The sequence below is a fragment of the Anolis carolinensis genome, chromosome 3, assembly GCF_035594765.1.
Source record: "Anolis carolinensis isolate JA03-04 chromosome 3, rAnoCar3.1.pri, whole genome shotgun sequence".
Taxonomy (NCBI): Eukaryota; Metazoa; Chordata; class Lepidosauria; order Squamata; family Dactyloidae; genus Anolis; species Anolis carolinensis.
The window spans coordinates 245,578,327-245,722,505 of NC_085843.1; the positions used below are offsets into that span (position 1 = coordinate 245,578,327).

Genomic DNA, 144,179 nt, shown 5'->3' on the forward strand with positions numbered 1-144,179 from the left:
AAATAAGTGTAGGCTCATAAACCAGTTCAATGCAGTTAAATTGCATTATAGGCAGTGTAGATAAGGCTTCGGTGACCTATTGCTTGCAAAATTCCTGGTCATTGGTTTCATAGCACTCAGCCTTTGGGGTCTAGGGTTTTGCTCGTACAAGGTGGAGTTTGTAAAAGTTCCCATTTGGGGTACAAATTCCAGAATTCTCCCCATTAACCATGCAGTTGGAGGATTCTGTAAGTTGTAGTCCCAGAATTAATTTCCCAACTTCTAGAGCAGAACATTGAAAACAATGAGACTTGCTACAGTGCCATGCCCCCCCCCCCCCAGGCCATGCCAGCTGTGATGAGCATATTTTCTATTCAGTAAGACTGTACTGTAATAATTTTAAAAGAAAGTGTATTGCCTCTTTACTAGTATACTCATTATTGTACCTGACATTGAAATACAGTTTAGTTGATTTTTCCCCATATGTTTTCTTGAATTGCCAGCCCTGTCACTGATGAATTTAGACTGCAAGAACACATGTTGGATAGAGTACATTCTTGTTGCTCTAATATAGCTGCCATGTGGAAATGCTGGAGTACATCATGCCATGTGGATGGTAATGGCATGCACTATTTTCAGTAGAACCTTCAAAGTAGGTTCAAGGTCATTTAAACAATTACATTTAATGCCATCATAGTACTTTGATTGTAGTATGCAGATAGGACCAGTTCTACTGTTGGGTAGAATGGGTAGACTTTTGTGTGTCATGGAAGGAAGGCAAATGGTTAGTTTTTTTAATTTGTTGGACTTTTATGTCTAGGAATTAGAAAGACATTTGTTTCCTCCTCCCGCCCCATGTGCCTAATAACTTTGGGTACTATGCAACTTGAGTTGGGCAGCTGGAAAGCTAAAATTTGCATTTCCTATTTTTTCTCAGGCAGCAGTCAGTGGGAAGATAGTCGAATTCACCTAAGGTGACTGTTCAATTCAATCACTAAAGTATGATTTTCAGACTGTGACTGTTTCATAGAATCAAAGGTACCACAACATATAAGGTCTACTTCTAATGTATCACACATTTTATACTTCTCCTACAAAGCAGTTTCCTAGTAACCTAGGAAGGAGAATGAATGTCTTGAATGTTTCATTTCCATCAAGCACACTGAAATTATTTCAAGAGACAAGAACATGTTTGCCTTTTATGCTGGGGGTCCTCTAAAAACAAACTATCCAGTTCTTTGGATAGTTATTGAAACACAAGGCTTGCTGAATTCAGTGGGGGCTCCTTTCATGGTTTGTGAGTACAGGATTGTAGTGAATGTCCAAGACATATCTTTTCCAAGCATGAGTTTGTCAGGTAGCACAACTGAGTGCAAGAGAGGGTCACTTAAAGCTCTCCAGATATCATGGACTATAAAACCTAGTAGCCTTATTCATCCACAGTCAATCATGAGAGATCACGAGAGCTGCAATTCAATATTTTCTGAATATATGATAGCCTCACCTCTCGCTAACTGGTACAATAAATAGCCTCTAGGCCCAAGATTTCAAATTCAGACTCCTGTTGTGGTGCATTTCCTCAGGGAGTTAAATTTGAGTTGCAAGCACACATAGATAGTCCTAATGTTGGGCCTCACAATAGTAACTTCATACAACAGGTGCTTCTTGGAGACTCTTTACCTCAGGCCCCCTACCTGAGATGCAGCATGGAGAACATTATCCTATCACTTGTGTCAGATGTATTTCCCATTCTGGTCAGCTTCTTCTGAATGTGGTATAAATAATATTTAGAAAATTACTTTAAAGGGTATCCTGTTATAGCAAATCCAACGACTCAAATATAGTTATCTTCCAGTGTAGCTATTCACTTTAGAACGCGACAATTTATTTTCCCACTTCTTAGAAGTAACTGAAGCATTTTTGACAAGAAAACATGTACTATTCCAATTACCTTGTCATTGATTCAAAATCTATACGTGAACAATGTGATATTCTTCCTCCTTAGTGGAGCCACATACCACAACTATAAAAGAAACAAAAATGCATTTATATCCAAAGCAGTTTTCTGTCATTAAATCAGATTTGTAATGTAATTTAGTTATTAGGTTATGGGGAAAGGAACTAAAGGGAACTGTCTTGTCCTTCATCTCAGGCAGAAAAATGTCATTGGTTTGTACACTGACTGCTTCTCATTTCCAACAAGCAAAGGACAGAATGTTAAAGGGGCAGATAAAGGTTCTTCCCACACTGACCAACGTTTATCTTCACAGATTAAAGCATATATGTTCAGTTTATATAGAGATAGTTCTTCATATCCAAATCATGACACCTAGGGCATAATCCTTGCTCCAAGTTGGGCCTCTCGGGTTTTTTGTTTTTTTTTCCGTGTCAGGAACGACTTGAGAAACCTCTCAGGTGGCTTGCTATGAAAGAGGATATGTGTACTATAGCTTTAATGATGGTGCAGAAGAAGTGTGAGCCTATATTTGAAAATGAATTCAGTTTGAGACCACTCTAACTACCATGGCTCAATGCTGTGAAATCATGAAGTCATAGTTTTACAAGGTCTTTGGTCTTCTTTGCCAAATACAGCTGGTGCCTCAACAAATTACAGCTTCCATTTTTTTCATGTCAGCAGTGACTTAAGAAACTGCAAGTCCCTTCTGATGTGAGAGAATTGGCCATCTGCAAGGACGTTGCCCAGGGGATGCCCAGATGTTTGATGTTTACCATCTAGTGGAAGGCTTCTCTCATGTACAGCTCCCATGATTCCATAGCATTGGGATCATCCCTGTACAAGATATGCCTATATTTCCTTTCCCCCCTTTCTTTATACTGCAAGAGGTTAACTCAGACAAACAAATTCCTAATAAAACTTCTTACCTAAATGTGGTGGCTACTATACATAATCATGTGATGGGGGTGGGGGATAATCTCCATTGAACTCAATGATATTCCATCCAAGTGCATAAGTTCAACATGTAAAATATGTGGCACTTTAACAAAACATCTTCCGCCAGCTTGATAGGTAACCTTGAGCTTTTAATTAGGACTGCAAAGAAATCACGTGAAGCAATGTTACCATTTGAACTGCTAGACCAGATGAGGAATTCCATCAACAAAAAGAGGTATCTAGCCCCTTCTTCATTATTAGCTCCCAGCCTTCTCTGTTATGCTCATTTGAGATAAACATTGGCAAACCCCAAGAGTTTCATTATCACCTCCCTAACAAAGCAGAGCTTGCCAGTCACCCAGAACCCGTAGTTCTTGATGGTAATAAAGTCCCACTACTAAGCTCCTTGTGTGTCCTTACTACTACTAAGGGGGTAAGCTTCACTCTCAATGAAACAGCGTAGATTTGCAGATTTTAAAAGGCATGTCAAAAAGGTTTGGGTGGGAAACTGGTAGGTATAGCTGCAGGGTGGGATCCAGGTAGATAAATACATTCTAACCACAATGAAATTTTCCTTCAGTCCTAAAATTTGTCATGCTGCAATAATTTAAAACATCAGACAATCATTTAAAAATAAATGTTAAGCATCCGAAGAGATGTGAGCATGCAGAAAATATGAGCATTTCAGCTGTGAATGATTTTCAATGTCTCACTCTCTGCAATGCTAGAATTGTGGGAATTGATGGGAAATTGTATTGGGAAACAGAACACTTGGGGGGGAAATATTCTCATCCTCCATTGTTACACTTCTGGTTATAGCTTTCACCATTCCTTTCCATTGGCTGGACCTTCTAGAAGCTGAAGCTCAAAAACCATTGTTTCCTTTCTTACTGGTGGCTGTGCTTTATTAGAAGGAGATTGTTAATGTAAATGAAGAGTATCAATGGAGGCAAGCTTCATTTATGAAGAATACATATCAACTATTATAAAAACATGTGTGTGTGTGTGTGTGTGTGTGTGTGTATGTGTGTGTGTGTGTGTATATATATATATATATATATATATATATATATATATATATATATATATACATATACACACACACACACACACAGTGTTCCCTCACTACTCTGTGGTTCGCTTTTCACAGATTCGCTGTTTCACGGTTTTTAATAAACTCTAAAATAATATTATAAATTATAAAAAATTACAATTCACAGCCTAAGGAAGGGAGAAAGGAGAAGCCAAAGGGAGAGAAAAGAAGCCCAAGTGGCAACGGGAGGAGAAGGAGGTGATTTATCAACAAACGATTGGTTGATAAGGACTTAAAATAGTGTATAACTACTAAAATAATGTATAAATATGAAAATAAATATAGCGTCCCCACTTCATGGATTTTCACTTATTGCGGGTGGTCCTGGAACGTAATCCCTGCGATAAGTGTGGGAACACTGTGTGTATGTGTTTGTGTGTATAATGTATATATGTATAATGTATGTGTGTATATATTTTGCCCAAGTCGTGCACATCAAATAAATCTGAATCTTTCCTTTCCGGGGATGATGTCACGAAGGGGAAGGGCCTAATTGCCTTTTAGACAATCTGGATATTTTTGAGGAACAAGCAGGCAATGCAAAAAAAAAACCTGCATGATTTTCTGTTTTTAAGATGGTAGTATTTTCCCTTGCTTTGAGTTTGTGTTAGGGCAGCCATTATTAATAATGTTGCTTAAAGAAAGAAGCCAAGAAAGTGCCAGACCCTAATTTTATAAAATTTTTGTGAATGTAAATTTCCTTGGCAGATTGGGGCTTTTCATAATTATGTAAGACATCTAGCCTAACATAGTTTTAGACTGTAGTTAATTGCAGGTACAGAGGATTTTGGGGATTCACTGGGATTTGGTACAGCACCCCTGTGGATAATAATTTCCATATATATGTCCCTTTATATACAATGGCATGGTAAAATAGTTCCTCTTAGATAAAATAGTGAAATCAGGTTTCCTGGAATCATTTTTCTTGGGGACCTGGGGATGTATTTCAAGGTGTTGATGGTTGAATCCCTGGATATGGAATGTGTGGGTATGGATGGCCCTCTGTAGTAGCAATATTTAGAAATGATTCTTTTAAATTACTTTGATTGTTTGTTTTGAAAAGTAATTATTTGGAAATGCCCACAAATCTGACAAATTATCCGGATGAGCCAGAGGTACTTACCGGTGACCAAGAGCATGTGTAAACTGTGAAGCAAGTCCATCAGCCAAAAGCAAATACAATTACTAAAATATCAAAAGGAGACCAGAGATGCTAATGCAATTAAAGAGGCCAAGAGGATGCCTCCTGGAGACACAATAACACAATGAGGAAATAAAGATTAATTAGTTGATTTACCAAAAGAACGAAATTATTTATCTGCAATGCCATGAGCTGTAGCTGACTTTCTGGCTTTGTGTGCTTGTTGCTTTTCAAGAGCAGGCTTTGCTTCTGCTCCCCAGCATAGGACAAATTCCTGTCTTTCCTTTGGAATATGGTTGCTCCTCCTTTGTAGCCTTTGGAAAAGAGCAGAAGGAATTGTTTCATTTAGTGGCTGTCCCTGTGTTTGTTACTGAGTTAAGAAGAGACTACCCGTGGCTACCTATTTTTCTCATTGGTGTCTCCAAACTAGGAACATTCTTCACGCAAGTATAGCTGCTTTCCAGCAATGCCTCCAGGTTAGTATCTAAATTGTACTTTTCTGCGGGTAGTAATCAGCAGAACTAATTCATTTCTGTGGCTTGTTGCAGGGTTTTAAAACATAATTCATTGTCAATATTTCTTATATTGGATCATTTATATTAATTGTTACTTTGGGATTAAGAAGAGACGGGCACAATCTTAAAAAATCCCTATGAATCTGACTAAAATGGCACTCAAAAGCAGCTTCAAAAAGGAACGAACACAATGTAATTTTGTTGTCATCCATTACTTTCCTCTGGAAATGAAACTTGAGCCGTATTGTTCCAAATAGAGTAACTTAGTTGAGGAAAATGTATTAATTTTTGGTTACTTCTAAGCTCTGATAAAAGTGACAATCTCATAGGCATTTAAGTGAGTGTCAAGCACCACAGAGAACACTAGGATCAGCTTTGGAACAGTGGATATATGTGGCTTAACATTCCTTCACATTCAACTCTGCTATTGTGGCAGGTCTGAGCTTCAAGAGAGCAAAGAGAGAAAATAAAGAGGAGTGCCAAGGAGAGGAAAAACCCTGCCAGAAAAAGCATGGGGATCTCCTTAAGAAGAAATTTTCTATATTGAATCTTTTTTCTGGATACTCAAAGAGTAGAGTGTAAGTATTTCTTTTACTAACCTTTTACACCAGAGGTGGAAGAAGTGTATGGGGCAGCCTAACAGTGTTTTGATGGCCCCAGGATGGTTCACTAATTTTCTGGCAAAAAGGGAGTGTGGATTGCTAGAAACTTTCAGGAGCACTTCTTTGTCTTATAAGTAAGACACAGTGACAGGACCCTGCACTGCTTTAACACCACAGATCACTACATTTCAGAACCAGAAGTGGACTACTTTCTGTTCTGAGGCAGCCTTCTCTCATTTTTGGTTGTCCATATGGCACTGGAAGTTTCCAAAAGTAGAAAACTAAACCCTGTATCTTCCACTGTTGCCTTCCCTTGGAGTAACATCTAATGTTAGACAAGTGTTGGTTAGGTTGTACCAAAACAAGTTAAGAATCAGGATATACATTATTTGGAATGAGCTTGAAAGACTGGAAGAGGTTGGTTGGTAATATGACATATTTGGGAGAAATGAAGGCCAGCATTCAGGTCCAAATGCTTCTGTAGTGTAATGCTAAGTCTGGTAACTCAAATCAGTTTAAAAACGATTTTTGTACATGGGAAATAAGAAGTAAAGTTTTCAGATTTTCAGATAGCCATTATGCTGGTCTATGACTGTAATAAAGATTTGTTTGTTTGTTTGTCGTGATGCATTTATCAGTATTTGGCTGAGCAGGTATTAATGTTGTTGCTTCTGTGCTATTCAAAGCTCCATCTGTTGCTGGAAAAGAGCATGGCATTATCCTCTTCCCCCACCACCTGGCAACCTAAAATATTCTCTTCCAGCCAAAGGGAGCAAAATATCACTAGTTTCTTTGAATTCAAGCAGAACAGCCACACTTCATCTGGGACCCTTTCATACTGCTCAGTTGAGTCTATGATTCCACTTTAACTGCCATGGCAGCATCCTATTAAATCCTGAGATTGGCAGTTAGGGAGATTGCAAACACATACACACTTTTGGCCTTAGGTGCAGGCAAACGTATAACCCCTCTTAACAAATATTCACCTTAGATTCACTACAAGTCAGAGACTTAGAAATCACATAACAACTAATTTGGAATTCTTAGCCACAGAACAATGATGCCTCATGGAATTATAAGTCCCAAAGGATGCACCTGTATGAGTTGAAGTGGAAAATATCAATACTTATTATGATTGTGTAGTGTGGATGGGTTCCAGCTGATTTCCTCAAATTTCACTTTATTACATCATTTTATCTCAAAAAAGTTACTGTTTTGAGTAGACACTTCACCCAGAGACTCTGTTCAAGCTGTGTAGTGTGGTTTGGTACTTTTGCTATGTTTGAATAAATCTTTAAGCAAATAATTATGTTTTGCAAAGATAATAGATAGCTCTGCCTGTTTTAAAATAGGCTCTTTTGCTTCCATGGTCACATTTTATTTAAGTAACCTCCATAGTGGATACATTTTTTCCTGTGTCAGGAATGACTTGAGTAACTGCAAGTCGCTTCTGGTGTGAGAGAATTGGCCGTCTGCAAGGACGTTGCCCAGGGGACACCTGGATGTTTTTGATGTTTTTACCATCCTTGTGGGAGGCTTTTTTCATGTCCCTGCATGGAGCTGGAGCTGATGGAGGAAGCTCATCTGCTCTCTCCCCAGGTTGGATTCGAACCAACAAACCTTCAGGTCAGCAACCCAATTTTCAAGTCATCAGTCTTGTCGGCACAAGGGTTTAATCCACTGCACCACCGGGGGCTTCTATTACTTCTAATAATAATTAACATTCGTTAGAACAAAAGGGGAAAAAATGAAGACCAGAAATTATCCTGATGTGAAACTGGAGTTCTGTAGCTTACTACATCTTTCTTTGATACCATGAGGAAAAATGAGAACTGCATCCAAACAGAGAAGGAACATGAATAATAATAGTACTGTAGTACCTATGATATAGTTATAAGAGGCAACTTCACTTAATTGTTACTGTGTTGAGCAGCACATGAATTGAAAAGTTTTGATCAATATAACATTCTACATTGAGTCATGATTGAAAATACAAGATAATTTCCCAGAATTGGGGAATTTGATGACAGGAAAGACAAGATTATTTCCAGGAATAAATTAATTTGATGCCTTATAACATTCTTAATATATGTCACCACCTTTTGCCAAAATGTTTGAACATATTTACAAAATTTGTCTTGTGTGATTAAAAGAGCCTTCATCCAATAGATCTTCTATGAAGCCCCATTACCTCCTGAGTCTGGGCAGCTGTTGCATGCCATCTGTTGAAAATCTTATTGTGTGAACTCTCCAGAGAAGGACAACTTTTTAAACAGTGGCTATAAAATAGTAGCCATAGAACAACTCCATCTTCCTTAGTTTATGCCATTCCCAGAACATCTTGTATGCTTTCTTTTTACTGAACTCACTAATAAATACTCAGAATCAACTATTTTATAAGAATGTTTTCTTCCTTAGTGAAGTCTTTTTTTACTTTGTAATCTCTCCCCCCTCCCTCCCCTCTATCTGTCTGTCTGTCTATCTATCAGTGGTTCTCAACCTTCCTAATGTCATGACCCTTTAATACAGTTCCTCATGTTGTGATGACCCCCAACTATTACATTATTTTTGTTGCTACTTCATAACTATAATTTTGCTACTGTTACGAATTGTAATGTAAATATCTGATATGCAGGATGTATTTTCATTCACTGGACCAAATTGGGCACAAATACCCAATATGTCAAAATTTGTATACTGGTGGGATTGGGGGGGGGGGGTTATTTTGTCATTTGCCAGAAGGGTCTTTGGGGACCCCTCTGACATCCCCTCACGACCCCCCCCCCCCCAGGGTCCTGAGAAACACTGATATATACACACACACACACACACACACACACACACACACACATACATATATATATACATACACACACTCCCCTTACCAATGTTGGCTGAAAGCATTTTGCTGCCAAAGGTGAAGGCACTATCTTCTTCTCATTTTAAAAGAAATAAGACATGACTGGTTGTTAATAGGATAGCTTATGCCAATATAAGTGAGACTACAAGCTAGTTTATGGAATCTAGGACTAATTTAATATAAAAGTGCCTCAACATTATCTTTACATTTAAAAACTCAAAACAAACAAATAAACAAACAACCTCACACCAATTATATTTACACTGAAATATTTTTATTTTTATTGTATTGATTGAGTCTAAGTTGACATTTGATGTTATATTAATTAATCTTAACGTTATGAAAAAAGCACTATTATTCAATATCTTCTTTGGCCAATGAGTTCTACTTTTGAATAATAGATCTTTTTAGTAGTGAAGTGAGCCCCCATGGTCTGTTCTGACCACTGTTTTTTGCTTTGGTTTTGATTGTTGTCCTTCTAGTGCTCAAGGAAAGAATTTGTTCTCTGAAGACAAAAAGAGAGGCCTGCGAAGGAAAGAGTCCAAGAAGGTGAAGGCCCCAAGAGAGGAGGCCAATTCCTTTAGGAAGGTTCACTCAGGGAAAATGTGTCCTAAATGTGAAATCGTTGTCTGTGGGGTGTGTAACATGTTGCATACAGAGAGTAGCTTTATTGCTCACAGCTTGCTAGACCACTATGACAAGGGAAGGCATTCCTCCTGCTGTTCCAGTTCTGGGTTCCCCCTCAGTTGCCATAAATGTAAGTACAGTTCAGGACCCCCTGCAAGACCTTGTCCACTGTCTTGCAATTCCACAACAAAATGAGAAAAATAAGCCTAGGACTTTTCTTTTTCATTGGACTTTCTCTGTTGAGAATGGGAGATCAACTGCTGGTTTCCATATACTTGTCCTACAGAGCAGGCATTTAATACTCATATTGGACGTGTTCAGATGCCTCAAGAGCATGCACTGCCACAGTCAGAGTGCAGTGCCAGTATGTGGAATGGACAACAAAAAACTGGGTGCTGGACGCCTCCTGGTGCACTTAAAAGTAGCCAGAACTCGAGAAATTTACTTTTATGAACTATAATATTCAGAAACCTGCTGTCAGCATGGCAAGTGGGCACAATGACTGGAGGATTCTGGAACCTGTAGTTCACCAAATTAACCTTCTATGCTTTAAATGTAGTTGAAAGTTGTATTGCTTTTGAGAGAATTGGGTCACTAAGCAAACTTTAGCAGAGCAGGCTAGTATAGTGATAAATAACCTATAGCCTGTTGTCCCATACGTATTTTTGTTTGTAATCTAGAATGTTATTTTATTGACATTTTAAACAACCAATAAACAATATTTGTATCTACTCTCTGTGTGGATTGAAATAATCATTTGGGTTATATAGGTATCGCATAGTAGTTCCTCAAAGGCAAAGGCCACCAATTAAGGTGGTTATACTGTACAGGCAATCCCCAAGTTACAAACATTCAACTTACAAAAGAACAGGGGTGAAAAAACAGGAAGTGAGAGGAAATCTATCCCTAGAAAGGGATATTCACTCCTGGAAGAGTTTTCATGGGAAAAGGGTGCCTGCACTGAAGCTTTATCACCAATCCTGGTTTCTAAAACAAGCCAAATTGGAAAGTTTTGTGTGTATATCAGTGGTTCTCAACCTGTGGGTCCTCAGGTGTTTTTGTCTACAACTCCCTCAAATCCCAGCCAGTTTACCAGCTGTTAGGATTGCTGGGAGTTGAAGGCCAAAACATCTGGGGACTCACAGGTTGAATTACACTTAAAAATGTACCTATTCTGATTAACAAATTCAACTTAAGAACAAACCTACAGAACCTATCTTGTTTGTAACTTGGGGACAGGTTGTATATGAAGATGGCTAATTGCATCATCCACAACAGTATCGTTGTTAGACAAATACCACTGATTAAGTGGGTTGGGTATATGTGTTGATTCATCATGCAGGCATTTATTCACTGGGTTTTCTCTAGTTAGTGCTAATGATTATCAAGCTTCTTCTTCACCAGAGATGTGATGGTGCTGAGCTTAACCACATGGTGGCATCTGCCAACCTTTCTTCTGATATGGTTTCAAGTGCTGTGTGATAAACCTTCTTCCCCACAGCTATCGATTTAGATTAGCACACTTTATGGATCAGACCAAGAGCTCATTTAAAACACAATCCTAAACCTCTGTACTCAGAAGTAAATGGTAGAATTCCAGACCAAATAATACAATACATTTTCTGTAATGCACAGTATGCAGATATGCCACCTTGCATGCTAGCTATGTGTGTGCAGAATGACAGTGTCCTTCCTTTGGAATGCATTGTGCAAGGAGATGAAGCACCACATTGAATGGCAGACACTTCTTACAATACTCTTACTTCAACAGCACAGAAGTCACAAGAATAACCCTTCCTCCTAATATACTTTAGTTGCAAGGCCTATTGTAGCCTTTTCCCATTTCAGCATGACTTTTCTGCAATCTAGGGAAGCACTTGTTTCAGAATAATAGAATTGGAAGGAGGCACGAGGATCATCTAGTCCAACTACTATTGTGCTGGGCATAACAACTTGGAAGATGTCCACCCACCTTCTGCTCCTGGAAGGTGTCCCTCCAACCTCTTTAAATACCTCCAAAGAAGGATAGGCTACCATCATCCCAATCCCACTAAGGCAGTATATTCTATAATGGAACAGTTCTTGCAGTAAAGAGGTTCTTCCTAACATTTAGGTGAAGGTAAAGTAAAGGTAAAGGTTTCCCCTGACGTTAAGTCCAGATGTGACTGGAGCTTGGTGCTCATCTCCATTTCTAAGCCGAAGAGCTGGTGTTGTCCATAGACACCTCCAAGGTCATGTGGCCAGCATGACTGCATGGAGAGCCATTATCTTCCCGCCGGAGTGGTACCTATTGATCTACTCACATTGGCATGTTTTCGAACTGCTAGGTTGGCAGGAGCTGGGGCTAACAGCAGGAGCTCATTCCGCTCCCGGGATTTGAACCTGGCACCTTTCCATCCGCAAGTTCAGCAGCTCAGTGCTTTAACACACTGTGCCACCAGGGGCCCACTAGAAATAATGGTGGATTTATCTCATATGAACTGGGAAGTAGGCTTCTATCACACTGAAGGAGGTGTATGGGATTGAAAATGTAGCATTTCTTATTTTGCTGAAGTTACATGAGAAAGAACATTCATTATAGACTTGACAGCAACTACCAAGAAAACTGGAGTCTTACACCTAACACTAGAAACACCAAAATAGGAAAGAAGATATTATAAAAGAGATAAAATAGTGTTATAATCAGTATGTTGATATACTTCTAATACATTTCAAGCTCTACTTATTTTAAACAAGTCCACTTACTTTACTTTAGTTCAGTTGCTTTTATATATCAAACGTGGCTAGTTACAGGATGCTAAATAAAGAACTAATTTCTGCTTCAATGTCTTGCCAGACCAATATGCTAGTACTTCCTAAAGATGAAGATTTATTGCCCAAATCCAATATTTATTGGCATATCTGCTCCCTTGTTTATTTAATTTGCAGAATGGCTGTGAACTGGAAATTCAAACAAACAGCTCTGTTTAATGTAGGTGTTTTTTTTAACATGCTGATCTGCAGAGTTCAAAGGATCACCAGGAGTAATCTATCCAACTTTTAGCTGTGGATTAGTGAATCCACAGCTAAAGCTATCTTTTTTCTGTGTAAAAGCCTACAATTCACCATTGTTCAAGACACTGTGTTCCACTTTTTGGGTTTTTGCAGCTTTTAAGAAACCTTGTGTTATATAGGGCATGCTTTTCATATGCTGCTATGCTATTCTTCTCCTAAAATATGTGTGGAAGGTAGTTGCATTGGTTTGTTTCAGGAAAAGCATCCGAAAGATGCTTATGAATCAGGTTGGAGGTAACAAAAGCTTTGGCAAAATAATATTTGGCTGGCATTCTGTTGGAAAGTTACAAAATAAAAATAGCAAAAAGTCATATTGGACTATTGCACTATATTCATGATTCTCAGAAGAGCACAGGCAGCCTCCCCACTCCCATTATGAACATCCAACTTACGTTACAAACAGGTCTCTCTCTGATTCCTCATTCTCTTGCCTTCGCGACCACTTCAATTGTCATAGCTCAATGCCATTTATAATTTGATAAGGTAGCAACATTATTTGGCAGAGAAGCCTAAAGACTGTGAAACTATAGCCCCCAGGATTCCATAGCGTTGAGCCAGGGCAGTTACAAATGTCAAGCTGCATTCATTCTATAGCATAGATGCACCTGACTTACATACCAAAGTACCTGTTCTGACTAACATACAAATTCAGCGTAAGAATGTGCTTATAGAACCAATCTTGGGTTGTTGTGTCTTCCGGGCTGTATGGCCATGCTCCAGAAGCGTTCTCTCCTGACGTTTCACCCACATATATGGTAGGCATCCTCAGAGATTATGAGAACCAATCTTGTTTGCAACCCAGAGGTTACTTATAGTTATGCCATGGCTACAGAGCCAGCAATACTGCTGTTGTACAATGGTTGCAATATACAACATGCCAGTTTCTGCTGTGTTCTAGTGCACGATTGTAATTTTGTAGCACAACTGTGTATCATGCCAGTGATGTAGCTTTGCCAACATAAAGTTATGCATCATAACCTCTGATACAATATTACAGTCCTTCAGCTTTGAGATGACATAACATTGCTTTGTGATAATCTTTTTGATGTTTCTCTAGGAGAAGGTTCCTGAAACATGCCTGAAACATACTGGATATTTCTTATATAAAGATTTTTAAAAACTTGAAATCAATTTCTGAAAGGGTTCTAACAAGTATAAAATAATTTATTTATAAAAATATATAAAAAGGAAAAATACGTTTCTTGAAGAGCAGCAGTTGATTGGGCTCCTATTAGTGTAGACGGCAGAGTTAAAAAAAGCAACCTTCCAAACTCTTTAGATCTGAACTATTTGACTAGCAACATCTAGCTAAACAGGAGAAGTAATGCTGTCTCATGAGATCATATGGAATAAACATATTAAAAATCAGAATGTCAATGATTTTTATTGTGAGTTCACCCTGACAGAAGACAGCACAAATTATACTTTTGTGTTGACCAAGGAAGGTTGCCTGTGTTTACATAGTTTGGGGATAACCATCTCCTAGAGCTAAACAAGTGAGCCAGATCCATAAAGCCTTTCAGTGCTCAGATGGTATCTCCTTGTTTCGTTTCTAGATTTGCTTTGTGTCTGGATGAGGAAAGTGGAACTACAGCCAAAGATATACTTTTAATTGAATAGCACGGTTATTATTGAGTGAACCTACAGTGTAGTATCACATTGAGGCTTGTAAGAGTTGGCAGAACAGTTCTTATCAGCTGGTTTCTTTTCATTACCTTTTGAAGGCAACGTAATGTTAAAGGGCAGTAGGCTCTCAAACAGAATGGACTTCAATGGAATGCTATGATATGCAAACTGTGACAACAGGGGTATACAATCAATTTAATAGCTTAATGAAAAACTAAACGAGTTAGTGCTCTCAATTTCAATTACTAAAACAAATGGGAATACAAACAAATGGACTCCAAATTAAAAATACAATTTTACTCATTAGTTTGATTTCTGTTTCATTAGTTTCAAGTGCAATGAAAAGCTGCAACAGTCCACCGAGGTACAGAAAAGACAGTGAACACACACAAACTGAAAACAAGATTTACAGAATAATATCTGAAAATTGACAGGTCTGAGTTTTGAAAGGGCAGAATGCTTCAAAATGCAATGCCAGTAGAATATAACACAAGCGATACAAGCGAGAGATCAAATTCAAATATATGATATATTGCCTATCACATTTGACCTTTTAATGGATTATTGATCCTCAACTTGACAGTAGATCAGTCAGAGAATTACATCCATCCATATATAGTGCACTTTTCAGTAGAACTGGAGACATGTGGTCCTTTTCCAGACATTGTACGGACAACAATTCCCATTCCTTACCATTGGGTATGATGGCTAAGAATGATGGGATATGCTGTTTAATATCCTCAGGAAGGCCATAAGCTGCCCACTGCAGAAACACTCACACATACCTTAGACAAAGCAAAATAGCCAAAGTAGTCTTTAATGCAATGTGTTTAAAATCATTGATTTGATCCCAAAGTAACTTCATATATAATTACTTTTATTGAATCATGAAAACTAAGATCTATCAGTGTTCTTTGGAGAGCAAGCAGTAGCTAGATGTCCATCTTGCCACTGTTTCAAAACATTTCATGTTACATCTTCAGCCAGCAGCTCCTATTGCACTTCTAATTTGAATTGCTCATGTATTGAGCACCTTAACATATGGTACCATATTTTATAAGTTAGGATAAATCCAGTTTTCTCCATCAGTAATCTTAGGTTGAACACAAATCTGGACAAGACAAACATCACTGCAGGTAATTTAGGAACACTGTAAATAACCGATCTGACTCCAATTTGGAGCCCTTTCATTTAAAAATGTTTGCACTATAGCATATTTTAAAATGTAATCACACATCTCTTGACTTTAACATCCAGTTTTTCTTGTTTGGCGATGTAGCTGCCTGGTAAGTGTTCAAGCATAGGTTTTCCATTTACATATATTAAACAGTTTATGTGAAGCACACAAATTGTTATGGATATCACTGGAAAACCATCAAGACAACTTCATGAAATCTTCTAAACAAAAGATATTCAAAATACACAAAGACAATTCACACTGTGGTCAAATTTAAGACATTTACATCAACACTGAGCACTTGAACAAAATGATCTGTTTTTTAAAATACATTTCCCATTATGTAGAAATTTCTGTTTTTCTAGTAGCAGTTCAAGACAATAAGCAGCTTTTGGCTATACAATAATCTGGCAGTTATTTCCAGTAGAACAAATCTGTCAATGACAGTATATATATATATATATATATATATATATATATATATATATATATATATATATACACACACACACACACACACACACACACACACACACACATACACACACAAAACAATGTTCATTTTTTAGAGACATTACAGACATCCCCAAATCTCTGACACTGTTTAGCAATCAGTCCAAGAAGTCTCTAACGATCCACACAACGTTAGAGTATGCTGCTTAAACATTTTTTAAAAATCCCCAATATTTACAGCTTCTCAATGTATCAAAATAATAATATAAAAGCTTAGTAATAGCTTTCTGCGTGCAAAGTCAGCAGAAGTGATTTTACTGAGGACATCTGCTAATTTTACAAAATATCATGAAAGCATGCCAAAGCAGAGTGCAAAATAATCAGGAATCGCTCAGGCAATTACCTCAGGTGTGTTCTCTCCCTTTAAACACTTTATTGTCAGGGTAACATTCAGCTTAGTGCAAATTTATAAACCATCTAGGATCGGTAGTCCTTCCGAACAGTGTGTGCCATCCAGTTCACTTTAGTGGTCCAGCTTTCTCTGAGTGCTTCATCAAATTTCTGCTTAAATTGCTTTAGTGCTTCTTCATCATTCTTTCCTAAGGCAAGGGAATCCTAGGAACAAAAATAGTATTTGACAAGACAATTATTTCCCTTGAATTCCCAACATATTCACTTTTTCTTAATTGTCTGCAACTGGCCCACTAGCCATGGACTGCTATTCTTTTAACACACGAAACAATAATGTAATAGAAACACAATGGAAAGCAATATTTGCTATAACAGAGGTACAAAAATATCACATTATTTGCATGTTGCCAGCAGCTGTCCTTAAGAAATGTGTGGGCAACTGGGAATTACACTTACTAAGAAAACAATCATTTAGGACAGAAATAGGCAACTCCTGTGGGAACAGTTTTAACTCCTGGGACTCAGTGAGATCTACTTCCTGCCAAAAAGTGTAGCTTTTAGCTCCCCTGTTTACAAAGCCAGAAATTCACTTCTGATTTTAAGACAATGAAGCAGGGCCCTGTGTCTTCCTTTCAAGAAGAATCAACACTCATGGAGGGCTCGTGTCCTAGAACAGGGCTGGGTAACTGTGGGAGGTTAGGGGGCACATTACTCCCTGAGAGATCTTGGGGGCTGCACCCTGCCATCCACCACCAAACCCCGTTTGTTTTATTTGGCAAAAATTTATATTTATTTATTTACTATAATTATATTGCACTCCATCTCACCACTTGCCAGAACCATCCCTCAACACTCTCTAGGGCTGTAAGAAAGGCTTTTTTTCAAAAGAGAGAGTGGAAGTCACGTCTGATCTATATCTGTTTGAGAAAAAAAGGGATATTTGGATCCAATCTGTGGCAAAAGTGCCTCTTACATCCCCAAAGGATATTTTGGGGTTTAAAAAATTCCTAGAGGCCTCCAAAGCCACAAAAACACCCCAGGAGGGGTGAATTTTGCCCACCCCTGTTCAATGTGGGTGGAAAGGTATTTTATGAAATCCACACTCTTCAGGTTTCCCCTTCACCTATTTAATCCAATCATCACATCCTACTCCTTGCAATAGAAGTATTTATTTATTTATTTAATTTAGATATCACTCTTCTCCCCCAGGGGACCCAGAGCGGTCTTACACAGTGGCAGAATTAGATGCTACATATAATACAAAATGTAGACAAACCAAACAGTCGTAAAACATAATTAAAAGCCGATATCCAAATCCAATAAAAACAATAAAAACCATGTGACCGTTATAGCAGGGGCAGGAGAATTGAGCCAAAAGTCAGAGCCAGTCTGTGTTCAACTTCATATTAATCCAAAGAATCGGTCAGATCATATCAACCCATATCCTGGGATGGGCCAAAGGCTTGGTCCCACATCCAGGTCTTCAACTGCTTCCTAAAAGACATGAGTAAGGGGGCTTCCCTAATCTCCCTTGGCAAGGAGTTCCACAGCTGCGTAGCCACCACTGAAAAAGCCCTGTCTCTAGTCCCCGCCAACTGAACCTGTGACGGCAGCGGGACCGAGAGCAGGGCCTCACTTGAAGATCTTAATCTGTGGGACAGCTCGTAGGAGGAGGTACGTTAGGAGAGGTAAGTTGGACCAGAGCTGTTTAAGGTTTTGTAGACCAAAACCAGCACTTTAAATTGTGCCCTGAAGCTAACAGCCAGCCAGTGGAGCTGCTTCAACAGAGGAGTTGTATGCTCCCTGAATGGTGCTCCGGTTAGTAACCTGGCTGCGGAACGTTGGACTAGTTCTAGCTTCCAAACAGTCTTTGAAGGCAACCTCACATAGAGCGCATTGCAATAGTCCAAATGAGATGTAACAAGAGTGTGGACCACTGTGGCCAAGTCAGGCTTCCCAAGGTATGGGCACAGTTGGCACGCACGTTTGAGTTGTGCGAAGGCCCCCCTGGCCACCGCCAAAACCAGGGGTTCCAGACTCAGCGATGAGTCCAGGAGGAGACCCCAACTGTAAACTGTGCCTTCAGAGGGCGTGCAACCTCATCCAGCACAGCCTGTAACCATATACCCTGTTCGGCCTTGCAACTGACCAGGAGGACCTCTGTCTTATCTGGATTCAACTTCAACTTGTAGGCAAATTCTAAAGATTTGGGAGCACACGTACACACACTGCCGTGGACCACATATCCAAGCTCGCACTTTTAAACTTTAAAAAGCCCACACCCCATGCGCTATAGCAGAGTTTCTCAAATGGTGTTCCTCCTGATGTTTTGAACTCCCGTAATTCCTAACAGCTGGTAAACTGGCTGGGATTTCTGGGAGTTGGAAGTCCAAAACACCTGATGGAGCACAATTTGAGAAACACTGTCTTATAGACTGGGGAGTGGGAGTTACACCAGGTCAGGAAGCATCTTTTAAAAATCAACAGTGACTACCAGTTACTTCTCGTTTTGCAGAAAATAAATATTTACCTCTCCTTGGGTGATATTAATTTCCATGCTTCCTAAAGGCGTGAGGGACTACTCTTTTTTAGTGGGGGTGGATATAAGTACTGAGGGCATGGGGCAACTATGGAAGCCTGAGGGGCCAGGCTTTCTAATCCTGAACTCCCTGTATGCCTTGTTTTAAGCAAGACTTTTCCTTTTAGCAACAGAAAGTGATTAGAAGTCACTCCTTTTTAAATTCCTGTTTTAAAGAACATCTCTCCTGAGGCTTAAATGGTCCAAAGGCCCAAGAACATGGCAAACATTTTGGTGCAAAACTTTAAAATTGCATTTTTAATCACTGGGGACAACATGATTCCATGAACTACACTCAGCCCATCCTTGCTATGGTGGAGAACAGTAGTGCTGAAGGAGGAAACACATTGAAATTGGGAGCTGACATACAGCCCATAGGTTGCACTGGGTGCTTCCTTCCTTCTGTGTACAGTATTTCAACCATTTTTCCCTCCGTGTAATTCTAATGTGGCTATTAGATACATTATATAATCAAAAGGAATCTGAAGATAAGGAATATGAATACGACTTGAGAAACAAATGACCAGAGGCTTGAAAGTAAGTTTTAGGATGAAAGATTTTGGAACATGAATCTCTGGGATGAAGAGGTCCACCCCCACTTTGCCTCTCCTGCAATAAAGAAAACTGCAGCCCTGAGTTTGCAAGACCTGAACAGGGCTATTAATAACAGATCTCTTCAAGGTCTTTCATTCATAGTGTTCCCATAATTTGAAAGCAGCTTGGCAGTACATAATAGCGACAACAAAAGAGACAGAAAATGCAAAGATCTCTGAGTTTCACAATCATGGTTTACCTTCAGATACTGGATGTCTTTAACAGAGGTTAGTTCTGGAAGCCCAGCAGTTAACATCAGTGCAAAGAGAGTGATAAAGAGGTTCCCATGTCTTCGCAGAATCAAGTATGCTTCTTCACAACATTGGCGAAACCTTAACAACCACAAAAGCACACACATTGTAAAAAGAGGGCAACCAGAAGTGGGCCTGATCTAGTTCAGTTCCATGAACAGGACTTATCTGCTAATATTATATGGCATTTTAAACTCACCCTCTGCTCCCGTTTTATATTACTTTGCAAATAGACATGGAACAAAACAGCCGCTACAGGTTATTTATTCTGAGAAAGAATTTGCTTGCAAATTGTTTGCTTTTTGTTTTACCTAGCAACAGATCATATTGAAGCATTGCTGTGCTGGTTGCTAGAAGGCAGAGAGCCGAATATAATAATCCAGAGCTCCTAAGCAAATTAACATAGCCAAAAAGCAAATGGGTAACTTGTGGTTTATGGGCATTTTGTAGCTCACGTAAAAGAACAGGTCTAACTTGTTACACAGGTTATAGTGCAACAGCAACTGGAGCACAAGGTAAAGGCTTTTCCAAATCAGAAGTTAGGCTGCAGCAAAAATCTCCAAGAAGTCCTTCCAGAAAGTGAAAGTTTCACAGAATGGAAAAGGTTCCGCCTATCAACTATGACTGGAAAAACAAAATATTGACCTGCCCTCTAGTGATAAGAATGAATATTCCAAGTTGACAATTTTCTATATGCATTTCATACACATCTAAATGTGCTTCCATGTATTTTCAGGGTTTCAAAACACAACAACAACAACAACAACAACAACCACCACCACCACCACCACCAAATTTTATTTCTAGACCGCCCTCTCCCAGAAGGGACTCGGGGCGGTTTACATACAGAAAAAGGGCAAATGTTCAATGCAAACACATCAAACACATCAAAATAATACAAACACATCAAAAATCAAAGTAATACACAATAATAACACTTGTAGCAAAAGAATTAAAACAGTATAAAATAATCCAGTACATATGGTAACACTAATAACATGATTTATATTTAATATTGGGGCCCAGGAACAGTTGGAAAAATAAAAACTAAGTATTAATATATGAAGTAAATAATAAATACTTTATAAATACTTTATAAATATTCTCGGTGCAAGTTTGGAAAATAAAAGTAGAATCAAGCTGACCTATATCTCCAAAGAAAGAATTTTCTTTCAGCCAGGTGGCTTTTATAACCCAAAGTATCCTGTTCTCTCCCTGACCTTGTAAAATAACACAGGTCTGTAACAACTCCTCTCTCCTGAAGATGCCCTTGAACCCTGATAGTTAAATAATGTTTCACTATCTAGGCACAAAACTCTGTTTCCCTTGACAATATTAGTTTCTCTTGCAATTCTTGTGATTCAGTGGCATTATGACCAAAGCAAACACAGATATAGTTTTCAAAAAGAAGGTGGAACTTAATTGCTACAGTTTATAGCTGCAGCAAGACTCTAATAGTATTAAGAGAGCTAACTCTGTGGTGCTTTGATATGATACATAAGCACAAATGTCAGTGCAAGTGACAGCATTAGCATATGTTTGTAGTGTTATGATTCCACTCTAACTGCCAATGGCAACTTCCTATGGAATACTGGGTCCTACAATTTAGGAAGGCACTAGAGCTCTCCAGCATAGATTTCTTAATGCCTTGCCTTAAACTGCAAATCCACATGAAATTGTCATGGCAGTTAAAACAAAATCATAATGCTATATTTAGGGGCCGTGCTTTAGAACAGCAAATTAAACTACCAGATGCAATATATCTTATCAAGCAAAAGATTGACAGTTCAAAGCACGGGTCAGGGTGAGTTCCTGGCCTGTAGCCCAGCTACTGTCTACCTAGCAGTTTGAAAGCAAAATGTGAGTAGATAAATAGGTACTGCTTAAAAGTGGGGATGTATTAAGGAAATGCCATAAAATGCTGGTGATTCAATCAAGGAGGAAGTTTATGAATAAAGCTCTTTGGCAGGGAAATGGAGCGGAACCGAGAACAAGCCTCCAAGATGCCTAAGATGGGAAAAGCCTATACCTCTATCTATGTACAATTGGCTGTCTTGTCAGTGTATAAATGGCATTGAATGTTTGCCAGATATGTGATCTGCCCTGAGTACCCTTCGGGGTAAGAAGGGCAGAATATAAATACTGTTAATAAACAAACAAACAAACAAACAAACTATAATTAGATGGTTTGAAAGACCTCCAGACTTTTTATTTCAACACTCTTTGGGAACTGGCTATTTTATCAAAAAAGGGTTTTTAGGCTGCTTTTCTACCTTTATTTTTCAACATTTTAAATAATTTTAGTTCAAAACGACTTCAAGCGTATTTTTAGTTCTATGTGTTTTTACTCTTGTTTTTCTCCCCTCATAAACCAGCTTGAGCTCCAGCTTTGTGGGAAAAGGCAGGATATAAATAAAGGAATCAAATAAATCCAACATTTCTAGCTAGTTAATGATGAGGGAATGCTGGGATTTGCAGTAAAACAACAGTAAGAGTTCTGCATGCTTTCTATCTCTATCTTTTAGCACTAAGATAATATTGGAACAGTGTAATTTTGTTTATAATTATAATTTTATTTTATTTTACTGCTTGATAAAACTCCTATAAGACCAAGGAACAGAACTAATCGAGTAGTACTTACCGACCAAATTTTTCAGTATTTCCAGTTTTCCCTTGCTGAATGACATGAATAAAATCATAGGTGAGGATGAAAGGCACTCGTTCCCTTTTAATTCCAAATTTTGATTTGAAATTTCCAAGAATATGCCCAAAATCTATATGAAAGAGCTAGAGAAAGGTTGCAAAAAATTAGTGACACTAGGAAACCAATTCATAATGGGTTTGTTCTAAAATCTTTAACACTATTAAACATATTTAATTTAAAACATGACATGGGTAAGTTTTCTTCCAAACCTCTGTAATAAGAAATACCTTATGTTTGCCCTTACCTGACCATTTTTCCTGACCATGATATTGTCACTATGTCTGTCTCCTATGCCCAGCACGTAAGTAGCTACACAGTAGCCAGCACAAGATAATGTAAATGCTTCAATGGCTCGATCCAAGTCATCTCTAAATTGGAGGAAAATGAATTGGGATGATTACTAAAAGCTCCTAATCAAATTAACATATCTTTAAAATGCATAAGCTGCCTTAGAACCATTTCAAGCTATTAATTAATGAAATATTGTAAGATTGCTATATAGTGTGTTTATGGGAACCTCCCAACTTCTAAAATGGTTACACATTTATTTCACAGCAAGAATATCTCACAAATCTATAACTGTCCATCCAACGGTTCCTTTTAAATACAGGCAGTCCCCGGTTACAAACATCCGACATGACTCATATGGTAGTTACAAACAGGTGTGAGACAATAGTAAGTGAGAGAAATCTACTTCTAGGAAGAGAAATTCATTCCTGGATGAGTTATCATGGGGAAAAGGTGTCTCCACTGAAGGTTTATCACCAATCCTTGTTTCCACAACAAGCCAAATTTTTCAAAGTTGTCACAGGGACAGAAAGTGAGGTGAAATCTGGGTGTCTGGGTGTTCTTCCGGAAGATACCGGGAAGACATCTGGACACCCAGTGGAAAAAGCATGGGTTTTTGCGGCTAGTGTGCGGACTACAGTCTGCCCCAACCCAGGTTTTTTAAACCCGGGTGGAAGCAGACTTTTTCGCTGTGTGGAAAAACCCTGACTGTACATACACATGAACAGGGAAAGCTTTAACAGGGAATAACTCCTCAGAAGTAAATTCTGTGTTCAATAGGTCTTATTCTAAGGTCTTTGTTGTTATTGTGTGCCTTTGGTATCATTTCTGATTGATGACAACCCTAAGACAAACCAGTCATAAGATGTATTATTTCTCTGAGGCTGAGCGTATGTGACTTGCCCAAGGTTGTCCAATGGGTTTTCATGGTTGAATGAAGTTTTGAACCCTTATCACCAGAGTCATAGTCCAATGCTATGCACCCCATTGGCTCTCAATAAGGGTTAATAAGAGAATTACGGAAACCTAGAATTGTAGACTTAGAGTTCTCTCAAGGGCCATGTTTTTCAATGCTTGGACAAGGCACAAAATCTACAGCCACAGCATGCATGACAGATCAGTCAGTCAGCCCATCTTTAACATCCTCCAACTGACATTTAAACTTGGAAGTTCGACAGTAAACTAAGGAGGATGTAACAGCTTACCCCGAGTTGTATTCTTTGAGCCAGTTTAAAAGAGCATCTTTATTGAATGCAGCGGTAGCAGCAACATTACTGCTGTTTAGTTGAATGTCTGCAATAGTCTCAGATGCAGAAATCACCTCAATTAAGCCAGAAAGATCTCCTGTTGCTAAACAACCATAAGGCAACATTCTAGGAAAATAAAGATTATACATTAGTCATAGAGATATATTTAAAGAGATGCATCAACAAGCAATAGGATAACCAGAGAGACAAGCTTTCAAGTATTAAGTAAGTCAAAATTTGAACATAGTTCAGCACCCTTTAAAGGAAGAAATGAAGAAAATTCACTGCCATGAACTTTTTGAAATTTGTCAACAGGTGGTGCTATTTCCTTTCTTCTAAACCACTACCAGTTTTGAGGAGGAAAATGTATTTGAAAAATAGAGCAATCAGTTCTCATCCACCGAAGAGATTTCCTGTAATATATTCACAGAAGCAGCAAGCTGAGATCATTATCCAATTGCCACTTTTGAATAATGTGAGCAAAGTGTACATGCATGTGTACTGTTCACAACTGATTGGATTTTCTCATCTTAAAGTCCACCAAGCATTGGACTTAGTTTCAAGTGCACCAGTTGTTCACTGGCCCATGAGGGAGACCATGCCAAAGCTGTGAAATTTAGAATAGACTGATGAAAGTGTTGTTGTGAAGATGCTGTTTTTGCATGTATTTTACTTTGTTTATTATTTGTTTTTGGGCTTGGCCCTGTGTTAGCTGCCCTAAGTCCCTGCTGGGGAGATGAAGGTGGGATAGAAAAATAAAGTTATTATTATATTATATTGTGTTATTATTATATTATATTATACAAGATATTGGATTCATTTGGAAGTAGAATGGAATGGGTTCTCTAGTTTTGGGATTAGATCTTTCCACTGGGTGTTAATTCTTCAATTGTGTTCATTAAGGATGGTGGTTCTCAACCTGTACATCCCCAGGTGTTTCGGCCTACAACTCCCAGAAATCCTGGTCACTTTACCAGCCGTTAGGATTTCTGAGAGTTGAAGGCCAAAACATCTGGGGACCCACAGGTTAAGAACCACTGATTTAAGACCAGGCATCTTCCATGGATTATTCCAAGGAGGCTATTTGAATTTGGAAATAGATTTTAAAAAAAGTCAGAGCAGAGTATATTCTGAAATTGTTTAGATAAACTTTGTGGACAATTGGAAAAATATTAAGATAACGTGACAATAAAACAATACTAAATGCCTACTGATCAAAGAAAAAAACTGCTGAAATATTTATAAATACCTCACAAACAATTTGTTTAAAACAAGTGTCTGGCGCATATTTTTAAAAATCAGCCAAATCTAATTGGCATGACACAGACATGGGCAAACTTCAGCTCTCCAATGGTTTTGGACTACAACTCCTATAATTCCTAACAGCCTATTGGCTGTTAGGAATTGTGGGAGTTGTAGTCCAAAACACGTGGAGGGCCGAAGTTTGCCCATGCCTGGTTTGACAGGTCAGCCAAGTCCACTTTTAGTTCCATATTTAATTTCCACAATATATAGCTGTGCTTCTCTGGAGATCTGATCTGGGAAAATGAACAATTATTATTTTCCAATATGGCAGGGACAAGCTCTGTACTTGTGTCCTCTTTCTTTCTTTCTTTCTTTCTTTCTTTCTTTCTTTCTTTCTTTCTTTCTTTCTTTCTTTCTTTCTTTCTTTCTTTCTTTCTCTCTCTCTCTCTCTCTCTCTCTCTCTCTCTCTCTCTCTCTCTCTCTCTCTCTCTCTCTCTCTCTCTCTCTCTTTCTTTCTTTCTTTCTTTCTTTCTTTCTTTCTTTCTTGAAAATAGACCAGGAACCATCTGTTAATGGCACAGAGACAGTCCAGAAACCTTCCCTCAGAGTAGCTCTGAACTATAATTTATGTATATCTAACGAAGATACAGAAAGCGTTAAACAGTAAATGGGGAGTAGAGTTGACACATACAAAATTTCTACTCCATGAAAATATCCATGTCTGGTGTATGTCTCATTTGCTTTGCATTTGCTCTCATTTATCTTTTAAGACTTCTTCTATTCAATTTTAACTTGTGAATTTCAACCTGCGTGTTATATGTATTTCAATAGTGTTGTGTTTTGCCACGTTGTTTTAACCATGCCTCCAGCCACAAGGAGAGACGGGTAAAAAATTAACCATTATCATTATTATTATTCTGTTCAACATTTCCCCATGCAATTAAAAGTGTCCCGAGTCACATCCTGTGTTCAGGAACTTATACCCAGCGCCCACACCTCTGCAACCCCTGCTGCCATTGAGTGCTTTTGGAGTCCTGGCCACGACATGGCAGGTTTTGCTGGGTTAAAAGCATGCTGCCGCTGCTGGCTGTGCTTTGTGACATTCCAACCCACTTGCTTGCCATCTGCACTGGGCACACTTCCAACAACTTCCTCTTCAAACACAGGCAATGATGAAAGCAGCTCAGCCCCCAGAGGATAGTCCTGCTCACAACTGGAGGGACAAAACATCCTCCTCAGAAAGACAGTTTGACAGGAGTCAAGCTGGGGACAAATCCTTGGGGCCCTGTCCACCTCAACCTCATCTTTCACATCTGTCAGTGCAATCCTTTTACCCCAATCAAAGCACTATATAAAGACTACTACTGATCTATAGGCCAGCCTGGAAATGACTACAATTTCTCTGTTACAGCAGGGTAACATCTGCATAACTTTTCTAATGTTCTTTAGATACAGATAATATCTTATCCGTCCAAACTGTGTAGTGTGGTTTGGTACTTTTGCTATGTTTGAATAAATCTTTAAGCAAATAATTATGTTTTGCAAAGATAATAGATAGCTCTTTTGCTTCCATGGTCACATCTTTTTAAAGCAACCTCCATAGTGGATACATTGACACATGGCTTTATGGGTTGAGGGGGAAGATAGGGAGGAAAAAATCAAGTCAGGAGTAAATTACCAAAGTAAGCAAACAACAATACCGGCTGAGGGATACTTGGAGGGGGGGGGGGGGGTGGGTGGGATGGGATTTTCCAGCATTTCCAAACTCTGTAGTATTTTCATCCAGTTAATAGTGACTCAATTCATGCTATTTCCCAATGGTTACAGTTGAATGAGTCCTAATTAAGTATTTTTATTTGATAGGGTTTGTACTGTTCTTCCCTGGTATTGGTGGCTGTAGCTTTCCATTCATTGAATCACAAAACATTTTCTTACCCTACCACATCCTCTTAAAAATGCAAATTCTTATTTACAGTACATCAGAAATCTCATTATTTATGATAGTCATATGCTTCACATAAGCACCAAATTTACATAATTTTATGAATACACATAGTTAACAGATTAATACGTAGCAATCATTTTCAGATATGAAAACATCTGGAGCAGTGCATCGGAACACAAGCACAGCTAACTGAATATGTTACAATGCAGATCACAATTTGGTACATGATTTTCTTGCTCAAAGCCTTGAGTGTAGAAAGTAGTTTATGTTGTTTCATCTAAAAAAACAACAACACCTTCTGCCAAAATTCAGTGGAATAATCTCTATTCAGAGATCAAAGATGTGGTTTGCTGCTGATATTTAGTGAGAAACCTCTAGCAACAAACTTTCAAAGCTGTATAGTGTTAAAGATTGGCCTCCAAATCCATGCAGAGGAATATAACAAAACAAAATTTGGATGATGATGCAGAAAGCAAAACAGTGATCAAAGTTTGGCAACCTATATCTAAAGTTGGCACTGGCAAACTGGCAAAAAATTAAAGGAGCAATTAATTCAAACTAAGGCGGGGAAGTGAACTTAAAGCAACTTTCTAAAGTGGTAGGTTTAATATTGGGATGTCAGTTCATTAAAGTGGAGAAAATAATTAGTTACCATGAAAAGCAGGTCAGAAAAGCAGTCCCTTTCTTACCATGGGGAAGCAATTGGCTTAACTGAGCATCAATTAATCACAATAAACTTTTCTTAGAGCAGTGGTTCCCAACCTTTGGTCCTCCAGGTGTTTTGGACCTCAGCCCCCACAGTTCCTAACAGCTGGTAAACTGGCTGGGATTTCTAGAAGCTGAAGTCCAAAACACCTAGAAGCCCAAATGTTGGGAACCACTGTCTTAGAGCATTAAACATTTCCCCTCCTTAAATTGTTTTCCAAGTCTCACAGCACTCCATAAGTAGCCACCTCCAAGTCTCTATGATGAAGTCACTATCGGTCACCAATAATCATAGAATTCCTGCTGTTTTCAAGAGTTTCTTCTGCTATGTTTATGGAGTGTGCTTGTGCTGAGCAAACAAAAACGGTCATTAATTTACCAGGAAGGCAAAACCTCCTCTGAACAAACTTGTTAAGAAAAAACCATGATAAAGTCACCATAACTAAGCAATAACTTGAGGGCACACAATAACAATTAAATTAGTTCTCCTCTAGCTAATTGCCACTGATTAAGAAATGACTAAGGCTTAAATTTATTTATTTAAATTTTAAATAAAATATAAATAAAAACGTGGCCAAGAACACTTCGATCCTCAGTTTCAGTGTAGTTATCTATCTCCCTTTGTTATGAGCCCTCAAGTCATCTCTTAGTTATGGAGACCTTTTCATAGATTTTCCTTAGCAAGTTTTGTTCAGAAGAGGTTTGCCTTTTTGTTCCTCTAAGGTTGAAAGAATGGCACTTGCCCAGAGTCACTCAGTGGGCTCACATGGCTAAGTGGGCATTTGAAACCTGATCTCCCAGTCATAGTCCAGTGCTCAAACCACTACCCCATGCTGGCTCTCAATACCCACTCCTGTGTTCAAGTTATTATCAGAAAGTGTCACCACTATTTGGAGGCCAGGTCACACCGCATTTATTTGTGGGAACATTTAATATATATTTTTTATAGTGAAGGATGATACAAATACTCTTTTGGTTACTCAACATGATTTTTAAAATAGGCAAAAGCATGTAGGTGGATAGTATCCATGAAATGCCATATCTTAAAAAAAATTCTTCATTGGAAATTTTAGAGGGAGAATTATTGGAGACTGTAATCTATTTCTGCTTTGATTGTGTGTTCCTGCATTGTAGGGGGTTGGACTGGATGGCCTTTTTGGTCTCTTCCAGCTCTATAATTCTCTCAGCAGATTTTTAAAAAGTGCAAAATTTCAATCATTATTGGGTGGCTTGCACATTCTGATCTGCTTGTTTCCCTTGGGAGACTAGACAACTGTATGCTTTCCATATTTCTGACCAAGAACAGTGTCAATACTATTTGAGCAATCAAATAGGGTTTCCAAAAGATTTGGGTAAGAATCTTTTTTTAAAATGGAGAAATCCTACTGCAAGAGTGTTTAAGGCTTCTGAATTCTCTCACATCTCCATCGTTGAGTGACAAAAGCTTGACTGAGTAGGAGCAGACTCGTCAAGGTCTCTGTAGCACAACCTGGAGAAAAGCCAGATTGAGTAACCACTGCAGGTGCTATCTGAGTTAACTCTGTTTATACATTTTTGCATGTATAAACATATGTATAGAAGTCTTTGATGGATGTATGTATAAAAATATGCACCAAAGTCTCTGCTGAAGCTGATTTCAGCCCATTTCTTCACTCCATTTCCTGAGAGGTTTTGTACGTAACCTTTGCACAGCCTCATCCTCTCCCATTTCCTGAAGGAAACCTCAGATAAGGGCGAATCAGAGAAACTGTTTCTAATAAAGTCAGATTCACTGCTGATTGCCAAGCGAGGTGTGTGGGCTGGGCTTGATTTATAGGCCCCACCCTTGACCCTCCACTAGGGAGGCAGAAAGAGAGAATTCAAGATTTTTTTCACAGCTGTCAAATCGGGAGACCCTTCCCTAACTCTTGGCAAGAGCCATCATCTTATTTGTAAAATCTGAAAAAACGATCTCCAAATATTTTTCCTGTTTCCAAAGAGATGGTAAAACAATATTTAACTTCGGAGCAAATGAGTGCACATTTGTTTATCCTGAAGAAATAATATACTTCCTGAACAAATCTATCTTCTTTTAAATTCTTCTGATATCAGAGACACTATTGAAGAGAACCTTCTCATGGAGCATATTTGCTTGATGGGTCACTTGTTTACAAATGTCTCTCTTATCTGTGTGGGCTACTGCTGTATGCGAGAGTTCATTCTGGTTTATTTGACTCCCACAAAAAATATTTTAGAGATGAGCTCAAGTTTACCACCTGGTGTGTCAGAAATACATTTTCTATTCTTACACAACAGCACACACCGCAACAATGAAATCATCTTTGAAGCTTTGCACAATTTGTACAATTATAGAGCGCAATAATTATTAAGTATATTATTTAAAAATAAGCAATTTTTTAATCTGAGGAAAGGTAGGTAAGGAAAGGTGGGAGACAAATGGCTAGGAAAGCATTTTGTATGATTTGAATTTACTACATATAGCAAAATGAATATAAGTGAACACAGTGCTAATGAAGAACAAAACACTCATTCGATTTTATGATGACTATTAATGACATATAACACAAGCATATTTATTCTTTCTTCTTTTCTTTCAAGAAAGAAAGGCAATTTGCATTTTCACCCCATACCCAAGAGCAATATTTTTAGTTATAGTGGTTTCAAGATCTGGTTGATGTTTTAAGGAAGATTACAATAGGGGAGAAAAATATTATATTGATAGTCTGACTAAGAGTCTCCCATACTCCCAGAACTAAAGACTTCACACTAAAACATGGGGTCACTGACAATGTTGTTTATGGCAACACACACTATACCAATATGAAATCTGGAACATGTGACACCTATCTCAACATTGTAGTGCACAAGTTTTGTTTATTAGTTTAGAAACCAAAGTTTTATTTAATACAGGTAGAACATTCCTCATCTGGAATTCAAAAATTCAAACTATTCTATTGGTTAATGCACAAAAAATATTAAAAACACCGAGTATACAATTACCTTCAAACTATATGTATAAAAAGCACATGAAACATGCATTAATTTCATGGTTGGACTTGGGCCTCAGCTCCAAAATATGTCATTATATGCAAATACGTATAGTCCAAAGTTTGAGAAACAAATCTAAAATACAAAACAGTTCTGGTCTCAAGCTTTTCGGTTAAGGCAAATTCATACAGCTAGCTACCTGTTAAATTCAGTGCTCAAGCAAACTGAGTAACTGGAAACATCCTGGCAGAAGTTAATAGATGGAGTAAATTGGTCACTGAGGTAATGTAGAGTGGATTTATATTTTTATGCCCGACAGCCTCCAACATGCCTATGCAAAGCAATTAACTTGTGATCTTCAGTAGATGTTTACTATCCTAGTGGTCTGGCAATAAGTACTTTGCAGATGAAGCAACTGTAATGAAGTCACATCTCTACGTATTTTGTTCCTATATCACAAACACATGATGGCTGACTGACTCAAGAAAAGCTAGGCCAATGAATAATGTCTTTGCACTACAATATTCAAGTCTTTCACAGACACAACACTGTGCAAGGTCTTTCTGAAATCATGTTTGCACTGTGATCCAAAAATCTGGAAAACTGGGACTTCTTCATTTAGCTCAAAGCAAGGGAACAATCTGAGTTAATGTGACAACCGTAAGATGGAATATAAAACGATAACATCTGAGCTGCCTTGGATATTAAGTTTGTTTTGGTCACTAATAGGATGCAGAATATTCAAGATAGGTTCTACACCAGTGCTTCCCAACCTTTGGGCCTCCAGGTGTTTTGGACTTCAGCTCCCACAATTCCTAACAGCTGGTAAACTGGCTGGGATTTCTGGGAGTTGAAGTCCAAAATAGCTGGAGGACCAAAGGCTGGGAACCACTGTTCTACATAATAATATGCCTGGCTCAGAATGTAATGTCACAAGTGATTATTTAAACAAAAGCTGGAGGTAAGATAGACATTGACTATACACCACCAATATCAAAAATAAGTAATTTTTAAAATAAAAGCCAAACACTAGTCTGAAGGAGACTTTGAGTATTTGTTGTCATTTATACACAGGATCTGATATGCTCACAGCCTAAATATACACTTTCAAAACAACAGAACACTGAAAATGTGTAACTATAGGATGTCTTACCGTAGATCTAGACCAGCCTCCTTCCAAAGTAAATCCATCAGGCGTAACATCTGAAGCGTCAACATGTCTTGCCGTAGATCTGTAAGGAAGGAAGATACAATTTCATTTTTAAAACATAGCTGCTAAGTAATTTGAATTAAAGGGTTTAAAAGACCAAACAATATTATGTGAACTGTGATAATATCAATACATGAAAGGGAAGGTTTTTAATCTCCTACGTACGAATGTTTAGCTGAAGTCAGTAAGAAACTCCATTTCCTTTCCAGACTGCTTCTGGACACAAGTTGTACTGAAATAATGGAAATGCCCAAATGCACCATTGTTCATCAATCAATGAGGTGCTGTATCAAAATATTGGAGTACATATTGAGGATGAGATGAAAATAGTGACCTTAGAAAATAAAATTATTTTGTTTCCTTACCATCTCCATTTTTAAACATGATCACCACCAAATCTCCACCAAATACTTTGTTATTGTACACTATCCACAAAGGCTTCATTTTAGAGTCCATGTATTTACATTTCTCCACACTAGAACAAAGTATAACAAATAATTACTGGTGAGCTATGTAAGAAGATTAACTAGCCACAAAAATGTAGCAGCATAGAATAACTCTGAAGGTAATTCCATAAGAAAATTCAATCACTTGGACAAACGCCTTTCAAAACTTTCATTTCGCTGCTACAATACCACCAGCGCTGGCAAATTGTCATGTTGCATAGATCTTGGCTCTATATCTGGCAACCACCAAATTCAAGGAATGGAATGGTGATCCATATTTACTCAGAAAATACATTTTATATTTGTTATAAAAGAGCAGCCAATTTTTACTTAATTCTATGTTTAAAAGGTTATCCAGATGAGTGTCTACTCAAAGTGGTGACCCATTTGCAAGCTATTGGCTGTTGGTTCACAGTGAGCTTTGAGAAAAGAAAGACGCAATTGTAGTCAATGGGCATAAATATGTGAAGGCATGGCACACAGACAAAACATATGGCCCGTTCCTTATATCAGATTCCTTAAGAAATACTCATCCAAATCATATTATAATGAAATACTGTAGTGAAAGAGAGATGCTGCCACATAGTCTTTAAGCACATGTGCATGTGCATACAGAGCAAGAAACTGTTAATTTAAAGGCGGCACATTATTATTATTGGAGTGTAGGACAGTACACTGAAGATTCAGTCACAAATGTCTTCTGTCCAAACTCAAACTAATATCTTAAACTTTGGAAGGCAGATATTTGCTTACATAGCTAGGTTGAAGCAAGAGGGAGCGTCAGTCACATGAAGAAATACTGTATTTTGTGCCAACATGTCTGTTGAGCAAGACAACCAACAGAAGTCAAAGAGCAAGAGCCTTCTGTTTGTCTGTTTCCACCTAAGAGCTATAGCATATAGGGAAGCAGAAAACCACATCACTTACTACAGTTCTGAAAGTAAAACAGAAGGATTCAGAGGGGATTGGAGATCAGAAAGGGCTTCTTTGTACACTCTTTGTTTTAAACAGGTGTGCATTGCTTCTTTTCCTTTAGCTCGGCTTTGCTTCATGGCATTCAGTTTTATTAAATTATTCAGTGTTTTCATCTTATTCAGTGCTTCTACCTGAAATAAATACGCAAACCATGAATATCTAAATCTTTGTGTAGTGAAAAATTGATAATCAAAGTGGTAGGTGGGTATTTTCTCATGGGGGGGGGGGGGTAAAGTAATAGTTATAAGGCACTCCTTTCCGAGGCAGTGAAAACAACCTTCTTCTGGGTTATTTTCATATCTCAATGTGAATGTCAGTGTTTCGTGTAATTTAAAAACACCTCACACCCATTAAAGTGTTTGTGGGAGCAATGCTATCAAACATCTGCTTTATAGATCCAATTCAATGTGAACTCTGCAGTAATGCAATAATGTGACACTATGGAACTAAAATACCATACCAGCTTAGATGAGAGTTAAAGAAAATACCCCTTGGACAGTTTCAAAATTCTGGCAGAAAAAGTCCCATTCCTAGTAAGGTAAGCATTTCATTTTGGAATTTCCTAATAAGCATATATAAGGGACTTGTCCACAAACTGGAAGGCTTGATGAACCAAGGCTTTCTCCTTATTTCCAGCAGTCAAGCATTCCCAGTGAAACAGCTTTACACATTCCAAAATATTCAGCTGTCTTGAATATCTGAAAGGCAGAGAGCCCTTTCAGGTTCAGGCCTGAGCCAACAGAACAAGATATTATCTTGATTTTAGTACAACCATCAAAACTGAGTGTTTAGGCAAAGCAATAGGGACCATGCATGGTGTAGTGGTTTGAGTGCTAGACTACGACTCTGGAGACCAAGGTTCAATTCCTAATTCAAGCATGGAAATCCTGTGTGTGACCCTCAACAAGTCACAATCTCTCAGCCTCAGAAGATGGCAAAGCCCCCCCCCCCCCCAAACAAACTTTGCTAAGAAAACGGCATGATAGGGTTAACCTATCATAAGTTATCGTGAGTGAGAAATAACTTGATGTCACTCACAAAAGTAAAACATTAAAAAGTACAATAGTAGTTTCTCCCAATGCTGAAACTTTTTTTTTATGGATGAGCTGGTTTATACAAGGCAGGATCCTGAGGAAGCTGTAAGGGGTTTGATTATGGAAAAGAGGCCAGAGAGACCTGTCAGGTCAGCCATCTGTCAAAACCAAAGGCTCCTTCTATTTCCACAATTCCAGGAGCTGTGCAAACATCAGCAACAAGGGAACAAACTGCAACCCATGCTGGACAAACAGGAACTTTTTGAAGTATTTCTACTTTGAATTTCTTCCGTGTTTGCACAGTTGGGATTTTTTTGCCCCTTCTTTGATTGCATTGACATGCACTTCCTTTCAAACACCCCAAAAATGTCACAGCCCTCAATGCCTACATTTGAAATAACCCAAAGACACCCATTACTTTTAAAGAGTTTGCTTAAATAAAAAGCACATTTATTTTTGAAAAAAATAAAGAAAAAAGAGTATTTGTAAGTATCCCAAAGCTAAATAATTCTCCTTTTCAATACAGACATTGTAACGTGCTACTGAATTAAATTGTGTCTGTAGAGGAAAACCAGCAGTAACATCTAAAAGTACTATATTCACCAATTTCCTTACAATGACAAAAAACATAATTTCACCACTGATGTAGTCTTTCATCTTGTGATATGTGCATCTTGTCAGGAACAGCAGCCGACACATAAAGTGGCTGCCATTCATCAAAGTTTCTTCCATGAGATGAATATTACTGACATGTCATAACAGAGACTCTAAGGATGGTGTCATTGATTATGCAAATACTTAAATTTTCCTCCATCAGATGTTTTTTGAGGAACACGGGAGTTAGTTCTGCTTAGTGCTATTCCACAATTATGGGATGCAGAGGTGAAAAATACCCAACAGAGCCCAACAGGAGCCATTAACCTTACATATACTTGGGAGCACAACTTGAGCCATGTGAATGAGCATGGCTTGCTTGAAATAAGTTGCATCATGTTGTTTTCATAAGCAGAAGTATAAAACTAACATGAAGGTAAGGATTTTCAAATAGCAAATACCTGTTTAGAAAGTACTTTCATGTGAGCAATGCTTCCACGGCAGAATGCTTCAAGTATCACACCAAACTGCACTGAAATTGCAGGAATATGTACTTCTGATCTGCAAGAAAAGATAATATCCCTCCACATGTGAATGTACCTCTTGGAGTCATTCTCTGCTTTAGGAATTTTATGATAAATGCTGTATTTAAATAACAAATCACGTATTGGTGTTTAACAGGCAGACACACAAATTAATCCAAATCCAGGTATGCATGTACCCCTTCATATGGAATAGCTTTGATACAATTGTGTCTTCAACTCTTTCGCAAAATAGCTCTTGATTCCTCTCTCCAAGTTATACATCCTGCCTCTCAAATCATCTACTTTCTAGAAATGATCAAAATATGTAAACAAGCATCTTGTGATCTCATTACTTGAAAAACAAAACTGAGAGAAAAGGCCATGGTGTCTTAACGTGCAAATTCCTTCAGATGTTCAAGGCAACACGTATGTGAAATTCCACTCAGAGTCAGCTGAAGGGTGTTCCACAAAAGCCAGGAGACAGGCTTCAGAAGAAATCTCCTCCATCTCTTCTTTGCGACCATAATTAATGTATTAGATAATGAATAACAAAAGTATCTCTCCTCTACAGTATCAGAGACATGAATGGCAGTTGGAGTTGGAAAGAATAGAGGGGTGTGTTTCTGATGGCCTACAGGAACTAACATGGACTCCCTCATCCACCTGCCCAAACATGTTTTTGTCAATCCCTCTTTGTTGCAGGTCCCACTGGAACCAAGAGCATTGAGAAGGGAGCCTATGGAAAGGAAGATCGGAAATACCTTTCCTTTATGTTCAGAGCTTTAGTTATTTTAGGAAGACAAGGATTACTTCTCCTTTGGAGAGAAAAAGCAATCCAAAGGCAACAAGCAGAAATTTAATCTAAAATCAGTAAGTAGGCAGAGCTTCCTCCAAGCAGCTTTGCTGTTTCTGAGAACAGAACTGCCAGATTCAACATGAGGAAAGATAACCAAGGGGGTGGGCATGTTCAGGGGAAAATTTAATAAACTGTTTGACTGACAGTAGGGAAAATTACTTTAGAAATTGTTGATATCCCCCTCTACACATACCTTTGACCATCAAAAAACCAAATCAGTAAAACATGCAGGGGGCTTAGTTAAAGCTACCGACAAATGAAACACAGCATATTGCATCTCCTATGCAAGTAACCCAGGCAGGATGGGAATATGAAGAAAGGTTACAAAAAGCTAAAAACATTTTCTTCATAGACGGAAGCCAATGCGTACAAGTCTGGACTGAATATATTTACAGGTTGCACACCATAGTCATACTTAAAACAGTTCTGATCATAACCATCGATAATGAATCCAGTTTTGAAATTTGAATGAGTTCTTCTCAAATTGGCGAACTATGCCAAAAAGTACACTCAAAACATCCGAGAACACCAACATAGTAGCAGAATGGTTTTCCTTGGCAAGACTGGGAAACTGGTGAGGACTAAAGGCAAGATAGATTGCACCAATTTGAAAGAAAACCTGCTTCCATCTGCAGGGGATCTGGGATCGGAGTAGAGGTTGACTTTTGACCAGAACTATAATCCTAAGCAGACAGACAAGGTACCACTGAAGTGGTTCAGAAACAAGAATCAGAATAGGTTCTTAGCATGCTGTGGAGAATTTGCAGGAAGACTTGAAAGTTGCTGTAGAACAATAGTCTCCATCCAACCTGACAGAGTTGAGGCCATTTTGCAAATGAGAATGGATAAACACTGAAAGACCAACATGCATAAAATCTGTATTTTTCCACAAGACGGAGTTGTGATAGTTGCAAACAGCATTTCTACAAAATACTGAGGGAGATAAATACTTATGGAACTAACAAGTGCCAGTTTACTTTGTAGCCCAGTAAAAATATCCTCACCTTGACACTGCTAAACAACTTGTGTACATTAAATGGTAGGCAAGTTAAATCCATTTCCAAATTGTAATGCAACAAAACAGAGTGGAAATCAGGGGATGTGTGAACACTTCTGTGCAAGGTACTGTAAATACTTTATGTTTGTAAGTTTAATTACAAATAAGCTGGATTAACAATTGACATTTAACACTGATATAATCAAAAAACAAAACAAACTTGGTCCCAAACAGAAGTTTCTGAGCATTCAAAGAGAAGGTGTCAATACTTCAGATTTAGCTGGAATTAAACTTTTAGAATCAATATTTCACTACAAGGTTTCTGTGTAAGAAATAATTTCTTGGGAGGCACGAGGATACATCAGTAAGTCTTACCTTAAATGCCAAAACAGCATCTGTCCTATCCTTCTATTTGCCATTGCTTTTTCTAGCAGGAACCTAGATAGGGCACAGTCGAGAAAAGGTTCATATTTCAATACTTGCACAAGCTGTAGAAGATATTGAGCAAGCTCTTCGTCACTGAAAGAAGATAAAGAGAAGTGGGTAAATGGATTTAAATGTGAGGAAGATGTATTAGTTGAGTTATATTGATGTGATGAAAGAAAATATGCAACATGAAATGCGTTAAAATAGAGAAGTTATTTGATTTATCGGCAATATAATATACTTATATATAATTAGTAAATAGTATTAAACAAGAACAGAACAGAACTTTCCTCCAGATTCTGGAAGTTATAAACAACACCAACAATATTATCATTCAATGGTAAAAATTTGGAAAGTAATTGATATCAGTCATATGTTTGTCTTAAGAATAGTCAGGCAGATAGAATAAATTCACTGTCAAGCCTCATGGTATCTGTGTAACATGCTAGCTTGCAGCTGATCAAGTTAAAATGAAAGTGACAAGCAATAGCTATCTTAAAAATATTATTTGTTCCGTAAGCTCATTTTAAAGCTTCTACTGTTGTAACGTAAGTATAGTGTTACATCCAAATAGAAGCAGCATTAATACACTTATTAACATGTTATATTACTTGTAAAAGATTCCTCCCTAACTCTCCGTCCTCACATAAAATTAAAGAAAAAATAAAGCTGACTTTCCACAATCTATCCCAAAGACATCTGTCTGAAATAGCAGCATTCTTCTTACTATTGTATAATACATAAACATTTAAAGCAACTTTTAAACTGCTGCTGGTAACAGTGCAAACAATTTAATAGTGGTCACTATTACAGATATATCTATCTATCTATCTATCTCCATGCTTCTAATCAAAAACTATTTCTATATGACAGAAATGCTGTCATAAAAATGCATCTTTATCAACAAATATCCATATGCAATCATTTAGGCTTTATTTAGGCACACCAGAATAGACCCCAATATTCATTCAGAAACCGCACAGGGAATAGGGAAAAACCCCCACGTTAATTTAGTATCATGAGGTTACTCTAGTCTAGGCCTAACCAAGCAAACTGCCTTGTTTACATTTTGAGGAAGTCAAAACATCATGTTAACAATCTGGCCCTGAAAAAAACTGCAATTAATCACATGCAGCGTTCATGAGAAGTCAAGGGCATGAGGAGCATAGCCACTTTGCAACTGATAGTAACTGACTTTCTCCTGGAGGAAGAAAAAGCTAAAGAACCAGGAAACAAGGGTAAATCCTTGGAAGTTCCCAGGTTTCAAAACCTGCTGTCAAACTGGATTCACAACTCCAGCTGTATGCCTGTTTTCTTACAAATAGGTTCCACTGAGCTTAATGGATATTTCCTAGATTTGCATAGGATATTTAGAGGCATATAGCTGCGTTCTAGGTGGACTCTTGAATGCCTCCTCTGCAGTATCTTTCTCCATATTCACCCAACACTGTAGTATTTGTCCCAGGCAGCAAAGGAAGACTTGTGCTGTCTCGGTTAGATACAGTTCTCCAAAAGAGGACCACCCACTTTTACCCCCCTGATATTATCTGGAAACTGGGATCACAGCCTGGCCTGCAGCTGTACGTTGGAAAGGCAGCCTGCTTGCTAATTGGAAGGATTCATTTCACTTCAGCTAAAAGTCATGGTTTCTTGTTCGTGGTGCATTTTAATTTTTGGACTAACAACTGGAAGCAAAAGGTTGCAAAACTCACCTCATTTGCCTTAAGCAACTCACTGCATACTCTCTTACATATTGATCTGGATAATTGAAATCCAACAACTCTAATGCTTCTCTGGGGGGCAGTTTGGACCATATTTGAAGAAGAGCTTGAAGCTGTGCAAAAAAACGAAACAAAAACAAAAAACAAAAACCCAGAGATAGACAGTTAAATGACAAACCATATGTCTGCATTTGTGTCTGCATTTTAATGTTTTCCCAGCAAAGTATGGCAAATATTGTTTACAATGAGTCACAATTTAGTGTTTGGCAATTCTAGGTGAAACCTTCTCCTAGCATCACATTTTTTCTGGCTCTCAGATAACTGAAAATAGCAGGAAGAAAACCCCCAGTTTTGGTTGCAGCTTATGGTGAAGATTGTTGTTGTTGTGTGCCATTTCCAACTAATGGTGACCCAAATATAAACCTATCATAGTGTTTTCTTGACAAGTTTATTCAGAAGGGGATGAAGAATACCTGAATGGGGGTATTTTGTGGGTGTCTGAGTAGCTACTCAGGATTACCTGGTACCTTTCTAAAGGAAGGGATAACATTTCATGGATAGACTCCTAAATTAAATGTACTGGACTGTCTGTGGGACCTTCTGGTATACAAATTGGCATACCAAAACATCTGACTAGTTTTGCATGGAAATCTCTCATACCCATCATCTTGTTTTCTATGCAACAACCTGTGGATATTGGGGTTAGTCTTTTATATAGCTCAATGATTTGGAAGCGTGTGAGCTGTAGTTTTACAAGCTCCTTAGCTTTCTCTGCCAAACTGTGCTGGGATCCTATAGCACCGAGCCACAGCAGTTGAAGTGGTGTCAAAGTGCATTCATTCTACATTGTTGATGCACCTTCTATCTCTATTTCAACGACCTTTCTGGTTTCGAATGTCCTGGTTGGGTTCTCCTCAAACTGCAGAACTATTTGGACAGGAAATAAGGTTGGCCTGTGCCCATAAGAGAGTAAACTATTTATCTTATTCAGCATAGATTTATCTTATTTAGCATATGCCATAAAAAGCATTTAGATGATTACAATATGTTGGCCTGAATGTCTCCCTGTAACTTGCATTGGAAATTACGTAGAGATTGCTGCATTGTACCTTCCAGCAGCCCTTTCCATCATAGCTAATAGTAAAGAATGCTAGGAATTTAAGTGGAAAAATCTCTATGTTTCCCACTCCTGCTTTACAGTGAAAGTATGCTTTTTGGGGCCTCTGCAGTGTCACCATTTTGGGGCAGTATTGCGATATCTACCAAAGCAGATAGAGAGTCTGTGCAATGCATTTATCGTCCACCTCTAAGAGGAACACACAAGATAATATTCTTTGATACCTGGATCAATCTGTGCACGTGACAACCCCAGGCACAGAAACTATCAATAACATGCCTGCAGAGCAATAACATTTTTCTGAAACAACACATACATCAATCATCTTCAACACTGAATGCTGGAAAGATTAATCTCCATGCTGATTGTGGACAAATGTTTGAAAATATGATAGAACACTCATGGTTTTTTCTATAACAGGTAATTGAGATTGAAAACTTGAGTTAAGCATGTGTGCTACATATAAAATATTGTCCTGTTGCCACTAGGACTACGCCTACTCAGAAAATCTTAAAATTAGAGGCAGAGGTTATTCAACTAGAAAATGTTAAGTGATATGACCCTTAGAGGAAACAAGAGCTCAATGACCTGAGAAGGAGCCAAGAAGATTCCAAGAATACAGCCAGTTTTTGTTTACATTCCTCCTCTGAGCCTGAATTAGGAGGGAAATGCTGACCAGCTAGATCAACATCCCAGGTGTGTTCTGGCGGATGGTCAGAGGCCAACAAGGGGACTTGTCACATCTGGGCAGAAAGCTTTCCTTTCTTAAGCCAAAACCAAAACAATAAGACTAATTTGGCCGAACAATCCAAGACAATGACTGTGAGCAAATCCATGGAAAACAGAGAGGCACTGAATTATAAAACAGAGTATTTACAAGATCCCCTATTTTATTTTAATTACATAAGTAAATAAAATAAAATGATGAAGTCTGGTGGTGTGCGGATCTTTAACATAAATTTGATTGTTCTCAACTAGAATAAGGTAAAGGTAAAGGTTTTCCCTGGCATTAAGTCTAGTCGTGCCCAACTCTGGGGATTGGTGCTCATCTCCATTTCTAAGCCAAAGAGCCAGCCTTGTCCATAGACACCTCCTAGGTCATGTTGCCAGCATGACTGCATGGAGTGCCGTTACCTTCCTGCAGAAGTGGTACCTATTGATCTACTCACATTTGCATGTTTTTGAACTGCTAGGTTGGCAAAAGCTGGTGCTAATAGCGGGAGCTCACTCCGCTCCCTGGATTCGAACCACCAACCTTTCGGTCAGCAAGTTCAGCAACTCAGCGGTTTAACCCGCTGTACCACTGAGGACTCCACTCAACTAAAATAGAACCAATGGAGAAAGGAAAGCTTGGCAAATTAAAACATACCTGATTATTCTAACTGGGATTAGTAATGAGTTTTAGCGCAGTGTGCTCTTTTTCTCAATTTTTAATCACCATATATAACATAAAGATTGCATGGTTTTCAAGAAAACTTAAAAGGCATCTTCACAGCGTGACTCTAACCACAAATAAAATAATAGCCTTGATTTCATAGCCATTCACTAGCTACATTAAGATAAGAATCCAAAATATGTTCAGTGTTGATAAATAAAACTAGGATTGTAGGATGCCTCTATCAGTGATTATAATCCATGTAACCTGTGGTTTTTTTCAAAGTGATGTGCATTCGAATCTGCATCTGATTGGACATTCTCATTTATATTCTTTTACATGCAGCCAAGGCTAGATCAGAGATATGAATCACAGTATCCTACTATAAAAATGAATTCCTTTGCCTACTTCGCCCCTTGCAGCACAGTAAAGAAAATAGTTGAAGGAGGAACAAGACTGGTTTTCAGGGACAGAGAAGTATTTCAGCTCCACTGTGACTCAACTACAGACTCTTTAATAAAGCCATATGAAAGCAATTTAAAGTTGAACTTGCTTTATAGAGCCATTTGAATTTTGATTTTCATTTTGAAATAAGCCTGAATTTATTAGTCAATTGTAATATTGTACAGGCAGTCCCTGAGTTACATGCAGCAGACTTACATAAAACCTAGTTACAAACAAACCTGAGACAATAGGAAGTGAGTGGCAATCTACCCCTTGGAAGAGGAATTTACCCCTGCAAGAGTTATCATGGGGAAAAGGTGTCTATCCTTGTTTTTATGACAACTCAAAATGTTCAAAATCCACTAGTCACAGGGACAGAAAGTGAGGTGAAATGTTCTGAACAGGGGCTCAGAAAGCAAAACAAATGTTATACAGGTGTTGACCCTTCCATATGGCATCCAAAACTAAAAAAAAATTGGGACTGGAATTATATTTGAAAATGTACCTGTTCTGACTTACAAATTCAACTTGAGAACATTCCTACAGAAACCGCTTGTACATAAGTCTAGAAACACCTGGTTGACTTCTCAATGGGTCAATTTAAGGCTTGTACCTTAACACCTATCAAAACTTTCCCTTCTCTAAGTTGAGTGACAAAAGATGACAGCTTAGTCTATCTTGGGAGAACCTAACAGAACCTACTGCTACCTTTTCCATAGGAATTGACAGACCTAATATGCAAAATGCAAATGTGAGGAGTCTGATTTTCCCCCCCACTTTTTTTCATGTCAGGAGCAACTTGAGAAACTACAAGTCACTTCTGGTGTGAGAGAATTGGCTGTCTGCAAGGACGTTGCTCAAGGGATGCCTGGATGTTTTGATGTTTTACCATCCTTGTGGGAGGCTTCTCTCATGTCCCCGCATAGAGAGCTGGAGCTAACAGAGGGAGCTCATCAGCGCTCTCCCCGGATTCAAACCCGCAACCTTCAGGTCAGCAACCCAAACTTTAAGTCAGTAGTCCTGCTGATTCATTCTACTAAAAACACTGCCAACATCTGAATCAGAAATATAAAGTGTGCCACTGACATTTATTATTGGACTGCAGTTCCCACCAGCCTTAACCAGCACAACCAAATCATGAGAATTCCATTCCTACACGTGTTCCTCTCCTGCTGTTGTGAGAAAATCAAGTAAATGTAAGCATAGTACTCTTTCCCTTCACAAACAGTGCCTAATACAACTGACTACAGATAATAAGTTACTTCTAAGTAATACAATTTCTCAGTAATAAAGGTATAGCTGCATCAATTTTCTATTTTTGGGGTGCATAGTTTCATTGACTGTTCCAGAAGGGATATCACCGGGATCAAATGCGGTCTTGTGCTCAGCGTTGTAGACTGCCCTCGGTGTAGAAATGATGATAAGTTTGATCAGAGGAAAACTGTTCTTGTGTTACAGACCATGTAGTGATTGTGTTATTGTAAAGTAACAGTTTTAGTTACAGTAGAGTTTCACTTATCCAACATTCTGGATTATCCAATGCAGTCTGCCTCCCGCCCGGATCCACAGCTATTTCTCTTGGCAGCGAGGACTGAACATTTTACAGATTTAACTTCTGACAATGTTGTTATTGCAATTCCATCTTTATTTGTAGTCAATTTGTTAGTAGCCAATGTTTTTGGTAGTCAATGTTTTCAATACATTGCAATGTTTTGGTGCTAAATTCATAAATATAGTAATTACTACATAACGTTACCGTGTATTGAACTGCTTTTTCTGTCTATTCGTTGTAAAACATGATGTTTTGGTGCTTAATTTGTAAAATCAAAACATAATTTGACATTTAATAGGCTTTTCTTTAATCCCTCCTTATTATCCAACATTTTTGCTTATCCAACGTTCTGCTAGTCCATTTATGTTGGATAAGCGAGACTCTACTGTACTTCTGAAAAACCAGAAAGGAACGAATAATCCTGGTAACAACAAACTACGTTTTGGATCTTAGACCTATTTCAGCAATTAACTACCTTTTAAAAAGTAACATCTGAGGTTCTACTTTATATCATACATTTCTTAAAGGCACGAGTCCAGGGCAGCAATACATTGGAGTTTTCCAGCAAAAATAAATAAATAAAAGTCTTTAGGTTACTTTGAAAGACTTAGAAAAACGAGGAACTGTTTGACAGCAGTTTGCTTCAGTAATATGCAGTTAATGCTTAAACCACCATTTCACAGCATCCTCTGCAAATGACATGGCTTACAATTTGCTTCCGATTTTAACTATTGCTATCTAGATCGTACTATTTGTCTCACCTGAGCGACATCTTCAAGTTTGTTCCATTTCACGGAGAGCAACAACTTTGGCAAAGACTGTGGAAAATTTTCACGACAGTCATACCGTAAAGTCCAAATGAGATCCATTTCATTTTCACAGAGTTGAGACAAAGGGTCCCTTTCCATGATCTCCTTTAGCTCAATGTAGAACTTTTTGCCACCACGGCCCTAAGGAGACACAGATTGATAAAAGGTCAAGAATCATTACAGTAGAGTCTCACTTATCCAACACTCGCTTATCCAACTTTCTGGATTATCCAACGCATTTTTGTAGTCAATCTTTTCAATATATCGTGATATTTGGTGCTAAATTCATAAATACAGTAATTACTACATAGCATTATGGCATATTGAACTACTTTTTGTGCCAAATTTGTTGTCTAACATGATGTTTTGGTGCTTCATTTGTAAAATCATAACCTAATTTGATGTTTAATAGGCTTTTCCTTAATGCCTCCTTATTATCCAACATATTCGCTTATCCAACATTCTGCCAGCCCGTTTATGTTGGATAAGTGAGACTCTACTGTACTTGCAAATGGCACAGATGTGCAAAGACAAATGTTTCATATGTATAGTGAATCTCCTAAGGACCTTGGGGTTAGAACTTGCTAGAGATTTTACACTCAATGTATTTTACTAGCATCGCAAATGAAAGAAATATACACACTTCATGCTGAGCATCACTAGGGGGCAGTATTGTTATTTGTTCATTCAATGTGGTTAATTGTTCTATTGAGACATGGCATAGGCTTGGATTTACTTCACTGAACTACACAGGAGATCCACAGCATTTATGAAAATATATATGTGTATCCTTTTAAAGCTAACATATAAATCAAGATTGGAGGAGAGAAATACACAAAGTCAAAACCAAGAAGAATTTTAATTACTGTAAAAACAATCGTAACACTTTAATGGGAATTGTATATTGATTATTTTCTTATTTCCAGGTCTGTAATCCAAACAAAATAAAACACAACAGACCAGCCTTTGGACTTAAATGAATAAGCCTGGCTTTTTCTTGGATCACCCCCACCTTCCATTAAGGCAAAAGAAGTTTAGAAGCTGTCACTTCTGTTCATAGTTAAATACAATTTGTCATGCATTCTAGAGTAGCAAACAATAGTTAACAGACAAATCAGTATCCAATCATGATTTCTGAAGTTGGCTATCTTAACCAGCTTACCTGGATATGGTTTGGATCAGTGGTTCTTAACCTGTGTCCCCCCAGGTGTTTTGGCCTACAACTCCCAGAAATCCCAGCCCGTTTACCAGCTGTTAGGAATTTTGGGAGTTGAAGGTCAAAATATCTGGGGACCCACAAGTTGAGAACCACTGGTGTGGATGATATGAGCAGTGCAGATTAACATGGGGGGAGATAAGATGGGAATATAAAACCCCAGAACAAAGTTCATTTTCTACTAAATTATACATTAGCAAGTTATGGGAACATGGCCATGAGATAGCACACATGTTTAAATGCCCTAAAAGTACCATAACCTCTCTAATGATAGAAACTAAGTAAGGTTAGCACTTGGGTGGGAGATTGCCAATGAATAACAGTGCTGTAGGCTATATTTCAGAGGATGTACTGGCAAAACCAACTCTGACTATTCGTTGCCTAAAGAAATGTGTTAGGTCACCATAGTTGACAGGCAACTTGAAGCTCATACACTCATATTCAACTTAAAATATTTCTTTTGTCGATTCCTATTCCACATTAAAACAACTAAAGAACAAGTTTCAGGAAGTTGAAAGTAAGTTGAAGTCACTCTAGTCTAGGCCTAACTGAGAAGGTTAAAGGATGGGCAGGCTCAAGGGTGGGCTTCCAAAAGGTTTTGTACTTCTAGAATACCTGACCACTTCTCATAGAATCATAGAATTGGGAGACTTCATGGGCCACCCAGTCCAACCCCTTGCCAAGAAACAGGAAATCGCATTCAAAGCATCATGATAGCTGATGTTTCAGTGAACTTATAACCAATAACATCCGATGCCAACATTTGAGAATCACTGCCACAGAAGATGCTAGCATAACAATTTACTATTCACATGAAAGTTAGATACAATAGAAAACTCTGCTGCTTAAACAAATATTCAGGCCAATTCTGGTCATTTTATAGTTGATATGGAATCATTTGGGTACCATACTTGTTCAACCAATAATTTCTGCCTTTTAAAACTACAGAAAACCTTTATTATATCACTTGTTTTGAAATTATTCAAAAATATAAGCACGGAGTCCACAGACACTGAGAAAGCTATCTTTTCTTTATACCCTTGACTAGAAATAGTCACATAAAGGCCAAAACAAATGTTTCTGAACACACACAGCTTCCCTAAAGATACAGTAAGAGAGTAATATAAATACATAAACCTTATCCTAGCCTTTAAATGTAGAAAGATAATAATTCCTTTTCAATACTTACTGCCATGCCAGAGCTATCACTGCTTCTCGCAATTTCAGCTGCCTTTTCAAGTATCTGCAAAAATATAAAATGGAGATTTTTTTAAAAAAATATTCTAACAATATTGGAATTGAAGACATTCTGCTATCACTATTATCATACACATAGTTTGAAAAGCCATGCAACCCCCCTCACTAACCATGCACGCTTCTTTTCCCATATCATGCCTTCAATGTGCATTGTATAATAATGCCTTCAAACTTTGCTATGGCTGGGTTATCATTTCTGTCCCACACTGTCCTTAGAAAAACAAAATGCATAATCTAGCACAAGACCAGATTCTGCTTTAGGAATTAACTATACTAAATTGTGACTCAAAATTGTTTAAACTCCAAAGCGTGCACTTTTCACAAGGAAAACCAGATTTATGCTAGCCAGAGCAATGCACTTCAATTTAACCAAGTGAATGGTACTATAGAAAAATCTTTCATGGATTCAAGATTGTTAATACATTTACTTCATCATGCTTTAGCAGAAAAGGGGAATAGATATAGGTAGCAAGTTGACACAAATGCCCCTCTGGCTTCCAAGGAAGATGATGTTTCTTGCCTATTTCTTAAACTGGAGTCAAATATGATCTTAGCTTTTAAATCGGGTCTAAGAGTAATGCAGCAGCATTGTTGAATATTAGGTGACTTCCCTATTAATCTGTCTGTTATTAATCTGGTTCCCATGGTCAAAGCAAAAAAAAAAAAAAAACCAAGCAAACTGCTTTCGACAGAATTCTGTTCTGATTCTTCTCCACCACACAACCTTCAACATTTATCCAGGTCAGCTTGAGCCATTCATCCACAAAACCAATTTAAGAAACGTGTTTCTATAAAATTGAATGTTAATATTCCAAAATATTTTTAGAAATGCTAATCTTTCAAAGTATATTTAGAAATGCTTGCTCTTAATCCTTGAATTGTTATTCAAATCAACTATTAGTCCCGTTTTGCATTCTGTTAAAATATAGAAACACTGCATCTTATCTCTAGTCAGTTATTCTCAACAGTAGCCCATAGCTCTGTCAAATTGTCCTTCAGCCTAAGTGTAACGGAAATAGTTTCAAGTGTTTTGTGTTATGGTTGAGCCTCATGGCTCTGTTACTGACAGACGTGGGCGTAAGACTCCTCGAGAGTCAGATACTCTCGAGGAGCGAGAAAGAAAAAGACTGCGAGACATTTTTGCAGCACCATCTGACGAAGAGTCTTTTGAGGGGTTTACGGAGAGAATGGAGGAGGGGCTGGTTAGCTCGGAGGAAGATGAGATGGATTGGACTCGGGTAAGGGAGGAATTGGGTGCCACTGGTCATGATGGGATAGAAGATGAATGGGGACTTTCAGGACTAGACCCATGGCTTAGCTGGAGGGATGGGACGGGATCCACAGCTGGAGATGCTGTGGGGCGTAGTCAGAGGTGTTCCAGCTCTGATGAGGAAAGTGATGAGGAAACGCCCGGGTTAAGGAGGACAGCTGACAGTGATGAGGATTTGTAACTGGCATAAAATGGGGCTTGGGAGCAATTGCAAATTGCGTTGGGCAAGGTAATCTGGACAAACGCTTGGGATCTGTGTGGGACGCTTTCCTGAAGACTGGTGTGTTTTCCTGTGCTGAGACGTAAGTTGTTTTTGGAATTCAGGGTCAGACGGCGGGAGGAATTGTGTGGGCATTTGTTTGTGCAAACCTGTGCTTACTCTTATTAGCTTGACCTTCCGTCGTCTTCTTGACGGACGCCATCTCCTGCTTTGAAAACTCGGATTGAACTGACCACGGCTTGTCTTCCCCCTTCTGGACTTGGAAACTACAAACGTCTACTTCTGGCTTTGAACCACGGAAAAGAACTGGGTCTACTCTTCTGCTACAATCCTTGGCTGATCTGTTCGTGTTGGAAATCCTGTCTGCTGTGTGTGTGGGAGCGACGCAAGTTCCTCTAAGCACCGTGTTGGCAGCAGAGAGGAATCTGCTGCCAATTAGTTGCATTCTTTTGTTCCTCGGCTTTTGTTTTGTTTACCCTCAGGCTGAAGCAAGCAGTTTGTTTTTACCCGGATTAAACTTCGGTTTAATCCGGTTTATCTTTTGTACGTTTTTTCCTTGTCCCTTTTTTGCTCCTAAAGGCTAAAATTGCCTGGCCCTTGTGTTTTTACGGGCATTTTTGAGTTCTGTAATTAAATAAACTCTGTTATTTTGAACCTTGTGGCGTTCTGTCCTTGACAGATTGCCCAACGCCATAAAAAGTTTATTGCAGCAATAAACCCGTCAGGAAGACGATGGATGAGTTAAGAGCCAAATTTGACCAATTACAAACGGCTTTTACCGTTAGCCAAGCTGCTCATGCTGTGAAAGGACATGTTTTGACTCCTGAACGCTTTGATGGGACCAGGTGCAAGTTGCTAACCTTTTTGGCACAAGTGGAGCTTTATTTTTCCCAGCTCAGTGCTCATGCTTTTCCTACAGATACTAGCAAGGTGGCATTTATTTTGAGTTTGTTGACCGGTCCCGCAGGACAATGGGCCACTAATTTAATTTTGGGAAATGACCCAGTCAAAGACAATTTGGATAATTTCAAAAAGTTATTAATTGACACTTTTGGGGATCCTCTCCGCACGGAGAATGCTGGGTGGGCTCTGTATCGGTTGAAACAGGGAAAGGGGACTGTTTTGGATTACTTAAATAAGTTTAACCTGTATCGCCACCAGCTGGATTGGGGGGAAAATGCATTCATGCTTTTATTTACTGCCGGGTTAAGTGATATGCTCCAGGATGAATTAGCACGCTTGGAGCCGGCTGAAAATTGGGATGCCTTAGTAGCTAAGGTGCTGCGTTTAGACGCAAGGTTCGAGGCTCGTAGACACTCGAAAGCAATGTGTGCGCCACCCATGCATATTACCAGGGCACCTGTGGTGATGGGGGAAGAGCCTATGGAGCTGGGGGTCTTTAAAAAGCTGTCTACAGAGGAAAAGAGCCGTAGGAGGCAGCTGGGTTTGTGTTTGTACTGTGGGAATGCGGGGCATTTTGCCAAAACCTGTAATGTAAAACCTTCCCAGCTTTCGGGAAAAGGCCAGCCCTAGTGCGACGTGAGTCCAACGCACTAGGGCTCCTCAAGCAGTCAACTGAGGGGAGGAAGCATGTTTTCATACCCATTACATTATCTGTTGGGGGAAGGGAACTTGTTTCTACTTTGGCACTGCTGGACTCAGGGGCTACGGTCTCTTATGTAGATATTGAGTTTGCTAGGAAGCATGGCATTCCTAGAGTGCGCAAAGCATGCGACGTGTGGGTGGAAGGAGCAGATGGGAGACTGCTGGAGACTGGGGTGGTTAACCATGAAACCTCAGCAGTAATGTGGGAGGTGCAGGGAGTAACGGGAACGTTTGTGTGGGATATTACGAGCTTGCCTAGATATGACGTGATCCTGGGGATGGATTGGCTAGCTGTAGTAAATCCACAAGTAGATTGGGCGACACGTAAAGTAACCTTAAAGAGGCAGGACGGTTGCATTCTGAATGTTACTCAATCTGATATGGAGGGAGTGCCTGCTGAGTATGGGGAGTTCTCTGATGTGTTTTGTAAAAGAGAAGCGGACAAATTACCACCGCACAGGCCATATGATTGCGCCATCAAGTTAGCAGAAGGTGCGAAATTGCCAGCAGGAAGGCTGTATGCCTTGACTGTACCGGAAAGGCAAGCTTTGCGGGAGTTTCTAGATGAAAATTTAGCCAAGGGGTTTATTCGCCCATCTAGTTCACCAACTGCGGCACCAGTATTTTTTGTAGCCAAAAAGACTGGGGAACTTAGGCTGGTCTGCGACTATCGGATCCTAAACAAATACACCATTCGGGATAGGTACCCGCTACCTTTAATCTCGGAACTATTATCAAGGGTGCAAGGGGCTAAGGTCTTTACCAAGCTTGACCTGCGGGGGGCATATAACTTAATCCGTATACGGGAAGGGGATGAATGGAAGACGGCATTTAACACGTGTTTCGGATGCCACGAGTTCCGAGTCATGCCTTTCGGACTTTGCAATGCTCCCGCGGTCTTCCAGAGGTTCATGAACGATGTGTTCAGGGACCTAATTGACCAATTTTTAGTGATTTATTTGGATGATATCTTGATTTTTTCTAAGGACGAGAAAGAACATCGTCAACATGTCAAGCAGGTTCTGCACCGTCTGCGGGCTAATGGGCTTTTCGCCAAGGCTTCCAAGTGCGTCTTTCATGTGCCTGAAGTGGAGTTCCTAGGTCATGTAGTGTCAGGTAGGGAACTTAAAATGGACCCACATAAGGTTGACGCCGTCAACTCATGGCAGGAGCTTAAGACTAAGAAGGATGTACAAAGGTTCTTAGGTTTCGCTAACTACTACCGGGAGTTTATTCCGAACTTTGCAAAGCTCACGGTACCTTTGACGCAGCTCCTGCGTAAGAAACAGCCATTTGTGTGGGGGCGGGAAGCTCACGATGCGTTTCTACAACTTAAGTCTAGTTTTCAATCGGATAACATACTAACACATCCTGATGTTGACAAACCGTTCGTGGTAGAAGCGGACGCTTCTAGCTACGCGTTGGGGGCTGTATTGTCTCAGAAGGATTCCTCAGGGACCTTGCGTCCCTGTGGATTTTACTCGCGGCAACTAACACCCTTCGAGCAGAACTATACCATATGGGAGAAGGAGTTGTTGGCAATTAAGGTGGCGTTTGAGGTGTGGCGGCACTGGCTTGAAGGGGCACGGCACCAGATCGTGGTCAGATCTGATCACAAGAACTTAGAGCACTTGCAAACAGCAAAGAAGTTAAACCAGCGTCAAATTCGATGGGCTTTGTTTTTCTCCAGGTTTAACTTCAAGGTGCAGTTCGTGGAGGGGAAGGCAAACTTGCGGGCCGATGCTTTATCCCGCAAGCCGGAGTTTAAGACCAATGAGCAGGTAGTATGTCAGACCATCTTGCCTACTGCCTCTCTATGTGTTGTAGACAATGAGCTCGGGTTACATGACCAGATCCTTGAGGCTCAGAGGGATGATGTGTGGACGCAGGAACAACTGATGTTGCTATCAGCAGGTAACCGTACAATACTGCCGCATCTACAGGATCAAGACGGAGTATTGGTACGCAGGGGGCAGGTTTACGTACCAGTGGGGGCCCTCAGGTTGGAGGTGATTAGAGCCCACCATGACGAACCCATGGCTGGGCACTTTGGCAGGTTCAAGACCGTACAGCTTATCACCAGGAGCTACTGGTGGCCAAAGATGCGGCAAGACATTTTGCGCTTTTGTGACAGCTGCGCTGTTTGCCAGCAGAGTAAGACGCCTGTTGGGCGCCCTAGAGGGTTGTTGTCGTCTCTACCTGTTCCAGAGAGGCCATGGCAAATCATTTCCATGGATTTTATTTCGGATTTACCTAAGTCTGGGGGTTATACTTGTATTTGGGTGGTGGTGGATTTATTTAGCAAACTGGCTCATTTTATTCCTTGTTCAACCATTCCGGCGGCCCCTACGTTGGCCTTACTATTTACTAAGCACATCTATCGTTTGCACGGAGCACCCGAGGTGATTATTTCAGATAGGGCTCCGCAATTTGTGTCACGCTTTTGGAAACACTTCCATGAGTGCTTAGGGACTAAGTTAAACGTTTCTTCAGCTTTTCATCCACAAACGGATGGACAGTCTGAACGGGTTAATGGGCTCTTAGAGCAGTACTTGCGTTGTTTTTGCTTGGATCAACCCACGGCTTGGGTGAAGTGGTTACCGGTGGCTGAGTTCGCTTACAACAATGCGGTGCACGCGTCTAGTCAGCATACGCCATTTGAGCTAACTTATGGTTTTCACCCACGGGGAGGTGTGGCGCCGTCGACCAATGTGGTCTCTTCGGACCCTGTGTACCGCTCTTCGGAAATGGCTGCATTGCATGATGTTGCCCGTCGCTTACTGTTGGAAGCTAAGGCAACGCAAAAGACTCAGGCTGACCGCCACAGGCAGGCAGGGGAGGAGTTGGAAGAAGGGGATTTGGTGTGGTTATCTTCCAAACATATTAAACAGGCTGGGGGAAAGTTTGCGCCTCGGTATTTGGGTCCCTTTCCTATCGTTAAAAAGATTTCTTCCGTTGCGTTTCGTTTGCGTTTACCGTCTAGTTTAAAGGTCCATCCAGTCTTCCATCGTTCGCTGTTGAAACTTGATACCTCTAGTCGTCGTGGTGCTATAGCGGAGGGTATTACTGCCACTTCTCCGCCATCGGGGGAGGAGGCCTTTGTGAGAGGGGATAGTGTTATGGTTGAGCCTCATGGCTCTGTTACTGACAGACGTGGGCGTAAGACTCCTCGAGAGTCAGATACTCTCGAGGAGCGAGAAAGAAAAAGACTGCGAGACATTTTTGCAGCACCATCTGACGAAGAGTCTTTTGAGGGGTTTACGGAGAGAATGGAGGAGGGGCTGGTTAGCTCGGAGGAGGATGAGATGGATTGGACTCGGGTAAGGGAGGAATTGGGTGCCACTGGTCATGATGGGATAGAAGATGAATGGGGACTTTCAGGACTAGACCCATGGCTTAGCTGGAGGGATGGGACGGGATCCACAGCTGGAGATGCTGTGGGGCGTAGTCAGAGGTGTTCCAGCTCTGATGAGGAAAGTGATGAGGAAACGCCCGGGTTAAGGAGGACAGCTGACAGTGATGAGGATTTGTAACTGGCATAAAATGGGGCTTGGGAGCAATTGCAAATTGCGTTGGGCAAGGTAATCTGGACAAACGCTTGGGATCTGTGTGGGACGCTTTCCTGAAGACTGGTGTGTTTTCCTGTGCTGAGACGTAAGTTGTTTTTGGAATTCAGGGTCAGACGGCGGGAGGAATTGTGTGGGCATTTGTTTGTGCAAACCTGTGCTTACTCTTATTAGCTTGACCTTCCGTCGTCTTCTTGACGGACGCCATCTCCTGCTTTGAAAACTCGGATTGAACTGACCACGGCTTGTCTTCCCCCTTCTGGACTTGGAAACTACAAACGTCTACTTCTGGCTTTGAACCACGGAAAAGAACTGGGTCTACTCTTCTGCTACAATCCTTGGCTGATCTGTTCGTGTTGGAAATCCTGTCTGCTGTGTGTGTGGGAGCGACGCAAGTTCCTCTAAGCACCGTGTTGGCAGCAGAGAGGAATCTGCTGCCAATTAGTTGCATTCTTTTGTTCCTCGGCTTTTGTTTTGTTTACCCTCAGGCTGAAGCAAGCAGTTTGTTTTTACCCGGATTAAACTTCGGTTTAATCCGGTTTATCTTTTGTACGTTTTTTCCTTGTCCCTTTTTTGCTCCTAAAGGCTAAAATTGCCTGGCCCTTGTGTTTTTACGGGCATTTTTGAGTTCTGTAATTAAATAAACTCTGTTATTTTGAACCTTGTGGCGTTCTGTCCTTGACATTTTGTCCTTAGCCCAACTACAGTATATGTTCAAAACAATTTCTACTACATTTTACACCAAGGGTGGGCAATCTGTGGTCTTCCAGATGTTGTTGTACTACAACTTCCATCATCTATAGCCAGTCCAGCAAACAGCAAATTGCAGCCCAATGACATTTAGAAAGCCATCTGTCACCTACCTATGCTTCAAATTGCTTCAGTAGCGGGACTCAAATAAACTCTTCATATGAGGGATGCTACTCTGGTTAGTCTTGCCTCCAACGGCTAGCAGCACACTTCCATGAGTTAACAGTGTGTAACTGGTGCATAGTCATATGGGTAAAGGGAAATTCCAGGACAATTAAGATTTGTGCTCATGTGAAGCTATTGTAACTATATAGTTGGCACAAAACTACTGTCATTTAGGTAGGGCTAGTGGTTGTGATCCTACTGTACCTTCACCCACCGAACGTCTCTTCACTTTTATCTAGGAAGAGATGACTTTATAAAAGGAAAAGACCCCAAAGTTATAATAGAAATTGTTTAATTAGTCCAAGATGTTCAAATTGAGACGGCTGATATAACTAGTGGCAGCAAAGTTGCAATAATATTTGGAACATGTCCATGTATTTGAAATTAATCTCTTTCTACATTCTTCCTTCACACAAAAGCAGATGATTTTTAATGATACTTAAAACCTTACACAAGGGTTTCACCTTAATAGATAGCTTAGAATAACTGTAATAAAATGCAATAGGTAATTAGAACACTATTTGCAGAATAGGAATTGCTTGTTTCATTCCATCCCATACTTACTGCAGGCCTCAAGTTCCAACCAAAGATTTCTAAAAAATCAAGGGACCTTGATTCGTAGGAAAACTAAGCATCTGCATCTTCAGGATGAATCAATGTTGTAGCCCAGTTTGAGATTGGGCTCATTCAGCCAGTAATTGTCCCTGCACCTGCCTTGCCAGAGGACTCTGGGTTTTGGCCTGAGATACAACCAGAACCTGAGATTCAGCCAGAGTTTGTCCCAGTGGATTCTGGGATCAGAGACAGAATGGTTGCAAGCAGGCATTGTGAACCACATTCCTCCCAGCAGCATTCCTCCCAGCAGTCAAGGTCAGATCTCCAGGTGCCAGATGGACATTCTAGTTTAGAGGAGGATAATAAGTTTAACAGGAAGGCAGCAATAACTCATCAGAGGAGGGGACGAGAATGTCTCCGGAGAAGCAGACGGTTGCTTTTGAAGCAGTCTAATGAGTAGTTTTCTCATGAGAGAAAGACCTTGGATTTTCCTTAAAATGCCTTGCTTTCTCTGCCACAGCCAGAGGTGGTAACATTGCTTATTCAAAAAAGAAGGATCTTTGCTCTGTGTTCCTGTGTATTCCTGCAGCCGTGTATCCTGCTTCAAGTTCCAGCCTTGCCTTGGCCTGTGAATCCAGTTGGATATTCCAGTGACTTTGCTGTTTGGTTTTTATTCCAGTGGAGACCCTTGCCTTGTGTTTCATCACTGACTTTATACCCTGGACTACTTTGGAGTTAATCCTGCACTCTAGTCTTGTCTTCCTGTGGTTATCCTTGATTCATGCCTTGGAAATAATCCTGTTAGGACTATTCTTGATATTTCTTGTGACTTACTTTGATATCCAGTTTTGGACTATGCTCTTTGAGTGGTTTTTATAGACTCTTCCTTCATGAACTTCAAGTACCTTGCTCTGGTGGATTTTAACCTATTTTACTGACTCTGAACTTCATTTTGCTTTTGCTTGCATATAACCTTCAATAAACAACTTGCTTGCTTATATTCTGGGGCTCCAGTGTGGTTTTGAGGTGCCTACGTAGCCTAGAGGTGCAACAATCAATATATGAGGGAGTAATCTTAATACTTTAACCTATTTTTCAAACTTAGTTGACATACTATGTTGACCCGTTCATATATTCCAGTTGTCAAAACGTTTACAACTCCCCCCTGAAACTTTACAAATACACTTAGAATAAGAATTACCAGAAGAAAAAGCAAATGCAAGAACTCCTACCTATCTTACCTTATCAAAGGGAGGGTAATAAATAGGAAATTTTGAATACTCTTGAAATTTGATCTGCAAAGATGTTGCATTTTCAGTGTATGGATTTGTTTGTACAGTTCCCATTGGGTTCAACATTTCTTCAAGTTCATCTAGGTAACAAAAAAAGGAAAAAAAAGAAACACAAGTTGCCAAATTATAGTTAAAACTATTCAATTGGTAGCTCATATTAGACCGATAATAGAATCATAGAATAATAGAGTTGGAAGAGACATCCAGTTCAACAACCTACCAAGAAACAGAAAATCACATTCAAAGCACCGCCGACAGATGGCCATCCAGCCTCTGCTTAAAAGTCTCCAAAGAAGGAGCCTCCACCACAGTCCGGGGGAGAGAGCTGAACATCTCTCACAGTGAAGAAGTTCTTCCTGAATTTCAGGTGGAATCTCCGTTCCTGTAGTTTAAAGCCATTGTTCCGTGTCCTAGTCTCCAGGGCAGCAGAAACAAGCTTGCTCCTTCCTCCCTATGACTTCCCCTCACATATTTATACATGGCCCTCATCATGTCTCCTCTCAGCCTTCTCTTCTGCAAGCTAAACACGCCCAGCTCTTTAAGCTGCTCCTTGATCATATCATTTTAGTTGCCCTCCTATGGACACATTCCAGCTTGTCAACGTCTCCCTTAAATTGCGGTGCCTGATATTACAATGTTTCCTAGGTCAGCTGTATATTCTGAAGATGGGCAAACAATTTTAACAGGAATGCTTCTAGAAAGACCAGATAAATAATCACTGCAAAAGCCTCACATTATTTCTGCATAATCCTATCTTAAGTGACCATATGAAAGAATCATAATTGTAAAAAGATGAGAAAGCAGATATATCCAATTGTAATTTTCTTTATATGTTCTTGCATGTAACTTTGTTCTTTGCAGAAAATTATTGCTTGATTTTAGAATTATTTGCACCATTTTACTACCTTACTGCATACAATGGGACATGTGGATCTTTTGGTATTCAAACCCCAGCTCAATAAAGTGTGTGTGTGTGTGTTAGGGAATTTGTATTTTTTAAAATTTCACACCCCAAAATACATGAAAAGCTGGAACAATATTTAAAAAGTGTTTTTCCCCCACCGGAGACATGTGTTTAGTAAACTGTTTCATGTTAGTGTAAGATATGCTTTGAGTAGCCTGCAACTGTGGTATCTAGGAATGTTGGGTTGCTGTGAGTTTTCCGGGCTGTATGGCCATGTTCTAGAAGCATTCTCTCCTGATGTTTCGCCCACATCTATGGCAGGCACCCTCAGAGTTTGTGGGGTCTGCTGGAAACTAGGCGAGTGAGGTTTATATATCTATGGAATGTCCATGGTGGGACATTCCACAGATATATTGCCTAGTTTCCAATGAACCTCACAACCTGTGAGGATGCCTGTCACAAATGTGGGCAAAACTTCAGGAGACAATGCTTCTAGAATATAGCCATACAGCCCGGAAGACTCACAGCAACCTAGTGCTTCTGGCCATGAAAGCCTTCGACAACTCTAGGAATGTTGTTAAAGAATTTTCTTCTCTTTGCTTTAGGGCTTTTTTAAAATCATGATTTTACCATGAAAATATATCAGACAAATAACAGGATGATGATGTTGTGGATGGTGATATGACAATGGGTGTGGTGATGAAGATAATGGAAAAATTATAATGATACCAGTCCTTCTGAAATGATCTGAAGCTGTGCATTGGGGAACTGCATGGCAGATGCTGCAAGCAACCTTTGAAGCACAAATGAAGACTTACCAGGAAATGATGACCAGCTGTGCAGTACAAGGTCTCCAGTTTTAAATTGGCCTTTAAAATCAAAGACCATAGTATTGACCCATGCTACAGGATAGTGCTGAAATAAATAAAGCATTACAAATCCATCAGATTCTCAAGATAGGTGAAGTAGGGACTAAATATTTCAGTACTGTATTTTGCATTTGCAAGTGAGAATGCATAATTTCTGAATTTCTTCTCCATGGTGGGCAGGGAGGAGAACATTTCTGCATATTGTTATCTTCTATTAGCACAGTGTTTCAGAAAATTATTCAGAAATACAAGTGGGATGTTTGCATAAATGTGATGTGTAAAGCAAAACAACACTGTTTTCAAATGGACTTTTTTTGCAATAAAAGTATGATTATCACACAATACACACACATGCTTATGCAAGGAACATATTTCTATCTGATACACATGTGCACGCAGAAACATACAAACACTTTCCAAAAACATACATGTGTTTTAAAATGAAGGAATTTCTGTGCTATAAAAATATTATTTTTGCATAAAAATTCAAGTTTCAAAAAATGTTTCTCACAAAAAAGCTGTTCTTTTTTCTTCAAAGATAACAAAGAAGACATATTAATGTACCTATTGGTGTAGGGGATCAATTCCAGCCCGTTCCCATATATTTGGCCACCCTTAATATTTATATTGTAAAGGTAAAGGTTTTCTCCTGGCATTAAGTCTAGTAGTGTCTGATTCTTGGGATTGGTGCTCATCTCCATTTCTAAGCCAAAGAGCCGGCGTTGTCCGTAGACACCTCCAAGGTCATGTGGCTGGAATGACTGCAATGAGCGCCATTACCTTCCTGCTGGAGTGGTACCTATTGATCTACTCACATTTGCATGTTTTTAACTGCTGGCTTTGTAGGAGCTGGGGCTAACAGTGAGAGCTCACCCCACTCCCTGGATTCGAACCGCCAACCTTTCGGTCAGCAAGTTCAGCAGCTCAGCGGCTTAACTTGTTGTGCCACTGGGGGCTCCTCATATTTATATACTAGGTACTATTTAAAAGCTGAACACAGATAAATATTAACTCTTAAAATTAAATGATAAATACCCAAATATTTATTTTTTTAAAAAACAACAATGAAAACCTTATTTCTAATAAATCAGAATTTCAGTTTGAAGTTTGAATTTTTTTTAAAAAGGTATGAAAACCAGAAGTTTGCCAATGTACACATTAACTTCCCTATACAACAAACGTAAAGAAGAAATTAAATGAATCCATTACCACTTTCCCCGCTTTCCTAATGGTCTGGTATTTGGATGGATTGAGTGACTTGGCTGACTTTTTATTTTTCATTTTATCCATCACAGCATAAACCACAAAGCACAGCCTAGCCATTCTTGGCAAATCACAGACGTTAATATCGAATTCCAAGGGTTCATTCCAAAGATGGTCATTTCTCCCAGATATTTCTGAGCTTACGATGGGCTTACAAAGGAGCTCAGTTCCATGGAAGAGTCCAGCCCTGACATGAACCTGCAAGAGAGGCATGACAGGGAACTATCCAAACACATTCCACAGAACTAATAAATAAGAATTATTCATATAAAATCCATACTTATTACGACAGACAGCATTTACCTTTACTGGTAAAAATCAGTTGCATCTATGAAAATATGTGCTGGAACATTAACTATATTGAACAGCTAAAGATCTGTGTTGGTAAGAAAAGTAACTGGTAATTATTTTAAAATTAAGTCTGAATAACTGATAGATATACAGTTGGAAATTAGATGTGATACTGACAAGATTCTTCATTAATTACACTGTAAGAAAGCAAATTCATTTTACAGATGTTTCAATTCAACATTTCCAGGCCAGACATGCTAATGATTCAGAATGTCCTTTAAATCTTTCCAAGCAACCGCCATAAGTGAAATATGGATTCAAAGCAGATTTTAAACGAGTATATGCACATAAAATTATTTCTGAATACATCCAGTATACCTGACACGACCACTTAATATGTAATATACCCTATTAGAATGTTGCTTTGACAGATTCAATAATGAAAACAAGCAACATAGTCATATTTCTATTTTTGTTTCAATTCCAATATTGAGTGATTTTTTTACCTCGATCTGTTTGACAGTTTCTGAAAAGCAGCTCCCAAAACAGTAATGCAAACAAAACAAACAAACAGTTGCAAAAGGTTGTCTTTGAAACCCACCGCATGGGATTTAGTCAAAATTTACTCACTCCCTGCTTTTCGATGGGGCTTAGTTAAGACAAATCTTTGTGGATTGTGCTGAAGGAAGTTGCTTTGTAATGCATCACTGAGCACTGGCATTTGAAAAATGAAAACAAAAACTTGCTGCATATATTACTGTCTCATTTATCCTAATCTGAAGGAGACGGTTGTCTCCACACTCCCCACCCCCCACCCCGCAGTTGTGGCCAATAAACCATAATGCTAGTGGAAATAAGAGGCTGAATTTTGCAAAAGTAGAGGTGGGCAATCATGATATGATCTCATGAAATAAATTAAGGTATTGTTCTCATTTAGCTAGGGAATAGTTTAAATAACAAAACATGGCCTATACATGGATAAATAATATTTCTTTTTTCGTGTCAGGAGCGACTTGAGAAACTACAAGTCACATCTGCTGTGAGAGAATTGGTCTCCTTGTGGGAGGCTTCTCTCATGTCCCCACATGGGGAGCAGGAACTGACAGAGGGAGCTCATCCGCACTCTCCCCAAATTTGAACCAGCAACTTTCAGGTCAGCAACCCAACCTTCAGGTTAGCAGTTCTGCCAGCACAAGGGTTTAACCCGTTACGCCACTGGGGGCTCCATGATAAAGGAGATGAATTGTTCAGATACCACCAGAAACATCCTTTTTATTCAGAAGACTTACTTACTTTGGCAGTTTCTTCTGTGTTCAGTTTACTGCCATTTACCAGCAGAACCTTGAAAGGCTGGCTAATATCCCATACACTTTGTGTCACCTGTAACACAAAAGAAATGACATAGTGAGGTTTTCAAGCTCTTTCAGAGATCTTTGCATTCAAGAAACAAGCTGATTTAGCAATCTTAAGCTAACAAGAATGATCTCACTGTGCAAACTGACCATATGAAAAGGGTGGGTGTAAGTATCCTTCTACAACCTCATCACATACAATCTGGGCTGCATTTCCATGTGTGGAGCCCCATAGAGGCCATCACATGATGTAAGGACACTTTTGGTGGGGCTCCCATTTCCATAGTGCATGGAAACAGAACCTAGACTGTGGCTTCAGGAGTCAGGTGTGACCAGACAGGGAAAACAGGGAAATGACATGGGGTGGCTGGCCATCCCAGAAGATGAAACTCAATGGTAGGAAACCAAGTAAGACAGTTCTCTCTGCTTCCCCCACACCCTACTCATGGGATGAGGTCCTTAGTAAAGAGAGGTTCTTTCAGTAGATAGGAGTCACATCTTCCTGGTGTTTCTAAAGAAACTCTACAGGTATAGGATGGTGTGTGGTTTCCCGGTTTCCTCTGAAGATGCCAGCCACAGATGCAGGTAAAACATCAGGAGAAAATTCTGCTAGAATACGGCCGTACAGCCTGGAAACCACACAACAACCCAGGGATTCTGGCCGTGAAAGCCTTCAATATCTTCAGTTATAGTTTGGTCTATGATTGGCATGGCCTTGAATGTGCTAAATCCAAAACGTCTTTGCTCCCAAATCAGGCCCCGGGATCAGGTCGATTAATAGTATCACCCTGTAAATGATACCCTGGAAATTCCTCCTATAAATTTTGACCAGGATAGAGATAGGCAAATCATAATACAAATATCTATCACAGACATTTTCAGGAAAAAAAACTTTGCCCATCCACTAATCTCACTTTTCTTGACTCCCAAACACATACTTAAGATTACTTTCGATATTTTGCTAAGAATGACACACACATGGGCTAGACTGATCAAAACTCTTGCATATGATGCAACAGTTTTGAAAACTAGATTGCCCTTTCCAAATAAGCCTAGAAGCATCTCAAACCACCCCTGATACCTGAACTTACACGTGACTTTTTGGGGGGCAAAGGAAGTGGAAGGTTGGAAGGTTTTCGGTTTATGGCAGCTTCTATAGCAATCATTTCCTGTTCGCACATTTTTTTAATGGTGCTGCACTCAATGAGAGTCAGCTGAGGAAGAGTTCTGCTCATTACACAACGATGAAGATACTGAGGAAGAAAGAGGCAAGAATTCTGTTATTTGCATGCTAAATATGGAACATAAAGTTCTTAAAACATGTTTCATTTAGCTTATATGGCAAGGATATGTCTAAGAGGAAAGGAAAATAACTTAGATCAATTCATATTTAGCTTTTGTTTTTAAAAGCACTTAACCAGATAAGGAATATGTAACAACTGTGTTAAAAAGTAAAATGTAATTTCAGATAATTATTTCGATTTCTTGGTACTTTGTGAAGACCTGGAGATAGGCATAGTATATCTCTATACATAATAAAAGTGTGTATGTGGCTCAGGTGTCTACTTACGCTCCTGCCTCCACAAACATCTATAGCTCCCACTACTCAGGAGATGCCAATGGTCCTCCCTCCAATGACATTGCAGGTTATAGCGAGCACCATGAACATGTCCAAGAGCTCTGCCAATGTTTTCCACAAACACCATACTGCCCACCACCCAAGTGAAGGCTTTGATACTGTGACAATTTCACCCTAGATTTTATGTGTTTCCTCCATCACAGACATCCCAGTGTTTACTCTCTCCATTGGTGTGGAATTTGCATGACCCCGCCCAGTGCCTCTCCCATACCCTTTCCTATTCTTTTCTATGGCACTCAGCCCACAGAGGAATTGATCAGCAACTGAACATACTAGAGAAGTTTGTGGAGAATTCACCATGATTTATAGAGATTGTAGGTACTGGGATGTATAGATCACCTACAATCTCAGAGCACTCCGAACCCCACCAAGGATAGACATGAAACTAACTTGGCACACAGAACATCCATGACCAGCAAAAAATACTGGAGGTCTTTGGGGAAATTTCACCTTGATTTAGGGGAGTTGTAGTTCATCTACATCCAGAGAACACTATGAACCCAAACACCGATGGATCTGGACCAAACTTGGCACACATACCTGATATGCCGAAATTTGATTACTGGAGGGTTTGGGGGGAACTGACCTTCCTCTCTGGAGTTGTAGTTCACCCACAACCAGATAGACTTCCACTGATGATGGACCTGGACCAAAACTGGCACACAGAACCCCCATGACTAGCTCAACCTACTGGAGGGGTTTGAAGGGACTGACTCACCATAGTGGGAGTTGTAGTTTACCCTGCAGCCAGAGAGTGCACTGAATCCCACCAATGATGCATCTAGAGCAAACTTGCCCAATATAGCAAACTGTAAGTACTGATGGAGTTTTCTGGGTTAACCTGGCATGATGTGAGTTATAATTCACCCAAAACCTTATGCATTTTGTATAATTCAAAAACTGACTTTTTCAAATAACACCGGGTACCCAAGCTAGTTCAAAATAATTCACAAATGAATTATCCAGTTATGTAGATACAAGAATGTGTTAACCATAGCTAGTTACTTTAAAAAAATCAAATAAATGCCCTTGGGGAAAGAGTAATGGGAGAAGACATTTTCCTTATTTGTTTCCATTTAAAATATGTATTTTTTCAAGTGATAGCACCTAAGGTGAAGGAGAGCAAATATAGCCTTCCAGATATTCTTCGTTTGCAAATCCTATCTTATCTTTTTATATCCTTCCTGTCTCCTTATATGGGACTCATCAACCTTAACCAAAAGTCATTTGTTTGAGTTCTATGGTGGGAGAAAGCTGGAATATAAATTCATTAAGTAAATAAAAATGTGGAGGTTTATGAAAGTTACAGTTTGACAACATCTACAACAGTATCTATCCTAAACACTTCTTTAAAAAAACAAAGTGTTTACCTGGAACTGAATTAATGGGTGGTCTCCAAAGACATATTCCAGTCTTCCACTAACTTGAAGCACGTAGTTAGAAGGATCAACTTCTTCATCTTCCCTTCCATGGATAGTTAAACGTTTTCGAATTGCCAGCTCATTCAATTTGATGGGGATAATATTAGGAGAAACCTGAAAACTAAACACATCCTGTTAAAAAGAAAGACAATAGATATTGAAGTTTGGGGTTATTTTATTGTTTAATTTATTTATTTTAATGTTAGATATGAATATTAACAGTATATAATGTTGCCATACATTCTTATAATCTTGCTTTATGTTTATCCGTATTTTTAGAATACCTTTTTGGTGAACTAGAAGAATTATAAGGTTTGAGTTGCCGCTTGCATCCTCAATGCAGCGTTTTGGCGACGATGCACAGCTGCGGAAAGGGGTGACCGGCTGGTTGAGGACGCAAGCGGCAGAGTTTTGTGGGGAAGGAGTTGCCAAGCTCATTCATCACTATGGTAAGTGCCTAGATTTGAATGGCGACTATGTTGAGAAGTGGTATTTGGGTGTGGCTTTCAACTGCATATGGTAAATGTTTCCTCCTATACTTTGTTCATTTTTAATTCCAAATCATAATCTACTTTCTGGATAACCCTCGTAGAAAGCGGTTTCCCATGTGTTTGTCATGTGAGTCTCTGCAGGAAGTGCTGACTTCAAGTTAGTTTTCCTGCAGATCTTAGTGATTGGACTAAGAATAAACTAATGTGTCTTTCCCCTATTCCCTTCCATAATGACTGGTGATACTTAGAAACACCACTGCAATTACAGAAAGAATTGGTTTAGAACAACAGACTTTACAAATGACTCAAATTATGTCATACAAATGATACAGACCCCTTCAATACAATTATTTCAGAGTTCATATGCAGGTCATTAATGTACCTCAAAAGAGGCAACAGTATGTGCCTTTATTACTATTTTAGATATAAAAGTGCAAGGCAACAATTTTTTCTTTACATAAGTCTCTTTTTGTGCACAAATGCTTCTTGTAAGAGTACATATGGAGCTTTCATTTTGAAAAACACACCAGGAAAATGGAATGATTCAAAAGCAATTATTGACAAATGCAAATCCGTGGCTTAGCTTTCATTTCATTTTATGATGATGATGATTTTTTTGTCTGGAAGCTTGTTTATGTAGCAGCCTTCTGGTAAAAGGCCAAACCTTGCAATGGAAAATCGTAACCATAATGAAGTAGTCAGTCAAAATCAATTCAATATTTTCTTTACTTCAAAACTTATTTGTCTCAAAACAGCTATTTCCCCTGAAGTTACTGCCAAAACACAGTCCATCATATGACAAAATTAACAAAACAAAATCTTAATTTCTTTAAAGTCACAGACTCAGGTTTTTTAAAAAAAAATGGCTTATGTTCATTGTATCGCATCTGTTTCTATAAAGTTCTAAAAATATTTTTATTCTAAATTTCAAACACTTATGAATGAAGGTCTGGAGGAATTACAAGCTTCGGGAATGGGGCAAATCAGGAAGGTACCAACTTTTAAAAAATCCTTTCTCCCAGTGAAGTGTCCCAAATGAAAATGTCTTCCTTTCTACTGTTATCTGCTGAAAATAGCTGCTGGAAATGTGGGGAACATTTATTCTAATAGCCTTCTTCTGTCCAATGACCACTATCACTTTCTATTGTTCAATCTTATACACCATTTTTATCTTTACTAATTAGCTGGCTATGCTTGTTATTAATAGATTTTAATAAGGTTTTTTTTAAAAAAGAGAAGGAGCTGCTATGAGATTCTTTTCAAGTTTAATCTCAATGCGATTACCAAAATTTTGAAATGTATTGGATTTTTGTTTTGTTTTGTATTAGGAAGTCTTTCATAATCTGAGCCTCAAAGCTAACTTAGTTTGTGCCTAGTTACACACCTAGGGGGGAACAGAACTGAACTTTCCCCTCCTAGCTACCTACAATTTCAATAGTAGCAAGTCATTTGTCAATTTATTGTGATCCCATAAATTTCATAAGCTTTTCTTAGGCAATGAATTCTCAGGTGAAGTTTGCCATGAATATATAGCCTAAAGAATTGGAGCCCCTGATGGTACAGTGGGTTAAACCCTTGTGCCAGAAGGACTGATTTGGGTTGGGTTGCTGACCTGAAGGCTGTCGGTTCGAAGAGCGTGGATGAGTTTATCAGCTCCAGTTCCATGGGGGACATGAGAGAAACCTCCCACAAGGATGGTAAACATCCGGCGGCCTCTGGGCAATGTCCTTGCAGATGGCCAATTCTCTCACACCAGAAGCGAATTGCAATTTCTTAAGTCGCTCCTTACACAAAAAAGCCTAAAGAACTGCTTCGCAAGCTGTGGGTCCTAACTTCAAATGAGATCCCCTTAACTCAATACTCGGATTCCAAAAGCTTTGCTAAAAGGTTTTCTGAATGTAAGGTAGTGAGTGTTTTAGACATTTACAGAAATCTGTTGTGCAGTGTTTACAGTGCAGAAGATGCTTCAACTGTACTCCACAAAAGGGAAAATTAACCTGTTTAGCAAGTCTTGCAAATCCTGATTTGTGATCAGTATTATGTTTGATTTTATACCTATTTTATATACAATAGAGTCTCACTAATCCAAGCCTCGCTTATCCAAGCCTCTGGATAATCCAAGCCATTTTTGTAGTCAATGTTTCCGATGTATCGTGATATTTTGGTGCTAAATTTGTAAATACAGTAATTACAACATAACATTACTGCGTATTGAACTACTTTTTCTGTCAAATTTGTTGTATAACATGAAGTTTTGGTGCTTAATTTGTAAAATCATAAACTAATTTGATGTTTAATAGGCTTTTCCTTGATCAGTCCTTATAATCCAAGATATTCGCTTATCCAAGCTTCTGCCGGCCCGTTTAGCTTGGATTAGTGAGACTCTACTGTACCTATATATCCAAGGTCACAAATATTTTTTGGATTGAAAGTATTGCGAGTGGATGTTTAAGGAGCCCTGGCCTAAAACACCTGGGTATTTCATACCAGTCTCGCTTACAAGTACTAACCAGACCTGGCCCGGCTTAGTTTCCAAGATCAGACAGGACCTGGAACTTTCAGAGTATTTAGACTCAAAGTAAAGGGCATGTTTGCAGATTGTCTCATGATTTAGGGTAATCCTATGGGGTTTCGTAAGGTTCTCAAAGAAAAGGAATACTCAGAGGTGGTTTTCTAGTGCCTATTGCCTACTATACTGGGTATTCCCAAGGAATCCCTATCCAGACACAAACCAGGCCTTTCTCTGCTTAGTTTTTTTTTAGAGTTGGTGTCTTAAGTGAATTGATAACAACCTGGAGCATATTGCTACCACTATCATAATGTTGCAAGAGTGTAAAAAAGTATAAAAGGCAAGGAAGGGTACCCCTTCCAATCCAGGTGTTCTAAAATGAATTCTCAAACGTTTTAAATATTCATTTAATTAGTTATTAGCTTGTAGTGTCAACTTCCAGATTAAAAATATGGCAAGTGATTAAGAGCTATGATCCAAAAATATCCAAGGGGTTGTGGGAGAGTACTAAGCTTCACACACACACACAAATGTTTTCTCAAGATAAATGGTGCTTGAAATGTATTGCGGTACCACAACCACATTGTTGTGCACAAGAGTGGCAGTGGGAAAACCACTGCTTGAGAAATACAAGTTTAAATCCTCCTTAGGCAAATCCTTTGAATCCTGCCAGGGAAATAGTAATGAGAAAAAGCTGGAAGCCTGTAAAGTTCAGTCCTTGTACTTTCCAAAACATAGTAAGGGAAACCTCACTTGAAAAGGCTGCACATATCCATCCAATGAAGAAGCCAAGCCAACAGTTTGGCTGCCAGGGAAGAAGAGAAGAAGTGTGAGAAGTGGATCCTACAACTTGCAAGTGACAATTTTTTAAGTATTTGTGGATATGTATGCCAAATATGGTAAATATCTTACTTGACAGTTATCAAAATGAACAGCCACAACTAGATTGCCACCATAAAGTTTATCTTGGAGGTTTTCCTGAACTGCTGGTTCCAATTCTGGTGGATACGTGTGTTTTAACCAGTCCATCCACGATAACCTCACAAGTGATTGCATCTTCTCTTCACTGATTCGTCTCATCTTTATCCGGAATTCTTTAACTTCTGGGTCTTGTAGGGCATCAAACTCATGGAGGCCTAAAAAAGATGGATTAAGCAAGTGGGTTTGGGTTTTTTTTTAAAGAGAGAAAGTATCATTTGCCCACCAAATAAAGTATAGTTACTCCATCCAAGTTGTGTTATTGCAAGAATCCCTTCCATGCCACAAATCCTGTAAAAATAAATACCACTGACATGCAGGCACTTTCCACTTTCCATGGAAAAGTATTCTTCCAAGAAAATGTTAAGAAAGCGACTCACAGCTATAGAATTACCTTGTCTTCTTCATAACAATGTAATGGTATTCTACCCTCATATTTGAAAGCAAATTTGAACATTTGCAACAGGAAACTCAAGAACATATAAGTTATTCATTCAAGAAATTTTGCACTGCAACTTCAAGAAACAAAATGCAATGGGAAGATTTTGATGGACATTAGTGAAGCTATCCCCGACAGTAGAATTGTCTAAAAGATTTATATTAGAAAATTCCTGTAGTGTAAAGTACAGGTCAAGCCAATTCCCAGGAGCATAATTTTTCTACTCTACAATAAACCAGAATCTTCCTTTGTTTTCAAAGAGGAAAACTGCCCAGTCATTCTTCTTGAAATAATCAAAAATCTAAAAAAGCAGCATTTGTATCAGTAGAAGCCATTGTTACTATAGACAAGTTAACACTCGGTTTTCTGTTGAAATCTAAACAGAACATGTAGCTTTTGTGCCAGGACTAACAACTGCTCTTTGTTTTGATGAGAAGCATGACCAGCCTAGTGACTATTTTTAATTTAAATACACAATTGCAAGCAAACCCCACTTTTAAGTATGAAGAAAGTGGTATTTTGTTTCTTTTTTTTTTAAGCTCTCTAACAGTAGCTGATTCATAGTATAGCTACTGGTTTCTAAAAAAAAAAACCTGAACTGAAAATGGGAAAAAGCCTGTAGATATTATGACATAAGAAAACGGCAAGACAGTATAATCAAAACATATGCCTCTTTAATTTTTTAAAACACATTGAAACAAAAAAAAAAAAAGGATTATTAAAGGTCCAACGTGATAGCTGCAACCCTGACTGCCAGGACTTGCCTAGGGTGCAAAGATGTTGTTATTATTTTTGTTATTAATAATTCATTTATATCTTGCCTTTCCCCCAAAACTGGCATTCAAGGTTCATTAAAAATGAATATATAGATAAAACATATAAAGGATATAAGTGAAAAATGACAAAAAGTTATTTAGTGGGATTACCTCACTAATACATTTGCCAAGGCACTTATTCAACCATGTTCTTCTAGTCATTTCCTCATACTCACTAGATTTCCTAGTTAATGCTGAAGTTTAAAATAGGTTTCTATGAGCTGTGTTGTTATTATTCACTAGGGTGGGTCTCACTCCCTCTGTCATATTCAGAATAACAGTCTGAATTACTGTTTCAGTATAAGAAATGTTATTATAATAGGACAGGGCCTATCATTAGGCTAATCTGAGAGGACAACTGTGTGGGGAAAGGGGAAAGTCAGAACAATCTGGATTTGAAAAAGAAAAAGGGAGTTTTAACATGGAATGGGAATGACACCGGGTGAGTGATGTCTTTGCTTTTCAGCAGCAGCACCCCCCCCCCCCCCCACTTTTTGGGTCTATGACTGGAATCTTTCTACAGGACTTACATTCCAATTATTTTAGTAACTTCTTCTCTGCTTTTAAAATCCTAAGTCAACTTCTGTTTTATATTATTTTTTTGACAATAATCTTATCCAATTTAGGATGAACTACAATGATCCCTTTGTAAATCTGATTATACAGTAGCATGTGCCTGGATAATTTAGCAAAGGGTTCTCTTCAAACCCACTCCACGTCTCTTTCTCTCATTCCTATCCAATCTATTTTACCTCCTCCTCCCCACACCCCTTTTCATTGTATAGTTAATGTCAATGTGAGATTGTGAGATAGGTAATGAAAAAGGTTTTCCCCTGATATTAAGTCTAGTTGTGTCGGACTCTGGGGGTTGGTGCTCTTCTTCATTTCTAAGTCGAAGAGCCAGCGTTGTCCGTAGATACCTCCAAGGCCATGTGGCCGGCATGACTGCATGGAGTGTGGTTACTTTCCCACCAGAGTGGTCCCTATTGATCTACTCACATTTGTATGTTTTTGAACTGCTAGTTTGGCAGAAGACGGGGCTAACAGTGGGAGCTCACTCCGCTCCCCGGATTCAAACCGCTGACCTTTTAGTCAGCAAGTCGAACAGCTCAGCAGTTTAATCTGCTGCTCATCATTAAAATGGCAGATGCCAAGTACGTATATGGTCCTTAGATCCTACATGCAAAATCTGTACACTGCTACTAAACTCCGCAGGATTCACTTCTTGAAAGGGAATTGGGAAGCAGAAAAGGTGGTGATTCGGTTGTATTAAAGCAGTGGTTCTCAACCTGCGGGTCCCCAGAGGTTTTGGTTTTCAAATCCCAGAAATCCTAACAGCTGGTAAACTAGCTGGGATTTCTGGGAGTTGTAGGTCAAAATACCTGGAGATCCATTGGTTGAGAACCACTGTATTAAAGTGCTCTGCATATGTTCAGAGCTTCTTTAAAAAGTCAGATAGTGAACTCTTCACTCTTGATTCACTAACTAATCTACACTGTCCAAGGACCTGATCCCAGGTTATCTGCTTTGAACTGAATTATATGAGTCTCCACTGCCATATAATCTGGGATAAGCAGATAATCGGGGATCAGATCCTTGGATATAGGCTGCATCTACACTGCCATATAAAATCCAGATTATCTGCCTTGAATTGAATTATATGGCAGTGTAAATTCATGCAATCCAGTTCAAAGCAGATCATCTGGATTATTTGTTTTGATCATCTGGATTATATGGCAGTTTCCAGCCATAAGAACACTGTAGAAGGGGTCTCAGGGGAAAGCAATGGTACACACACACACACACACACACCCAATTGAGCAAATAAATATTTCCAAGAAAATCCTGTGACATGTTTTCCTTAGGTTTGCTATAAATCAAAAACAATTTGGAAGCACTCAACAACTCATGTAGATTGTTTCACAGTAAGAGACAGTGTAACTAAAGCATGCATCACTGTGGTGAAATCACCTGTTGCCAGCAATGAGTGCATCACCACACTAGCTTCACCTGTGAAAAGTCACGACTGGCAGATTCAGGAATGGACCCAGGAGAATGTCCAACTATGAATAAGTGTCTTCAGGGGAAGATAATTCCATCTAGCACAATGAATCCACATTCCATTATCTGACTTACAAATGACCAGAAACACATCTTATTTAGCTTGATTAAGCTTTAATTTAATCACCTCTATTATTACCAATGACATATATCAGTTTGGAATATAAAAAACTTCCTTAAAATTAAGTACAAAGTAGAAATAGACCTGGGCATCATCAGCATACTGGCGACAATTGACCCAAATTTGGTGAGGATTATGTCGTCATGATAATGTATCAGATCCATCTGTGCATTTGGTTACAACACCATGAATAAGGGCCCCAAATAATGACCATAAGATAGTTGTTTTTTTTTTTATCATAATGGGGCTGCAGTGGATAAGTACTGATGTCAGTTCACCTGAAGTTGTAATCCACCTCAAATTAATGCACTTTTAATGCCATTTTCCCCACATTAAACCCCACAAATAAAGACATGTACCTTTTCCTATAAGGACACCTATTTTAGAATCCAATTTTTCTCCTGGGTCACAGCTTCTTGTAATTAGTTGAAGAACAGGAAGGAATGGTCTAACATCACAAAGCCTCCGTGTCTCGTCCTCTAGTTCCTCACGTACCGCTGTTTGGTTCACACAGGAAAACATATAGGAGTCGATCTCCATAAGAAGATGAAACAGAGGGTAGCTGTGTGCTTGCTTCCATAACAGCTGCAAATAAGCACAAGAGGCTGAAACTGCAGTAGCAATGTTTTTTTCACACACACCCCCCCCAAATAAAATCTTTGTCATCCTAATGCACATCACTAGGAAGGTCCTTTGGTAACAACCTTTCAATATCTTCCTCCAGCATCACAAAAAGCCATGCTAAAATGAGTTGTAGCTGATTTAATCTTCCAGACAAAACTGGCAGGTCATCCATTAAATATAAATTAAATATCAATTGTGGCAAAGAACAGTGGGTTTAAAGCCGTTCTAGTACAACCTGTTAAGACTTAGTAGCACACTTGTCAGCATTTTTATTTATATTCCAATAAATATTTCTAAGGCAGATTTCACTTCCTTGGTTTCATATTCTTTGGAAGGCTCATTTGGCAAGGCTGGCACAGGGCTTTCGCCATCGATCTACTGAAAAGGAAATTCATTGCATGCTAGGTACAGCATGCTAGGTACAGCATGATGTCTGTGAGAAATTTTGCGGGTATCTGCCAATGATCAAACAGTAGCTGGCCTCTCAGCAAAAGACAATTATCTTTTATTATTACAAATAAAAAGGTTTATAGGGTTTTTTCACATCTACAGGAATAGAAAGCAGTTGACATAGCAGGTGCTTTCTTGTTGTTCCCAAATGGTCCAACGACCGTCATTTCATCAGTATTTTCTAATAGGAACCAACTGTTCCAATAAACTGTCTACTATAACACTCCTCTGCTATGAGCAAAACAGGAAAGAGAATAAATTATGAGCATACTTCCATGAAAAATACAACTGACAAAATTAAACAAAGACTGATACTATGATTTTAATATGAAATTCAGCTACAAACAAACAAATACTGAAGTTGTAGGGAAAAGTAAACATTCAATAAAGTCAATTGCAGATAAACTAATCTTACCTGTTTGATATGACAAATAGTGGCATCACGAGGGACATCTAAACTGATGTAAATTCCAGTGGGAAGCAGGCAATCCACAGATATTGAGCCATCCGCTGCTATCTGTGAATCTACTGCCCAGATGTCCAGGGTATCTGCCATGGCAGGAGGCATCATAGATTTTAAATATCATAACCACATTGTTCTAGGAGAAAAAGAAATCATTTTACAATTTGCCAGATTTGCTTCCATTCATCAGAATCAAACACAACATACATTTGTAGTATTTGGTGCATTATCATTTCACATGAAAAGGTAAGGCATGATTTGTTGTTGATGGCTTTCATGGCGGGAATCAATGGGTTACTGGATCCCCCAGTGGTGCAGTGGTTTGAACCCTTGTGCCGGCAGGACTGCTGACGTGAAGGTTGGGTTGCTGACCTGAAAGTTGCTGGTTCAAATCCAACCTGGGGAGAGCGCAGATGAGTCCCCTCTATCAGCTCCAGCTCCATGCAGGGACATGAGAGAAGCTTCCCACAAGGATGGTAAAAACATAAAAACATCTGGGTGTTCCCTGGGCAACGTCCTTGCAGATGGCCAATTCCCTCACACCAGAAGCGACTTGAAGTTTCTCAAGTTGCTCCTGACATGAAAAAACTGGGTTGTTGTAAGTTTTTGGGGCTTTAAGCTACTGGAACATGGCCATACTGCCTGAAAACACACAGCAACCTAACTTGCACACTTGTTTCTGATTGGCTTGTCCACTTACACAAACAGGTAATTCAATGGGAAATGGCAAACTGAACCCTGAAAAGACACAGGCTCTGAAAACTGGTGGTTTCTCAATTCAAGAACTCAGTAAACGACCCAACCCAGATGGAGAGTGAGGTACATTGCTGGTAGCACTCCCACATCCAACTCTCTTACTGGAGGCAAAGGTGGAATTCATGGCTTGCAGTGCTTCAACTGATCTTCCATCTACAGCAGTTTCTTAAACCGTGCTCCTCCAGATATTTTGGACTTCAGCTCCCACAATTCCTAACAGCTGGTAAACTGGCTGGGATTTCTGGATGCTGAAGTCCAAAATACCTAGAGGAGTTGCTTAGCAACTGGAGATGGGAGGAGCCAAAGTGACAGTTGGAACTAGGCAGCCAAAGAATTATTTTTCAGTTGGGGGTTGGAGTTTGAAATGTGAAGACAGATATATAGTTTTGGGAACTGTGTTTTGAAAAGGAAGCCTTTTTGAAGAATATAATTAAAAACCTTCAGAATAGGAAGGGATGAGAACCATATTGTGTTTCTGTACTCTAGAGTGTTGGTGTTAAATCCCAGGAGAAGTGGATTTAAAAGTTTAAATTGTCTTGTTTGTGTTTCCTTGGTGAAGGAACACATTCCCAAGGAATTCAAGTTATAGAACCATCCTTTATAAGAGAAAAACCTAACTTGTTATTGAAACCACTGCGCATCTTTACTGTTATTGAAAACGCTACGCTTCTTTACTGCTCAAATACAAATAAGCAACAGCTTACTGTTTTTACTCACATAAAGTGTCTCGTGTGACTCTATCAATAAAGTGTCTCGTGTGACTCTCTCAATATCCTAACATAGAAGAGGCTCCTGAATAAAACACTGGTGGCAGCATTAAGGGATGTAGTTAGTTCGGATCATCCATATTTTTGGTGGCAGCCGAAAATAAAAGTCTTTGCAATTTTGGCAATTCTGAAAGATCCTCTAAATTCTATATTTTTAAAAGCCAATCCTCTATAGAAAACATCCATTGTAGTAGGCATTTTGAAATGTAAAATGCCAGAATACCATCACAATATATAGCAGTGTGGATTTAAGAGTTTTGCTTTTTGAAAATCTTTAGTGATCTTCATCATTATACAGACTGCTATACTATGGAATTAAGCACAAATGGAAGTTACAAAAACAGAACACTTTACCCTTGGGGTCATTAAAAGATAATAGCACTATAGAACTGCATGGCATTAAATAAAAACCTATGAAACTGACAAAAAGCACCAAAGAGTGATGATGAGATATTATTATATTCTTTATTTAAACACTTATATTCTGCCCTTTAGCACAAGACATCAGAACAGCATACAATATAAACAAACTGAAACATTTCCAAATTAATTACATAAATAACTTAAAAGGTTAAATCATATTAAACATAGCAACAGTTAAATTGCTTTAAAACAACTGTTACAACCACTTGTTACAGGAAACTGAAACAATGTGAAACTATGTCTCATTTGCAAACAAATTGGTCCCTGAAGGCTCTCGAAAGACATCAGCCTTGATGGCCTCAAGTGGAGGGTGTTCCCAGTCAAGCAGGCCCTCTCCCATGTCTTCATTTTTGAACTTTTCTCTGATCCAGAGCAGGGCTCTACCTACAGTCCACAATTTTCAGGCAGGCAAAAATAAGAAAAGGCACTCCTTCACGGATCAAAATCCCAAACCATTTAGGGCTTTAAATATCACCACAAGCACCTTCAATTCAGACTAGAAGTAAATTTGCAGCCACTGCAGGCCCTTTAAGACCTGATGCTCATATGATAATCCTGACAACAATCTCATTGCTGCATTTTATATTAGCTATATATATATTGAGTCACTCTAAAGGGCAGCTCATGTATAATACATTGCAGTAGTCTAATGGGAAGTTACAAGGTGGTGGACCAATTGTGGCTGAGGTATCTATGCCCAAGGAAGACTGTAGTTGACACACCTGGTTGGGCTGGCACCAAGTTTTCCATGCCATGGAGTGTACTTTTGCCTCTGTGTTGTCATTGATTTGTATTTCAAAACATTGATTTATTCATTTTGTATTGAAGTATACGATAAAAAGCTTTTAAGAAAGGGAGAGTATGGCATATTGAAGTGAATGTTGATTGGTAGAATATTTGGGGAGATTTGCTTAGAGAGACTAAAATGAACAAGAGTGTGGAGAACAAGCCCTATGAAGAGCGGCTTCTAGAGCTGGGCATGTTTAGCCTGCAGAAGAGAAGGCTGAGAGGAGACATGATATCCATGTATAAATATGTGAGGGGAAGCCATAGGGAGGAGCGAGTGAGCTTTTTTCCTGCTGCCCTGGAGACTAGGGCGTGGAACAATGGCTTCAAACTACAGGAAAGGAGATTTCACCTGAACATTGGAAAGAACCTCTTAACTGTGAGAGCTGTTCAGCAGTGGAACTCTCTGTCCTGGAGTGTGGTGGAGGCTCCTTTTTGGAGGCTTTTAAGCATAGGCTGGATGGCCATCTGGTGGGGGGTGCTTTGATTTTCCTGCTTCTTGGTAGGGGGTTGGACTGGATGGCCCATGAGGTCTCTCCAACTCTATGATGGTGTATGACAGTTGGGAATTCGGTTAGACAAGTTTGAGTTAGACAAGTTTGAAATTAGACTAGGGTTGGAGTCAGAGAAGAGAGTTTGATATGATTGATCTGAGTTAGTTTGAGAGAAGTGTGAGAGAGGGTGTATCGTGTTTTAAGGTGATAATTAATCTATATCATGTTTAAATTCTAAAAATAAAAATTGTTTTTGTTTATATGTACTTTTGTCATGCAGAAATGCTGTATATCAGAGCTTTTTTCATACAAGAGGTCAGTGAATATAGAGGAGTGCTGTCGATTGAGGATAGAAGTACCCTCACAGGTTCCTTGATGGTGTTTAATTTTCTTCTAAACGGCTCTAGGGAGGTAGCAGAAAAGCAACCACAGGATACCAACAAAATACCAGTATATCTCCTCACACAGGAATTTTTTTAAAAAATTAGGCCAGGGGTTATGATTTGTATTTTTCTGAATCTTATTACATTCTACCCCACTCCTACAACTGTATCAAATACACTTTATGTCTATGCCTGAGGCCTTAGTACCGCACAGAGTTTTAGGTCTATGAAACCTCATGTGAAAATAAAAAGCAGTGTATCCGCAGGGTACTGCCAAATTTCTTTATTCTTTTACCTCCCTCTTCCTTTTATACAGCATAGGAAGAGTAGCAAAAGAGATAAGCATAGAAACAGAATGGCGAAACGTCAAGAGAAAATACTTCTGGAACATGGCCACACAGCCCGAAAGACATACAACAACCCACAGAATGAACTGTTTCGCAATGGGTTCTAGCAGTAATGTGAGGCCCAATTCACACAGTAATGAAGCCAGAAAAGTGGCTTCTGTGTCCCATAGACCATAAAGTGGCCCAAAACAGCAATACCATCATGTGAACAGTTGCTGATGCAGTTCCTTTTAGGTACATGACTGCATGTCGGAACTGCCATAACTAAAATCACTGAATCTCCACAGTGAACTACAACTATAAATATCATTCCTTTCATGAAATGGCATTTTTCTGGTACATAACATGTCATAATAGTTAAGTGTGAGTTCCACATAAGCCTATAAGCAGTTCAGTTATTACCAGATGGAACGGGATGATATGTAATTCAACTTCACAATATTTTATCTTGAGAATCGTTTAAACATTTTAAAGGTTTTTCAATGTGGTTGACTCTGAACTTGACCCAAATGGAAAACTCTGAGAGCAATTGGCACATGCCCACCCATCAAAAAAATCCCATTAAAACGTATGCCTCCTTTTTGTGGGCACTGCTTTCTATGCTTCCAGTTCATTATTAAATCATGCTACCAGAGACATAGAAAGCTGCCAGGAGGAGGATGGGCCCCAAATAAAGATCAATTAGCAAAGTGCTTAAACCAGCCAGCATTTGCGGAGCATTTCAAGTAGGAAAGATGCAAATACAACTGCACAGCAGCAGCTGATTTAGCATTTTGTTCATCAATGAAACCATTTAGATTCTTTCATAAATGGCATCCAGTCACCACTCTAGTTCCTGCCTCTAGCTAAGAACATAAAGGTTAGGGAGGTGCACATATTTATACAGAAAATTGCACTTGTCACAGCCATGAGACTGCTGAGAGAATGAATCACGGGCCAAACTGTATAATGCAAAGCAGCGTTGGTGTGTGACTAACCCGACACCCTCACATCCAGCAAATGAAATGGTGCCAAAAAGCCATCTATGGCAAATAGTTACAAGACAGGAATTTTAAATAGCATACAGCAAAGGCGGTGTGTGTGTATCTCTTTTTGCCAGTATTGTATAGCTAATGGGCTGGTTTTGATGTCAATAGCACCACTTATGAAAAATGTTTTTCTGTAAAAAAATAACATCTGTCCATAGTTTTTGGGAGGGAAAGAGAAAGAAGGTGAAATATACTAACACTAATAATGCCATATAACATGATTTTTGTTCCTGGGTTATAAATATAATTTCCTAACTGATTCTATCATAAAAACATGAAAAAAGTTTATTAAACTGCAAAAACCTTGTTTTTACAATCTGCAAAAAGGGTAAAAATAGCATATTTTCATTAAGGAAATTATAAGCAATGTGCTTACACTGAAGGAAATAATAGTACCTTCAGCCACAAAAATGAAGTTTCTGGGGTATAACAACTACTTTCAAAGTATGTGCTGCACAATTAAACAGGAAATAACACTTTCAAAGCAGGAACAAATTTTATTTTCCAGATTTTGTTACATAACATAATGCAGGCATGCAAAGTTGAGATCATAAAAGCTTTTTAAAATGCATGCTGGTTTTATAGGAATGTGATATTTGAAATTCAAGATAATTTCAGATTGGCTCTAAAACATACAGTTTTTTATTTTGTAAATATGATTGGATAAGATTACTTTGGGCAGTAAAGAGTAAGCAGAAAGGGGTTAAAGTCCCATAACAGACTTTCAAAACTCTTTAAATCACTGATATGAAACACAAAAATCCATTCAAAAGCACTAAGAAAAATTGCACTGGTTTATCTATATCCATGTATGATCAAAACTGGGTAACAATTGAATTGATAAAAATTATCAAATTTGTGAAAGAACTATGTATGGTATAATTTTTTTTTAAGTTCAGCATTCCAAATTACAAATACCTACCACCTTGAAAAACCTTTCTTCTTCACAGAATTGTGTAATTAAAAGACAACATTTCTTATGTGTAAATAAATCAACTTACTTGCAATACAGGGCTATGTTTATTTTATTTAAGTGATGTTTTAATCTATATTAAGATAAAACAAATAGAGTAGGAACTGTATACGTATGTAATTAAACTGTATGGCTAAGATTCTTTCCCAGTTCTAATGCTAATGTTTAGTACCAAGCAGTGGCTAACAGAACTATGCTATATTTAGGAAAAAGGGTATTGAACTTGATAATCTTTGTCCTCTTCCAGTTCTACAGTTAAAATATATATGGAATTTGTTTCCAAAATCCAGAAAAATAATGATTTGAAAAACCAGTTATAGGTTGGCAGAACACTGTTGGCTAGGAGAATATCATGACCAGATCAAAACTATCAAAATATTTCAAATCACTTTAGTACAGGTCTTTGAAAATTCAATTTTACAACCAAAGATTGCATATTCTCAGTATGTTTTCTTAAATTTCTGCAAAATTTGTTCAGATGGATATGGTACCTTTTGGAAACAAGCTCCACATGTGTATCTGCATATCGAATAAACTCTCCCAAATACAGTGGGACTTAGATCTAACTAGCAGTCCTGGGTAGCATTTCTAATATATCTAATCAAAGATTAGTTCCTACTGAAATCAGCAGGACCTATTTTTAGGTAGAGCTGCTTAGTTCAACAGGGCCACCAATGCCTCAGGTTTATAGGAAAGCATTAGGAGTTTGAAAGTAGAATAAACATATCCTTTCTTGCTTCGAAGAAGAGTATCAATTATTGAATGCAAACTGGCTGAAGGCTGAATAGAGGGTTCTGTCTTTGCTGCTTTCTGCTTAAGTGATCTTCACTTTGCTTCCAAATGATCCTGTTAAGAATATGCAATGCATAGTACACTCTGCACAAAGTACAACTTCTCATTTACTCTAAGAATACCATAAACTCTGTGTGAGTGACAGCTCTGAGGATGCTGTTGTGCCTTTAGGACAGCATCTTTTGCATCAGCTAAAGTCCTCATTCATGTTACTGTAATTCCTTTATTATGCCAATACAACATCCAAAGCCAATGGCTGTGGGATTCTGGGAATCATAACCCATTCCCATAAAAAAAAAACATTTCCAAACTCTGGATTCTAAATAGGGAAGACTGGATTAGCTGGTGTTTGGTCTGTTTCAGTTTTGAAAATCCATTCTGTACTCTCTCTCCATAACACACAAACATTTTGATTGAAATTCCCTTGCAAAATATGTGTTGGATGTATTTTCTTAAAATACAAATTTCAAGGCATCACAGAATTAGGAGATGTGTACAATCTGAAGGGTAACTGCATTCTGACGTGTGCTTTTAGGAGCACTAGATCATCCTAATTCATTTCAAAGTGCAGACTGGTGGAAAACTTAAGTACATAAAACTCAGGTTAATTCAAGAGCTCATGCACTGAATTATAAAACCATTCTTATTATTCCTGTCCCTTTTGGCCATTGTGACAACACAGCTATCTGATTTCAATCAGGAATTCAGACAATGGCTGTGTTTGTATGTCACACAAAACTATAATTTAGTGTGACGTGAATGCACAAGAACAAGCTGCCTTATGCTCTGTTCACGTGGAAAGGAGTATGCACACAACAGGAGCAAAACACTATATTCTGCCACTTTTTGTTTATGAAAGTGCTTTTTGGTCCATTTTCTGATCCACAAACTGAACGCAGTGGCCAACAACAAAACCATTTACCATTTGACCAGCTTCCCTTAAGCCAGGCTTGGTGTCAGTAGTGTAACTGGGATACTACAAAACTGCGAGGTGGCCTTCCCTTCTTGCTACTCCCCTTCATTTGGGAGGATCACTTTACTGGCAGGATAGGGACCAGAGCTCTATAAGTAGAGCATACACACAGGATATCCTAGGTTCCAGAAGACCATAATTTACAAATCTGAATGTTGGAGAATATCTTATTTCTGGGGATGAATTTAAAAAAAACAGGCATTATTGACCAGAAAAAACTAACACTGGATATCTGAATGTGGGAAACAGTAAAATGGGTAGGCATGACCTTTGCTAGTTTCAAGTTCTTACATCTTCAGTTAATAGTATCAGATAGTAGATATTTCTCTAATCAGGACCTTGGAGAAACCACTGTTAGTCATAGTTGGCAATATTGGGATTTTAGGGCCATGACCCTCCTCATGAAATTTCCAACTGCTGATACACTCATCATGACACTGTTTTTGTTTTGTTTGTGCCTTTTTGAAATCATCCACAGATTAATTCATAGCCTCCTGCAGATGATTTTGGATATTTCTCACATATTCAAGCATTCTACTGGAAGGTCCATCCCAAATTACATATCCTTTTTGTGCTACTTTGCTTCGCTGGCAATGATGTGTGTCTCATCCTGAAATGCTTTGTGTAAGCCAACACACATTTAATAGATTATATGCACATCCTTGAGGGATGAAATAAAAATAACTTGCTATTCAATGTGTCAATAACTTTAGTTTTGTTGTGCAACTTATTTGTGCAATGAAATTTAGGTTCCACAATAAATTGTGTTTAAGCTAGTTAAAGCAGCTGATTATGGAAATCACCTAACTCTCCTTACCCAAACAGTATCATAACATTTGGACCATTGTAAACGAATTTACTACAAAATACACTGGTTATTTGAGCCCCCAGTGACGCAGCATGTTAAAGCCCTGAGCTGATGAACTTGCAGACCAAAAGGTTACAGGTTCGAATTCGGGGAGTGGAGTGAGCACCTATTAGCCCCAGTTTCTGCCAACCTAGCAGTTTGAAAACATGAAATAGGTACCGCTCTGGTAGGAAGGTAACGGTGCTCCATGCAGTCATGCCGGCCACATGACCCAGGAGGTGTCTATGGACAAAGTCGGCTCTTTGGCTTAGAAATGGAGATGAGCACCAACCCCCAGAGTTGGACATGTCTGGACTTAATGTCAGAGGAAAACCTTTACCTTACCTTACCTACTTGGGGTTTGGTCCCAGGATTTCCTATTAATACCAAAACTGTGGGTGCTTAAGTCCCATCCTATAACAACAGTGTAGTAAAATGCTGTTCTTTATATAAAATGCCAAAAGTCAAGGTTTGCTTTTTTGGATTTGGGGAACGTTTCGAATATTTTCAAGTCAGGGATGGTTAAGTTAGTGGATATAGAATCCATGGATATGGAAAGCCATAACTCAAACAGGTTTAGAATTAAACAAATACATTGAAAGTAAAGGCTAGAATGACATTTTGAAATACAGGAAGTCCCCAAGGTACAAACATCTGACTTACAAATGACTCATACATACAAATGGGGGTGAGACAACAGGAAATGAGAGAAATCTACCCCTAGGGAGTGAAATTCACTCCTAAAAGAGTTATCATGGAGAAAAGATGTGTCCACTGAAGTTTTATCACAATTCATGTTTCCATAACAAGCCAATTTCAAAATCCAATTATCACAAATGAAATCTTCTGAACAGGGGCACAGTCAGCAAAACAAACACCACAGGGGTGCTAATCCTTCCCTATGCTATTCAAAGCTAAAGAAAATACATTTTGAGCTGGAGTTACACTTAAAAATGTACCTGTTACACATTCAGATTAAGAACAAACCTACAGAAGCTATCTTGTTTGTAACTTGGGAACTGCCTGTACCATATCTCTGGTCAAATGTACTGTTTTTCCCCATTCTCTCTTCTTTATTGTTTGCTTAAAGAGAGAGTGTGAATACATGTGATAACCTTTTTAATATTGGAAAAATATAAAAGAGTAAAGTCTGCAGTGATGTTATAATGAAAACTAAAGCAGGGAAGTTGTAGTATGAAAATCCAGTACTTTGTAATGAGATATTTCCATTCTTATTAGATTTCCTAAACTTTATACAGCTGCCTAGAACAATGACTTTGGGCAATATTTGCGGCCCAGACTTGAATCTTACTGAGCAATTTGACCCTTTATATATTTGCTCAGAGATTAAATCCTCTCTGAGTTTAATCGAACTTACGGTAAATGTGTGCAGTGGACTACAGCCTTGAACAGATAACTTGTTTGATACAAAGTTGCCATAGCTTTTCTGAGCTATGAAATACGACCATTGCAAGCCCCCCTACATTTTTCTACAGCAGGCATGGGGAAATGTGGCCCATGAGTTCTATGTAAGCCCTAATGCCCATTCCAAGCCCCCTGGAGCTCCAGAATCCCAAACTATTTTTACTTAATTTTGTTTATTTCATTTATATACCGCTTTTCTCATATGTAAAAAAGGTAAAGGTAAAGGTTTCCCCTGACGTTAAGTCCAGTCGTGATCGACTCTGGGGGTTGGTGCTCATCTCCATTTCTAAGCTGAAGAGCCGTTGTTGTCCACAGACATCTCCAGGTCATGTGGCCAGCATGACTGCATGGAGCGCCGTTACCTTCCTGCCAGAACATTTTGCATGTTTTCAAACTGCTAGGCTGGCAGGAGCTGGGGCTAACAGCGGGCGTTCATTCCACTCCCGGGATTTGAACCTGGCACCTTTCGGTCCACAAGTTCAGCAGCTCAACGCTTTAACACACTGTGCCACCAGGGGCCCCTTATTCTCCATATGAATATTCATATTCATATTCTCCATATGAATGATTAAAATTACATGATCACCACCAGAGGACCCTCATAATTAAGAGGCATAAATACATACTTCCACTCAAATGACTATTTGCCAAAAACTGATAGCCTATGAAAGAATAAGGTAAGTTTATTGTTGGAAAGAAGCACACGAAAAGTGAAGAAAATGAACAGAAAGAAAGAAAGAAAGCTGCAGGTGATATTTGCTACATCACAACAATCCTTTTAAAATATAATTTAGCAAACTGCCTGAAGAATAAAACTGATTCTGAAGCAGAGGCTGAAAAAGTTGTTTTTTGAGATTAGAATTCCTAACAGAATTCCAGAAACTGTGTTTTTAAAGAAGTAGTTTTCTCCATGCAAAAGATATACATCTAATATCATGAATATAAGCAGATTCACAAAAGAATATCCCCTCTTAACTCTCAAATAATGAGAAACAATGGGCATGAAACTACATCAGGCATACCTACATTTACCTCTATACAAAACCTATTTCATATACTTTTTGAGTTATTTAAACTGAAGAGAAGAATGCAAATAATAAATGCATCTACAGATATCTTTTTTTCTTCAAATATCAAGGGCTTGAAAAATTAGAATACAGTGTTCCCTCACTTAGCACGGGGGTTACGTTCCAGGACCACCCGCAGTAAGTGAAAATCCATGAAGTAGGGATGCTATATTTATTTTAATATTTATACATTATTTTAGTAGTTATACACTATTTTAAGCCTTTATCAACCAATTGTGTGTTGATAAATCGCCTCCTTCTCCTCCCGTTGCCACTTGGGCTCCTTTTCTCTCCCTTTGGCTTCTCCTTCCTACCTTCCTTAGGCTGTAAATTGTCATTTTTTATGATTTATAATATTCTTTTAGAGTTTATTGAAAAACCACAAAACAGCGAATCCATGAAAACTGAACTGTGAAGTAGTGAGGGAACACTGTATGAAAATGGTAAATTTCAAACATTTTTCCTCTAAGAATTCCTAGGTCTGGTTAATGAGTAATAAATTAAGGGAAATGTAGCACTTATGTTTGTTCAGGAACATTTCCTGTTTACACATTACTCACAAAGTCACTGGAGCTCCAAACAGAATAGCTGTTATATTAGGCTGGCAGGCAAGAAGTTATCCAGAGTAAGTCAACACTATGCAGCTGCTAAAGCATTTTATGTTTGAATATTGTTATGGTTGAGCCTCATGGCTCTACTACTGGGAGACGTGGGCGTAAGACTCCTCGAGAGTCAGATACTCTCGAGGAGCGAGAAAGGAAGCGGCTGCGAGATATCTTTGCAGAACCATCTGACGAGGATTCTTTTGAGGGGTTTACTGAGAGAATGGAGGAAGAGATGGTTAGCTCGGAAGAGGATGACATGGAATGGACTCGTGTAAGGGAGGATTTGGGTGCCACTGGCAATGATAGTATGGAAGGCGATTGGGGACCTTCAGGATTAGACCCGTGGACAAGCTGGAGGGATGGGACGGGATCCACAGCTGGGGATGCTGCGGGGCGTAGTCAAAGGTGTTCCAGTTCTGATGAGGAAAGTGATGAGGAAACGCCCGGGCTAAGGAGAACAGCTGATAGCGATGAGGACTTGTAACTGGCATAAAATGGGGTTTGGGAGCAATAGCAAATTGCGTTGGGCAAGGTAATCTGGACGAACGCTTGGGATCTGTGTGGGAAGTTTTCCTGAAGACGGGTGTGATTCGTTTGCTGACTACCTTTGACCTTCCGTCGTCTTCTTGACGGACGCCATCTGCTTACTCTGGACTGACTGACTACGGCCTCGGATTCTCCTACCTGTGTCTATCGTTGGAACTGGTGAACTACAAACGTCTGCATCGGCCTTACGACCTTCGGAACGGATTGGGACTTCGCTGACTGCTTCTGCCCTCGTCTGCTGTGTTTGTATCGGGAATTTGCCTGCTGTGTGGAGGAGTAACCTCTAAGTTACTCAAACATAGCTCTTGGCAGCAGAGAAGCATCTGCTGCCAATTAGTTGCATTCCTTTGAACTTTTTGTTCACCAGCTTCTGTTTGTTTATTCCCAGGCTGAAGCAAGCTGTTTTGATTTAACCCGGATTAAACTCCGGTTTAATCCGGTTTATCTTTTGAACGTTTTTCTTGTCTCTTTTTACTTTTAAGGCCAGTGTTTGCCTAGCCCTTGTCTTTTACGGGCATTTTTGGTTCTGTAACTCCAATAAACTTTGTTATCTTTTATCTTGTGGCGTTCTGTCTTTGACAAATATGATATAGTTTTGCACCTGAGAATAGATACAATACGGCAGATGCACACTGCATTTTTCTTTTGTTTATAAATAAGAATCACCAGAGGAGGAAAAGACCTGAATAAGAATTTTCTGCCATGCAGAAAAAAAGCAGTGGTAGAGAAATGAAGCAACTCTTAAATGAAATCCACAATCTCTTACAGGCAGGGCCGTAGCCAGAAAAAAAATTCGGGAGGGGTTTTGAAAATTTCAGGGGGGGGGGGTGTTGAACCCCTGACCCACCCGCCCCCCTGGTTCAGACCTGTCAATATCTGCTTGAGATAGTGCCTGGAGGGACTCTTAATGTTTTACGTCTCATAGACTTAGCATGGGGATTTGGTTAACCAGTTAAAATTCATGAGTAAACCAGGTTTTTTTTTAACCTGAAAAATTTCGGGGGGGGGGGGGGTTGAACCCCTAAACACCCCCCCCCCCCCCCCCCCCGCTGCAGGCCTGCTTACAGGTACTTTTCCAATATACATTTGCCACAAAATATCTCTTTTAACCCTCATACAGACGTTGTGGTTAAATCATTACAATATGGTATACTAGAATACTTAACTATGGCTAGCATTAACAAACTTTATTGCCTGAATCCATGTTAAAATCACAAATGTATAACTGATTGAACCTTTCAACCTCAACCACGTCTCAAGTAAAAGGAAATGGCAAAGACACCAGCAAAGCCTATTTCTTATGCTGAAAGCAAATAGTCTAAAGGGCCAGTGAGTCTGCAAACCATTTCGGTATTTGCATGTTGTTGTGAGTAGCATTCGACTATGATGAATCTATCATAATCATAAAGTGTTCTTGGCATGTTTTTTTCAGAGGGGGTTTGCCACTACTATCCAATGAAACTGAGGGTGTATCTACTATAGAGTTAATGTAGTCTGATATTGCTTTATCTGCCAGGGATCAATGCTATGGAATCATGGGAGTTGTAGTTTTGCAAGATCTTTAGCCTTCTCTGCCAAAGAGTGTTGGTGCATCGCCCATCTACAAGTTCCCTGATTGTGTAGCACTGATCATTGCAGTTAAAGTAGTGTGAAACTGCATTAATTCTATGCACCTTGAAAGGGCATGATGTGCCCAAGAATATCTATGGCTGAGCCAGGATCTGAAACCTAGTTACTAAGAGTTCAACACTCAAATCAATACAGAATATTTTTGTTATTTATATCCCACTTTCTTCTCATAATCAAGTCTCAAAACAGCTTTACAGGACACAACAGTAGTCCTATGCCATGCTAATGCAACCACGAGATGGAATTCTACATGATCTACTTAGTTACATTAGTGTGCCACAGTGAGAGAAGGTAGCCCATTCTGCTAGTGAAATGGGTGCTGGTGAATGGCAATTTCACACTCCTTCCACCAGTGATTGAGGCTGCAATATGGAAATATGAGAAAGGATTGTGATTTTGTAATTGTTATTCTAAATGTTTAAGTTTGTGTATTATATACAATATTACAGTTACAAATTGATGTTTACAATTCTTCATTATCCCATCCCATCCACACTTGCTTGTGATTGTCACAATCTCACTTACTGGTTGGAGGGAGGTGAAAATGTTATCATGTGAACCTCAATTGCTGGCAGGAATATATATATATATATATATATATATATATATATATATATATAGTAGTTATATATATATAAAGGTTTTCCCCTGACGTTAAGTCCAGTTAAGTCCAGTGACCGACTCTGGGGTTTGGTGCTCATCTCCATTTCTAAGCCAAAGAGCCAGCATTGTCCATAGACACCTCCAAGGGCATGTGGCCGGCATGACTGCATGGAGCCCCGTTACCTTCCCGCTGGAGCGGAACCTATTGATCTACTCACATTTGCATGTTTTAGAACTGCTAGGTTGGAAGGAGCAGGGGCTAACAGCAGGCGCTCATTCCGCTCCCGGGATTTGAACCTGGGACCTTTTGGTCTGCAAATTCAGCAGCTCAGCGCTTTAACACACTGCGCCACCACCAGGGGTGTGTGTATGTGTGTGTGTATGTGTGTGTGTGTGTGTGTGTGTGTGTGTGTGTGTGTGTGTGTGTGTGTATATATATATATATATATATATATATATATATATATATGAGAAAGAGGCATGGCTTTTAACCCTGTTTTTATTGACATTGTGCAATTGGTTATTGCTGCTTTTTATGTGACTGTTTTAGTGTTGAATGTTGTATCGTTTATCTGAATTTGTTTAATTAGTTGTTGTATTTTTATGGCATTGAATGTTTGCCTTTTATGTTGTGAGCCGCTCTGAGTCCCCTTGGGGAGATAGGGCAAAATAGAAATAAAATTTTACTTACTTACTTACTTACTTACTTACTTAAAGAATAGATTTCCTTCTCTTAGTGCTGCAGATGCCTGGTAGAGTAGGGTTATGTACACTTTTGATCAAGACAACAGCACCACAATGATGACTAGATAGTGTTCTTGAATGCACATTGGATACAGATGTATAACTCCAGGTTAACATCTGTGATCCCACTTGTTCTGCTGTTTATGCAATGGTATTATGCAAGCATGGCTATGTTAGTAGTGGTTTGGATTCCACTGACATGGCTATGGATTTAGAACACTTTTCAAAATCATGATTATGGATTGTGATGACTCATGGGCCATGTAGTCCCGTTCCTAGTACTATTGTGGCAGATGAAGAGGAAAACTTGGGTTTCCCACCGTTTCAGCCAGAATTGGAGCCCTTGCACCTGCAGGATGTTTGCCCTCCAGAAGTCAGCCAAACAAGCCTTGGGCAGAAATCTCCCCCGTTCTCTCGCCGGGATAATTATAATCGAGATAGAGGCGCTAGGGAGGCGAATCGCCGAAGCGCCAGAATCGCTGCCAGACAATTAGCTGATTAAGTCTGTTTCCCTTGGGAAATCTTAAGGAGTCATGCATCTGGACACAGTATGGGTTTCACTTCTTGTTCCCCAGGGAAAGCGTTCCTTGGTGGGAAAACAAGATCCTATATAGCTGTTTGACCGCAAGGAGAGCCTTGCGGAGTCAATTCGTCAGCTTCGGGAGTGAGATCGTGTGTGGACTACGCTACTCCTGATCCTTGTTTCCAGGACCTTGTTCTTGTTCCAGCCCTGCCTTGTTCCCCGGACCTCGCCACGGATTTCGCCACGGACCCTGTTCTTGTTTCTTGTTTCTTGTTGCCTCGAATCAAGCCTTGTTTGCCAAGAATCTAGTTTGCTCTCCAGCCTTGTTGCCAAGCTCCATTGGACTAAAGGACCCTGTCATTTCCGCACACTTTGCTCGGCAAAGTGTGTGTTTCGGTTATTGGATTATAACTTTGGACTCTAATATCTCATATTGGACATTGATTTCCTGGACTATATTTGACCTTTCCTGAAAGATCTACTTCTGAACTATATTCTTCACTTGTTTTTATTGACTTTATATATTCCTTTAATAAAGATATTAGATAGATTCTGGTCTCTGTGCATGGTTATTGGTGCTCTGCAGCCTGGGTCCTGACATGGATGAATATGTTGTCTGCACAGGTCCTGTGTCATTGCTGTTGTGAAACTAATAAGCGATACTGATCTCTTTGGAACACAAGACTAAGAAATACATCTCATATCCAATGTTACATGTTTTAAAAATAGCAAGAAAGAACAGACTGGCATTCATATATGCTCCATGTGTGAAAGAAGAGAAAGATGCTTCACCATGCCCTGAATCTCTGTGTATCCAGTGGATCTACCTGCCATGCTTTTGGGTGAAGGTGATTCTATGAACATATTAGATACCAAACCCTACCAAATGACCATGTGGCAGGCTCTATGTGCAAGAGATAAATGTCATAGAAGCACTGCTGTCATTTCCGTAACATCATGCAAAAGGGTAAAAGCAAGATCAAATGGTGAGATTCAATCAGTGAGATCCTCTCTGTGTGGCTTTTAAATGTTCTCAGAGGAACCACAAAGTATACAAACAGAAGATACTACTCTTAGCAGAAAAGTAAAATCTGGTCTATGTAATATCAATATCTGTTCATATTTTTCTTCAGTGCAAAACGTGTAGTATAAAGACAATCATATGGAACTGGATCTTTAAAAGGGGGGGGGGGGAAGCTTACATTTTTATCTTTCCGCAGAGACTCTTCTACAGTCCTTTTGGCTCTGTAAGCTTATTTGTGCAAACCATGATTTCTCCTGGTTTTCTTAGAAGGCTTTACTGGATTATCCACTTCCCCTAAAATGAAAACAAAAGGAAAAGTGTACCTTTAATATACGGTAATAAAATTTCAATAAATGTGCAATCATTGTGTGAACTTTCAGTGCTGTAAGGTTGCGTTATTTCATTTATTTAGAGGAAACAAAGTGTTCTTGGAAGAGGTTGTTCTCTCTTACATGGCAGATAAACAGTTAAGCGGCTTTGAGGATGTTAATTGTTACATGCAATTTTATAAACCGTGTGAAAATACATCTGCTGCCAGATTGATTGATTTGTGTGTGTGTGTGTGTGTGTGTGTGTGTGTGTGTGTGTGTGTGTGTGAGAGAGAGAGAGAGAGAGAGAGAGAGAGAGAGAGAGAGAGAGAGAGAGAGAGAGAGTGTTTTAAAAACGGACACTACCAAGTGAATCTATCATTTGCTGCATCCCTACTGACCAATCCTGGTGTATATTTACAATCATGTGCCTCTTATGAATTATTTCTATTAATCTAAAAACTAGATTCAAGTTCGGAACAACCCAGATAAGAGACACAATTTTCCCACAGATCATACAGCAAATCTTCCTCCATACTTTTCCTCCATTCCTTCTCCATATCAAAAGAGGTAGTGTCTACTGACACTTCAAAATATATTTACAATTATATCCCAAATGTCCTCCAAGGTTGGTGGAATATTGTGAAAACATTGCTTTTGTTAAAAATACAAGGTATTTTAATCTGAGTTTGCAAGAGTGAGTTGTTGATAACAGGGTGGCTTGGAGGTTTCTGATTCATAGTATCGGCATATATTGAATTCACCTTACTGGCAACTAACATCAAACAACATACTTGAATTGCCAAGACGTTTGACATTTAACTGATTTATGTTCGTGTTTTCTTAAAACAACTGGCAAAATTCTTATTGTGGAATTGACTTTAAAATATAATTACCGGATAACTATACAATGTTATATCAACACTGCTAAAGTATGGTTGCATACATATGGGTGGTTCACTAAAACTATACACTTAGGGTGAGACACAAGCCAGCATTTTATATCCATGAATTCAACCACAATTGGAAAATATTTCAACCCTCCTAAAAAAAAATCCAAAAAGTAACCTTTGCTTTTACTGTTTTATATAGGAACACTATTTTACTATGCCATGGTATATGATAGGACTTGAGTATACATGTTTTTTGGTATCATCAAAGGGTTTTACCGCTAAAATCCAGTGGATACTGTACCTATTGTATTTATATGCTCTGTCACAAAATTATATTATTTTCATTCAGTCAAGAGCAGGAGTAGGTTTAATGAAAATATACAGAGATCCCTGCACTAATAAGTCCCTTTCCAACCTGTTCGGGCCAGGAAGTTTCTATTTTCTCCCTCACCAATATGCAGTGGGATGGAAAGGAGGATTAGCAGAACAACAAGGCAAGAGATGAAGTTGTCTGGAAATACATGCTTAGCATCTGGGAAAAGGCAGTTACAAAGCCAGGAAGAAACTGTACTTTAGCCTTATGTCAGTGGCCAACAGCCAGCTTGATATAGGTTTTGAAAACCAGTTTCAAATAATTGTGTACACAAATGACAGGTGACTTATTGGTTTAAGTCAATAAACACAGAAAAAAATACTGGATATTGGGGTAAGCTCTCTACAAAACTAGCATTGTGGACCTAACACGTGGGGCTCTGCTTTGCAACCAATAGCACAGATAACATTTCTGGAAAGTCTGCTTCTACCCATCAGTCAACCAGCCTGCCAGGCAAAAGAAACTAGCTTCCCCAGACTGCCTGCTGAGTACATGGAGAATGACAAACATGGCAAAAGCCCCTATGTGCCACCTGAGAGGGAAGCTCCTAAACTGGGCATGACATGACTGCGTACACACCAAGATGCCTCAGAGGACTCCCAAAATTGTGAATCCAAAAATGATATCAGTAAGATACACAATTTATTTACTGAACAACACCCATAAAAGATGAGGGGGGAAGGTACATGGGACGACATCAAAGAGCCAACCGGATGGCCACCTCTTAATACGTATGACAACGGAACAGATCAGAGTAAAGTCTCTGCTCATCTCCCAGGGCCAGCTCTATTACCCGACTGTGTCAGTTTGGCTGGCTTCCTTGGTCCTTCGCAAAGACTGCAAGAACAACACAATCTTCTGGAAAGAAGCTGCAAGCAACTGCAATACATGGTGCCGACCACTTCTCTCCACCTGATGCTGCGGGCTACAAAAAGTGCTCCAAGTAAATCAGGGAATGCTCTTGTGCAGGGTCAGTAATAAGGAATGATGGTCACTTCTACACTATATATATATTTTTTAGATAAAATGACTTTTAAATGTTCTGAAGATTAAGGGGGCATCAATCAAACTCACAGGAACCATTGTCTGACTGCTAGTTGTGCTTCATTGTATTTATTCTGGGCCTGCTTATTCATTGTTGCCAAGAGGATGTCTTTATAATGGCAGTTAGTTTTGTCAAATATTTATTGACAAATATACAGTCAATTAAAACATGGCATAGTATCTCAGGAGATATAAAAGCTGGAGTACAAACTTATAGTGATTCTAGTGGTTCTCAGAGTACATCTATACTGCTGATTTAATGCAGTTTGACACCACTTTGCCATGGCTCAATTGAATTACGGTTGTTGTAGTTTGGTGAGGTATTTATTTATTTATTACAGCATTTATATCTCACCCTTCTCACCCAGCAGGGGACTCAGTCCTGTTTGATAGAAAAGGCTAAAGACCTTGTAAAACTACCATTCCCATAAGTCCACTGCATCACGCCATGGTAGCTGACATGGTGTCAAGCTGCATTATTTGTACACTGTTCAGTTAATCCATTAATGGCTTTGCTATAAACTTTATAGAAATGACCCAAGATGGTAATTCCAACCCATGGAATAAATACAACATCATGACTAATTCCTTTAAAATGTGAACTAAAATCTACTGGGTATTCACTAACACAACAACATGGGAGCCACCAGCTCCCACTGGATTTTTTTCTAGGGAGGAAGGTAATTGAGTATAAGATTGCAGCCTCATTTTTTTCCTCCTGAGACTCCTATCCAGGCACTAAGTCTTGAAGAATAGCAACTAAGCCTACATCTATATTTGATACTGATCTTCTATTTGAAAACAAAACAAACTTGTATCCAGAATGCAACACAAGTTATCTGCACAGAAAATAACTCCTCTATTGATTACATATCATCAATGACTGCATTCCTAATATAATGCAGACAGACACTAACAGCATACCAGTGTCATATACATCTGCAACATGTATTGCTGAATCAATTTTGCACTGATCTGTAGGCCTGGTCAGACTGTATAGGCTGGCTGCACTTTTACACACATGTAATGCAAAAATTCAAGGATTTGTGCTAGGAGAAATAAGCTATCAGGCAACAGGGTCCACCAATTAATTATGAGCTGCGGAAAATGGTGCGAAATTCCTGGCCACACTACCTCTGATTGCCATTACAATATGTAATGTTTGTGAGTCATAAGATTTAAAACACAGGGGCTACAGTTGAGAATATATTCCTTACAAATCTTTTTGTGATTTGTTCAGAAATACACAACTGCTGTTTCTATTCCCCACCACAGCATGCACACTTTCGAATATATGCATGAACACATATACACACATGCACAAACACACACTTTTGCTTTCACTTAAATGCTTCTATCTGTGGAAATCAATCAAAACATGAAAGTACTAAACTGAGTTCAAAAGTATGACAGATGCATGAAAGAAGAAACATATGTTTACTGTATAATCAGGTTTTGATTTAACAGATACCTTTGCAAAAGGAAGGCAACACAAAAAAGGACAGTACATGCACATATAACTCTCTTCTCTACCATACAGTTAATATCTCACTTGAGCTTCACACTTTGCTAGTATTTAGCAAAAAATCAATATTATTCTACATTACCTTTCATGAGGCCCCAAGCAGCCAGTCCATAAAACCTCTTTCAGACTAGCATACTGTAGCTTTCACAAATAGGTTTTGCTGCAATCCAACAAAGCAGATGAATTCCCAGCCAGTATCCTTGCCAAAAAGGAGCAAGCACTGCAGTCTCTTTTCTGCCTTATGAAACCATCCTGAAGTTAAAACGAAAATAAATCTAGAAGGGCCAGCAGGGGATGAAGAGCTAAGCACCAAAGGGCTACAATTCTAACTCCCAGTGTAAGCTCTGACAATTTCCCTGCAGCTTACGTAATAATTCAAAGTCTAGCGGAGATAAGGGTCTGAAGCCATTTAGCAGCAACAGTTTAGAAAAACACATCTTTCCTTACCAGCCAGTGAACTCACTTCATTAGAATATGAAGGGCTGGGTTAGTTCTGTAAGTAGTAAGTGTTTTGCAAGAATATCAGTAATGACATAACTGTGAAAATGAGAGCATTTAGAAAGTATTTCATGTATGTCTAGAATGCTATAAAAATGCTTTCTGTTTGAAAAGCATTAAGTGAGAAAAGGAAAAAACACCTAACTTTCTGCTTGACTGCAGAACACATTATAACTATATTAGTAAAATCTACATTAATCCATGGACAATTGCATATGAATTTTAAATATGTTTTTATGGATTCAACCGTCAACTGACAGGGGAAATTACCGTATATACTCAAGTATAAGCCAACCTGAATACAAGCCGAGGCACCTAATTTTACCATAAAAACTGGGAAAACTTATTGACTTGAGTATAAGACAAGAGTGGGAAATACAGAAGCTACTGGTATATTTCAAAAATAAAAACAGATATTAATAAAATTACATTGAGGCATCAGTAGATTAAATGTTTTTGAATATTTATATAAAACCGTAATTTAATAAAAAGGCTTTAATAAGACAAGACTGTCCAAATCTGATTACCTATATACCCAAGTATAAGCTGACCTGAATATAAGCCGGCCAGGACCCTCACTCGAGTATAAGCCAAGAGGAGCTTTTTCAGCCCTAAAAAGGGCTGAAAAACCAGGCTTATACTCGAGTATATATGGTACTCCCAAAGCTTTTGGAAGACAACTCCCATGGCTACAAATGGCATTGGCCATGTTATTTAAAGATAACAGAAATACAGAGAGAAGCATAATATCCAACAAAAAAGGCAACGTGTCACTACAAATAAAAAAGACAATGTAATACTACAAGCTAAGCAAACACGATCTGAAGCATCCCCATCTCACAGCAGGAATTAATGTGTTGTCTTCATCTGCAGTTCTGAAAAAGATATTAATTCCAAGAATGTTTTCAGAATGAACATTTAACTTTCTGTTTTTGGCAAGATCTTTCACACAGTCTTAACTCCCTGCTGCTACATTTCTGTTAAAGTTTTGAAATCGTTTGTGGGCAACATAATTTCTCCAGTTCCCTTTTTTCTCCTGCAGTACTTTAGTTTATATCTCAATAAGAAACAGACTCTTAAAGCCATAATTCACACTCACACTTCCATTTATACAGAAACATATTATACTACCATGACGCAGCATGGCCCAAATTAAAATGCCCTTTAACTACCTATAACTGATCTTCCTGACTGCACGAGCTGTTCAGGAGTGGAACTCTCTGCCTTGAAGTATGGTGGAAACTTCTTCCTTGGAGGCTTTTAAACAGAGGCTGGATGGCCATCTGCCAGGGGTACTTTGTGCTTATCCTGCATGACAGGGGATTGGACTAGATGGCCTGTGGTCTCTTCCAACTCTATGATTCTGTAATGTTGACTAAATGACTATTATGGGAGTCCCAAGACACAATTTAGGAAAACTATCATTCTTCTACCCTTTGAAATTTTTGGACTGCTCTTGCCTCCACAGATTCTTACGAGTTAAGAGCCCTTTATAGCACTGTGATGACACTTTAACTGGCATGGTTATGTCTCATGGACTCCTGGGATTTGCAGTTTCGGAAGAGGTATTTGGAATCCCTAGCCAGGTCATTCCGGTGACAGCTATATATGGGGGCAATTATAATTATCTCACAATTCCACAGGAGATAGCCATGGCAATTAAAATGAAATTATAGTGCTCTGATGACATGACCCATAGTTGCCTGTTTTTTTTGGGGGGGGGGGGCAGAAAAAGGTTGGGGGCTGTGAAAATAGCCCTCCCCTGACTTAGAGAAAAATGCTAGTGTGTGAACGCAAGTCAGTTTACATTGCAACAAATTTTAAGCAAAATCTGCCTTGTCCTTCTTGAAAGCAGCAGGATTAATCTTTTGAAACCTCTGTGTGTATGCATACATATAAAATAACATTACCTTAAAACAAACAATACATCAGTTCCATTGTTGACTCACTTTTCTGAGCTGAATAGGAGTGATACCCAAGACTGTTGAACAAGTTACCATTATTCCCATAATATTATTTATTCTTTTATATTGTGTCATGGTTTCATTTTGTATTCAGGCAGGAAAAACAATCAAAAGTGTACAAAAGAGGGAGAATCAATTGTTGATAAACTATTTCTATGTCTGCCTTAGCAAGTTCACACTGGTAGGGCAAGAGATGTAATTGTAGGCAAAGGAGACATTTTTACTCTTTCATTTCTTTACCATTATATTTTCTTTCCCATTTCTTCTCTACATTATTTAGATTAACAAGATGTTATTACTTGGACCCCCTTTCTCTCTGATGTCCCACAGTACTGAAAGATTTATCTCTTATCTTTTCCATATCGTAAAAACTAATCATAGGAGAAAGTCTGAAGTGAATTCCCAACAAACTGTTTGAATTTGCCGAAGAAGCTGAGATTGCTCTAGAGCAGGCCTGCACAACCTATGGCCCTCCAGCTGTTTTGGCCCCCAAGTCCCATAAGCCCTAGCCAGCTTGTCCAATGGCCAGGAATTCTGGGAGTTGGAAGCCAAAATGGCTGGAAGGCTGCATGTTGTGCAGGCTTGCTTTAGAGAAAACTTCCAAAACAATATTTTTGCAAGGAGACTATCTAAAACCCATATAGGTAAAGGTTTCCCCTGACGTTAAGTCCAGTCATGTCTGACTCTGGGGGTTGGTGCTCATCTCCATTATTAAGCCGAAGAGCAGGCGTTGTCCGTAGACACCTCCAAGGTCATGTGGCCGGCATGACTGCATGGAGCGCCGTTACCTTCCCACCGGAGCGGTACCTATTGATCTACTCACATTGGCATGTTTTCGAACTGCTAGGTTGGCAGGAGCTGGAGCTAACAGCGGCCGCTCCCGGGGCTTGAACCTGGGACCTTTCGGTCTGCAGCTCAGTACTTTTACACACTCCGCCACCGGGGCTCCAAGACACATATACTGCTTGCTTATTTTAAGCATTCACATATATCTATCAAAATGTAAAGACAACATACAGATATCACAAATATTTTTAAAAGCTCAAAAATCTAGAATCACTATCTAAATTAGCAATAGACACAGTGCCTATGGAAAGCAGGAAAACCACAAAAAGTTTGCTGAAAAAGATTATAAATTCTCAGCAGGAAAGGAGAGTTTATCAATGTGAAGAGATCCTCTGTCACATAATTTTTTTTGGACTATCTATTGGCAACTCTGGCCTGATTTCTAGAAAACCCTGATTAATGCAAAGAAATGTGACCACACACCATTGGTAGAGAAGTAATTGTTGCTGCTACTACCGCTTTCTGTTTTGATAAGCTAGAAAGCAATACCCTCCCTACATTTCTAGAAGGAGCAGAATGACAACATATTGCCTCCATCAAAGAGCAGCTCCATTAGTGGCCAGGGAGAGGCCCTTCCAAATTGTGGGCCTAAAGTGTTACCTTGACTTAAGAGTTTAATTAGTTCTGTGACTTGGCTCTTAACTCAAAACACTCTTCTCCCAAAATGAATTTCCCGACTAGAATGCTATTAATCTGTTCTCCCCCCCTCCACCGACCCCATTTTTGTTACATGTTTTTAAATAAGAAAATGTACTTTATAAATAACAAATAATGTATAAAGTTGCACAGTCACATGGGGCAATAAAAAAAGAAACATCAACTTTGAAATGGTAGAAACACAAAGTTGTGGAAAGGAAGCACATTCGAGGCAACAAAATGTGTGTTGGCCAGTATTACAGCAAGGCAAAATCTACACATTAACTTGAAACAATAAAAAAAGAAAGATTTGATTTTAAAATGATAGAAGCCCAAAGTTATGGCAAGGAAATGCAAGGTGAAGATGTAGAAGCATCATTTCTTCCTGGCTGGTACAAGGTAGACAGAGCTTGTGGGTAATGGTTAATCCACTACTCTACTCTGCCCATTTCAGTAGTCACAACTTCTTTGTTTCCTCTCCCACAAAATACCCAAAAGCAAGCCATGGGGTCCTATGGAATCATGATTTTCTACAGGAACGTAAGCAATCATATCTCAACTTAACTCAAAGGAACCTTCTTGTGAATAGACAACTATAGGTATGCACTGGTAATCACAAAATGCTACTTTGCTTTTTGTTATCTTGCTGATAGAGACTAAAACAGTTCACTATACAAAGTTAGTGAACCATCTCCCTTCCAACTATTTTAGCTGAATTTTAGAGACTTTTACTGAGATGTTAAGGATTTCATGCTTATAGTTATGTGGATTGTGCCATGCATTGCCTTGTTTATTTAAGTTATTTTAAAATTTATTGAGTTGTTTTTGATTTGTTGCATATACTGCTGTTGGCATTGAATATTTGCCGTTGTGCATTTTGTTGTAAGCTGCCCTGAGTCCCTTTCATAACCTAAACAAGGTGGCTATTTTTAAACAATCATAATGAACCTTAAAGTAAATCTTCAAGTAAGACCAAAACCAAAAATTCTTATATCTTTGTGGCATTATTATTATTATTATTATTATTATTATTATTATTATTATTATTGTAAAACCAAAATAAATATAATTTAAAACCTAAAAATAAACAAACATTAAAATAGAATTAAATATTAATGGTATTAAAAAGCAAACAGTTAAAATCCTTAAAAACAGATTTAAAAGTATTCAAAGCTAAAACCACAGAACCCTGATCTTAAAAGATCTTAAAATTAACCTATTCTTTAAAAGCCACCTGGATAAAAAGGTTTTAGCCTGCTGCCGGAAGAACTGCAGGGAGGGGGCCATTCACAGAAATGAGCCTTAATAACTGGTGCACTGGCACTCAGTATTGGCGTCTCCTTTTCTATTCAAGCAGTCATGAAATTTAAAAGCTAGGATATAGAAGGCAGCTATGAAGGAATGACACAAGATCCTCAGGTGTAAACATAGATAATTCAACACCAATGTCAGGTTTATATTATCCACTGTATTTCATATTTTTATGTATGGTTATAAAATCTGCACATTAAAGAAACTCGATTGAAGTGAAGTACGGAAGAAGAGTTCTGTGGATACTGTGAAATGTTAAAAAGAGAAATAAATTGTAGAAGAAATTAAGCCTGAACTCCCCTAGAAGCCAAGACAATTAAACTAAGACTGTCATATTCAGACATATTATAAGAAGACATGACTCTTCAGAAAAGACAATAATACTTGGTAAAATAGAAGGCAGTAGAAGGGGATGGTCATGTTATGGGTGGATAGATTCCATTAAGGAAGCCACAGCCCTGAACTTGCCAGAACTGAGCAGGGCTGTGGATAACATGGTGTCTTTGAGTCTCTCATTCATAGGGTCACCATAAGTTGAAGTTGACTTGGCAACTAGCAACAACAATTCAAGTGGGTCCCATTGCGTTCAACAAGTGGAAAGTGTATGTGTAGGATTGCAGCCAACATGGCCAAGAGAAAACATCCTGTGACATGCAACGATAAAGAAAAACGTTGATTTCACCACACTCTGCAAGATTCTCATGATACAGTTTGTTAGTAATGTTTTTCTTTAGAAATGTTTGAATGTACTGTTGCTATTTTAAGAACCAAGAACACATAAAGAATTGACATCCGTGAACACTACGCAGATAATTATTCTATCCACAAAAGCAATTCAGCACAAAAGCTATTGTACAAATAATGGAATTCACCCTGAAATGAACCTGGAGTATTGATGGAGTTCCTGACATTCAATTCTTGGCTTGTTAGATAAAAGAGACATTAAATTTATAGCAATTAAACACATAACAATGGTGCTGTCACCGCCACCAGAATTTAAAAGTTGTATTCTATTAGAACAGGCCAGTTCAGTCATCTCCAAAACTATTTCTAAGCAAGTGGCATACTTATGGAACCTGCAGTATTTTATCTAAATTCACCAAATGTTCATCTTAAACATTTCCAGTATCTTTGTACATTAGCAAGAAATAATTGTACTGTTGTGATGTTATATTATTTTTCATACCAAGAAATGGCAACACCCATGATCAGAAATATAAGTTCTACAACTTGCATGTTACAAGCAAATGATCCTATTTTGGCCCAATTCAAACATAACACCGTTTATGAGACCACTTTTAGGAAAAAAAGAATAAGCAATGTACATGCTTTTTTCTTCATCCTTTTTTGAATGTACAGTACAACTTTCATGTCCTTGGAGAGATGTATTCCAAGACCCCCTTCACACCTGAAATACTGAATAACAGTGAATATACTTGGGTCTGAAGGATAATACATAATAATACATAAGCATGATAATGTATAGAATCACGCTGGAGGTGATAGGGTTCCAGGAGGGAATATTTTTGGGAGTGAAGGTAAATAAATCTGTTGATGTTGAATCCATGAATGTATACTGTATAAAAAAGCAAAGTTTGCAGATTGTTAAGCCACAGTCGTCCACTGTGGTTGTATCTTGATCAGGAAATTGTGGTTTAACTTCCAACTCCCATGTGAATGAGAGATAGGTGGCAGTGTGTGGGCAAGAACGTATGTGTAATAAATAAAACCGACTCAACCTGAAAACAAACAAATGATTCTACTTGTGCAGTCATGGTAAAATAAATAGAACAATTATCTATTGGCACAGAGATCATGGGGTAATTTTTAAGTCGTGCCATGTGAGCAGAGATATACGGCAGAAAGTTTCCCAATGCTATATTTTTCTATGGAAACTTTTCCATACTCTACATGTGTATGTGTAATTGTGTGTACACAAATATTAGTTTTCCATAGTTATCTGAGCGGTTGCATGGCAATCAATCATATGAGAAAAAAAATGAACTTCTAGTTGTTCTTCTGAGGAGAAAAACTTCAACATATTCTGGAGATCAGAGGAATGTACTATTAAGCTTGGTTGTATTCTGCAAAACTGCACTTCTCAGTTAGTCATAAATATAAAAGCAAACAAGACAAAATGTGGTACACTGTCCATGCCCATCCTTTAATGAAGCAGAATGCTCAGTTTCTTGTACTGAATCAGATCTTCAAATATCGTCTAAGGTAAAGGGCCGGACTTTTGGATAGCATTAGCCGCTAACTAAAGTATGCTAAAGTAAGTTAGCAAAGGCTATAAAGGTAGAGAATAACTGGTGCTGAAAACTGTTATAATACAGTAAGCTTTCTATTATACCATAATAGGTTTTCTGTCCTACACTGGAAAGTTCCACAGTTATCTTCCTGCCTCTGAAATGAGAAAGGGAATCACACAAATTGGAAAGAGGTGGCTACAGTGCTTTTGGGAAATGATGCAAGTCAAACATGAGTCAGAGGGACGAGAAGATGAAATGGCAATTATTATTTTTGATTGTCAATATAGATTGTCGGTACCAGCTTGCTCTTCTCACACACAAAGCTTACATGGAACCAACAAGTAGTGTTACACTAGTTTGCTATTCTTTACTCCACCTAACTAGCCATAACTGGTTTGTGATTTCATGGCTTTAGGAAGATGAAAAGCAGAATGGAAGGAAGAAAAATGAAAGAAAACCTATTAACATACAACTGCAAAAAAAGGGGAGGTTGATTCTGTATTTTAAAGAGGTGTCAAGCAATACAAAAAATTTCCTGTATCATTAATTTAGTGCAAGTAGTAGTCACTTGGGATTCGGCCACTGAATTATAATGCATCATTGTAGAGGCAGGCACCCTGGTGGCACAGTGCGTTAAAGCGCTGAGCTGCTGATCTTGCGGACCAAAAGGTCCCAGGTTTAAATCCCGGGAGTGGAATGAGCACCCGCTGTTAGCCCCAGCTCCTGCCAACCTAGGAGTTCGAAAACATGCCAATGTGAGTAGATCAATAGATGCCGCTCTGGTGGGAAGGTAACGGCGCTCCATGCAGTCATGCCGGTCACATGACCTTGGAGATGTCTATGGACAACGCCAGCTCTTCGGCTTAGAAATGGAGATAAGCACCAACCCCCAGAGTCAGTCACGACTGGACTTAACGTCAGGGGAAACCTTTACCTTATCTTACTGTAGAGGCATTACAAAGCTTTTGTATCTTGATCACAGTGCATACCTTCCCAAATAGTGTTCTTGTGGAGATACACTTCAATTCCTTAAAACAGATTTTAAAAACAAATCATTACTCACAAAGTTTAGGAAAAGAATTCCGAAAAGATTTGAAAAGGGATGTGTTCTTTAAAATACCCAAAAATGGCCTTCCGGTGTTAAAGCATGACACTGTGGGACTTGAGGTTTATATGTAGAAAACTGGCAGTGATGAGCTAGACAAGATCTTATGGGTATGGCATGTTGATAGCTTAATGGACCTGTCAGTTGAAGATGCCTGGTACTGAAAAAAGAAACTGCCAAGCTACTGAATCTAACTGAAGTTGTAAGACAAAATATATGGATAGAATCAGGTTGAATGCTGATCTACTATATTACAGACTAATCTAGTTGCATTTGAGTTAAGACAACCACATCAGCCAAATGTCTGTGTTGTATGAGAGTGGCCAGCGACCTATGAACTACTATTTGGGAAACTGATAAAACAACAAGATGCTAGAAAATAGTTTTAATTAGTCAATTCGACAAATACAGTTCAGCTTTGGATATTATATAGTCTTCAGAGATATGCAAAAAACATGGATCGCCACAGTTATTTAATACAAGCATTTTTTTCGTGTCAGAAGCGAATTGAGGCAAGTCGTTTCTGGGGTGAGAAAATCGGCTGTTTTCAAAGATGTTACCCAGGGGACTAGGGGATCCCTGGATGTATTACCATCCTGTGGGAGGCTTCCCTCATGTCCCCGCATGGGAAGCTAGAGCTGGCAGATGGGAGCTCATCTTGTCTCGCAGATTCGAACCGACAACCTTTAGGTCAGCAGTTTAGCCAGCACAAGGGTTTAACCCATTGCACCACCATGGTTCCTACCACAAGCTTATAATAATCACTATATTTGTACACTGATAACAATACAGAACTCTGAATAATGTCTATTGACACAATGAAAGAAGGTAAAGACTTGTGTTTAGGACTTTTAAAAAATATCTTCTGGTCTCCACTTAGATACCATTCAAGGATACATGGATGCATCTTGGCTAAAGTGAAAAGGAAATATTTAGTTCTGAAAGGCCTAACGTTTATTTTGAAAGGCTATTTTTTTCCAGAAAATTGCTATCAGTAAAGTTTATATCCTGTACTTACCAAAATCTAAGAGAGATTTTATTAGAACAAATGGATAATAACGTCAAAGTTCACCAGAACCTATCATCAGGCAAATAATAAACAAAGCAAAGGGCAGGGAGCAAGTGTGCAAAACTGATGGCAAAGCCATGAAATTTGCATGCAGTTAGTCTTAAAAGTGAATATGAAAAGAGATAGCAGACACTTGAATTTAATTTATTGAGTTGCTATAATGCTTCTGGATTGCTGCTATGTCTCTCTATAGGATGCTGATCTCCCTCTTGTGCAAAAAAATAAATAAATAAATCCAACCCAGTTCAACTTCCAGCTCAGGTTTCTTGGTGGAAACCAAAAACAGAAAGGAACTAAATCATTTTTATATTAACAAAACCGAAGATAAGTTTAGATAAGTGGGTTAGGAAAAGAAACAACCAAAATCCAGCAATAATTATGCTGCATTTAATTTCAATTTGAGAGGGCTGTTTTTAATAATGAGTAATTTCATCCCTTTTATATTATCTGTGAAAAAGATGTCTGAAATGCATTGTTTTTAAACACTTCTATATTAAAGTTCTTCTTTTCTCATTAAATGGAAATAATTAGACAACCTCCACTCCGGTCCCTGATTTTTTACACTTGCTATAATTGCAAATACTGTGAAACATTTAAAAGGTCATTTAGTCTCTGATTTTTACACCTGCTATGCTAATGCCATAACCTTCTGTAGCAATCTTGTATATGGACATAATTACAAATCAATGTAACACTTACTAAGCTGATGCATTTTTAACAACTATTGCTATAATTGCAAATACTGTGAATTATTAAAATGATAATTTAGCCTGCACTGCTCTGTACTAAGTCTCCTTGGAAATGTACACAGTTCAGTGCTTCGTATTCTCAGTTCATTATCTTCAGACAGACGCTTGGGTTAAGTCAAAAAATCCATGGTTTTCTTCTGTTCCTTAGCAATCTCCTTCTACAAAAGATCTTCAACCATAAACCAATGTCAAGGCATCAGCTACCTCAGATTTCCACTTCCATGGGCCATTCCCATTTCAGGCCAAATATATCTAGGCCTTCTTCTTTCATCCAGGATATTAATGATAGTGCTAAGTGCAATATGAAACTGACTGTAACTAGCTGATGCAAAGAGCAAATCCTGCCTGAAAGAGTCTTGAAATTGTCTAGTGCATGTCTTCCTCTTTACAGTGTGTTGGGGGACATGCAGAAATGAACAGGAAGAGATATTCAAAATCACACAACCTGCTCTGTAATCATATATTAGTAACAAAAAATGGTCATGGACTTTTCCCCTTTACCTTGTCCGAGGCTACTCTACAACCTCTATGTGTAGCAATTAATAGCAAATCTGCTAAATCACAAAAACAATAGCACAAGTGGCACAAAAACAATGGCTTCAACCTACAGGAAAGGAGATTCCACCTGGACATTAGGAAGAGCTTCCTCACTGTGAAAGCTGTTCAGCAGCCCGGAATGTGGTGGAGGCTCCTTATTTGGATGCTTTTAAACAGAGGCTGGATGGCTATCTGTTGGGGGTGCTTTGAATGCAATTTTCCTGCTTCCTGGCTGAGGGTTGGACTGGATGGCCCACGAGGTCTCTTCCAACTCTATGATCTAAGTGGAGAGTTGCGGAAAGTTGTGATACAGCTTCCTTTGATTGTCCTCTAGATGCAAAAGGATTGCATGTATGAAGTAATGAAGTAAAAAAAGAGGAGTGGGAAGGGATTCTAGATTGGAAAGTCAGTGAGAAACTCTTAAAAGTTTAACTAAAGAAAAGTAAAGCTTTTCCCTTGATATTAAATCTGGTTGTGTCCAACTCTGGGGGTTGGTGCTCATCTCCATTTCTAAGCCAAAAAGTTGGTGTTATCCATAGACACCTCCAAGGTCATGTGGCTGGCATGACTGGATGGAGCGCCATTACCTTCCCGGTGGAGTGGTACCTATTGATCTACTCACATTTGAATGTTTTCAAACTGCTAGGTTGGCAGAAGCTGGGGCTAACAGCAGAAGCTCACCCCGCTCCCCCGATTCAAACTGCCAACCTTTTGGTCAACAAGTCCAGCTCAGTAGTTTAACCCACTGCGCTACCGGATATGTAAAATATACCCAACAGACTTTTGACTTCTGAGTTAGTTACTTGATATTTACTGGCTGAGCAATTCTGAAAGCATGTATCAAACATTCGTTGGCTGCACAGATAATGACAACATTTGCTTTGAAATAGCAGGGGAAAGATAGCAATGTCCTGATATGGCAAGCTTGTGCCATTTGTGAATACATAGTGAATACATTGTGAATACACTATCAGTCACTATCAGTTTCCACACATACAATTTGTATGATAAAACATTTGTCTCCTGGCTGAAAGTGCAACTGTAACTTTACAAACACTGTAGATAAACAGCTAATAATAAGAGCTTGTTTTGTAAAAAAAAAAGAAAGAAAGAAAGAAAGAAAAAAACAGGTTGAGCAATTCTTAGGGAAATATTCCTACTAAAAACCAAAAAATACAACTGGAATCAACATATCTTTGTGTCCCAAGACTAACTTTATCTTGGAATCCTGTGTCCTTCTGCATACAGTCCTTTTAGAAAACTAGGGGTACATTTACACTATAAAATGAAGGCAGTTTTTACACCACTTTAACTGCCATGACTCAATGCTATGGAAACCTGGGAGTTGTATTTTTACAAGGTCTTCTCTGCCAAATAAGGCTGGTGCTGTGTGTTTTTGCTTAGCTTAAGAGAAAATGGGTTCCACCTCAGTCAAATGCACCTTGGTAAAATCTAACCTAAATACTGTATTATTATATTTATGGGGCTTACAGTTCTCTTCAGTCATTTGTTTCTTCATACCAATCTGGACACATAGGCTAGAGTCACAAATTACAATGTTCCCTGAACAATTTCTAAATGCACATTACGGAGCTTGTGCTAATCTTCAAGTCTGCAAACAGCTTGGGAATTAATAACCTGAAGGTCTGACTTTTCCCATATGAACCTACCCGCATAGTTCCTTCAGCAGGGCTGGCTCTACTCCCAAATACTCTTGACTAAGAAATAGCAGTCAGTTATATATACATCAGAGTTCTTTAATAAAACTATCCAGATGGTTTGCTCAGGGGTTAATATTACTTACTCAAATAAACTCTGTATAACTCTAGATAACACGTTTATTCTCAGGAAAGAATTGTGTCAGATATTTTGTCCATCCACACACAGTACAGTACAATTTCCATATTTGTAGGACCGTATTCACACAAAGTCTGGGAACATATACAGCAGCATTTCTCAACCTGGGGGTCAGGACCCCTGGGAAGGATTGCGAAGGGGTTGTCAGAGGGGTCGCCAAGGACCAGAGAAAACACGTATTTCTGATGGTCTTAGGAACCCCTTTGGCAGTGAATGCTGGATGCAGGTGAACTACAACTACAAAACTCAAGGTCAATGCCCACCAAACCCTTCCAGTATTTTTTGTTGGTTATGGGAGGTTGGTCCTTTCATTGTTGGCTGCTACTTCCTGGTGAATGTCAGGTGGTGCAATGCTGGCTAAGCAGTATAATTTCTCCAGTATAATTTCTGGTATTATGATATTTAATATAATATCAAACCATTACAACTACACAGTATAGTAATGACGTTTTTTAGTCATTATTTTCTTTCAGGTTATAACAGCATTAAAAAAAACCTTACTGCTATCCAGATAATTGGACTATAATAAAACCAATAGCCATAGGCAGCATATTCAATAGTCAGGAACTGTAGTTCATAACACCTGGAAAGTTCTATCTGACCAACCACTGCGCAACTGTGTATTGCAAAGTTGCATTTTTAATATGAATAATAGGATTGGTAAGATCAAGTAATTGTTACCCACACTGTAGGTTGTTCTTTGGGACTGGAATATGGGAAAATGTTTTAAATTAACAAGAACAGTATTGACTGAAAGAAGCCTAGGCTAGCACCTGGCTATGTTCATTCAACATTAGCCAGACTTCTTGGAAAGGGCTGTGTTGGTTATGCAGCTCAATCGCTCCCATTTGAATTCTTCCAAAGTTTATTTCTGGTTTATAACTCTAGAATACTGGAAAAGGAACACCCTAGGGTGCCTCAATTCAGCTTTTAATTCTTGATTACTTATGCTACTATTGCTCACAATAGGAGGTAAGTGGGAGCATTTGAGCGACATACATTAACATTCTCAGGAATTTAAGCTGATATGGAGCCAGCATGATGTCACGCTTTGAGTGTTGGTATAGGGTTCTGGAAACCAAGGTTTGAATCTAAATCCCATCAAAATAAACTTTGCCAAGAAAATCCAAAAGCTTGGAAGCATACAACGACAATGCATTCAAATGCAGCCTTGAAGGATCAGTGCCATAAAGCACTTAGAATGTGCTATAAAAATGTTCAGAATGATTATACTTCCAAATTAAGTCTGTGCAGTTACAATCTAGACAAATTCTTATAGATACAAGTAAACCATATTGCTTAAACTCCAGTCCATTTCAGCCTAATAGGTACAATCTAGCAAGCCTATAATATACACAAAACTATTTTTATTGATCAGCCAATTGGCCTTATCAAACCACACAATATAAACACAATGTACAGTATACATCTAGTCTGAGTAAAAATATAAACATACAAGTACAGAGAAAAAAGGTGGGGGTGGCCAACTTGTAATCAAATATACCTTCATCTTAAGTATATACATCAAATGTCTGTGTCCCCCTTACACTGTATGCCAGTCGTTCTCAAACGGTGGGTCCCCAGGCGTTTTTGCCTACTTGTCCCAGAAATCGCAGCCAGTTTACCAGCTGTTAGGATTTCTGGGAGTTGAAGGCCAAAACATCTGTGGACCCACAGGTTGATAACCACTGCTGTATACCAATCTGATCAATATATTCTAATCTCATTTTAGATGCTTGATACAAATAAAGGGCAACTTTTGTTGTTAAAATGGAGTTATAACCAGCTAGTTATATGTGTATGTGTGTGATGACCCATGGGCCTTGTAGTCCTGCTCAGGACATTGTAATTCCTGATGAAGATGAAAACTTGGGTTTTTTACCTTCCCAGTCTGAACTGGATTCTTCTCAGCCAGATCTTTCCCAGGCAGATCTGGGAACCTTGCACCTGCAAGAAAGTTGTCTCCCAGAAGTATGTCAAACAAGCCCAGAGCCTACTTCTCCCGTGTTCTTGCGCCGGGAGTTTTGTAAACAACAGAGAAGTTTGGAATCAGCTTCGCGCAGGAGTGCGAGGATTGCAGCTAAGAATGTGGCCAATTAAGACTGCTTCTCGTGAGAATCTTTGGGGAGTCTCACATCTGGTCTCAGAGTTAGCTTTCGGTTCTGATTCCCAGAGAACTGCTTCGGCGGGAAAGCTAGACTCTATTTAGGTGTTTTACCCGCGTAGTAACTTCGCGGAGTCAATTCGTCAGCCTACGGAGCGAGTTGTGTCTGGACAGCGCGCTCCGATTCAAGCCTCGCTCCTGCTCAAGCCTCGCCTTGCTATCCAGCCTTCGCCTTGCTACCCAGCCTTGTTTATCCACGGACTTTGCCTTGTTTCCCAGGATCAATCCTTGCCTTGTTCCACGGATTTTATCAAGTTATTCCACGGACCTTGTTCTTGTTCTTAGTTACCTTGTTCCACGTTCAAGCCTTGTTTCAAGTATCGAGTTATTTCCTAGCCTCGCTCAAGTTTCATGGACTAAAGGACCTTGTCATCTCCCCTCACTTTGCTTGGCAAAGTGAGTGTTTCGGTTATTGGATTACAACTTTGGACCTTAATATTTCTCATTGGACATTGCTTTTTTGGACTAATTCTGACCTTTCCTGAAAGGTCTAATTCTGGACTATTTTCTACACTTGTTTTTATTAACTTTATATATTCCTTCAATAAAGATATTAGATAGATTCTGGCCTCTGTGTATGGTTATTGGTGCTCTGCAGCCTGGGTCTTGACAATGTGTGTGTGTGTGTGTGTGTGTGTGTGTGTGTGTGTGTGTGGAGCACTAAAAAACTCTAAAGGGTTTTTGGCTCTTCCCTGAAAGGTCATGCTTTTCTAAAAAGTTATGATCACCAAAAGGTGTTTTTTCCAAAATGTTATGAATGCAATTTTGCCAAAATGCATGTGTACATGCACACTTTCAACTTGTCCATTGACTTATGATTGATTACCATTGAATTAAATGGAATTTTCTTATTCAATGAATACATTCAAACATGGTTTGCCATTGCTTTCCTCTGAAATACAGCCTGCAACACTTTTTTTCTTGGTGGTATGATCCTCCTTAGTTTTCAAAATTAGCCTGGATTTGATGCTTTCAGGGAATTTAGGATTGTTTTCTTGTAAAAGTGCAGGCTATTACTTTCTCCTTCTATTGTTCTATAATGATCTTCACATTGGAAACAGCAGCCCTCAATTTGCTACTGCAACTCCCACCATTTCTCACTGTATCATTAGGACGGCTATGTATTACAGTCCAAAACATCTGTAGATCCATACGGAAAAGACTTTTTCCCTTTCCCACCATCTCTGCCTGGCTTCGTTCCATGGCAATCTAGAAGAATAGCACCAGGAACTAACAGGTTGGCTTCTCTGAATGCATCCTACTGTCCACACGTTGCATTGTTCTGTACAGGCTATTCAACAATTACATACACACCTGTACTAACAAATGTTCACCCATGTAGGGAAAAAAACACACAAAAAAAGATAGAAACTGAGCAATAACTATGCAGTATGCTTTTGGCCATTTTACCTTCTTTTTTAAAAAGGAGCATTCAACTACTTGCAAGCAGTGTACTGTACTTTACCATGCCTCCAGCTGAACTTAGTGCAGCCACTAAACACTGTTATTGTACCAGTATAATTCAAAGCACAACAATAAGACTGTTTCATTCCAGAGGGCAGCCCTGACCTTTCACAAATAAGAGAATAAACAGTATAGCAAAAGCCAGTTGAAAATCCTTTGCTTCAGAGTTCAGTGGAATAAAGACAGACTCTGAGAAAGATACATGCTCTGAGAAAGCCAAAGGTACTTTTAAACTACCTGCCAACTCATGGCAACCCCATGAATTAAATGGGGCTTTCTTAGAAAAGGAGTGCTCAGAGGTGGCTGTTCCTTTCTCTGAAATATAGCCAATAACACCAGAGGTGTAGATGGTTGGTTACATTACAATCCATATTTCAAAAGCTGCAGACAGGAAACTTACCATACGACCTCAGTGTCTATAGCAGTGGTTCCCAACCTTTGGCCCTCCAAGTGTTTTGGACTTCAATTCCCAGACATTTCAGCCAGTTTACCAGCTGTTAGGAACTGTGGGAGCTGAAGTCCAAAACACCTGGAGGCCCAAAGGTTGGGAACCACTTTTTTCCATTTCAGGAGTGACTTGAGGAACCACTGGTCTATAGCAAGGGTGAGAATCACCTGGCCCTCCACATGTTATTGGACTGCAATTCCCACCAGCCCTAGCAAGCATAAATAATGGAGAACAATGAAATTTCTGTTAAACAACACCTGGAGAATCCATGATTCCCAGCCCTACTGTGAAAAATAAAAGCAGATCTCCTCTTCACACCGTAACGTACACTACATACCTGGAAGTTTAAGTACTGTAGTATGGAGAATGATAACATAGCAAAGAAAATTCAGTATGAGGCCTCTTTCTGCAGGGGAATACCTTCCTGGATTTCATGTGGATATGACAAACTAGATAGTAATAGCAAACCCCACTGAAAGACCATCCACTGAAGAATACCATAGAGCTGTACTGGAGGACTTAGAAAATGCAATGACATGGCACATTTTGTAGGATAAATGAAACTACAGCAGTGGTTCTCAACCTGTGGGTCCCCAGACGTTTTGGCCTTCAACTCCCAGAAATCCTAACAGCTGGTAAAATGGTTGGGATTTCTGGGAGTTGTAGGCCAAAATACCTGAGGTTGAAAACCACTGAACTACAGGTACAGGGATCGTACCATATAACCATCTTCTCTGTATAAAAATCATATAAAGAACAATCACATTTTTTAAAAATGCAGGTTGATTATACAATTTCAGAATTCTAAAATATTCCACAATTGTCCACACAGGTGACTGAAATAGTGGCGCCTTTGCTTTCTGACGATTCAATGAACACAAACATGGTTTCATACACATTTATTACAATATTGTATAAAACTACCTTCAGGCTATATGTATATGGTGTGTATGAAACATAAATGAATTTCGTGTATAGACTTGGATCCCATCTCCAAGATATTTCATTATGTACGTAAATGCAAAGACAGGTATTTCAAAATCCAAAATATTCCTGGTCCCAAGCACTTCAGAGAAAGGATACTCAGTTTGTATAACCACCATCTCTAAAATACCAAACACAAATGAAGTTTATGGTAATTGCAGTTTAATTTCAACAGACTCTCCTTTCCTGAAGACAGTTTTGATGCCACAAGTGTCTGGATTTTCAGTGGTGTCCCATAGAAACACTTCCATTACAAGCTGAGCCAGGTGCACAACATCATGGTTCTCAGGAGCTTACAGGTTTAAGAGTTTGATTTCAATAGCCTATACTGGATTTAAAGAGCATTAAAGTGTTCTAACTTATTGTGATCTGTCCTTGTGTAATGCCACTGAACTGGTTACTACACCACTATCTGAAGAATTATTAATATACTTTGACAATCTGCTGCTTCCCAATGCACTGAGAGGAATTCTAGAGGCATAACTACTTAGCCCTGAATTCACTGAAAGCTAATGCGTATAACTTATGAATTTATAAATACGTAAATAGAGAGAGTGATGCAAACAATGTACATGTGATCCCTGTATCAGTAGAGAGTATGTACCTGTACTTACTATGGAAATAGGAAACCAAGGGTAATGCTGAACCTTATTGAAATGAATGACTTTGACCAGAAATCACCATAGAATTATCCACAGTGGCGCAATGAGTTAAACCCTTGTGCCAGCAGGACTGCTGACTGACAGGTTGCTGGTTCAAATCCAAAGAGAGAGGGTGAGCCCCCTCTGTCAGCTCCAGCCCCCCATGCAGGGACATGAGAGAAGCCTCCAACAAGGATGGTAAAACACCCAGGTGTCCCCTGGGCAAGGTCCTTGCAGATTCTTTCACACCAGAAGTGACTTGCAGTTTCTCAAGTTGCTCCAGACACAAAAAACCCCATAGAATTGTCCTGGAAAACATAGAAAATCTCTACAGGTATCCTCTCTAAAAAAAAAAATGGCTAGGTCCTCTATGGTAACTTCAAGCAGAAGCATATCATAGAATTGCCTGGAGGCTCTAGTAAATTCTTAGAAAGGACATATTTTTGTCAGATGCAGGTAAGTGAATCAATAGTACTAATTCTGCAGATTCAGGTATCATACTGTATATACTTTTCTGAATGGCAAAATACTTACTATCTTGTATCAGTTCTCCGGAAAAGCTATTATACTTCAAAGAGAGGCAGAGAATCAGTTTTCAACTAGTTCCCTACCTCTCGCTGGGGTTCTGCCACTCCTTGAGGAAAAAGTGACATGGAACACTAAATCATGGCAGAAAGCCATTCTTGTGAAGCTTCAAACTCCCATGCCCCTTCTTGTCCTCTCACACAACTGAGAAGAGGAATACAAACCTCTTGTGCAAACAAGTATTCATAATGTAATTTATACTCTAGTCAAGCCAGCTACATATTCAGCTTGTTTATTTGGTTAGCAACTGATAAACGTTTATTTTGGATTGTTTCTTCTTTGGTGAATCTGATCATTTTCACAGACTTTCCTCCCACTTCCTCATAAGTGCTGGCCCACAGTTCACAGTTACGTCTCTTGACAATGAGTCCCTGTTAACTGGGTATCCACTTACATTCTGGATCATTATTAAATACAGGTTGAGCGTTCTTATCCAAAATTCTGAAATCCAAAATACTCCAAAACTGAGTATTGTCCACACTGATGGCTAACAGAGTGAGACCATTGCTTTCTAATGGTACAATGTACACACATTTCCTTTCATGTACAAAATTATTTTTAAATTGTATAGAATTGTCATGAGGTGTATTACGTATATATATGAAACAAAGGAATTCCATGTTTATACTTGGGTCCCATCTCCCAGCTATCTCATTATGTATATATATGCAAATACATTCTAAAATTTGAACAAATCCGAGATCCAAAACACTTCTGGTCTCAAGTATTTTGGATAAGGGATACTCACCGTGTACTACCATTTTGTCAGATTGTTATGACCATATGTTAGATAGAGATTCATCAACAGACATCAAACAGAGTTGTTCCCAAGACAAAACAGACAAAAGTGTATCAAAGTATCTCAGTGAATTCAGCTCTAAAGTCACAAGCCCCAAAATCTCTCTAGCCCTTCTACAGCAAGGAAACATGATAAAAAAATCTTATTCCTACCTAGCTGTACTTCTTAAGCTTTATCTGTTTCTATCATGAGTTTCGTCTTCAACTGTCTCTGCATAGTAATGAGACACACCTCTTTCCTTGCTGTGCCTCTCTGCCTGTATGCACATTCTTCTCTCTGGATTCATAAAATTTCCAGAGAGTCATACACTGTCTCTCATGGTATCCATCCACTACTTCTTTTTCTTTTTCTGTCCCTCGCTGTCACATTCAACTTGCACTGATATAAGCTTATATCTATGGAGCTTAACAAAGTTGGTTCTGTCCACAAAAGGTTAGAGCAGAACAAGTCTGAAGACTAACAGAGGAGTCACACACCAGTTTCATTACTATTTTTATTACAACAGACTAACATGGTTACTATTTGAAGTATTCTGGATTTACACAAACCTTTGTGATGTTTAACTAACCATTATTTTATCCCAATAACCTCAAACTCCTGAGATAACTGGTGAATTTCCAAGGAAACGCATGTATGCAGGAGTTTCTCAAAAACAATTTACCTGCAACTCATTATTTAGGACACATTTCAGTTCTAACAATTTTCCAAGTCACAGCACAAAAGCTCTCAATTACAGCTGTTCGTCGCAAGAATTATACCAGTGCAGCTCCTATTGAAGAGAGAAATCTTTTCCTGCTTACTAATTGATAGCAATTGTTTCTCTTTTGACTGAAACACATGATCAACCAGTGAAGATCTAAAGTTTATTTGCAGAATACTCTTTACTAGAACCCAGGTAGGTCCTCTAGCCTATCTGTATTTACTACTTACGTTCTATTCTATCAGAAATTGACAACCTGTCGCTCTTGGCAATATTTCAAAAACAATGAGCTCATAATGCTCTGTATATTTTCATCTCCTGAGGATCGTCATAAATCAGAAATGACTTAAAGGCACACAGCAACAACAACAACAGCAATTTCTCCTTCCTCATTTAAGAGTCTGAAAAGGACTTTTATGAGAAATACAGTTTCAAGGTGAAGAATGTTCATAAGTGTCAGTCAACAGCAAAGTCAACACAGCATGATTCAGGAGTTCTTAACCTATTCCCTTTTTCAGGACTAATGAGGTTTCTGGCAATTGTTAGGCAATCTCTTAACAACGATTTTCAGTGTGGTAAAAAGACAGGAAGCTGCTAGTACCAGTTCCTGTGTCAACTGAAGGAAAACAACTGGAAAGAACTGAAACAGAGCTGTTTAGGGGATTCTTGAAGTATACAAAAGGCAGAAAGATGAGACATGCAGAATTGGCCATCTGTATCCACAGATTTTACATCCATAGAGTCAACCACCTGTAGCTTGAAAAATATATATTTTAAATCCCATGAGCCAGCCTTGTTTTCTGTCATTTTATATAAGGGACACTATTTTACTACACCACTGTACTGTATATAATGAGACTTCAGCATCCATGGATCCACGGGGATCCTGGAACCAAACCCACTGCATGTGTGTGTTTACACTTACACACACAGTAGACTCAATTAATAGGCACCCATGGAAGTTGGTAGATGCTGCCAGCTAAATGTAGTTTCTGGTTGCTTGAGAGATATTATTTAAACAGGCTTAAAACTATACCCCATATGGTACCATACCATGAACTGCATTGACTTGATAGAGAAATACAGCAATGGAAAGCAAATAAAGACAAACTTAACAGCTTTACTGTATTATAAAAACAGTTTGTTCATTATTTAAAGTTTTACTGGTCTTTCTTCAATTTTTTGCTGGTTGCTAGAGAATTTTAGGTATTTGGTTTCTGGTTAACTGAGAGTCTACTGTATACAAACATATTACCAAAACTGCAAAGTGGGCACATCTAAGGTCCCAGTTACACTGCCATATAAAGCCCAGGGCCCTTCCACACAGTCTTATAACCCAGAATATCATGTCAGATAATCCACAATAACTGCTTTGAACTGGGGGCTCTTCCAGACAGGCCCTATATCCCAGAATCTGATCCCAGGTATTCTGCTTTAACCTGGATTATATGAGTCCCCACTGCCAGGAAACCTGGGATCACATCCTAGAATATAAGGCCTGTCTGTAATGGCCATGGGTTATCTGAGGGCCCTTCCACACAGCCATATAACGCAGAATATCAAGGCAGAAAACCCTGCAATATTTGCTTTGAACTGGGTTATCTGAGTCCATACTGCCACATATTTCAGTTCATAGCAGAAAATGTGTGTTGTCCTTCGACAACGCACATTTTCATGGCCAGAATCACTGGGTTGCTGTGAGTTCTCCGGGCTATATGGCCATGTTCCAGAAGCATCTCTCCTGACATTTCTCCCACATCTATGGCAATCTTTCTGAGAGGTTGTGAGGTCTGTGATATATCTGTGGAATGTCCAGGATGGGAGAAAGAACTCTTGTCTGCCTGAGGCAAGTGTGAATGTTGCAATTGGACAGCCTGGTTAGCACTGAATAACTTGCTTAGTTTCCTCCAACAGACAAGAGTTCTTTCTCCCACCCTGGACCTTCCATACACACACACACACACACACACACACACACATATACATACACGTGTGTGTGTGTATCTCCCTTGCCTAGTTTCCAACAGACCTCACAACTTCTGAGGATGCTGGATTATATGGCAGTGCGGAGTCATATAATCCAGTTCAAAGAGAACTGCAGAAGAGAAGGCTGAGAGGAGACATGATAGCCATGTATAAATATGTGAGGGGAAGTCATAGGGAGGAGGGAGCAAGCTTGTTTTCTGCTGCCAAGGAGACTAGGACACTGAACAATGGCTTCAAACTACAGGAAAGGAGATTCCACCGGAACATTAGGAAGAACTTCCTCAATGTGAGAGCTGTTCAGCAGTGGAACTCTCTGCCCTGGAGTGTGATGGAGGCTCCTTCTTTGGAAGCTTTTACGCAGAGGCTGGATGGCCATCTGTCAGGGGTGCTTTGAATAACCTTCCTGCTTCTTGACAGGGGGTTGGACTGGATGGCCCGTGAAGTCTCTTTGATATCATATAATCTGGATAATTTGATGTGATAATCCGGTTTATTTGGCAGTGTAGAGTCAGCCTATTAGATTCCCTTCACAGAGTTTATATACCGTGTTTCCCCGAAAATAAGACAGTGTCTTATATTAATTTTTGCTCCCAAAGATGTGCTAGGTCTTATTTTCAGAGGATGTCTTAGTTTTCCATGAAGAAGAATTCACATTTATTGTTGAACAAAAAAAATGAACATTTATTATATACTGTACAGTAGTTGTCATCACAAACCAGCATAACCTGACAAACTGTGAATCCTATCAAGAATTTCTTGTTACTACCATTTTTTCCATTTTCTCTATGATAAGTACATTTACCAATCCTGCATGCTCTGGTGTTCTGTTCGGCAGGCATGCTTACAAACAAAAACTTTGCTAGGTCTTACTTTTGGGGGAGGCCTTATATTTAGCAATTCAGCAAAACCTCTACTAGGTCTTATTTTCTGGGGATATCTTATTTTAGGGGAAACAGGGTAACACCCTGGGACTCCTAGGACCCTTCTACACAGCCCTATATCCTGGAATATCAAGGCAGAAAACCCCACATTATCAGTGTGTGGACTCAGATAACCCAGTTCAAAGGAGATATTGTGGGATTTTCTGCTTTGGTATTCTGGGATATAGGGCTGTGTGGGAGGGCCCCTGGGATTGTAGTGAAGTGTCACCAGGTCCCCATCATAGAGGGCCATATAACCCAGAATATCATATGGCAGATAATCCACAAAATCTGCTTTGAACTGGGCTATCTGAGTCCACACTGCCATATAACCAGCTGTGTGGAAGGGGTCATAGTACTCCGGCTGCCTCAAGAGAAGGCAGGAAGTCCATCTCCTCCGGGGAAGCCAACTCCTGGGCCGCCTTCCCTCTCATCCCACCGACACAGAGCCGCGGGGTGACTCAACTTCACATGACCACCCAAAGGCAGGCAGGCAGAAAGGCAGACAAGCACAAAGGCAGAATGGCAGGCAGGAGACGTCTGCCCGGGGCGCCCTGTTGAGTAAGGCAGTGTTGCAATGCGCGCCTTCGGGGAAAGGCCACTCCGCCAAGGGCTGGGTCTCCCAACCTCCGCCGCGATCAAAGGAGACAAAACAAGAAGGACGGCGACTACAACTCACTGCTGGGGCGCCTGCCATGGCCGGGGAACGTTCTCTCGGGGAGAAGGAGCAGGGAACCCCAATAGATCTCTATCTCTCTGCCTTCAGAAGACTCCAAGAGAGACAGACAGAGAGAGGGGAAGAGATCCCGCCTGCAAGTCAACACGCTGCCGCTGGCTGGCTGTGAAAACAAAAAGTCTGGAAAGAGGAAGGCTCGGCGGAGGCAGACCCACGCCTTGTTTGCGCAGGCGCCGCCAGGCAAAAGCCAGGGAGGGGGGAGGAGACAGAGAGCGGAGTCCCACGGCGGCACCTTTCCCAAGCCGGGTTCCCATGAGAAGCACTTGGCACTTAGAGAGAGAGAGAGAGAGAGAGAGAGAGAGAGAGCAGACTCCCGAGCAACCGGCTTGTTTTCCTCCTCACCTCCAGCAACCTCCAAAGAAAACCCAGTCTGGGTTTCAGGCGCTCACCTGTCCAGGAGGCGGCGATTTCCGCTGTCACGGCGGTCTCTTCTTCTTCCTCCTCCTCCTTCTCCTCCTCCTCCTCCTCGCCGCTCTTCCCTTGTCAACAGCAGCAGCAGCAGCAGCGCGCTCCTTACCTGCTGCAGTCTCGCCCTCAGGTGGATCCAGGCTGGGAGCGCGTCCGCCCGGCTGAGGACGAGGGCTTTCCCTTCCCAAGGCGCAGAGCAGAAGGATTGGGGAGGAGGAAGAGGAGGAGGAGGTTCCTAAGCAACAGCTTCTCCCGCCCCCTTCCCTCCCCTCCTTCCAATCCCGCCCCCTCGCTCCTCCAGCCAATCCCGCGGGAGCGCGTGACTGGAGGGGCAATTATGGAGCGGGGCGGGCGGGGGGAGGAGGAGGAAGAGTGGGAAGCTCTCTCTCTCCTTCCCTCCCGGGACGCTTTTGCTTTCTTTCCTCCGAGGGGGTTCCTTCCTGGAGGGGGTTCCCGTTGACAGGCGCCCCGAGAAGGAACGTGGCAGAGGCTTTGCAGGCCTTGCTGCCGCGGGAAAAGAAGTCGCCCCTTCAGATCCCCAAACAGACACCAAAACTCACTGGTGGTGGCTTTGGGAAAGTCACACTCTCAGGGTTTCAAACTTGTTGTTTTCGACTCTTCGTGACCTCATGGACCAGCCCATGCCAGAGCTCCCTGTCAGCCGTCGCCAACCCCAGCTCCTTCAAGGTCAAGCCAGTCCCTTCAAGGATACCATCCATCCATCTCGCCCTCTTCCTTTTTCCTTCCATTTTCCCCAGCATTTTGATCTTCTCCAAGCTTTCCTGACTTCTCATGATGTGGCCAAAGTACTTCATCTTTGCCTCTAATATCCTTCCCTCCAGTGAGCAGTAGGGCATTATTTCCTGGAGGATGGACTGGTTGGATCTTCTTGCGGTCCAAGGCACTCTCAGGATTTTCCTCCAGCACCAAAGTTCAAAAGCGTCTATCTTCCTTCGCTCAGGCTTCCTTATGGTCCAGCTCTTGCATCTCTAGGTTACTATGGGGAATACCATTGCTTTAACTATGTGGACCTTCATTGCCAGTGTGATGTCTGCTCTTCACTATTTTATCAAGGTTGGTCATTGCTCTCCTCCCAAGAAGTAAACATCTTCTAATTTCCTGTCTGCAGTAATCTTTGCACCTAGAAATACAAGGTCTGTAACTGCCTTCATGTTTCTCCCTCCATTTGCCAGTTATCAATCAGTCTGGTTTCCATAATCTTAGTTTTCTTGATACTTAACTGCAACCCAACTTTTGCACCTTCACCTTAGTTATAAGGCTCCTCAGCTCCTTGTTGCTTTTAGCCATCAGAGTGGTATCATCCACATATCTAAGGTTGTTAATGTTTCTTCCAGCAATTTTAACTTCAGCCTTGGATTAATCAAGCCCCGCACATCGCATGATGTATTCTGCATACAAGTTGAATAAGTAGGGTGAGAGTATACAGCCCTGTAGTACTCTTTTCCCAATCTTGAACCAGTCTGTGGTTCCGTGGTTTGTTCTGACTGTTGCTACTTGGTCGTTATACAGATTCTTCAGGAGACAGATAAGGTGACTTGGTGTCTCCATACCACCAAGAACTTTCCACAATTTCAAACTAGTCAATGGAAAAATGTATCTGAATATGTACTGCCAAGAAAACTATATTTAGGTATTACTAGAAATCAGAACCAATTGACTTTGAAGGTGCACAACCTTAATAATAATCATCATCATCAGCCCAAGAACAAGCCATTCGAACCAATGCAGCCCAGGAACAAGCTGTTAGATAAGAAAATAATCTGGAATCAGATCCTGGGGTAGAAAGGGCCTGTGAAGTTGGATCCCACATGCTTTTACCTCAAATATAGCATCCTGTGTGTTCAGCAGGAGTGTCCTTCAAAATGCTTTTATGCTGTACTCCTACCATCAAATCTTAATGGTAACATTACAAAACATGAGGCTTTTAAAGGTCAACACATTTTATTGGGCATAAGAGGCCGCCATCTCCCTGTTTAAAATGAAGACATGCTCATAACTATCTTAAGCTTTCAAGATTTGACCTGGAGGCTCTTTTGAGAATAGCCTGTGCTATTATTGTTGTGTGGCTTCAAGTAGTTTCCAACTTTAGTCAGTCCTATGGCTTGTTTGGTTTGGTACTGTGATATGGCCTAAGGGCTAATCAATAAATTTACTACCTAAGGTGAACTTATCGCTTTTCTTAGCAAGATTTGTTCAGAAGTTCAACAGTTACTATTTCAGAAAAAGGGCATTGCCATTTACTGTATTAGTGAAAGGGTGCCTTTATAGATGCTACATGGAAGTTTTGTTGTTGGTTTTTTAAAAAAGAACCAAGTAGCCTTTATTCAACCAAAATTTTAAAAAAATCATATAACAAGCAATTTAACAGATCTGCAGCCTGTAATCAATTAAGCATTGTTGGTGTCCTATAGGTCGAAGCCCTGGTCAGAGTTAGTTGTTATTTTTACTGCCTTTTTTCAATTGTTCACATTTCCTTTTTCTATATAATAGAAACCTTAAGCAATTTTCATACACCTCTTAGAGAGTTTTCCTGGAAAAACTGGCTATTTGCCAGACTGTCATCAGAACATATTTATGTCATTTTCAGACAGTGGACCAGATGGAACATCATACTGCTTTTTTGAGATAAGTTCCAGCATCTTAAAAATATATGACATTTTCTTTCATAAATAATCTTACACATGTCACTAGTGTTTAGATTTCTCTTCTACAAAAATATCTTGTTCAAATAAGGAATTTGACATCCAAAATTTGAATTCTAAATGTAGTGTAAAGCCAAAGCTATGTGACATAAAGGATCCATTACAAGGAGGGAGCAATGGGATAAGAGCCAGTGTAGTATAGTGGTTTTGGTGTTAGACTAGGACTTTGGAGAGTTCAGGGTTCAAATCCCTCCTCATGTTATCTCAGTGTCCACAGAGATAATGATAAGGTCCCAATAAATGGGAAATAACTCAAAGTCACACAATAAGAACAAGCAGTAGGATTGATGCAGCAGTGACACCCTGTTTGGATGATTTAATAATCTTCATCTTCTTAGTGCCATTCACTATCCCGGGATGGAACCAGGAGAACATACAGACACTAGAGATTTCTTCATGAGGAAATGATGCCTCGTGAGGAGTGATTGACACTAGTATCGTCACGTAGCACATTACAGAACCTGGGCTGTGTCTCCAGCCAGAGAATACAAATGCAAAAATAACAGGTGGGTGGCCTTACTTCAAGTAAAAGCATAAAATGAAGAAAAACCAGAGCATCTAATGGAATTCATAGAGGAAATGGGAGACACACATCTTTAGACATTCATGATCTATTTAATTAGTAGAAAAGTTTGACATGTTTCAGCCTATGCATGCTCTTATGGTCTTATTTGGGGAATTGTCATTGTTAAACACTTTCAAGTCAATTTTGACTTATGAATGAGATATTCTGTCATCAGCAGCTCTGCTCGGGTTTCCCAGACTGAGGACCATGGCATCCTTTATTGATCCTATCCACCTACTTTTCCTACTGTCTTCTTCCATACTAAGCATTATTGACTTTTCTCATGAGTCATGTCTTCTCACAATGCGGCCAAAGTACAATAGTCCCAGTTTAATCATCTTAACTTCTAGGGATTACTCAGACCTGATTTATTTATTGGGTTTTTATCTTCAGAACCTTTTCTCCTGTACCACATTTTAAAGGAGGTGATTTTCTTTCTGTCAGTTTTTTTCACTGTCCAACTTTCACAGCCATACAAAGAAATTAGAAACCCAATGGTCTGGACAACCCTAACTTTAGTATTTATTGGTATATCTTTACATTTCAGAATCTTTTCTAGTTTTCTAACCCCAGACAGTTTCTTCATGAGATGGATGAGGAGAAAGAGAGAAAGATATCAGCTCTTATTCCAGATGGGATGATTTTATTTTAAATGCACGGTTTGAAAACATTTGAATCTATGAGGTTTTCTGAGGACTTCACTTGAAAAACAGCAGCTAACTTCACTTCTTTATAACTCTTCTATAATATAGTCTGTCTCCTACACAAGTCTACATGCTTGGTCATAGAGTAACCAAACTTGATGTGGTGTCTGATCTGACATTTTTCAACAGAATGCACAACGATGAACTGATTCTGACCAAACTTGATACTTTATACTAAGGGCCCTTCCACACAGCCATATAACCCAGAATATCAAGGCTGAATAATCCACAATATCTGCTTTGAACTGGAATATCTGAGTCCGCACTACCATATATTCCAGTTCAAAGCATGATCCCTTATTTCCAATTTACTGAAATGAATGAGTGTCTTATTGTTATATTGCAAGGAAGTGTTTCTTAAATAGCAGCTTAAAGAGGAACTGGTCACTGAAAATCAATAATGGCAAGTCTTTCCCTCAATAGACCTATTCGTTCTTCAATAAATGCGTAGTCTTCACTGAATTGTTTTTTAAAATCCCCCTCACAAAGGTACTTGTCAACTTCCCACAAATGCTTTGAGAATAAAAAAAACTATTTAAAAGCACAATCAGCCAAATGAGGGAAGTCTGCCAATTTCCAGCTTCCAGTTAAGTAATTATTATGTGTTGCTATTTCAAAACAGGAATTATAATTGCGCAGCCTCAAGATATTATTGAATTGCAGTTCCCTGCACTCCCCAGCATTAGCTTTTTTGGCTAGGGTTGATGTGAATTATAGTCCAACAACATCTGAAGAGCTGCATAATTTTCCACTTTTTAAATAAAGCACTGTCCTCAATGGAAGCACATAATTACTTCATTTCATAGGTTCTTTAAGACAGCCTTCTTCTTTTAAAAAAGGTTAAATAATGTTAAAATGAATTTAACAGTCCTCCAATGGACCCCTAGGAATTGTGGTTCTCTGAGCATTTAATACAAGCATTTAGGCGTATGTGTTCAAGTCCCTTCTACAATGCCATATAAAATCCAGATTATCTGCTTTGAACTGGACTATATGGCAAAGAAGACTCATATAATTCAGTTCAAATCAGATAATGTGGATTATCTGCTTTGATAATCTGGATTATATGGCAGTGTAGAAGTGGCCTCAGATATTGGTTCCTCAGGAAGTAGGTTTACAAATATACTGCAGAAATGAAATAGCCAAATATTTGCATCCTGAAAGCCAGAGAGAAGTCAGCTGTGAAAGCAGAAGTGAGGTACTTCTTCCCATTCATATATTTTGGTCAGGGTTTCCCCTTAAGCTTCAGATATGAAGTAGGAAGTTGGATTTCCATAAACTGCTCACCAATTTTACTATAACCAGAACCAGTTTTTCTTATTCTGTAGTATACATGCACTTGATAACTCATCTGCAACCCACTTTTGCTAGATCTACACTGCCATATAATCCAGATTATCCAAGCAGGTAATCCGCTTTATCTGCTTTGAACTGGATTATATGAGTCTACATTGCCATATAATCCTGTTCAAAGCAGGTAATCTGGATGTCATATGGCAGTGTATATCCAGCCTTTGTCTCTTTTGGTCATTGTTTGCAAATGGTCTCCAGATGTCTTAGGCTAGATAGTAAAGGTAAAGGTTTCCCCTGATGTTAAGTCCAGTCATGTTTGACTCTGGGGGTGGTGTTCATCTCCATTTCTAAGCCGAAGAGCCAGCGTTGTCCGTAGACACCTCCAAGGTCATGTGGCCAGCATGACTGCATGGAGCGCCGTTACCTTCCCGCCGGAGCGGTACCTATTGATCTACTCACATTGGCATGTTTTCAAACTGCTAGGTTGGCAGAAGCTGGGGCTAACAGCAGAAGCTCACCCCGCTTCCCCGGATTTGAACCTGGCACCTTTCGGTCTGCAAGTTCAGCATCTCAGTGCTTTAACACACTTCGCCACCGGGGCTCCTTAGGCTAGATACTCCAGTTCAAAGCAGATGATTTGAATTTTATATGGTAGTTTCGAACAGGCCTTAGAAGCACCTGGGGCTGCATCTACTCTGCCATATAATCCAGTTTCTGAATCCACTTTGAACTAGATTAATACACTGCCATATAACCTAGTTCAAAGCAAATAATCTGAATTCAGAAACTGTAGTAGTGTAAATGGAGAACAAGTTTGAGTATGTTAACTCTGGCTTTTCCATCCATGATAACTACGTACGTATACCTAAAGAGTAACTATGTATGAGGGAAAGTCACAATCTGGGGAAGCTAGAAGATCAGATATTTTTCCAAGATGCAGTTGCTCCCACTTGAAGTATGAAGGAAGGGCAGGCTTGTTCTCATGCTTGAGCAGTTTGTCAGCATCGCATATGCATGACTGAAGATCCACAAAGGCTGCTGAAGAAATGTGGTTTGTTTTTAATCTTCATCCACACAGATAAACAAACTTGCACTGTGTAATATTTGAAGTAGTTTTCTGGCCCACATGGAAATTCCCTCAGACACGTTCCATGCCCAAAGGAATGTTTGTCCTTGTATGATGAAGGGTATTCCACAGTATCTAGTTGCTTAATCCATTTACATTGGGAAAAATATTTGTTAGGAAAAACGTGAAAAATGTAATCAATATAATTTCTACATCTAAAAATACTGCCATTATTATTTCCAACTGAAACTCAACAACCCCCTAGTTATAAATCTCCTGCCACTTCAGATAGAAAAAGTTAGAAGACAGAAGTCCATTTACTGGAGGAAGCAATCCAACTCTCTCTTCCCCTCCAACCCGCAGCCTCCACAAATCACAACACTTGTATCACCATTCCATTTTATCTCACACTCACAAACACACATCTATCCTATAACATAGAGCTTTATATTTCTGACATAAACCAGTAATTCTAATTTAAGGAGTGAATAATATTGTATGAGCAATGGGGGAAAAACATATTTAACACTACAGAAACTGGAATATTACTAAAAATGCTTGTAGATGTTCCTCCTTTAACAAAAAAAGCATTAGTTGTTATGTGCCTTCAAGTTTTGGGTGAACAGCACATTCTTAGACCCAGAAAACCCCATAATATGACATTAGGGTTGCCATAAGTTGGAGGCACACAATAAAATATGGCATCTATGGTTTTCCTGTTCTTCATTTCTGTAGAGTTAGTTGTTTTCTGTAGTTATGTTTTACCCACCTGACATCTGGAAATGTATCCTGCATGCATAAGGGGGTCATACTGTACAATACCATTAAGTCCTTATACTGATTTATGTATTGTTATATATTGCCAGATTTATAAAACCTTTGGTAGTAGAAAAGGTGTTGACTATAAATGGTTTGGATACTAGGCTAGGGCAAGCATTATTTATTATCCTTCTCTTTTATAAATATCCCAGTTATATTTAGCCTATATAATGCACAACAATACTTCAAGCAAATTCATTCTGACCTCTCTCATAATAGCCTGAAAATAGAAAAGAGACAATTGTCTATTAGGGAAACACCTGAAGAAACAATAAATGGGAGCAACAATCATTACGTATGGAAACGCAGACCTAATAAAGAGAAAAATGTCTCATATGCCTGTAGGACACTTCAAGCTCCTTTTCACATCATGCAGGCCCCTTCTACACTGCCACATAAAATTCAGTTTAAGGCAAATAATGTGGATTATCTGTTTTATAATCTGGATTATATGGCAGCGTAGAAAGGGCTATAGTTAGAGCACTTTAACTGCTTTGACTCCAGTCTATTGAATCTCGGGACTTCCAGTATAGGAAGGATTACTTACAATTATCAACTGAAAGAATTCTAGTGCCTCATCAGATTACAAATGTTCAGATTCCATAGAAGTCAGCCAAGATAGTCATAGTGCTATAGTTTAGTATGAACCTAATTTGCTACAGGAAGTGTGTGAATCCAATGATACCTGCCCTCCCAGCAGATGCTACATAACAAAGACAATCAAAATTTAGAAATGCATACTGATTCAGTTCAGTATAGTGCTTTAACTATTAGACTAGGGCTGGATCTACACTGCCCTATATCCTAGGATCTGATCCCAGATTATTTTATTATTATCCCAGATTATCTGGTGGTGTAGACTCATACAATTCAGTTCAAAGCAGATAATCTGGGATCAAATCCTGGGATATAGGGCAGTGTAGATCCACTCTAGGACTAAAACGGGGTTAAAATCTGCACTGTGCCATGGAAACCATTACTATCATTCACAGAGGAAAGCCATTTGAATAAATCTTGCTGAGAAAACCTGAGGACAGCATTGTTGGCTCATGTTTAACTTGTTGTCCAAGAGGACTCCAAGATTGTTTTCACGCGTAATGCTGTCGAGCCAGGCGCCCCCAATTCTGTATCTTTGCATTTCATTTTTTCTACTGAGAATGACAAGCATTCACTCTTTCCTCTCCTCTCTGCTCTGGTAAGGGGCAGATTACTTTTGCACTTTGAATTCAGTTTTAAACCATTGAAATAAGCCGAGCAAGAGTTGAACATGGGACAAAAAGTGTTGGGCTAACCCCTGCACTGCAAATTTCCCTAATTTTTGAGTTTAACTAATTGGCTCAGGTTCCACAACAAAGAGAGTGAAACTGTGAAATTTTTAAAGCAACTGAAAAGTGAGATGGCAGAGATTTAATCTATAAAATCTCAGTTGCTCTTGGGATTTAGACCAGTGTAGAAGGGCCCACAGTCTTACTTAGTTTCAATAAAAATCTCAGCTGTCTTTCAAGATTTCACCACCAATGATTGCTAGAGGCTGTGAAATTTCTACAGCTGATCCCATCAGTGCCTGAAGCCACTATTTCTCCTTCGATTTTGTGATGACTGCCTTGTTTTTCTGAGAATCTTTTGGCTCCAATTTATTTTATTTTATTAATTCATTCTATGTTTTACTAGTAAAATGATTGTACATCCCAACTTTATTTGGTTAAAATTTTCTTTTGAGAAACCTTCAAAATTCTTAGGCTGGGAGAAAAACTGCAGTTAGAATTAGTTTCTCGTAAGTTGTGCACCTCCCCTGTAATGGAAGCTAAAGCTTATTTCAGTGCTGCTTTATTTACTATTATTTGAAACAGTAAATAAATTAAGGACATAAGGACAGGTTGTGCCATGAAGTTCAGGAGCACCAGCAAAAATATATGTTCCGTCCCCCAGGACGATGGTTTGCCTTACCTATTGGTCGTTTGTTTGTTTTCCCTCCTTTGCATTTTGTTTGAGCCTCTGGCTGCAAAAGCCTAGGAAAAGTGGCTTGGAATCTGCAATAGCTGGCTGCAGTTTTCTTTGCAGTGATTGGTCAAAGAGTGCAACATCTTAGGACCGCCCTTTTTACCAGGGTCTAGTCTCCATTTTGGAGCTTCATTCTGGCTATTGTCTTCCAACGTGCTGGAGCTGTGCAAGGCTAACTGGGACAAATCATCCTCAAAACCAGGCCAATCTAAGCCTATCCAAATTAGATAAGTATTGAATTATATTGATCTGGAATAGGAAATCTAGTTAGAGGAGCAAAGTTATTCCATCGCTTCTAGAACTAATCTTTGCTGTAAAGATAGGGAAGGAAAGAGTTTCTCCTTCTAATATAGGCAGCGTGATTAGGGTATAGTGGTTTTATAATCACTTTTGCCTTCTGGAACCAGGGATAATTCTGCAACTAAAACCTATAGAAATTTGTTTCATTTTCTGCAACTTTAAGATCTGTGCCAGGTTTACAACCTTGTATGAATAAACATTCTTTTTTGAAGTTATCCAGACTCAGTCGTTCAATATCTATAGGACAGCTTATAGGGATTTGCAGTTCGCCCGGATAAAGGACAGCACGTTTCAGTTTTATAGTTTTTTATTGTCCGGCGGACGGCACAGTTTTGAGGTAGATCAGCGGTTTTTCCGCTTCAGCTAGCTTGCACGGCTTTATAGTTTTTTATAGTTTAGGAAGTTTTAGTATAGGCTGCGGCTTTTCCGCCTGAGCTCAGTCTGCATACCTAAAGACTCTACCAGCGTCTGAGGCAGTGGAGCCCGCTCTCAGACCTGAAGGAGTCAAATAGTGGGGCTCTATTTCCTTGCTATTTGGCTCGCGTGTGCGCACGTGGCCCAGTGGCTTTCTGGGTTTGCACAGGCTGTGCAGTTCCCAGCAACGTCCAGGGCTCCCTCGGCGGTAGACCTCGAGCCGCGGAGCACCAGCGACAGTTCTTTGGCTGGCTCTGAGGCGTGAAGCCCACCAGAACCAGGCTAGAACCTGGACAGGCCTGGCAACGCTGCTGCGAGTTCGGCCGGAGCACTCGGCCGGCTTCGACCTGCCTCATCGTCCTGCGGTGGTGACCTGCCTCATGGTCCGGCGGTGGTGACCTGCCTCATCGTCCTGCGGTGGTGACCTGCCTCATCGCCTGGCGGTGGTGACCTGCCTCATCGTCCTGCGGTGGTGACCTGCCTCATCGTCCTGCGGTGGTGACCTGCCTCATCGTCCTGCGGTGGTGACCTGCCTCATGGTCCGGCGGTGGTGACCTGCCTCATCGTCCTGCGGTGGTGACCTGCCTCATCGCCTGGCGGTGGTGACCTGCCTCATCGTCCTGCGGTGGTGACCTGCCTCATCGTCCTGCGGTGGTGACCTGCCTCATCGTCCTGCGGTGGTGACCTGCCTCATCGTCCTGCGGTGGTGACCTGCCTCATCGTCCTGCGGTGGTGACCTGCCTCATCGTCCTGCGGTGGTGACCTGCCTCATCGTCCTGCGGTGGTGACCTGCCTCATCGTCCTGCGGTGGTGACCTGCTTCATCGTCCTGCGGTGGTGACCTGTTTCATCGTCCTGCGGTGGTGACCTCCCTTCACAGCGGGGAGGAGGCGTCTCTTCTCTCCTCCTTTCCAAAGCCAGCCTCGGTGCTCCTTCGGCGGCAGGCCTCGAGCCGCAGAGCACGAGGTGCTTGAAAATTTGGCGAAGTCGCCATTTTGGCAGTTTACGTCACTCGGGCAAGGGAGGTATCAAGTGGCAAGTTGCTGTCAGTTGGCATTTTGCAGCTTGCCCACTAAAATCTGGCGCCAAAGGTCACAATCTTTGTAAAGTATAGTTACTTAGTGATATATATTGCTATGGTTAAGTGCTGTGAATTGTATTATATATTGAATTTGCTTTTATTGTAAATTTACTTGCAGGTATATTGCATTTGCCTTTGTTGTAAATTTACTTGCTATTAAGAATACATAATGTCTATGCAATTTCAAGATGATACAAATGGTATATCTCCTTCTGAGGCTGAAATTAGGAATGAAAGGCCCCAAAGGATAAAGCACCCTTCAGCCAAGATGCTAGCCCATCTAATAGATGAAAAGGAGCTCCTCCATGTGAGGTTAGGTTCGGCATGGGAGCGCATTGTAACATTAATGGGCAGAATAGAGAGCTTGGGTATTACAAGGGTGCCATCCATATTACAGACAGACCTTGAAGAGACCTTCGGTCTTTGGAGGGGTTTGGTGTCTAAGATAGTCCAGGTCCTCGAGCGCATTAACGCCAAGGATTCAGAGTTAGAAATAGTGAGTGTTTTAGCTGACACTAATGAGAAAGAAAATAGGGTGAGGGCAATCCTAGCTTCCTTATGCAGCCATGAGACCAATCTTTTAAAATCACCTGCTGTGGCACTTAGTCTTAAGTCCAACCGCTCTAGCCAGGTATCTAAACTAAGGGAGCGTGCATCGTCTAAACACAGCCACTCTAGCAAGTCTTCTGCTGCTGGGAGTGCCATCTCTTCCCTAGCTGCCTTGCACATTAAGGAGGCTGCACGTCTGGAGCTGCAGAGTAAAGTGGCGGGGGTGGAGGCTGATGCTAAGGCAGCTGATCTCACCCTTCCCTTTAAAGAAGAAGAGCAACGACTGCAAATAGAACAGGCCCATAGACAAAGCGAAATGCAAATAGAACAGGCCCATAGACAAAGCGAAATGCAAATAGAACAGGCTCGTATAGAGATGCTTAGAATAAAGATGGATGCCGCAGCCAAAAGGGTAAGGGCTGAGACTTTGGCCAAAGCCCTAATTGAGCCACTCACAGAAGAAAATGTAAGCCAGTTACCAATACAGGACCCTTCTGCCAAAGTGTTTGCGCACCTTGGCAGCATGTACAGCCAGTTTTCGGATGAGGAACAGGGAGACTTCTCTCCTTACCCAGAGCAGGGCCCCAAAGTCACTTTTGAGTTTCCTGCAGAGCAGAGCGTCATAGCGGGGAGCTCACCCTTGCTCGAGCTACCTGTGCCTCCTGCTAAAACCCTAGGTCAGTCAATCAGGGCCTCAAGGCCGAGCGCTAGTTGGCCCCTACAGACAGCTGCACAGGGAACCATCGATTCGTCAGTGGTCGATGTCATCCCTCCAAGAGGCCAAAGGTTGACGCAAGGTACACGGTGGGAGTCCACTCCACAACAGCAAACTCCTCAATTGTTCCCTTCGACGCCGGAGTCCCAGCTTGTCTCCATCATCAGAAGTCCCAGAAGAGATCTTAAGGACAAGGGTGTCGAAAAGTTTTCGGACAAGCCTGAGGAATTTCTTCTCTGGAAGGCCACCTTCCAGAGAGCAATCAGAGACTTAAAGTTATTGCCTGAGGAAGAACTGACTCTTCTGGCTGCATGGTTGGGCCCAGCCTCATCCTCACAAGTTAAGAAGATCTACGCAGCCCACGTAGCCGATCCCGACAAAGCCCTGGAAAAGGCCTGGGCCAGGTTGCAGCAGAGGTATGGGGCCAGCACAGAGATTGAAGCATCTCTTATGGACAAGCTCCAAAGGTTCCCAGCTTTAAAACTCAAAGACTTCAAACTCTTGTGGGACCTCAGCGATCTCCTTACGGAATTAGAGTCGGCCAAGGAGAATCCAGAACTGCCCGGTTTGAAGTGCCTCGATCAGCACCTGTCCCAGAGGCAGATCTTGACCAAGCTGCCCTTCACTTTGCAAGAACGCTGGGGACAGGAGGTCTTCAACTACAAGGAGGCCCACTCCCAGGCATACCCTCCATTTTCTCATTTGGTCCAGTTCATCACCAGGGCGGCCAGAGAAAGGAATGATCCACAGACGGGCCTCCCCACCTTATACCAAGGGACCCAGCCAGAGAAGGCACCTGAAGTGGACAAGAAACCACCTAGAGAGGCCAATAGACCTGTCAGCGTAAAGGCAGTCGAAACTCAACTCAAGACTGACGAACCCAGGTCGGAGGTAAAAGAGTTGCTTTGCCCTATTCACCAAAAGCCTCACAGCTTGGCCAACTGCAGGGAGTTTCGTAGAAAGACATACAAAGAAAGGCAACAGCTAGTTCAAAGCAGGGAATCTGCTTTAGATGCTGTGGAGCAACTCCACACTTTGCATCCAACTGCAAAGAAAACATCAAGTGTGAGAAATGCAACAGCCTCAAGCATTGCACCGCAATGCACAACTCCAATATCATCTCCCACCCCAAAGAGAACGCTTCACCAAAAGAAAAGTCAGCAGTCGAAGACACCGACAAGCCAGTCGTACCAGAGATGCAGGTGGAGGTTTCAGCAGTCGCCTGTACAGAGCTGTGTTCTGACTCGCACCAGTACAGAGTTTGCCATCCCATCTGCCTAGCAGATGTATATCCAGCCAAGAGCCCTTGGCTTAGAAAGAGACTCTATGTGGCCCTGGATTCACAGAGCGACGCCTCCCTGGCTACTCCAGAGTTCTTCCGCATGTTTGACCTTAAAACCAAGATGGTTGACTACACTATGACTACGTGTGCAGGAAAAAAGAAGTTGCAGGGTCGCATAGCATCTGGCTTTGTTGTCTCCTCTTGCGACCAGAGGAGGCAGTTCAAGTTGCCAGACCTGATTGAGTGTTCCTCCATCCCTCGGAACAAAAAACAAATTGTAACTAGAGAAGTTGTGGAGGCTCATCCACATTTGCGACGATTAAAGAATGCCATACCTGCTTTCCGTCCAGATGTGGACATTGCCCTTCTGCTTGGTGCGGACTGTCCGAACTTGTTCTATGTGAACGACCAAGTTAAGGGACCTCCAGGGGCGCCCATTGCTCAGCTGCTACCACTAGGCTGGACAGTTACAGGCCCAGTGTGCATAAACAAGATGTACCCACCATCGTCGTTGGACTCCAATCAAGCACAGGTGCTTAAAGGTGGACGTCCTACACTTGTGCGCAGTTGCCTAAGTCACATCTCAGTCTACTGCCAAGCAATAACTCCAGAGTATTCCTCCATCTTCAAAGTCTCTGAGAGAGACGAAGCCACAGCGCTCTCGAAAGATGAGCAAAGGTTTTCGGACATTATGAATGCTCAAGTCTCACGAAGTGCAGAGGTGAAAGCCTGCAAATCAACCACAGAAATCAAGATGGGCCAAAGATCTTGTCTGGAACGACACCATTTTGAACGTTTTTCGGAATGGCACAGTCTTCTTAGAGCAGTTGCTAGGCTTATACATCGCTTAGTCTGCAAAGATAGTCAGCCTTTGCAAGTTCAGGACATGTTGAAGGCTAAGGGAGTAATATTCAGGTCAGTTCAGAGGCATGAGTTTAGTCTAGAAATAGCCAGGTTAGAACAAGGGCTTGACACCCCCAGCCGGAGTTTCTTGCGTGAGTTAAACCCATTTCTAGACAAGGAGGGCATTTTAAGAGTGGGAGGGAGGTTAGCTAAGGCTAAACTCAAAGTGTGTATAAAGAACCCCATCATTGTACCCCCCAATAGCCATATTGCTTTGTTGTTGGTTCGTCACTACCATGAGAAGATCCATCATCAGGGTAGAACTCTAACTGAGGCAGCCCTTAGAAATGAAGGTCTGTGGGTAGTTAATGCCAAAAGGTTGGTCAACAGTTGTATTTTCAAATGTGTCAAATGTCGGCGACTCAGACGAAACTGTCAAAGTCAGTTGATGGCAGAACTACCTCAGGATAGGACTTTGACAGACCCACCCTTTTCCCATGTGGGAATCGATGTGTTTGGTCCTTGGGAGGTTGTCACTAGGAAAACCAGGGGTGGTGTTGTAAATAACAAAAGATGGGCGGGTTTGTTTACTTGTTTGTCAAAACGAACTGTCTATATAGAGGTTGCAGAGGGAATGGACACTTCATCATTCATAAACGCATTGAAAAGGTTCATAGCCCTCAGAGGGCCAATTAAGTCAATTTGGTCGGACTGTGGCACCAATTTTGCATGTGCAGACCTTAGCCAACCACTTCTGGAAGAGGTGGAAGGCCGAATACTTAAGCCAGCTTCCAACCAGAAGACTCTGGCAAACCCCAAAGGACAATGCCAAGGTGGGAAACCTTGTGTTGCCAAAGGACAAAGACTTGCCCCGCTATGCCTGGCCTATGGGCATTATACTAAAGACCTTTCCTTGCCCTGACGGTAAGGTTAGAAAAGTTCAAGTAAAGACTCATAGTAAGGACAAAATGTCTGTCCTGGACAGACCAATTAGTGACCTCGTGTTGCTTATTGGAGATGTTTAAAGTTTTATACTGTTGTATTGTTGTGTATACAAAGGTGTTTGTATGTTTTTGATTGGTAAATTCCCACATCCTGGGAATTTAGCGGGGAGTGTTCCGTCCCCCAGGACGATGGTTTGCCTTACCTATTGGTCGTTTGTTTGTTTTCCCTCCTTTGCATTTTGTTTGAGCCTCTGGCTGCAAAAGCCTAGGAAAAGTGGCTTGGAATCTGCAATAGCTGGCTGCAGTTTTCTTTGCAGTGATTGGTCAAAGAGTGCAACATCTTAGGACCGCCCTTTTTACCAGGGTCTAGTCTCCATTTTGGAGCTTCATTCTGGCTATTGTCTTCCAACGTGCTGGAGCTGTGCAAGGCTAACTGGGACAAATCATCCTCAAAACCAGGCCAATCTAAGCCTATCCAAATTAGATAAGTATTGAATTATATTGATCTGGAATAGGAAATCTAGTTAGAGGAGCAAAGTTATTCCATCGCTTCTAGAACTAATCTTTGCTGTAAAGATAGGGAAGGAAAGAGTTTCTCCTTCTAATATAGGCAGCGTGATTAGGGTATAGTGGTTTTATAATCACTTTTGCCTTCTGGAACCAGGGATAATTCTGCAACTAAAACCTATAGAAATTTGTTTCATTTTCTGCAACTTTAAGATCTGTGCCAGGTTTACAACCTTGTATGAATAAACATTCTTTTTTGAAGTTATCCAGACTCAGTCGTTCAATATCTATAGGACAGCTTATAGGGATTTGCAGTTCGCCCGGATAAAGGACAGCACGTTTCAGTTTTATAGTTTTTTATTGTCCGGCGGACGGCACAATATATCTTCCTCTCCATGATCAATTAGAACAGTAGATTCCAATGTTTGATTCTCCAAGTGTTTGGGGCTTTAACTTCCAGAAACCATAACCAGCTTGGCCAACTTCAACACCAAGAAGGCTTGGTGTTGAAGTTCAAAACATCTAGAGGCTAAAGGTTAGGAACCGCTGGCATAGAGTCACAGAACCTTCAAGCTGGAAGGAGTAATCTAGGCTCATTTCTCTTGAAGCTTGGTTTTCAAACCTTGTATCCTCTAGGTTGACATGTTCCAGTTTATCAATATAATTCCTGAATTGTTGTGTCTAGGTGGGGTCTGAACAAAGCAGAATAGAGTGGTAGTACTATTTCCCTTGTTGATGCAACCCGGAATTGCATTTAGGTTATTTTGTTTTCTGGTTGTCATAGACAGGTATCTCTGTTTATTGGTAGAGCTGGCCTTTTTGTATGATAAGCAAGTGGGTAAGTGTTTCAACAGCTATGGTCTCTCAGTGATCTCTGTACAGTGACAGTGTTGGTTATACCCTTGGCCTGGTACTGGGGCTTTTCTACTCAGTCCTGTGATCTAGCATCTGATCCAGTGAGCTACTGCCTCATGATTATAGAGTTGGTTGCAAACCATTATTTCCCAAGGCAGCCAGCTAAAAATTATTCTTCAAGCAATACACTGAGCACTTTGTTTCTGCTGGAGCAATGAGAGGAATTGCCTATTGAGAAGGTGTTCTGTGCAGCTGCTTCTTTGTAATAGCTTTTCCTGTGTTTGCTTCTTAGTGATAAACTTCGGCTCTGATAAGGCCAATCACAAAGAAATATATAGATGTCAAAAACAGGTTGCAAACTTTGATTATTGAGATCAAATAAAGTCCGCAGGGAGTCATAGTGGTTCACTGGGAAAATCAATATGTTTTGTGGGTGCATCATGGTACAAATGTGTAAGCCATATGTTTGAAAAATATGTTTCATGCTAACCATCAAATAAGTAAAGCTATACATTTTTGTCTCTGTTCTTTCGGATGTCTAGTTTAGACATTCCAGAAAGGAATGCTGTCCTAAAGGATTCTTAGGCCCCTTCTACACTGCCATACAGGGCTATAGCTGGGGGGGGGGGGGGAGGTAAGGAGTCACCCCTCCCCCTGAGATTTTTTCAGGTTTTAAAAAACCTGGTTTACTCATGAATTTTAACTGGTTAACCAAATCCCCATGAGTGTCCACTGGAGTTTATATGTCTTGAGTGTCCACTGAAGTTTATCGATGGAGCCTGATTTCTAAATTATTTTGCGTTATGGAACTACTCTTCATGATTCACTAAAAAAAAGTTTAACCCCCCCCCCCAAATTTTTTTTCTGGCTATGGCCCTGTGCCATATAAAATCCAGATATCTAATTTGAACTGGATTATATGGCAGTGTAGACACATATAATCTAGTTCAAAGCAGTTAATGTGGATTATCTGATGTGATAATCTAGATTATATGGCAATGTAGAAGGGGCCCTACTTGTGCCATCATTGATAAATTTGGAATTTTGGATTGGCTGTTCTACATTTGAAGAAGCTCATAATTTTCAGCTCCTGAGATCCTTCTGCTGATTTGTCTCCTTTTATTCTGTTAGGAAGAGTCTCCCAATCCCTCACACACAGAAAGACATACGCTTGCATGTTGTAACAGCTTAGAAAGACAAGCTTTTTTTTGCCTCAAAAAGAGTTCTTTCCCTGAATCCATTTCTAACCCTCATCCTCCAACTTGTTACTGATTAATCCTCTTAAAACACAGAGCATTCTCACTTACTATTTTTGGCAATACATCCAACACACTTTTTACACTTTGGTTTCTTAATATCCCTCTGCTTCTTCTTCTGCTTCAGTTTTCCTATCAAAACAGCCTGCTTAATAGGTGATTCATTCAACTACAGTGTATTTAGACAATGGAAGTACAGAAGGCAGGAAATTGAGATAATCCTACACTTCCGAGCCAATCACTTTCAAGTTTCCTCCCCGCACCCCGCAACACCCCATGGATGAAATGTCTATTCCTCTTTTATCACTATCATGATTATGTTATTGCAAAAATGTGTGGGGTTTTCTTGTCATCAGTGGAAATAAGCACATACTTAAAGTTGTAATGAATGCATTGCTTAATATGTACCTCTGTGAACATAAAATCATGTCGACTTCCTCCAACATATCACCTTCCAAAAAGTTGGGCTAAAATTCCCATAACCTCCAGGTAACTTCACGAGGATGACAGGAATTGTAGACCAACATATCTGGATTGTGCCAGTTTAGGGAAAACTGATCTTTACTTATACATACATCATACAATGACTAAGGTTGTATTAGTTGCTATTTAAAGTGTGCTGGATAATAAAGTTGGGAGAGATCACAAAAGAAAAATAGGTTTCCAATGAATTTGTTTTCTCCTATTAATAGTATTTTCTTTTGGAATGCTCAATTAAGTGCCAGGTTCCTGTTGGTATTTTTTTATAGATTTCATTGGTGTTCTGACAAGCAGAGCCTTGCGTAATGACACACCCTCCCACTCATCACATCTGTTCAGAGTCATAGTATCTCTATATATAGGAGGAACAACAGTCTCTGTGTATATTCATTACTGTTTATTTCGGGTAACCTTCTAAGAGGCAGCATGATTAAGACCTGAGCTAAATTTCTGTGTCTCTTGTGTGTGGTCAGTCTGGAGGTGAGTAAGTCAACCATTCTGGTGGTGGTGTTTAACTGGAGAGATAATGGGAGGGTCAAAGGGTATATAAACATATAAGTATACCCAACAATTGTCCTGATTTTGCAGGGACAGTCCTGATAAATCATCTGTCATCCCATTTTCACCTGCTTTTAAAATGTCCAATTTCCCTCCTTTGTTCTCAGTTTACCAAGTTCCAAATGCCAAAACAGTTTGTCCTCAATTAACTCAACAGTAAGGAGAAGAGGGGGAGGGGACTTTGTCTTTTCCTGTTTGCTTAGGTGAAAGCAAACTTCTGCAGCTTCTCCTGGCTTGTGTGTTCTTCTTCATAATACATTATATCAAGGTGACCATGTTATAGAAAATTAGACCCCAAAATTATGAATTATGAGACATGGCTCCATTAGGAAATATAGTTAGCCATATAGTTAGCCAAATATAGTTAGCCACATTCTGATTGCCCTACAGTAATCTCTATGAAATTCCCTGGAAATTCCCCAGAATGGTGCCTTACCTCGCCCTCACCCAGAGGAAATTTTCATAACCTTCATCAATGAACTGGGAAGAATGGGAGGGAGACACACAATGAATTTGCATCAGTACCTTTAGGTTATGTTTGTCTGTTTTACCTGATATGATCTGGGCTAGCCTGGAAATGATGCCTTTCCCAAGTCTTTGTATTGGATCGCTATTGGACTTGGCCAACATCTTGAAGCACCCTATTGTTTATCAAGCCTAGCACCATTGTTCACACTGGAGCTGAAAATACAGGGACCCATCCCAGCCCATTATCACCAGACACACCATATTCCTTCTGGGTGGATCCATAAACAGACAGGCACTTCAAAATAATCCAAAGACAGTTTTTTAAATTTCCCACCAACACAAAGAGCCAACTAGCAATGATGTCAGATGGAGTCCTGAGCCACTCAGGATGTGAATAAGGCTGGATAGCTTCTAAGCCAACCAAAAGGTAACATGGGTTTCTTGAATAGCTGTCAAATGAAATAAAATGCTTTTTATTTGCAATTGCAGCATGTCAGTTCTTTGGAGTGCTTTCTTCGCAGACATCCTCTCTGGTTATTGAGAATAAGCCACTGATTTTGCCTTCAACCCATCTGTGTCTCTTTCAGCCTCTGGAAAGCTAGACATGCCAGACCTCCAAACCATAGCTCTGGCAGATGTTGAAATCACATAACAACAATACACTGATGTTGCTTGTCCACGTGGTTTCCATCTTTCATCTGTGAACTATTTGAATATGTGATATAAGGCAAAAGAATATGTTTGCTGCTATTGGTAGATTTGGGCCAGATGCTTTCTTTCAGCCTAAACTGTTATGAAAAAACATACCTTAGTTCATGCCTTAACCCCAGCAGTGGATGAAAGATTCTTCCTTCCATTCCACCTACCACTCCAATGGCTTCAGAGGGAGATTAGAGTAAACTGTATCTGCCAAACATTATCCTCTCTCCCATTGACATTCCCTTCTTATTTAAATTGTAAGTCTGATGGCAGGGAACTGTCAAATTGATGGCTTGTAAGTTGTTCTGTGAGCCCTTTGTTTGAAGGGTAGGGTATAAACATGCTAAACAAACAAAGATGGTAGGGGAACTATGACCAAAAGCATATTGCTATTCCTGACTTCTTGTGTGTCTTCAAATTATTTACAAACTTATAGCAATCCTAAAACCTATCACAGGGTTTTTGTGGCAAGGTTTGTGGCAAGAAGATTTGCTTTTGCCTTTTTCTGAGAGCGTGCGACTTGCCCAAGATCACTCAGTGGGTTTGCCTGACTGAGCAGGGATTTGGGCCCTGGTATCCCAAAGTTGTAATCCAACACCCAAACTACTGCATCATGGGGCCGGGCTGTGGCGCAGCTGTTGAGCAGCTGCCTTAAATCACTCTGACCATGAGGTCATGAGTTCGAGGCCAGCCCGTGGCGGGGTGAGCACCCGTCAATTAAAAATAAAAAATAGCCCCTGCTCGTTGCTGACCTAGCAACCCGAAAGATAGTTGCATCTATCAAGTAGGAGATAAGGTACCACTTATAAAGTGGGGAGGCAAGATTAACTAATTTACGACCTGGAATGAGGAAGTGCCGTCAGTGTGGATGATGAAGCAGCTGCTCCCCCCTGTGGCCAGAATCGAACATCCCCTCAGAAGATGGTTAACTTGCCTCTGCGTGTGTCTCTCAGTCTCTGTTTGATGTGTTTATGGGCATTGAATGTTTGCCCTATGTGTGTTATAATGTGATCCGCCCTGAGTCCCCTTCGGGGTGAGAAGGGCGGAATATAAATACTGTAAATAAATAAATAAAAAATAAATGCTTGCTCTCCTAGTTTTGTTGAATGGATGCAGTTTTGAATGTGTTGCCTCACCATTCAGAAACCAGTTGACTGCACCTGGATTCGATGTAGTCTTCTTGGGACTAACCAACAAGATAAATGCTACTCTTAACGTCTCTGAAGAAAAGTGATAATGAAAGGGAAATAAGAATAAATAAATGGTATGGTTGCTGTTCGTGGTTAGTCTTTCATTCATGCCAGATAATTCTGATGATTAGCAACTAGATCCAGACTAATCTCTATAACTCACAACACAAAATATTATCATGCCATATGTCAAGGTGAGAACATCAAGAACCCAAGCTCACTCTGGCAGACAGATTCAGGAATGCCTGAGATTATCTCAGAAGTTCAGATAAGTTCATTCAGAGAGCTGGATGTGCTCTCTGTGAAAGCAAAAGTATTTCTTTGGGTTTTTGTTCCACTTTTGGCTTTCTTGATATATGGGCACTGCATGCAGTTATGTTAAGTGAGAAGTAGGACAAGCCTGTTCAAAGCTGCAGCATTCCACTCTAGAAGCAATACAGAGCTACTAGACCAAAGCATTGACGTAACTCTACCAAAGCAGAATGGGAACTGCCCCAAAATATTTCATGGGTGTCTAACTTTTCTTAGTAATGCAGTGCATTCTGCAACAGGTGTGTTATTGTTTAACCTTACATTTGCATGTTACATATTAAACTTGCAATAATGTTACCCTTCTATGGCCTTGAAAATATTTTGAGCTGACAGCTTTTCAGTAAATCCAGTGTCTCCATAAAATTCCACACCTTTTCTTACATCCTAGCAGGGAGAAACTTGATATTGTGCTGGGAGAGAAGTGGGATATAAATAAATGCAGATGTCATTGGACCCCAAATCCCATCATCCCAAAAATATAGGCTAACTCAGTAGTCCTAGTAAATTCCCGGATTCTACCTTTCCTCTGTTATCACCTATCTAGATGTGACCTTGTAATATATTTGGGGGAAACTAGTGTCCATCCAACTGTTAATGGACTTTGGTTTACATCAACCCCTGTCAGAATGGAGAATGACCAGGGAAACTGGGAACTACAGCAACTATATAAGGGCCACCACCATCCCCATGTTCCTACTTTCATGGGTCCCTGGGTGGCTTTTGTTCACAAAGCTCGACTAACCACTGCTTGGCTAAAAGAAAAGTCTGTTCTTGCATGTTCCCTATTATCTGTGAACCCATTTAATGAATGCTACAAAATATTGGACTATGGACCAATAAATAATCTAGTGATTTTAATCTAATAGAGACATACCCATCTTGCTGTCAGTGGAAGCAAAACAGCTGCTTTCCACTTTCTTTATTATTGTTATTATTGCCAGGCTTCTGCAAGCAACTTGTAATTTCCTCATACTGAATGCTGGGAAACTGAGATTAAAAACTAGACATTTATTTTTCAGTTAACCTGATAACCTGTGTTTTCTTAGTCTCGAGGAAGCAAAAAGAAGACAAGCGGAAAGCAATAGGAGCACAAAGCAATAACCTAATTACAGAATAGATCAGGTACAAAGAACCTGCAAAAATGAAAGATTTTTGGTTTTGGGTTCACTTTTATCTTTTAATAGAGGTGAGTAAAAATACATACATTTGGAAGAAACTGATCATACATAACAGATAGTTACATGTAATTAGAAGTAACTACAAACATAGTTAATAACAGGCATAACTAACTCACATTGTTATTGTAATTTAATGAAGGACAATGTTTTAAATGTTTTTTTGAAATATTAAAGAAGTTATGGGTGGTTGTCATTGGACAAAATCTTTGGACCCAATTCAGTAATAAGGTAAAGTAAAGGTTTTCTTCTGACATTAAGTCCAGTCGAGTCCGATTCTGGGGGTTGGTGCTCATCTCCATTTCTAAATCGAAGAGCCGCGTTGTCCGTAGACACCTCCAAGTTCATGTAGCCGGCATGACTGCATGGAGTGCCATTAACTTCCCACCGAAGCAGTACCTATTGATCTACTCACATTTGCATATTTTCGAACTGCTAGGTTGGCAGAAGTTGGGGCTAACAGTGGATGCTCACTCCGCTCCCCGGATTTGAACTTGCGACCTTTTGGTCCGCAAGTTCAGCAGCTCAGCGCTTTAACAGACTGCTTTGGGCAGTCACATTGGTATCCAACCTTAACTGCTATTCAGAAAAAACTTGCACGTTATTTGTCATGAATTCTTTCCGCCTATAACAGAGATGTGGATACTTTTCACTACAGTTGTAACTCAGTGAGTTATAATTGAATGAACTAGTTTTGCAATGTGACTGAAATTTAGTTATTTCAGTTTAGTTTATTTATGGCGTATAGAGCCTCAGAATCACATGGTGTGGAGGAGCAATATCATATGGTTCCATGGATGGCTCTTGGTGCCCTTAGAGTACTAAGAAGATACTAAGGTGGATGGTAAAAGAGTGTGCTTTGCACCAGAGCCCAATAGGTTGTGCAGTGAAGGTTTATTTTACAGTAAGCAAGTTGTAATTGTTTTAGCAACTTGAAAAATAATTTATTTTTAAAATTATTACCTATTGTGGTAAAGTGGTTTGAGCACTGAACTACCAAGATTTAACTCCCTGCCTGGCCATAGAAATCTACTGGTGATCTTAGGCAAATCATGTACTCTTAAGTCTCAGAAAACCCCATGATAACATTGCTTTGGGGTTGTCATGACCCAATTCAGTTGGAAACAACATGAAGACATGGCAACAACAACAACAACAACAACAACAACAACAACAACAAAATGCTTTCAATCAAAGGCTATGATGGATGACAACAGTGTGCTCTAAGAGGATGAACTCAGGAGAAGGATTGATGTCATCAAATTACTCTATAATTTGGGCATCTAGTATAATAGGCAGGTTGTAAGGAAAGCCTATACATACTATTTGTGAAAATTACTGAGGTCACAAAAAGGCAACACAATCTCAAAAAGCATATCTATATCTATCTATATATAATATATATATAAATCCAGGAATATGGATTTATTAGTATACAGGGGAATTCCTAACAGTTGCTAGCCATAAGTGTTATGATTGAGCCTCATGGCTCTGTTACTGACAGACGTGGGCGTAAGACTCCTCGAGAGTCAGATACTCTCGAGGAGCGAGAGAGAAAAAGACTGCGAGACATATTTGCAGCACCATCTGACGAGGAGTCTTTCGAAGGGTTTACGGAGAGAATGGAGGAGGGGCTGGTTAGCTCAGAGGAGGATGAAATGGATTGGACTCGGGTAAGGGAGGAAGTGGGTGCCACTGGCCATGATGGGACAGAAGATGAATGGGGACCTTCAGGATTAGACCCATGGTTTAGCTGGAGGGATGGGACGGGATCCACAGCTGGAGATGCTGTTGGGCGTAGTCAGAGGTGTTCCAGCTCTGACGAGGAAAGTGATGAGGAAACGCCCGGGTTAAGGAGGACAGCTGACAGTGATGAAGATTTGTAACTGGCATAAAATGGGGCTTGAGAGCAATTGCAAATTGCGTTGGGCAAGGTAATCTGGGCAAACGCTTGGGATCCGTGTGTGTGTGGGACGCTTCCCTGAAGACTTGTGTGCTTTCCTGTGCTGTGACGTAAGTTGATTGGAATCCAGGGTCAGACGGCGGGAGGGATTGTGTGGGCATTTGTTTGTGCAAACCTGTGCTTACTCTTATTAGCTTGACCTTCCGTCGTCTTCTTGACGGACGCCATCTCCTGCTTTGAGAACTCGGACTGAACTGACCACGGCTTGTCTTCCCCCCTTCTTGGACTTGGAAAAACTA

At 39.8% G+C, this 144,179-nt stretch overlaps 1 protein-coding gene and 1 long non-coding RNA gene across 6 annotated transcripts; one reads left to right on the top strand and one right to left on the bottom strand.

Moving 5' to 3' along the window:
- The first annotated feature begins 2,900 nt into the window (after positions 1 to 2,900).
- LOC100567452 (uncharacterized) lies at positions 2,901 to 10,443 on the top strand. 2 transcript variants are annotated; one of them, XR_010004710.1, is made up of 4 exons: positions 2,901 to 3,107; positions 5,367 to 5,582; positions 6,058 to 6,199; positions 9,566 to 10,443. It is a non-coding gene; the product is annotated as an uncharacterized LOC100567452 (long non-coding RNA). The 2 variants fall into 2 exon arrangements; XR_010004709.1 differs by having other exon boundaries at positions 5,537 to 5,582.
- Positions 10,444 to 14,567: 4,124 nt separating this feature from the next.
- pik3cb (phosphatidylinositol-4,5-bisphosphate 3-kinase catalytic subunit beta) lies at positions 14,568 to 119,406 on the bottom strand. Of its 4 annotated transcripts, none has more exons than XM_062976548.1 (24): positions 119,161 to 119,406; positions 90,556 to 90,671; positions 73,595 to 73,778; positions 72,465 to 72,690; positions 68,604 to 68,827; positions 64,641 to 64,823; positions 62,723 to 62,884; positions 61,573 to 61,659; positions 59,935 to 60,186; positions 58,675 to 58,771; positions 56,902 to 57,032; positions 47,462 to 47,515; positions 45,009 to 45,197; positions 39,751 to 39,872; positions 37,988 to 38,050; positions 35,697 to 35,796; positions 33,560 to 33,738; positions 32,552 to 32,661; positions 32,130 to 32,208; positions 24,052 to 24,219; positions 22,803 to 22,926; positions 22,496 to 22,641; positions 19,803 to 19,935; positions 14,568 to 16,635 (listed from the first exon to the last, which is right to left on the bottom strand). In XM_062976548.1, exons 3-24 carry the CDS (start codon positions 73,748 to 73,750, stop codon positions 16,498 to 16,500), a joined length of 3,123 nt encoding a protein of 1,040 aa, XP_062832618.1. In that variant the 5' UTR covers positions 73,751 to 73,778; positions 90,556 to 90,671; positions 119,161 to 119,406; the 3' UTR covers positions 14,568 to 16,497. The 4 variants fall into 4 exon arrangements, with proteins under 4 accessions (XP_062832618.1, XP_008104504.1, XP_008104505.1 ...); XM_008106297.3 differs by having other exon boundaries at positions 37,988 to 38,131; XM_008106298.3 differs by lacking the exon at positions 119,161 to 119,406 and adding an exon at positions 118,715 to 118,873 and having other exon boundaries at positions 37,988 to 38,131.
- Between the last annotated feature and the right edge of the window lie 24,773 nt (positions 119,407 to 144,179).

What these genes read in the sequence shown, in the direction of transcription:
- pik3cb (XM_008106297.3), bottom strand. Translation starts at nt 73,750, where the DNA reads ATGATGCCTCCTGCCATGGCAGATACCCTGGACATCTGGGCAGTAGAT. An exon ending in CTATTTGTCATATCAAACAG is followed by an intron (nt 72,691 to 73,594) that starts GTAAGATTAGTT and finishes GCTTATTTGCAG; the next exon opens with CTGTTATGGAAGCAAGCACA. An exon ending in TGGTCAGGAAAAATGGTCAG is followed by an intron (nt 22,642 to 22,802) that starts GTAAGGGCAAAC and finishes ACCTTTCTCTAG; the next exon opens with CTCTTTCATATAGATTTTGG.